The sequence below is a fragment of the Hyperoodon ampullatus genome (assembly GCF_949752795.1).
Source record: "Hyperoodon ampullatus genome assembly, chromosome: 5".
NCBI classification, from domain to species: domain Eukaryota; kingdom Metazoa; phylum Chordata; class Mammalia; order Artiodactyla; family Ziphiidae; genus Hyperoodon; species Hyperoodon ampullatus.
Genome location: NC_136918.1, coordinates 23,378,577 through 23,522,755, shown reverse-complemented (window position 1 = coordinate 23,522,755; position 144,179 = coordinate 23,378,577). Strand labels below are relative to the sequence as shown.

At 43.0% G+C, this 144,179-nt stretch overlaps 2 protein-coding genes and 1 pseudogene across 5 annotated transcripts; 1 reads left to right on the top strand and 2 right to left on the bottom strand.

The window, feature by feature from the left end:
* Positions 1 to 10,078: 10,078 nt before the first annotated feature.
* LOC307053389 (S-phase kinase-associated protein 1-like) lies at positions 10,079 to 10,569 on the bottom strand (annotated as a pseudogene). Its single transcript has one exon. The product of its transcript is annotated as an S-phase kinase-associated protein 1-like (transcript).
* Positions 10,570 to 66,316: 55,747 nt separating this feature from the next.
* THRB (thyroid hormone receptor beta) lies at positions 66,317 to 138,367 on the bottom strand (the record flags this gene model as incomplete). 3 transcript variants are annotated; one of them, XM_079704769.1, is made up of 7 exons in its annotated part: positions 66,317 to 66,604; positions 70,765 to 71,023; positions 76,360 to 76,506; positions 85,442 to 85,647; positions 88,894 to 89,041; positions 93,883 to 93,983; positions 138,163 to 138,367. In XM_079704769.1, 7 exons carry the CDS (start codon positions 138,350 to 138,352, stop codon positions 66,363 to 66,365), a joined length of 1,293 nt encoding a protein of 430 aa, XP_079560895.1. In that variant the 3' UTR covers positions 66,317 to 66,362. The 3 variants fall into 3 exon arrangements, with proteins under 3 accessions (XP_079560895.1, XP_079560896.1, XP_079560894.1); XM_079704770.1 differs by having other exon boundaries at positions 70,936 to 71,023; XM_079704768.1 differs by lacking the exon at positions 138,163 to 138,367 and adding an exon at positions 110,605 to 110,932.
* Positions 79,079 to 79,388, top strand: LOC307053893 (ubiquitin-like protein 5). The gene has a single exon (XM_079705355.1). It carries the CDS (start codon positions 79,109 to 79,111, stop codon positions 79,325 to 79,327), a length of 219 nt encoding a protein of 72 aa, XP_079561481.1. The 5' UTR covers positions 79,079 to 79,108; the 3' UTR covers positions 79,328 to 79,388.
* Positions 138,368 to 144,179: the final 5,812 nt, after the last annotated feature.

The window sequence follows — 144,179 nt, the reverse complement described above, 5'->3', positions numbered from 1 at the left end:
CATGTTGGCAGAGGCTGGCTGCTAGTCATGAGGAACAGATGTCTCTGTTAATGATTTTAATGATTTTCTAGATATGAGAAGATGAAAGAATTTGGGCTCATCAAATCTTCTCCTGAAAATATCTAACTATCTGAAGACCTGTCCTGCCAGTTTTCCCAGAGCACAGAGGGCCTCCTTCCTGATCTCCACTCTGAACTCCTTTCAGCTGGTGTTGAAGGTCAGTGACTGTGGTGGCTCATGATTTAATCCTTGTAGGGGTAGATGGCAAGTGCCAATTTTTCGTTGGCAATCTGTTCAATAAATACTTACTAAACACTATGGATGTCCCAACTCCCATGCTCTGTGTTGGGATTATGGAAGTAAAAGATAACATCTTTGCCCTCCAGAACGTACAGTCTAAGGGGCAACTAGACAGACAAATATGATACAGTAAGTGGTGAGAGGGATTCTGGAAGCCTGTAGAACAAGGAGACTACCTTTGTTTCCATCTTCAATTACAAATGAACCTTCCTAATGCAGTGGAAGTTCTGTGTTTTGGTGCCATCTTAATTTTTTCTGGAGGTGTTCTTTGACCCCTTCAAGTACATTTTCAGTGGTGTTTACAGAACCTGACTTAGGCAAAGTTGAGCTTAGAGGAAATTGAGCTTTATTTGTAAAGCTTTTGGGTTGGTTAAAAAAAAAAAGGCAGGAAATCTCATGTAACTCTCACAATCACCCTGTTATCTGGGCATTGTGACCCCCATAATATAGTTGGATAGACTGAGGCTCCAGAGAGATGAATTTGCTTAGTGGCACACAGCCAGGGCTAAGTGGCAAGGCCTGGTTAGAACCTGTCCTGTTTCTACAGGCTTTGAAGACATGTTCTATGATAATACCACAGTGTCTCTTAGATGGTGCAAAGCTTTGCTTTTTTTTGAGACAGGAGCTTTGAAACAGGCAAATAAGTGACAAGTGACTTTGGTTTTCTGGTCTTACTTTTTGGGCTCACCTTGTCCCACCTTTTCTTATTTCTGGCATGGTTACCTGTGCTTGGCTTCTCATCTGTCTACACGGAGGTGGCAGAAAAGGGGTTATCCCATTCTTCAGGTTTAACTCAGTTGAGCTGAGATGCTTCTTTGTCAGCCTGTAGTGCCTGGCCTCGTGGCCTGCTAAATACCTTTCTGCTTAGGATCCTCTCTGTGGCAGAATTAAAAAAGCTCCGAGCTTGCCTTGAAATATATGCCTATAGAAATGTAGAAATCCTTGGAGATACTTGCTATGAGTGTGAAAAGGAATCAGGCATAAATTAGCCTTCACTGGTTTATGAGAACAGGAAAACACCTGGGAACAGAATAAACTGTTGTTAATCTAGTGAAACACACAGCGTGTCACGCTTTCTCTTTGGTGTCAGGTAGCTACCAAATGCTTCCCTTTTCATAAAAGGTGCTCAGGAAAGACAAGAACTCTCCTCTTGCCCACTGATGTCAAGTCTGCAGGATGGAGTTTTGCCTAATAAGCTTTGCTCTGTAAGCTTTCACACAATCAGTGATGTTGGCTTCTCCTGAGGCCTCATTTTAATCTTCATAGATTTCTGAAAACGGAAGCTTTGCCCAGGCTGAGACAAGCGATTCTCCCCTTTCAAACGTTAATTTATTTCTTATTTTGGGTGACTGTTTCCAAACATAGACCGCTTTCTGTACTGCTTGTCCTCATACAAGGGTTTATAATTCTCTCATAGAGGGTTTTACATGAAAATGTCCATATGCTGTAGTTTTAGAAAAAAATATTTTGAGCAGTGAGATGAGAATGGGTTATAGCCAAGTCCTTGTGCAGTCTGAGGATCCCACTTTTAAAATATAACTGTTACAGGCAGTAATCAGAGTGGCTAAAAGTGTGGGCCCTGTTGTCAAGCAGACTTGGGTCTGAATCTTATTTTTGTTGATTATTTTTTTATTAATCTTTACGAGTTACTTTTCCTCCCAGATACATAGTTTAACTGTCTGAAAAAAGAATACAAGTGGTATCTCCTGTGGATCTCCTTGATCCATGTTTTACCATGAGGTAGAAATTATTTTACAAATTAAATGGCTTTGAGCACCTTCCCCCCACCCCTGTGAAAAGTATCCTATTTGCCTTTCTAGAAAAACTCTAAATTCTTCTTCTCCCTGCTCGGCCCTCAAGGCTGATCATTATGAACTTTAAGGACTCCGGGCTTTGGTTGGGATCAGCTGATGGGAAGTGTCAGGGAGATTTGCAGGGTGGAGGGAAGTGAGCTCAGGATATTTTTTTTCTGTCCTCTCTGGATTCCGATAGCTGCTTTTCCCTCGCCTCTCTAGGGGTGGTAAAGGTAAATATCCCTAGCTAATCTCGGTTACTTCATCTGTCTTGGTTTCCCTTAAGCCCACCTCCATCTTTGAAAACAGTGCCTGTATTAAACTCTGCTCAGGTATCCCATTTGAAGGGCTGTCAGTTTCCTGCTGGGAGCCTGAACTGAAGAAGGCTCTCTCCCTGCAGTTCCTTAAGGACGACAGGGCATGCTTTCTCAATTCAGGGTGGGAGTCCTGCCTGGTATTGCTCAGTGGGCCAGTTTGGGTTGTTGCTGCCATCAGGTGTTGCTGCTGAAATGGGCCTCGTGCCTTCCTTCTGTGTTCCTCCCTGACGATCTGGAGTGAACCCCATCAATCCATTTCTGGTGCCTGATCGTCGAGCCTGGTGTGATCCCAGCCCATGCCTGTGGAGCAGCCACGGGAGGTAGAACACCAATGCTGCCTTGGGACAGGACCAGCAGTAGCCATTCTACCTGCCTTGGTCTTTGGCCCTTGGGCATCCAGTGTACATCAGCGCCGCAGGCCTGACCCGCCCAGCTACTCAGCTTGTGGAGTTCTGTCTCTCACACATCCAGCCGTCTCCCACAGCGCAAGCCTGCAGGACAGGGTGGCTCTGTAGTACGTGGCCTTTCTAGTTCTCACACATGCTTTGTGTGGAACAAGTCCAGTCTCTCCCAGAAATTCTCTACGCGTTCTGTGGAGTCCGTGGTTAGAACTGTGATGCAGTACAGTGGTTTCCTTTGTTTTATACGTTTAAAAACATAATTCTAAGATGGTGTTGGTAGACTTCACAAGACTGCCAAAAGGGGCCATGGCACCAAAAAATGTCACCTGCTATCTAGCAGGCAGCATCCCCGCCTGGTGAGAAACACCTGTTTCTGGGGATATGACACAGGCATGTTAATACTCACTTTGCAGGGTGGTTCAATGAGATGATAAATGGAAAGCACTCGGTTTCCACTTGCTCACCGTGGCAGGTACTGTGCTGTTATCTAGTATCATAAAAATCATAAATACCTTAGGTTCTCCATCTTATTCAAAGCAATAATCTACTTCAGATGTCAGAAAATGGGGAAGAAGATCCTTCTCTTTCTCCATTTTTCCCAACCTCCTTCGCCACCCCCACTGATACACACTAGCTAGGGAGTTCCTCTGTCTCCAGGAGTGGGGTGGTACTTTCCTCTCCTTTCCCTATCCCCAGCCTCCACTCCTGCCCCGCCTTCCCAGACTCAGGTGCACATCTGCCACAAACCAAAGTAGTAAGACGCCTGCTCATAGTAATGGGTTTGCAAGTTAATTTTGCTGTCATTGGTTGGTGCCTGCTTTGTCTAGGCCCTGTGCTTAATATGAGATGAAACACCTGATCTGGGTTTAATTATTGCACCGTTCCATCCAACTGGGTTAAGCTGCCATGGAATGCATTGTATTTCTGGCTTCTTACTTCAAGCCAGAATGATATTCTAAAAGGTTGATGAAATATACTTGGAAGAGAATTAATTGCTGGTTTAGGGGAGATTATGACAAATGAATAAAAGGAGACAAAGGAGAGGAGAGGAAACTGATTTCAATTTGACTTAGACAAGGGATAGAAAAAACATATTTTGAACCTTGAGTAAGTTTGCTTAGAATATTTAATGTTGTTTCTATAGTAATTATTTTCTTGAGTTTTATTTCCTAGAAGTTGAAGCGTGGATTGAATGATGTATTCTGAATCAAGAAATTGTAAACTGGGTATTGTTTGGACAGTTGATACTTAAGAAGCTGGTTTTTGTTGTTTTAAACTTTGTCTGAAGCACCATTTTACAACTGAATAAGATACCTGTGGGGATTGGTGGAAAAATATTTGCAAAGTGTTTTGTCCTTAGAGCAAAGCCTTTTATTGGTGGAGGGATTAGCATTACTGTTCCTTTGTGTAACATTTTAGTTTGGACCTGTTATCTTAATATTGACCTCAGAATTCACCATGCTAGAATCTCCAGCAGCTTTTACATTAGGTATATTGAGCTCAATGAACTTCGAACAAGCCAGGCAGCATTCAGAGAGGAAGCTGTACGTCTTGGCTCTTTGGAACCCGGGCAGCCCTGAGCACACCCATTCAAAGAATTTCCAGCCTGCAATGACATTTTTTGTGCCATACTTTGAGCTCCAAAGTATAGTGGCACATGTGTGGACTTCGGAATTAACACATTTGGGTTCAGATGCTAGTTCTGCCACTTACTAGCTGTGTGATCTTAGAGGGTTACTTAACCTCTTTGAGCCTTGGTTTACTCATTTGCAATAAAGGGATAATAACGGCAACCTTGAAGCCTTGTTTTAAAGATTAGAATTAGTGAAAATCAAGCTTTTCTTATGATGCCAGGCACAGAATCAGTGCTAAATATATGGTAGAAGTTGTTAGGATTATCTCTATCTCCTATTTCTCTACAATTTTTTTTTTAATGTTTAAATATAGTGTCTCTAAAAGGCACAGACACTGTAAGGACCAGAATCTAGGTGCACAACTGGCACGGAATGAATAATTGTTGAATTAATTGGATGAGCTCCTTCCATTTTCAGGTGATCGCTAACATCCCATCTAATACCAATTTCTTTTAAAAAATTTTTTATTGAGGTATAGTTGATATACAATGTTGTGTTAGTTTCAGGTGTACAGCAAAGTGAATCAGTTATGTATATACATATATCCACTCTTTTTCAGATTCGTTTCCCGTATAGGTCATTACAGGGTACTGAGTAGAGTTCCCCGTGTTACACAGTAGGTCCTTATTAGTTACCTATTTTATGTATAGTAGTGTGTATGTGTCAATTTCAATCTCCCAATTTATCCCACCCCCGCTTAGCCTCTGGTAACCATAAGTTAGTTTTCTATGTCTGTGACTTGATTTCTGTTTTGTAGATAGGTTCATTTTAGTGTCAGTGTCTACGAGTCTATGAACGACCCTTATGGACAAGTGGTGTCACCGCTGGGAGCAGGAGTGTTGTGTGTGCAGCCACGTTTATGAGTAAAGATCTGCCTGCAAGTGTCTAGGGGAGAGGAGGTGGGCAGCGTGGACAGGGTGAGGTGGTCTTTCAGGAGAGTGGCTCACCCTGGGCACCCCCCTCTGTGGCTCTGACACTGTCCCTCTGAGCAGGGCCTGAGGAGGCTGCTGGGAGAGGCCGTGGAAGGCATCTTGAAGGCACTTCTGCCTCTGAACAGAAAATGTGTTTCACAGAGTGGGTAGATTTTTTTTTTTTAATTGAAGTATAGTTGACTTACAGTATTATATTAGTTTCAGCAGAGTGATTTGATATTTTTATGTATTATGCCCCATACAAAGTTATTACAACATTATTGAGTATTTTCTCCGTGCTGTACATTATATCCTCGTGACTTATTTATTTTATAACTGGCAGTTTGTACCTCTTAATCCCCTCAACTATTTCACCCATCCCCCAACCCCTTCCCCCAGCAACTACTATCTATGTATCTATGAATACATAGATACCTAGAACTACAACTATGTATCTATGAATATGTCTCTGTTTTGTTACATTTGTTTTGTTTTTTAGGTTCTACATATAAGTGAAAACATACAGTATTTGTCTTTCTCTTTCTGACTTATTTCACTTAGCATATTACCCTCTAGGTTCATCCATGTTGTCACAAATGGCAAGATTTCATATATATGTATATAACGTATCTATTGATAGACGCTTAGGTTACTTCCATATCTTGACTACTGTAAATAATGCTGCAATGAACATTAAGGTGCATGTATCTTTTCAAATTAGTGTTTTGATTTTCTTTATAAATACCCAAAAGTGGAAATGCTGGATTGTATGGTGGTTCTATTTTTAAATTTTTGAGGAATCTCCATACTGTTTTCCGTAGTGGCTGCATTCAATTTACATTCCCACCAACAGTGTACGAGGGCTCCCTTTTCTCCAAATCCTCACCAGCACTTGTTATTTGCAGTCTTTTTGTGTGTGTGTATGTGTTTTATTTTTTTATTTTTTTAACATCTTTATTAGAACATAATTGCTTTACAATGGTGTGTTAATTTCTGCTTTATAACAAAGTGAATCAGCTATGCGTATACATATATCCCTATATCTCCTCCCTCTTGCGTCTCCTTCCCATTCTCCCTATCCCACCCCTCTAGGTGGTCACAAAGCACTGAGCTAATCTCCCTGTGCTATATTTGCAGTCTTTTTGCTGATGGCCATTCTAACAGGTGTGAGGTGATATCTCATTATGGTTTTGATTTACATCTCTCTGACGATTAGTGATGTTGAGCATCTTTCATGTGCCTGTTGGCTATTCATATGTCTTCTTTGGAAAAATGGCTATTCAGATCCTCTGTCCATTTTTTAATCGAGTTTTTTTTTATTAATTAATTTAATTTATTTTTGGCTACATTGGGTCTTGTTGCTGTGTGCGGGCTTTCTCTAGTAGTGGGGAGTGGGGGCTACTCTTCATTGTGGAGAGCGGGCTCTAGGCACGTGGGCTTCAGTAGTTGTGGCACATGAGCTCAGTAGTTGTGGCTCGTGGGCTGTAGAGCTCAGGCTCAATAGTTGTGGTGCACGGGCTTAGTTGCTCCATGGCATGTGGGATCTTCCTGCACCAGGGCTCGAACCCGTGTGCCCTGCATTGACAGGCGGATTCTTAACCACTGCACCACCAGGGAAGCACCCCCCCTTTAAAAAATAAATTTATTTATTTATTTTTGGCTGCATTGGGTCTTTGTTGCTGTGCGTGGGATTTCTCTAGTTGCAGAGAGCAGGGGCTACTCTTTGTCGTGGTGCGTGGGCTTCTCACTGCGGTGGCTTTTCTTGTTGCGGAGCACAGGCTCTTGGCATGTGGGCACAGTAGTTGTGGCTCATGGGCTCTAGAGCGCAGGCTCAGTAGTTGTGGCGCACGGGCTTAGTTGCTCTGTGGCATGTGGGATCGTCCCGGACCAGGGCTCTAACCCATGTCCCCTGCATTGACAGGTGGGTTCTTAACCACTGCGCCACCAGGGAAGCCCTGAGTTGTTGTTTTTGTTGTTGAGTTGTCTGGGTTCTTGTATATTTTGGATATTAACCCCTTATTGAATATGTATTTTGCAAATATTTTCACCCATTCAGTAGGTTGCCTTTTCATTTTGTTGATAGTTTCCTTTGCTATACAAAAGCTTTTTAGTTTGATGTAGTCCCATTTGTTTATTTTTGTTTTTGTTTCCCTTGCCTGAGGAGAGAGATCCAAAAACTATTGCTTAAGCTGAATCACAGAGCACGCTGCCTATGTTTTCATCTAAAAGTTTTATTGTTTCAGGTCTTACATTTAAGTCTTTAATTGCTTTTGAGTTTATTTTTGTATGTGGTGTCGGCAGGTAGTCTAGTTTCATTCTTTTATGTGTAGCTGTCCAGTTTTCCCAACACCATTTATTGAAGAGGCTGTCTTTCCCCCATTGTATATTCTTGCCTCCTTTGTCATAGATTCATTGATCAAATAAACGTGGGTTTATTTCTGGGCTCTCTGTTCCATTCCATTGATCTATGTGTCTGTGTTTGTGCCAGTACCATACTGTTTTGATTACTGTAGCTTTGTAGTATAGTCTGAAGTCAGGGGGCATGATACCTCCAGCTCTCTCCTTTCTCAAGACTGCCTTGGCTATTCAGAGTGTATTTTTCATTTCAGTTGTATTTTTCAGCTCTGATTGGTTCTTTTTAATATTTTCTAACACTTTGTTGAAGTTTTCACTGTGTTGCTGTATTCTTCTGCTGGGTTTGGTGAGCATTTTTTTTTTTTTTTTGCGGTACGCGGGCCTTTCACTGTTGTGGCCTCTCCCATTGCGAAGCACAGGCTCCGGACGCACAGGCTCAGCGGCCATGGCTCATGGGCCCAACCACTCCACGGCATGTGGGATCTTCCCAGACTGGGGCATGAACCCATGTCCCCTGCATCAGCAGGCAGACTCTCAACCACTGCGCCACCAGGGAAGCCGTGGTGAGCATTTTTATTACTGTTGCTTTGAACTCTTTATCAGGTAAATTATTTACAACCATTTCATTAGGATTTTCTCCTGGGGTTTTATTTTGTTCTTTCATTTGGAACAAATTACTTTTTAAAAAAATTTTTTATTGGAGTATAGTTGATTTACAACGTTGTGTTAGTTTCAGGTGTACAGCAAAGTGAATCAGTTATACATATGTCCACTTTTTTTAGATTCTTTTCCCCTATAGGGCATTACAGAGTGTTGAGTAGAGTTCTCTGTGCTATACAGTAGGTCCTTATTAGTTATCTATTTTATATATAGTAGTGTGTATATGTCAGTCCCAGTCTTGCAGTTTATCTCTCCCACCCCCCCATCCCTTGGTAACCATGTTTATTTTCTACATCTGTGACTCTACTTCTGGAACAAATTACTTTGTCATCTCATTTTGCCTGGTTTTCTGTGTCTGTTTCTATAAGGTAGGTGAAACAGTTACCTCTCCTCGTCTTGAAGGTGTGGCCTTGAATAGGCACGTCTTTATGCAGACTGTGTGCGCCTGCAGCTTTGGTGGGAGGGCTGGATCTGGAGCTGGGTGTGTGCTGGGGTTTTTCCCAAGGCAGGCGGGGGGCTGCTGCCTTGTCAGGAGGGCTGGAGCTTGATCTGGGCATGGGTTGGGGGCTTCTGAGGCAGTCTTGGCAGGATGGCTAAAGGTCCAGGCTCTTTTTAATCTGCTGCTTTGTGCCAATGAGCTTGTGTGTGACCCTTTTAACCCCTTTAAGAGTGGAGTCTCGGTTTCCTACAGCCCTCAGGCTCTCCTGGATGTAAACCCTGCTGGTTTTCAAAGCCAGTTATGGGGGTTCGTCTTCCCTGTGCTGCACCCTGGGCCTGGAGTACCCATTGTGGAGCCCAAACCCCTCATCCTTAGGGGGGACCTCTGAGTTTGTGCTATCCCCTCCTGTTTGTGGGTTGATCCTCTGGGGGTGTGGGTCCTGCCTAGATTATGTCTCTGCCCCTCCTTCCTGTCTCAATATGGTTTATTCTTAATATCCCTATAAGGGCTGTCCTGCTAGTCTTCAGGTCGTTCTCGGGGAGACTTGTTCTACATGTAGCTGTGGTTTTGGTGTGTCCATGGGAGGAGATGTGCTCAGGATCTTCATATGTATTATAAATAATTTTATGCCAATAAATTTGAAATTTGAAATGATTACATTACTAAAATAAAACTTACTAAAACGAATCCAACAAGAACTAAAACCCCTATAAACCGTTTTTTTTTAATAAAGAACTTCTTATGAAGAAATATAAGGCCCCAAAACTTTTTTGATAAATTCTTTTACATTTCAAGGAATAGATCCTTGAAATTTTACACAAAATCTTCCAGAAAGAAGAAAAAGAGGGAATTCTCCACAACTCATTTTTAGAGACTGGCATAACCTTTGTTTTTAATTTTTTTTGCAAGTTGTCTTATTTACAATGCCAACTTTCAAAAGTCACTAAAGTTAACTGGACAATAAACTAGGCAGAAATTGCTTTACAAAAAGAGGGAAATCCCAAAATGCCACTTTCTATAAAGAATCAACAGTTCAGTTTTATTCAGAGCAAAGAAAAAAGAAACTTTTGATCATACTCGAAGAAACTCAGCCATGGGTTTGGAATCTGTACTGAAACTACACATGCAATGAGGACAATATTCCACTAATAAAATTGATTTGCTGCTGCATTTGTCGACTGTTTTTCTAATATTAACAATTATAAACAGAGCATTGCAACTAGTATTTGGAACAATTCTTACAGTGTTACAGCGTCAGGCACAAAATTTCACTTCTCCTCGCACCACTGGTTCTCTTTGGGTACCTGGGCTTCCTCTTCTTCCATAAAATCATTTTTTATTTTGAATGTCTTTTGAATCTCCTCAGGAGTTTTCCTCTTGATCATAATGGCAACCGCTTGCAGATAACATCAAACAAACCTTTGATGTCTAAGTAGTTTGCAGCCAGGATCAGCTCAAAAAGTGTTCCTTGGTCAACTTTCAGGAATTCTTGATCCGAAGCAGGGATGTCATCTGTTTGCTTTTCTTTGTCCTCACCACCCTCAGGAGGAGGAGGATCATCCTTGTGGTGGGTGCACCACTGAATGACCTTTTTAATATTGCTGCATTAACATTTGGCAAAGGGACTGGGTCATGATGTCCTTCATCATCCATTCCCAAATTTTCCAACATGGTCTTCATAGTCACAGACTGTTTGGCAATTTGAACATCAACTTGCAAATATATCTCCGTTAGAACTCTGCAACTGAATTGAAGGCATGGTGTTAGGTCTCAAGGAGACTGTGGGCTGGAGGCTGATGAGAGCAGGGTGGCGTCTGCAAACAGAAAAACAGAAAGGCAGAGAACAAGGCCAACAGCTGTTCTGTTTCATTCTTGACATGATTTATCTGTGGTGCTTTTTTATCTGTGCCTGCTTTTTTCTTGGCTAGGGTTGACAGACATTTGTCTATTTTAGTATCTTTCCAAAGGACTGATTTTTAGCTTTGTTGATTCTCTTTATATATCCTTATTTTATTTTATTATTATTTTTTGGAGCATAGTTGATTTACAATGTTGCGTTAGTTTCAGGTGTACAGCAAAGTGAATCACTTATACATAAACATATACATATATCCCCTCTTTTTTTAGATTCTTTTCCCATATAGGTCATTACAGAGTATTGAACAGAGTTCCCTGTGCTATACGGTAGGTCCTTATTAGTTATCTATTTTATATATAGTAGTGTGTATATGTCAATCGCAATCTCCCAATTTATATAGATAGATCTATATGGATATAGAACAAAGTGGAAAAATCATATATCATTACCTTTATATTATGTATACATATGTATAAGATATACGTTCCCTTTTATCTCATTCCATTTTTCCCCTCTGTTTAGAAGTTTTATATTTTATGTATATTATTTTGGTCATAACCGTTTATACTTTAACATGCCTATTTAACAAAGTCTAAAGTTTGTATATATTTTTGCCTTCTTCCTGACAATACATTGATCATAGAATATTATAATTCTCATCATCCTCTCTCACTTTATGTTATTCTTTTTCAGCATTCTATTTCTGTCCTGCCTTCTCTCTCACTATCCATTATTATTATTGTTTTAAACAGTTCATATTTGTTTAGATTTCCTCACATGTTTACTAACATCTTTGACCACTATCTTTCTTGAGTCTCAGATCTTTGATCAGGGATATGTTTCCTTAGGCCTGAAGTACATCCTTTAGAATTTTCTTTACCAAAGGACTATTGGTGGTAAACTCCTTCAGTTTTTTACCTAAATTCTTTCAAGAAACTGACTTTAATTCTTCCTTGTCCCTGAAAGAAGTTTCTTTGGGTATAAAAATCTAGGCTGGCATTTATTTTCTTTATGCACATTAAATATATTGTTTCACTGTCTTTCAGCTTTCATTTTTGCTTCTCTGAGTTCAACTATAATTGCTATTCCTAAGTTGATGATATTTTTTCCTCCCTTTTTATGATCTTCTCTTTTTCTTTGGTGTTCGGAAGCTTCACTGCTTTGTCTCAGTGAAAAGTTCTAAAAAACCCCTTGATGTGACAATTGCTGTCTTTCACCAATTCTGTAAATTCCCTTCATGGTTTTCTTGAATAGTGCTTCCACCCAATGCCTCTATTATTTCCACCTGAAACTCCAAGTGGACATAAGTTGGACCCTTTTGTATTCTCTATGCCTTCAGACCTCTATTTTATATTTCTCTCTCTTTGTCTCTGTGAGATGCATCCTGGTGCATATTTTCAAAGTTGTCATTTTCCTTAAACATGTAAAACATTGTTATTTTTCATTTTGTATTGTAGGGTTCCAGTATCTGAAGTCTTTGTGGGATTGACTATATGGTTTGTTGTTTTTCCTGGCTCTCACTTGTGGTATGTTGTTTCTCCGTGTTTAGTACTTTTACACTGTGAGCTGTTTGTTTTCCTTGGAACTTTATCTATGAGAATTTTTTGAGGCCTGGGATGATGGTGTTACTCCAGTGAGGGTTTGTGTTTGCTTCTGCCATTTACCTTGGCGTATAGCTACCCCAGGGATGACTTTATTTTTTATTTATTTACTTTTTAATTAATTAATTTTTATTTATTTATTTTGGCTGCATTGGGTCTTCGTTGCTGTGCATGGGCTTTCTCTAGTTGTGGCGAACGGGGGCTACTCTTTGTTGTGGTGCGCAGGCTTCTCATTGCAGTGGATTCTCTTGTTGTGGAGCACGGGCTCTAGGTGCGCAGGCTTCAGTAGTTGTGGCACGTGGGCTCAGTAGTTGTGGCTCGTGGGCTCTTGAGCACAGGCTCAGTAGTTGTGGTGCACAGGCTTAGTTGCTCCCCGGCACGTGGGATCTTCCTGGACCAGGGCTCAAACCTGTGTCCCCTGCACTGGCAAGCGGATTCTTAACCACTGCACCACCAGAGAAGTCCCGCCAGGGCTAACTTTACGTTAAATTCTGTACTTGAGGTGTGTGTGTGAGTGTGTGTGTGGTTATCACATAATTAGTGTGTATTTGGACCACAAACCTATGTGAGAGCTGGTTTGTGGTAGTGAATTTTTTTAAGAAATCTAAAAAATTTTAGGCAGCGCTAAGGATGAAAGAGGCAAGTTTATGTTATTCTCTTTGTGTGTTTCCACTGAAGGGTATGGTTAGACTCTTTACTTGGGTGGCCCTAGAGTTTTCCTCTCTTGTCGGCATCCCTATAGCTTTGAGCACCAAGGCTTTCTTTCCATTTAGGCCGTTGTTTCCATTGAAACGTTTATTACCTTTTTCTGGCACTACTGTAATAGCTGCTTTGTTTCTTGGTCCAAGGATTTCCCCCTCTCTCTCATTTTTAAGCTGCTGTCAGAATGATCTTTCTAAAAAATCAAAAGGGTAATCTGATTGTCATACAGACAGAGAAAAAACATCCGACGTGAAAAGAATTTCACAACTGTCCGTAGGCTGCAGTTGGACTCTCCCCTCAGCCACAGCAGACTCTCCAGCCACTCCCCTACCCTGTGCGTTCTGTACTCAAGCCGCTCTAGATTCTTCATCATTTTCTGAATAATCTTCAGCATCTTCTTGCCTTTGCACATGCTGGGATCCCACCTGGGACACCTCTGAACCTCACGACTGGGACCACGGCAAGGCAAGTGAGTGTCTGGGCTGCAGAATTTAAGGAGACACTCGCTGTCAGGCTCGTACAGGTGCTGTCTTGCTTCTGCCGAATGAACTGCCTAATGCCGTTGTCAAAGTCAAATTCATGTGTTACCTGTCTACCTTCCTACAGAAGGAAAGTAGCCTGTGCTAAATACCATATCGCGGGAGGACAGGAACCATGTCTGTTAGGTATTGTTTCACCAGTGTCTGGAACAGTACCCAGCACAGAGCAGGTGCTCAGTAAATGCTTGGTGAATGAATGAATGAATAAGTAGATTCTGAGTTTCTTTTTTTTTTTTTAAATTAATTAATTACTTAATTTATGGCTGTGTTGGGTCTTCGTTTCTGGGCGAGGGCTTTCTCTAGTTGTGGCAAGCGGGGGCCACTCTTCATCGCGGTGCGCGGGCCTCTCACTATCGCGGCCTCTCTTGTTGCGGAGCACAGGCTCCAGACGTGCAGGCTCAGTAGTTGTGGCTCATGGGCCCAGTTGCTCCGCGGCATGTGGGATCCTCCCAGACCAGGGCTCGAACCCGTGTCGCCTGCATCGACAGGCAGATTCTCAACCACCAGGGAAGCCCTTCTGAGTTTCTTGATGGCAGAGAATAAGTTATGTTCCTCTGTTCCTCTGTTCCCTGCTGTCTTATAATTCATTCATTCTGGATCCTTGAAAGATGCTTGTTTGTTAGTTGCACACGTGGAAGGAGGAGGCTCTGTTTAGTCCTATCCAGGCCTGGCAGCTTTCTGGGTGAACCTCAGTCCTGTGACTCACATGTTGTCTGCTTGCTTACAGTTCCTTCCTCTTGATGTTTTATGGAGGGCGTGGATGCAGGTGGGTGAGGCTTTCGAAGCTGGCTGGCCATCAAATCACTGGGAAGATTTTAGGGTACACGTGAATTCTTGAACCCCTTTCCCAGAGTCTCTTTTTCCATTTTTCTGAGGCAAAATCCAGGAGTCTGCACTTTTACAAAATCACTATGTGGTTCTGGTAATCAGTCAAGTGTGGGCACCAGGACACCACAGCACCAACTGTCTAATTTTAATTTTCCAAATATTCGCGTGCATTTTAAAAGAATAGTGATTGCCACAACGATTTCAGAATCCTGCATGTTTTAAAAATACTTACGCATCTGCAAAACGTTTCTTAAACATGCCACGAGATACCCTGAGGGCATGGAGTAGGAGAAGGCATGGCCATGGACATGATGTTCCAGTTCAAATTTGACCTCTGTTTATTATCCATCTTCAGGAAGATCCTCATGCCATCCCAGGTGACACCATGCTAAGTGGATGGACTGGAAAGTTTTGTGGCAGTGGAGAAAGCAGGAAGGAGGAAAAAGGTGGAATGTAAAATAATTCCAGTTTCTACAGAAAATAACTTCCTCATCAGAGAACGAATTCCATAAATAATTGAGAAAGCTGATGGAACACTTAAAATAGCTGAAGGAAAAACACGCACATTCAATGTGAGCCTCGAGCCTGCAGTGATGGTTAGATCTGAGAAGTACGTTGCAGGCGTTTGGGAGTAATGGGTGTCATGGAGGCGTCATATTCAAAGCCGTTAAAAATAACCGGCTCCCTGAGAAATAAACACCTAGCCTAAGCCCTTAGGCATTCTCAGTGAGGGACAGAAATAGCTCCTGTAGTTCCCATTGCTCTTTAATTTCTACTCCTACTATTTCATTATTCATCATTTCTGTGCAGTTTGCTTCGTCTATTTATTTAAAATGCGATTCCAGACGACAGGCAGCCGTCCCAGTGTTCTGTGTCTTGCATAGCCCTTTCCACCCCGGGAAACAGAAATTATATAACTTGTTTTCACTTGTGCAGATGGGGGAGGATTCACATGTTTGGTTTGGTGAGCTTCCAGGAAATAATTTTAAGTGTTTATCTAAAGTTTATTCAGACTGTCTTGATCTAGAAGTTAGACAGGAAACCTAGCAGCGAACTGAAAGAAACCAGGCTCTGAAGAGGGGGAACTCTCAGTGTAGCCAGAAGGGTTGAACTGTGACACCCTGGGGTATTCACACCATGGAAAGCAGGAGGCTCGATTCTAGGGCTTATGTGATTTAGAAGCTGCGTCAGTATTAATTTTTTTTTTTTTTTTTCGGTACGCGGGCCTCTCACTGTTGTGACCTCTGCTGTTGCGGAGCACAGGCTTCGGACGCACAGGCTCAGCGGCCATGGCTCACGGGCCCAGCCGCTCCACGGCACGTGGGATCTTTCCAGACCGGGGCACGAACCCGCGTCCCCTGCATCGGCAGGCGGACTCTCAACCACTGCGCCACCAGGGAAGCCCAGTATTAATATTTGCTACCACTTCCTGTTGCTCGTTGTTCTGGTTGCTGTTGCTATATAATAACCTGCCCTAACACTTCATAAACTGGTATAAACTTTCACTTCGCTCATGATTTTGTGGGTGAGGAATCTGGAAAGGGCTCAGCTGGGTGGCTCTTGCGGAGGTTGCAGTCAGATGCTTGTCGTCTGCAGGAGTTACCGGGCTAGGTGTCCACGCAGGCTCCATTACGTGGCTGACGGCGGGCTGTCCACTGGGAGCACCGAGAACTTCGCCGGGTTGCCCTGGAGCATCTACGTGTGGACTCTCCATCATGATGAGCTGTGTTAGTCACACTCCCTGCGTGGGATCCCACCTCTCCCAGAGCAGGCATCCCACGAGGGGAGGCAGAACCTGGATGGCCTTCCCTGACCTAGCCACGGAGGGCACTTCCATGGCACTCTGTTGGCCGAAGTGGCCACAAGTCCGCCCAGACTCAATGGGAGAAGACATGTCCTTCACCTCTTCACAGGAGGAGTGGGAAGGAATTTGTGGCCATTAAAAAAATTCACACTCACATAAAAACCAGACATGACATAAAATATTGGGTTGGCCAAAAAGTTCGTTTGGGTTTTTCTGTAAAATCTTGGGAAAAACACGAACGAACTTCTTAGCCAGCCCAATATATAGCTTACTTAATCCTCACAAAACCCTATGAGGTAGGTACTATTATTGTTCATGTTTTACAGATAGAAAATCGAGGTTCAGAGAGGTTAAGTCATTTGCCCCAGGTTGCACAGCTAGTAAGAGGTTGAGTGGTACATGAACGTACAACTGTCTGTCTCCAAACGTTTACTGTCTGTGTTGAGTTGCACAGTGTTTTAAAGGCTCAAACGTTGTCTCAGATCTCAATCATTGCAGCTATTCTAGGCAACTGGATAATTCCACTGAGTCTAGAACGCCAACACATGAAGTACCAGTTTGGGTATCTCGTCAGTCCGTTTGAAGCAAGGAGCATTCATTTGAGGATGTGGCCCTTTGCCCTGAGGTAGAGAGCTGCTCAGTCCCTTATCCAGAGATGGAATCTGGCCTGTATCACTCAAGTAGCCCAAGACAAAAGTAGGATCTTGTGTGATACTGGGGGAGGGGAGGGGAGGTTACAGTGGCTTCCCTGAGGTGGGTAGGTACATGTGAAGCAGGTGTGGTAATTATAGGGGAGGACCCTGCAGCAGGGGTGTCAGCTGGTCATTGGCCTGTCCGATGTGAACTATGCCAAGTGCCCGTGTGGACACATGGACAGATAGAACCACAGAGCGTGTTCGGGGGCCTGCCCGGCTGAGAGCAGAGGCTGTCGTGAAGGGCCCGGAGACAAGCAGGCCCAGGCTGAGAGGGGACGAGAACAGAGCTTGACAGTCAGTGAGAAGACCCCAGGGGAGGGCCCTACAGAGCACCTGCTGCAGGAGGCCCACAGTTATGGTTATCCTCCCGTTTGCAGGTCGCCTGCCCCCAGGGTGTGGGTCTTTGCTGGAGGGCCAAGACCTTGGGTGGTAATTCTCCTTTTCTTCCTCAATCTTTTCCTCACTTCTAATATTTAATAAATATTTGTGGATAGCATCCTGGGCCCCTGGAAACAGAGTGACGAGTGAGTTAGACATCTTTGCCCTCATGGAGCTTACAACCCAGGTGGGGGAGCGGAGCCATTAGATTAATAATTACACACGTAAGTACCTGAGGACCAAGTGACAAGTTCTGGCAGAGACTTCTGACCGCCCGCTCCCCATCCACTCTGTTCCTTTTAGCAGTGGAGTCGCCTGGAATAGTAGCAGGGTATGTGGCTATAAACTACCAATACATTTCCCAGCCTCCCACGCAGCTAGGAGTGGTCCTGTGAGTCGGCTCAGGCTAATAAAAGGGATGGGTGTCGCTTCCATGTCCTGTCCTTAAAATGAAGACTAGTTGCCCTATAGCTTTCCCCCACTCCTTCCCACTAGCAGGTAAATGGTAGCAATTTGAGCAGATACCTCGGACCTAGAGATGGAAGTTTTCCATGGAGGATGGTCTTGCCAGTTTTTGTCCCCTATTGTTATAATGACAGATTAGTTTTTACCCTAAACGAATACCACGGTAGTTGTATGAAAAAGTATAGTGTGAAACAACAGTGAGATGCCCCTACACGCCTATTAGCATGGCCAAAATCCAGAACACTGACAACACCAAATGCTGGCGAGGATGTGAAGCAACGGGAACCCTCATCACTGCCGGTGGGAATGCATCATGGTGCAGCCACTTTGGGAGACAGTTTGGTGGTTTCTAACAAAATCAAGCATACTCTTACCGTATGATCCAGCAATCACACTCCTTGGCGTTTATACAAAGGAACTGAAAATTTATGACACTCCTTGGCGTTTATACAAAGGAGTTGAAAACTTATGACACTCCTTGGCGTTTATACAAAGGAGTTGAAAACTTATGTCCACGCATAAACCTGCACATGAATGTTCATAGCAGCTTTATTTATAGTTGCCAAAACTTGGAAGCAACCAAGATACCCTTCCAGGGGTGAATGGATACATGAACTGTGGTTCATCCAGACAATGGAGTATTATTCATTGCTGAAAAGAAACAAGTTATCAGGCCAGGAAAAGACACGGAAGAAACTTACATGCATGTTACTAAGGGAGAGAAGCCAATAGGAAAAGGCTACGTGCTACATGATTCCCACTGTATGACACTCTGGAAAAGGCAGAACTCTGGAGACAGTAAAAAGCTCAGTGGTTGCCAGGGGTTGGAGGGGTGGGGAGAGATAACAGGTGGAGCACAGGGGATTTTTTGGGCGGCAGAACTGCTCTGTATGACGCTATAATGGTGGATATGTGTCATCATACATCTGTCCAAATCCATAGAATGTACAACACCAAGAGTGATCTGTAATGTAAACTTGGACCTTGGGTGATAATGGTGTGTTTGTGTACGTTCATCGCTTGTAACCAGTGTGTCACTTCGGTGAGGGCTGTTGATAGGGAGGTGATCTGCTGGGAAGGGGCAGGAGGTGTTATATGGGAAATCTGTACCTCCTCAGTTTTGCTGTGGACCTAACACTGCTCTAAAAAACTGTGCAGTGTGCTCTATGGCCAAATGGCTCGTGAGGCTACCTGATGAAGGGTGAGTTAGGATGAGCAGTTTCTGTCTTCTGACTGGAACAAATCAAGAGTTGACAAAATAAGCAGAATAACAAAATAACAGTTTGTGGTTGTTTCTTTTACTGCTTGCTTTGAAGATGGTCTCTGGGCTAACGCCCTTTTCTTGCAGACCAAAGAAAAACCTGGATTAGGGTTGCTTTCCAAAAAAACCAAAAAACCCCACAGGGGGCCCAGTTAAATTTGAATTTCAGACAGACAGTGAATACTTTTAAGTATAAATGTTCCATGCAATACTTGGGACATACTTATACTAAATTTTTTCCTTTTGTTTACCTGAGTTCAAATTTAACTGGGCCTCGTGTTATTTTTATTTGCCAAGTCTGACAACTTCAGGCTGGACTCAAGTCCCTGTCGGACTCAAGGAGCTCAATCCTTTCTTCTTAAAGTTTATTTGTCTTTGTATCCACGATGCCTGGCACATAGTAGGAACCCAATAAATGATCAATTTAGCCTCTGAGATGAAAAGTGATAAATCACTAAGAATTGTCTGAAATGTGAAACCCATAGGGGATCAAAACTGTGCATTCTTTCAATGGTCTTAATTTGCCGTGACCAAAAATGCTTAGAGTTTTGGTTTGTCCACACATTGTCGGAGATTATCTGTCCATTTAGATGATCTTTAAAAAATGGATTAAGAGGAGTGGCCAACACAGCACAGCAGCTCACTTCCTCCTGTGGGCGCACAGCTATTGACAGAGCAACTATTGATGAGAAAGACTGGAAGTGCAGCCGAAAAGATCCTGTCCCACTAAAGACACAAAGAAGGAACCGCAACGAGACAGGTAGGAGGGCTGGAGACATGGCATAGTCAAGACCCACACCCTTGGGCAGGTGACCCACAAGCAGGAGGATAATTATAATTGTGGAGGTTCTCCCCAAGGAGTGAGGGGTCTGAGCCCCACATAGGGCTCCACAGCCTGAGGGTCCTGCACCAGGAAGTTGAGCCCCCAGAACGTTTGGCTTTAAGGCCAGTGGGGTTTACTTCTGGGAGAGCCAGAGGGCTGTGGGAAACAGAGACCCCACTCTTAAAGGGCACACACAAAATCTCACACACTCCGGGACCCAGGACAGAAGCAATAATTTGAAAGGAGCCTGGATCACACCCACATGCTGATCTTGGAGAGCCTCTTGGAGGGTCAGGAGGCATCTGGGACTCCCCCTGGGGACACAGACACTGGAGGCAGCCATTTGGGGGAGCTCGTTCTATCACGTGGGCACTGGTGCTGGCAGGTGCCATTGTGGAATCCTCCCTCCAGCTCATTAGCACTGGGGCCCGGCCCTGATCACCAAACTGCCAACACTGGTACTGGGACCCCTCATGGGTGGGTAAGGACACAGACCCACCCACCAGCAGGCCTGCTGCCTTAAGATCCACTGAGCCCACAGCTGCCCCAGGACCTGGCCCTGTCCACCAGTGCACCAGCACTAGCCCTGGGACCACCTGAGCCTTGGCCCTGGCCACCAGTGGGCTGACACCAGCTCTGGGACTGCTGGGCCCTGCAGCCAGAGACCCCAGGACCAGGCTCTGCCCACCAATGGGCCAGCGCTAGCCCCAAGACCTGGCTTCACCCACCAGTGGGCGAGCATCAGTCCCAGGACCTCCCAGGACCACCACAGCCCTGTAGCCTGCTGTGTCAGCACCCAGCCCACCCACCATCCAGCGGGCACCAGCCCCAGAACCCTATGGGTCCTGGCCCTGCCCACCAGCAGGCCAGCACCAGCTTTGGGACACCCCAGATGCTACAGCCACCCACCTGAGAACCCAGCTCTGCCCCCCAGTGGGTCAGCATTAGCCTCGGGACTGCCCGGGGTTCTGCAGCCAGCCGCCTCATGACCCGGCCCTGCCCACCAGCACCTGACAGCCTCTGCACAAGGCTGGGCCTGGCAAAACAACCCGATTGGGCACCAGCCATGCCTACTGGACTGCCCACAGAAGTCAGCCTGCCACAACAGAAGGACCCACATGGTCCACATAGGGGCAGCCCTGGAGTTTATAGCTCTTGTGACCAGAGGGGCATGGTGCTGCGGTGTCTCCTACAGAACACCACTTCTCCAAGGTTGGGCAATGTAACCCACCTACTAAATACATGGAAATAAAACCAGCAAATCAGGCAAAGCAAAGCAACAGAAAAATATGTTTCAAATGAAGGGAGAAGATAAAACCCCACAAGAACTAAGTGATGTGGAGACAGGCAGTCTACCCAATAAAGAGTGCGAGGCAATGATCATAAAGATGTTCAAAGAACTCTGATGACAACTGGATGGGCAGAGTAAAAAGTTAGAAGCCTTTAACAAAGAGTTAGGAAATGGAAGAACCAACAAAGATGAAGAATACAATAACTGAAAGAAAAAATATACTAGAAGAAATCAACAGATTAGATGATACAGAGGAATAGATCAGTGAACTGGAAGACAGAGTAGCGGAGATCACTGAAGCAGGACAGAGAGAAGGAAAAGAAACAAGAGAAGTTTTAGAGACCTATCAAGTGCACTAACATTCTCCTTATGTTAACATTCCCAATATAACATTCCCAGAAGGAGAGGAGTGAGAGAGAGGGACAGAGAACATAATTGGGGACATAATAGCTGTAAACCTGGGAAAGGAAACAGACATCCAGGTCCAAGAAGCACAGAGAGTTCCAAACAGGATCTCACCAAGACTCGTTGTAGTTAAAATGGCAAAAAATAAAGAGAATATTAAAGGGGAGCAAGGGAAAAGCAGCAAGTTATGTGCAAAGGAACTCCCATAAGGCAATCAGCTGACTTTTCAGCAGAAACTCTGCAAGGCAGAAGGGAGTGGCATGAGATGTTTAATGTGATAAAAGGGAAAAACCTGCAACCAAGAGTACTGCACCCAGAAAGGCTTCCATTCAGATATGATGGAGAGATCAAAAGTTTTATAGACAAGCAAAAGTTAAGAGTTCAGCACCACCAAACCAGCTTTACAAGAAATGTTCAAGGGACTTCTCTAAGTGAAAAAGAAAAGGCCACAACTAGAAACATGAAAATTATGAAAGGAAAAATCTCATTGGTAAAGGCAAATATACAGGAAAGGTAGTAAATCAGCTATGTTTAAAACGAGTAAGAAGGTTAAAAGATAAAAGTAAAATCATCTATAGCCGCAATAAGTAGTTAAGGGATACACAAAACAAAAAGATGTGAAATATGATGTCAAAACGGTAAACATGGGGCAGGGGAGTAAAAATGCGGGGTTAATATGCATTCATATATATAGAGGTTGCTATATACACTTTTAAGTTTCTGGTGGGGGAGTGCAGAGATCTCATCTTGTGGTGCCCAAGACAAGCCCCTTTGTAAGTTCCCTTGCTTATTACACCTGCCACCTGCCCATCTGGAGTGTCTGCCTCTTTCTTCGGTCTCCCCCTGTCCTCCGTGTACAAGAGGCCAGTTTACAAACCCAAAATGATCTTTCTCCTCGCCCCACCTCCTGACATAACATTGGCGATTTTGGCATTCGTTTTGGTGGCTCTTTTTCACCCACGAAGCTTCAGTTTTATATTCTGTGTCCCTATACTCTCCAGGCCAATCTCATCTCCACTTGAAATGGATTTACCCCCAGGACTTAAAACTTAAGTTGCCTATTTTTCACTTCTCTCACACCCTCACTTCTGCTGGCTTTCCTTTGCATCCTCACTGTGACTCCTTCACCTTTAATTCTTTGATTCTTTCCTGCTTTACTAGCCCATGACCTTTCCTACCACTGTACCACGTCGGCTGTTTCACTGATGTCACAGTGCTTAGGCCTGGCTGCCTCCGTTACTGCTTTGCTGGAAAGAGACATGAGACCACATGGGTTGGTGGTCCCACAAATGACTACTCCCGTGCTCAGGGGAAACTGCTGGTTCAGCAGTCTTCCATCAACCTCTTCTTTTTTTTTCCTTAAAGTGACATTACATCTGAACAAATGAAATATTTTAAGGTCTTCTCCCACATCCCATCCTGATCGGCTCCCCAAGTTCTGACCATTTAGAGATGGTCTTTTCAGGCTTTTTTTTGGGTATCCTTCTCAAGATGCCTAATGCAGTCACAGAGGCTTGGGAGAATAGAGCAGCATCTCAGACCCCAGGATGCTCAGCAGTCACCTGGGCCTCCAGTTAAAATGCAGAGTCCAGGGCTTCCCTGGTGGCGCAGTGGTTGAGAGTCTGCCTGCCGATGCAGGGGACATGGGTTTGTGCCCTGGTCCGGGAAGATCCCACATGCCACGGAGTGGCTGGGCCCGTGAGCCATGACCGCTGAGCCTGTGCGTCCGGAGTGCTGTGCTCCGCAACGGGAGAGGCCACAACAGTGAGAGGCCCGCGTACGGCAAAAAAATAAAAATAAAAAATAAAAATGCAGAGTCCAGGGCTGGAGGTCTGGGGTAGGGGGTGAAAGTCTGCATTTCCCACAGACTCCCAATGAGGCTGATGCTACTGTCTGTGGAGCCCACTCAGAGCAGCAAGGGTGTACAGCACTTATTTTAGAGAAAGCTACACACACTTGCATAGATGGAGAAGCAGGGGTAAAGCAGAGAGTCCTCTGACTTGTCCAAAGTTGCCAACCACAGCCAGAGTGAGGGAAGTGTGGGCTGGTGCTCTCGGCTCCTGAGCTGGCGGTGTCCATGTCTCTTCTGTTTTCCTCATTCCAGGTAGAAGCAGCAGCTGGACTGTACCTTCCTCGTGGGACAGTTAAAGGGTTTTACCCAACGGTGCACATCCTCAGCTCATGCTGCATCCTGCCTGCCATCCATGACCCTCCTTTAACACAATCGAATGCCAAGTAGGGAAGTGACTCCCCCCATACTAGGTCAGAAACATAGGCCAGTCCGTGTAACCCCAGGCTGGCACTGAGGACCCCTCTCTGCAGCTCAGCCCTGAATCACTGAACCAGAGTTGTTCAATGTCCTGACTTCCCGCTGCCTGAACCATCAACATCTTCTTTTTTTTTTTTTTTTTGGGGGGGGTAGGAGTTTATTAATTAATTTGTTTATTTTTGCTGTGTTGCATCTTCGTTTCTGTGTGAGGGCTTTCTCTAGTTGTGGCAAGCGAGGGCCACTCTTCATCGCGGTGCATGGGCCTCTCACTATGGCGGCCTCTCTTGTTGTGGAGCACAGGCTCCAGATGTGCAGGCTCAGTAGTTGTGGCTCACGGGCCCAGCCGCTCCGCGGCATGTGGGATCCTCCCAGACCAGGGCTCGAACCCGTGTCCCCTGCATTAGCAGGCAGATTCTCAACCACTGTGCCACCAGGGAAGCCCTCAACATCTTCTTGATGTCATGGTGCATCATGCCCAGTGGCTTTCCCTGGCCTTTTCTGTTTTCTGTAATTATCAATCAAAATTTTGTCCTGACCCTCTTCTCCCTCTCTTAAGACCTATGACTCCTCAGCACCAACTTCTACTTCTGAGCAGATGACCCTGCTCATTGGTCTCAGTCTCTCTTCTAAGATGCAAACTCACTTCCATAATCTTTTTTTTTTTCACTCCTGAAGTCAGCCACTTATCTTCCCAATTTTTGTTAACTGATATGTTGAATGGGCCACACATGTAACATATAAACCCAAGACATTTTTTTATCACTTACTGTTTCTTTTAACCCCTTCTGAAGGGGTATCCATCCCCTGCCACGGGGTAAGGGAGGTCCATAACTCTTCTACTCATTCTTAGGTAATAGAAAGTCCTAAGTTACAAAGCACAGTTTTGATACAGAAATGAGAACATCTCGTTAGTAGCACGGGAGGACTGGCTCTAGGCGGGCTGTATGCCATTCAGTCGGGGTTATGATCAGCTTCTCCTTTCCTCACTTCCCTCCTCCTGGATTTGCCAGCTGCTGTTCCTGACTTCACCAGAATGGAGGGGGGTGGAACGGAGAAGTAAAGGAACATGCGCTGGCGTGAGATGGCTTCACGCTTCCTGGGTGGACAGATGTTTACATTTGGCTCTTTTTCTTGTGGGCGCTCTGTGGGCTCTTGCAAAACCCATCCGGGCCCCTCTGTTAGCCTGTGATGTGAATGGTGCTTCTCCATCGGGAGCTGCTGATTCCATCTTGACTTCTGCCTCTGTGCTGCATCCTCCAGCCTCGAATTTCTGGGCCCCTGTGGCCTGGAAAGCCACCCTATAGGGCAAGATCCCTTTAAAAAAAAACAAAAAATTTTTATTTATTTATTTATTTATTTATTTATTTTTGGCTGCGTTGGGTCTTTGTTGCTGCATTTTATAAATTTATTGGGGCGCTTAAGGGAGAATTAATGATAGGTATATAGAGAATGTAAAAATGAAATATGAGTCAATTATTAACTGCTGGAAAATTATAAGTTATACATGAAAGGAACTACTGAACAATAAATGGCTCAGTAGAAATCAGTATTCGTATAGCCCTAATAAAATAAACCCTGAATGTTGATTTCACCATATATTCATTGTAACTATTCTGTGAGAGGAGGGGAAGGACTGAGGTATATAAGGGAGATTTGCAAGCCAGGAAAGTGGAAAGAGAGCTAAAATCTTATCAACCGCAATAGGAAGTCGATAGATAATAACTGAAACATATGAATTCACAGATAGCAACATGAGGTTGTCATTTGCGAAAGTGGAAGTAAATGTTAGAGGAGTTGAAAGTGTGTGAAGTATTTTTTTGGAATGCAGGATTCAAGCATGGATGGAGTGAAACAGATGTCTCTGATGTAATACTCAGATGTATTTTTATTTTTATTTGAGAGTCCGTGTCTGATAACTCTGATATCTTGATCATCTGTTGGTCTGTTTGTATCGTCTATATTTTTCTCGTCGGCCTGTGTGTTGGCATACCTGAAAATATTCAATTAATTGCCAGACATTATATACGAAAAGTAATAGCTGCTTGAGTGGTGTTATCTTTGTCAAAAGGTGTTCTGTTTTGTTTTTTTTTTTCCAGTTTTTGTCAGGCAGTTAATATAGTGGTATACATTGTTTTCAGTCATTAGTTGATTTGAGGTTGGGTTTCGGTGTTTGTAAAGGCCTTGTCTATTTAAGCTCCATTTTACTTTCAGGGTGTAATCCTTTAGTGGTACTAATTAAATCTGGGGACGTGTACTCAACAGCTGTGAACTCCAGGTTTTATCCCCCAGTTTTGTGAGATTGTAGGCAGCTTGTTTTCCCCACTCTCTTACAGGTTTCTCCTGGGAGAATTTTCTGAATAAATAACTTGCACCTAAATTCTTGGCTTGGATTCTGCCTCTGGGATAATGCAAGCTAGGACAACATCTATTAATAAAGCACAATTAGATGGGCAGACAAAAGTAAGACTTAGGGATAAGTAAACCCATCTCTCCATTACACTCAGGCCAAAACCAGCCCACGTATTTCTGTGTTCCATCCTGAGGACCATGAAAAATGAACCTTTATTTTATTTTCCTTTTATGATTTATTTTAGAGCTGCTCATTTATTTCTGAATAAGGCAGAAATTGGGAAAGAAATAAAGGGAGACATGTAGACTTAGATCCACTGTCAGATACTTGGGTTTCTGTTTGGCTCAGCTTAACTCTGTTACGAGAAGCCACAGTTCAGGCCTTCCATCTAAGTGTTTTTCTAAAGATACTGACTCCAAGATATTTGAACTTCTTTTTTTTTTTAACATCTTTTTTGGAGTATAATTGCCTTACAATGGTGTGCTAGTTTCTGCTGTATAACAAAGTGAATCAGTTATATATATACATATGTTCCCATATCTCTTCCCTCTTGCGTCTCCCTCCCTCTCACCCTCCCTATCCCACCCCTCTAGGTGGTTACAAAGCACCAAGCTGATCTCCCTGTGCTATGCGGCTGCTTCCCACTAGCTATCTATTTTAAGTTTGGTAGTGTATATATGTCCATGCCACTCTCTCACTTCAGCCCAGCTTACCCTTCCCCCTCCCCGTGTCCTCAAGTCCATTCTCTACATCTGCATCTTTATTCCTGTCCTGCCCCTAGGTTCTGAAGAATCTTTTTTTTTTTTTCAGATTCCATATATATGTGTTAGCATGCGGTATTTGTTTTTCTCTTTCTGACTTCACTCTGTATGACAGACTCTAGATCCATCCACCTCACTACAAATAACTCAATTTTGTTTCTTTTTATGGCTGAGTAATATTCCATTATATATATGTGCCACATTTTCTTTATCCATTCATCTGTCGATGGACACTTAGGTTGCTTCCATGTCCTGGCTATTGTAAATAGAGCTGCAATTAACATTGTGGTACATGACTCTTTTTGGATTATGGTTTTTTCAGGGTATATGCCCAGTAGTGGGATTGCTGGGTTGTATGGTAGTTGTATTTTTAGTTTTTTAAGGAACCTCCATACTGTTCTCCATAGTGGCTGTATCAATTAACATTCCCACCAACAGTGCAAGAGGGTTCCCTTTTCTCCACACCCTCTCCAGCATTTATTGTTTGTAGGTTTTTTGATGATGGCCACTCTGACTGGTGTGAGGTGATACCTCATTGTAGTTTTGATTTGCATTTCTCTAATGATTAGTGATGTTGAACATCCTTTCATGTGTTTGTTGGCAATCTGTATATCTTCTTTGGAGAAATGTCTATTTAGGTCTTCTGCCCATTTTTGGATTGGGTTGTTTGTTCTTTTGATATTGAGCTGCATTAACTGCTTGTAAATTTTGGAGATTAATCCTTTGTCAGTTGCTTCGTTTGAAAATATTTTCTCCCATTCTGAGGGTTGGCTTTTGGTCTTGTTTATGTTTTCCTTTGCTGTGCAAAAGCTTTTAAGTTTCATTAGTTCCCATTTCTTTATTTTTGTTTTTATTTCCATTTCTCTAGAAGGTGGGTCAAAAAGGACCTTGCTGTGATTTATGTCATAGAGTGTTCTGCCTGTGTTTTCCTCTAAGAGTTTTATAGTGTCTGGCCTTACATTAGGTCTTTAATCCATTTTGAGTTTATTTTTGTGTATGGTGTTAGGGAGTGTTATAATTTCATTCTTTTACATGTAACTGTCCAGTTTTCCCAGCACCATTTATTGAAGAGGCTTTCTTTTCTCCATTGTTATTCTTGCCTCCTTTATCAAAAATAAGGTGACCATATGTGGTGGGTTTATCTCTAGGCTTTCTATCCGGTTCCGTTGATCTATATTTCTGTTTTTGTGCCAGTACCATACTGTCTTGATTACTGTAGCTTTGTAGTATAGTCTGAAGTCCAGGAGTCTGATTCCTCCAGCTCTGTTTTTCTTTCTCAAGATTGCTTTGGCTACTTGGGGTCTTTTGTGTTTCCATACAGATTGTGAAATTTTTTGTTTTAGTTCTGTGAAAAATGCCAGTGGTAGTTTGATAGGGATTGCATTGAATCTGTAGATGGCTTTGGGTAGTATAGTCATTTTCACATTGTTGATTCTTCCAATCCAAGAACATGGTATATCTCTCCATCTGTTTGTATCCTCTTTAATTTCTTTCATCAGTGTCTTACAATTTTCTGCATACAGGTCTTTTGTCTCCTTAGGTAGGTTTATTCCTAGGTATTTTATTCTTTTTGTTGCAATGGTAAATGGGAGTGCTTCCTTAATTTCTCTTTCAGATTTTTCATCATTAATGTATAGGAATGCAAGAGATTTCTGTGCATTAATTTTGTATCCTGCTACTTTACCAAATTCATTGATTAGCTCTAGTAGTTTTCTGGTAGCATCTTTAGGATTCTCTATGCATAGTATCATGTCATGTGTAAACAGTGACAGCTTTACTTCTTCTTTTCCGATTTGGATTCCTTTTATTTCCTTTTCTTCTCTGATTGCTGTGGCTAAAACTTCCAAAACTAAGTTGAATAATAGTGGTGAGAGTGGACAACCTTGTCTTGTTCCTGATCTTAGTGGAAATGGTTTCAGGTTTTCACCATTGAGGACTATGTTGGCTGTGGGTTTGTCATATATGGCCTTTATTATGTTGAGAAAAGTTCCCTCTGTGCCTGCTTTCTGGAGGGTTTTTAACATAAATGTGTGTTGAATTTTGTCGAAAGCTTTTTCTGCATCTATTGAGATGATCATATGGTTTTTATTCTTCAATTTGTTAATATGGTGTATCACATTGATTGATTTGCATATACTGAAGAATCCTTGCATTCCTGACATTAACCCCACTTGATCATGGTGTATGATCCTTTTAATGTGTTGCTGGATTTTGTTTGCTAGTATTTTGTTGAGGATTTTTGCCTCTACGTTCATCAGTGATATTGGCCTGTAGTTTTCTTTCTCTGTGACATCTTTGTCTGGTTTTGGTATCAGCGTGATGGTGGCCTCGTAGAATGAGTTTGGGAATGTTCCTCTCTCTGCTATATTTTGGAAGAGTTTGAGAAGGATAGGTGTTAGCTTTTCTCTAAATGTTTGATAGAATTTGCCTGTGAAGCCATCTGGTCCTGGGCTTTTGTTTGTTGGAAGATTTTTAATCACAGTTTCAATTTCAGTGCTTGTGATTGGTCTGTTTATATTTTCTGTTTCTTCCTGGTTCAGTCTCAGTTGGTTGTGCTTTTCTAAGAATTTTGTCCATTTCTTCCAGGTTGTCCATTTTATTGGCATATAGCTGCTTGTAGTAATCTCTCCTGATCCTTTGTATTTCTGCAGTGTCAGTTGTTACTTCTTGTTTTTCATTTCTAATTCTATTGATTTGAGTCTTCTCCCTTTTTTTCTTGATGAGTCTGGCTAATGTTTTACCAATTTTGTTTATCTTCTCAAAGAACCAGCTTTTAGGTTTATTGATCTTTGCTATTGTTTCCTTCATTTCTTTTTCATTTATTTTTGATCTGATCTTTATGATTTCTTTCCTTCTGCTAACTTTGGGGTGTTTTTGTTCTTCTTTCTCTAATTGCTTTAGGTGTAAGGTTAGGTTGTTTATTTGAGATGTTTCTTGTTTCTTAAGGTAGGATTGTATTGTTATAAACTTCCCTCTTAGAACTGCTTTTGCTGCATCCCATAGGTTTTGGGTCTTCATGCTATCATTGTCATTTGTTTCTAGGTATTTTTTGATTTCCTCTTTGATTTATTCAGTGATCTCTTGGTTATTAAGTAGTGTATTGTTTTGCCTCCATGTGGTTGTATTTTTTACAGGTTTTTTTCCTGTCGTTGATATCTAGTCTTATAGTATTGTGGTCAAAAAGATACTTGATATGATTTCAATTTTCTTAAATTCACCAAGGCTTGATTTGTGACCCAAGATATGATCTATCCTGGAGAATGTTCCATGAACACTCGAGAAGAAAGTGTATTGTGTTGTTTTTGGATGGAATATCCTATAAATATCAATTAAGTCCATCTTGTTTAATATATCATTTAAAGCTTGTGTTTCCTTATTTATTTTCATTTTGGATGATGTGTCCATTGGTGAAAGTGGGGTGTTAAAGTCCCCTACTATGAGTGTGTTTCTGTTGATTTCTCCTTTTATGGCTGTTAGCATTTGCCTTATGTATTGAGGTGCTCCTATGTTGGGTGCAAAAATACTTACAATTGTTATATCTTCTTCTTGGATTGATCCCTTGATCATTATGTAGTGTCATTCTTTGTCTCTTGTAATAGTCTTTATTTTAAAGTCTATTTTGTCTGATATAAGAATTGCTACTCCAGCTTTCTTTTGATTTCCATTTGCATGGAATATCTTTTTCCATCCCCTCACTTTCAGTCTGTATGTGTCCCTACATGAGGGATCCCTTTTCTCCACATCCTCGCCAACACTTATTATTTGTTGTCTTTTTGATGACAGCCATTCTTTTTGACAACAAATGTGAGGTGATATCCCTTTGTGGTTTTGGTTTGTATTTCCCTGATGATTAGTGATGTTGAGCATCTTTTCATGTGCTTGTTGGCCATTTGTATGTCTTCTTTGGAAAAATGTCCATTCAGATCATCTACCCATTTTTTAATTGGGTTGTTTGTTTTTTTGATATTGAATGGTATGAGTTGTTATATATTTTGGATATGAACCCCTTATTGGATATATTGTTTGCAAATATCTTCTCCCATTCATTAGGCGGCCTTTTTGTTTGTTGATAGTTTCTTTCACTGTGCAAGAGCTTTTAAGCTTGAAGTAGTCCCCTTTGTTTATTTTTGCTTTTTTTTTCCTTTGGCTGAGGACACAGATCTAAAAAAATACTACTGAGACTGATGTCAAAGAGCTTTACTGCCTGTTTTCTTCTAGGAGTTTTATAGTTTCAGGCCTTACATTTAAGTCTTTAATCCATTTGAATTTATTCTTGTGTATGGTGTGAGAGAGTCGTCCAGTTTTGTTCTTTTGCATGTAGCTGTCCAGTTTTCCCAACACCATTTATTGAAGAGGCTGTCTTTTCCCATTGTATATTCCTCCTCCTTTGTCATAGATTAATTGCCCATAAGTACATGAGTTTATTTCTGGGCTCTCTATTCATTGATCTATGTTTCTCTTTTTGTGTCAGTACAGTACTGTTTTGATTACTTTAGCTTTGTAATATAGCCTGAAATCAGGGAGCATGATACCTCCAGCTTTGTTCTTTCTCAAAATTGTTTTGACTATTTAGGGTCTTTTAGTTTTCCACACAATTAGAATTATTTGTTCTAATTCTGTGAAGAATGCCATTGGTATTTTGATAGGGGTTGCATTGAATCTGCAGATGGCCTTGGATAGTATGGTAATTTTAACAATATTAATTCCTCCAGTCCACGAAGATGGTATATCTTGCCATCTGTTTATGTCATCTTCAATTTCTTTTTTTTTAATTGGAGTATAGCTGCTTTACAATGTTGTGTTATTTTCTGCTGTACAAAGTGGATCATTTATACAAAGTGAATCAGTTATACATACATATATCCACTCTTTTTTAGATATTCTTCCCATTTAGGTCACCAGAGAGCACTGAGCCGAGTTTTCTGTGCTATACAGTATGTTCTCATTTGTTACCTATTTTATACATAGTAGTGTATATATGTCAGTCTCAATCTCCCAATCCATCCTACTTCCCTCTTCCCCCCTTGTTATCCATATGTTTGTTCTCCATGTCTGTGTCTCTATTTGTCCTTTGTGAATAAGTTCATCTGTACCATTTTTTTAGATTCCACATATATGCATTTATATACAATATTTTTCTCCTTCTGACTTACTTCACTCTGTATGACAGTCTCTAGGTCCATCCACGTCTCTGCAAATGGCACAGTTTTGTTCCTTTTTATGGCTAATATTCCACTGTGTATATGTACCACATATTCTTTATCCATTCCTCTGTTGATGGACATTTAGGTAGCTTCCATGTCCTGGCAGTTGTAAATAGTGCTGCAATAAACATTGGGGTGCATGTCATCTTCAATTTCTTTCGTCAGTGTCTTGTAGTTTTCCAGGAACAAATCGTTTAACTCCTTGGTTAGATTTATTCCTAGATATTTCATTCTTTTTGATATGATTGTGAATAGGATTATTTTCTTTATCTCTCTTTCTGATAGTTCATTGTTAGTGTATAAAGACACAACAGATTCCTGTATATTAATTTTGTATCTTGCAGCCTTACCGAATTTATTGATGAGTTCTAATAGTTTTTTTTTGGTGACATATTTTGGATTTTCTCTATATACTATCATGTCATCTGCAAACAGTAACAGTTCTTTTCCAATTTGGATTCCTTTTACTTCCTTTTCTCATCTGATTGCTGTGGCTCAGACTTCAATACTATGTTGAATAAAAGTGGTGAGAGTGGGCTGCTGAATAAAGTGGCGAGAGTGGGCATCCTTGCCTTTTCCTGATCTTGCTTTAAGCTTTTCACTGTAGATGATGTAAGCTGTGGGCTTTTCATATATGGCCTTTATTATGTTGAGGTATGTTCCTCTATGCCCACTTTCCAGAGAGTTTTTTTTTTCTATCATAAATGGATGTTGGATTTTGTAAAAAGCTTTTTCTGTGTCTATTAATATGATCATATGATAGTTATTTTTCAATTTCTTAATATGGGTGTTACCACCTTGATTGATTTGCAGATATTGAGCCATCCTTGAATCCCTGGGATAAATCCTACTTGATCATGGTGTATGAACCTTTTCATGTATTGTTGGATTCAGTTTGCTAGTGTTTGGTTGAGAATTTTTGCATCTGGGTTTATCAGTGATATTGGACTGTAATTTTCTTTTTCATGTGGTATCTTTGTCTGGTTTTGGTATCTGGGTGATGCTGGCCTCATAGAATGAGTTAGGAAGCATTCCTTCCTCTGCATTTTTTGGGAATAGTTTGAGAAGGATAGGGGTTAACTCTTCTCCCAGTGTTTGATAGAATTCACCTGGTAAGTCAGCATCAGTGTCCACGTGGTAGAACCAGCTCCCCAGAATGGCTGCCACCAGTGTCTGTGTCCCCAGGGGGAGCTCCAGTTACCTCCTGCCTCTCCAGGAGACTCTCCAGGATCAGCATGTGTGTCTGACCCAGGCTCCTTTCAAATGACTGCTTCTGCCCTGGGTCTTGGAGCATGTGAGATTTTGTGTGTGCCCTTTAAAAGTGGAGTCTCTGTTTCCCACAGCCCTCTGGCTCTCCCAGAAGTAAGCCCCAGTGGCCTTCAAAGGAAAGTGTTTTGGGAACTTGTCTTCCTGGAGCAGGACCCCCAGCTGGGGAGCCCAGTGTAGGGCCTGGACCCCTCACTCCTTGGGAGGAAACTCCACAATTATTCTCCTGTTTGTGAATCACCCACCCGGGATATGGGTCTTGACTATACCACGACTCTGTCCCTCCTCCCATCTTGTTATGGTTCCTTCTTTATATCCTTAGTTAGAAGATCTTTTCTGCTAGTATTCTATGCTTTCTCATCAATAGCTGCACTGTCAGTAGTTATAATTGTGGTGTGCCCATGGGAAGAGGTGAGCTCAGGGTCTTTCTACTCTGCCATCTTGGCCACACCCCTGAAATATTCATATTTTTAAAGATACGTGTATTGCATAGAATATGTAACAGTGAACTGATAACGATGTATGCAATTTACTTTAAAATACTTAAGCCAAAAAAAAAAAAAAAGCTGATTAAGCAAATGTGGCAAAATCGTGAAAATTACTGAATCTGAGTGATGGATTTATGGGGGTTTTCTGTATCACTCTCCCTGCTTTTACAATGTTTGAACATTTTCATAATAAAATAGCATCCATCCAAAATTTGGCCACTTTCTCACTCCTTGCACTGCTGTCATCCTGGTCCAAGCCACCATCCTCTTCCTCTTGCAATAGTCCCCTGACATGTTTCCCTGCTTCTGCCCTTGCCTCCCTATAGTCTAACCTTAGTGCAGCAGCCAGAGCGAGCCTTTGAAATAGAAGTCAAACCATGACATTCCTCTGCACAAAACCTTCCAGTGGCTCTCATCCTTTAGAAGTCCTGCCCACTCTTCACTGTCTGGCCACCAGCGCTCTCCTGCGCATTACTTCTCTGCCTTCATCCCATCATCCCCTCTCCTGGCTCACTCTGCATCCACCTCACTGGCCTCCTTGTTATTCTTTGGACCAGTCAGCATGCTCTCAATTCAGGGCCTTTCCACTTCCTATTTCCTTTTTCTGGATTGCTCTCCCCAGATGTCCTTCCGCCTTCTTCTCTCACCTCCCCAGGTCTTCACTCAAGGGTCACTTTTCTCGGTGAGGCCAACCCAAGTCATCGTCTCTAAAACTGTACTCTGTCCTCTAATCCTGGACACACCCCTTCTCCCTTTCCCAAGCTGACGTTCTTCGTAGTGCTCCCCTTCAATTGACATACTATGTATTTCACCCTCAAGAATGAGAACAGAGATTTTTGTCTGTTTTGCTCCTGTTTTTAGCCTCAATGTTTAGAACAGTGCCTGGCATCTATGAGGTGCTCAGTATTTTAACAATACTGTTGATTGAATCTCATTTATTTTTCATCATTAAGGCAAGGTAGTATGCATTACCTTGGGGCATTACCATGGGGCAAGAGAAGGGTCTTGATGCAGAGTGGGTTGGTCTGAATTTCAGATCTGCCATTTCTGAGCTAGAAAGGTGACCTTGGAACAAGCATTTGTCCCCTCTGAACCTCAATTTTCTCATCTTTGAAGTGGGGAGGACACTACTCACTTCTACTCTCTATTAGGATCAAAATGAAAATTACCATTCAAGTGTTAGGAATCATCCTAACAATTATATAGTAATACTTATCATTTATTGAACACAAAATGTGCTCCAGGCACTGTGATGTTAGCTTAATATATAGAGTATAAATATAAAATTTCACTTAATTACCACAATAACCATATGAACTGAGTGTTTTATTTTTAAAGTTTACAGGTGGGGAAACTGAGACAGGGGAGTTAAAAGGGGTTTGTCCAAGGTCACATGCAATTAAGTGGTAGATCAGATATTTTATATAGAAAGACACTGTGTTGCCTGAATCTTTCACAACTGTGTATCCACGTACTACATACATAATAAAAGCAAACAGAATAAAACCCAAAGCTCTCCCAGGGGACCCACTGAGCTGGGATGAAATTTCTCTAGGTTCCTGACAGTCTCATTTAAAACCTTGTGCATCTCTTATGGATTGTATCTAATCTCATTCAGTTTAGGGCAGAGGTCCCTGAGCAGAAGGTCTTATAAAATACCCATGCCCCCATCCCTTCTAAATATCTACTTCATTCATAGATATATGTCACAGATGCCATATGAAAAATGTTTGTCAAGGGTCTTTGTTTTCAAAGAGTGTATAATTGGGAAGGCAAAATGTATAATGCAAAGTAAATATTAATATACTCGGGTGAGGTCTTAGCACAGGAACTTTACCAGCCTTTCTTTTTCACTGTGTAAAATGTAGAAGTTGGACTAGACAATCTCTAAGGGGCCTTTAGTCCAGGTATTTTGGAATCTGTGATTTTGTTGTAGGCTGTTCAAGATTTTAAATAAGTCATGAAGGCCCATGGCTGGTATTAGACTCCAAGCCATAGGAATCCAGGAGAGAATTCAATATACCTTTGGGTCACTTGGGAAATATTTTGGTAAACACAAAAGACACATGTGTTCTCCTTGAATATAAGATTAAGGAAGGTGACAGGATAATTACATTTTTATATAATTCTCAGCTTAAAAGCAGGAAGTACCAAAGGAAAAAGAAAAGGAACAAAAACCAAGCAGTGAATTCTGGAAAGCTTACACACAATCAAGGCAAGTGGACTCTGCTCACAATGGACTCTCTATCCTTGACTGAATAGTCAGACAAACACTTAACGAGAACCTTATAGCCAGTTGCAAGTTAAGTGGTGGAGAAGGCTTTTTGCCTACTCAGTTGGGCTAAAGCTTTTGGACAAGTGCTCAGGGCTTACAGATGAGAGAAAAGCAACAGAGGGAGCTGTGTTGGGGAATAGTTAAAAGCAGAGGCATGGAGTAAACAGGTTTTCAACAAGACACTCTTCTTTTTGAAAAGTCACTCTAAGCAAACCCTGCTTTTTACTTCCAAATCACCGTAGCAGGAAGCTTTAGAAAATGAGCAGGGCCGGCAAAAGTAAACACTGAACCACAGTGCCCTTCACATGTCTCACCTCCCTGTTCCTTTCTTGCCATGATGTTAAAAATGGCTATGTTAAAAAAATGAAAATAACATACTCCTTCCCCATTATAAAGGAGCACAAACTTGAACAAGTATCTTTGGAAGAGGCAGGACAGCAAAGGAGTTCAGTTCTGATATCAGGCAGACTTAGTGTGTACTCTTGGGCATGTAACTTAACCTCTCTGAGCTTCAGTTTTCTCATCTGTAAAGTGGAGATAATAATGGTAACTACCTTTTAGGACTGTCGTAAGGATTAAAGGTAATACATTTCAAGTGTTTAGTACGAGACCTGGAACACTGTAGTAAACTCTGAGTCAACAGTAGATATAATTACCATTGTTATTTATTATTTTTATTTTGAAAATTGCATTGGTGTACAAATACAAGACAACTCTGCTTCAGTTGTAGAGTAATTTTCGGTTACCTTCCTCTGTGACTTTGGGAATGTTTAGATGTAGTCAGTAGATTACCCTAGGAAGGAGCAACTTGTGGATGGCTCTTCCCTGCCCGCGTGCAGCCAGCCTCCAGGCCTCCGTTTAAGCACCATTTCCTCCAGAACCCCTCGATCCTTGACAGGTCACCCCCATTTCCTTCAGAGCCCTTACCACAATTGTAATTGGGTGGTGATTTGTGTCATTATTTGTTTAATGTATAAGCAGTATAATTTTTCAAAAGTTGAAAACATGACTTTCATCTAAATGTAGAGTGAGTATATGTCAACGATTTACCTAACCCAGGAGTCTAGAAGCATGACGGGGCTGGTTCTCAGAGCATTTGTCAGTTGGGCAGGACGTGCTGAAGCTAGTTGGTTACCTTCCAGGCAAAACAGTTAGTGCTGTACAGGGCAATAAAACTATAAGCTTTTGGGTTATCTTTAGTACTAGACAAAAATCATTTGCTTCTTCACTGGACAAAAGTCTAAGCATACAAGTTAACATATAGCTTCACAGGGGCTTGGCTTGTATCCGTGGTAAATAGTAAATAAAAGTACATTCTGCTAGAGAATGAAATAACGGTGGGGGGGGCAGCGGCTGTTAAATAAAGCTTCTGGATGACTTTGAAAAGACATGCAGTCATCTTTATGCCTTATTGCCAATATTTGGCTTAGCAGATGTCTATCTCCTCATTTTTATTGTTTAAAGCAATATACTTATTACTTTTAATGGTAAAGCATTTATCATTAAAACCAAGTACAAGACCGGGACTTCCCTGGCCGTCCAGTGGTTAGGACTCTGCGCTTCCACTGCAGGGGGCATGGGTTTGATCCCTGGTTAGGGAACTAAGATCTCACATGCCATCCAGTGTGGCCCCAAAAACAGCAACAAGAGCAACAAAACCCCTGAGAACAAGAAAGCCCATTTACATATCATTATTTAGGAGTTCTGACCAATGCAATAAAGTTAAAAATAAATGCAACTGGCAGGAAGGCAAAGAGTTTACATAGTGGTACTAAATAAAAATTAAATAAAATTTAAAATATGCCATGTTACTGGTGAAAAGACAATATAGGAAAAATGTGTTTTCAAAAAACCGTTTTATTACCATAATTGCTATTTTACTTATAATTTTATCTGAAAGAACAAGCAGGCAACATAGACAAGAAAATTCACAAAGGGTAATAACAAAATAGTATTCTTGACAGATATTCAATATATTTGTAGATAAAACAGAGTGACGTTGCCTTAAAAGCATAGAGCTATCAATAGAAAGACAGAGAAAGCTCCTGAAAGGACTCGAGTCCAGCAGCAGGTGAGTCCCTTGTGCTTCCCTGGGGGCGCAGTGGTTAAGAATCCGCCTGCCAATGCAAGGGACACGGGTTCGAGCCCTGGTCTGGGAAGATCCCACATGCCGCGGAGCAACTAAGCCAGTGTGCCACAACTACTGAGCCCGTGTGCCACAACTACTGAAGCCTGCGTGCCTAGAGCCCATGCTCCGCAACAAGAGAAGCCACCGCAGTGAGACTGTGTGTGACTATGTGGTCCTGTATCCTCAGCCTGGCACAGTGCCTGGTGTCTACACCAAGCCTCTGGGTTTGGGGGAGGCCTGTGGTGTCTTTGCCGTAATGTCTTGTTGGCTGTGCCCTCTGGGGTGTGCCCTAGCCCCCTGACTGGAGCCAATCCCCGTGGTAGAGTTGGTTCCCTAAACTCACACCTGGTGTCCTAGATTTTATTTTGCATTCTTGTGTTTAAGTTCAGAAGATTGAGCTATCATTTAATTTTCTTCATGGTGCCTTTAGGTTTTATGATCAAAACCACATTTACTTTATAAAAACAAAATTAGTTATATGCTGTTCTCTATATTTTGGAATAGTTTTGGTAGCAAGAAAGGAGTAAATTGTTTTCTGAAATTTAAGACAATAATCTAGTGACTCCAGTAGTGCCATTTGTTTTTTGGGGGCATGAACCTTTTATAACTGTTTCTATTTCTGTAATTAGTCTGTTGACCTATTTATGTTCTTTCTTTTGTGATATCTTATTTATTATTTCATACTTAGCAGCTACCTACAGAGTATTAGTAATCATACTTATGAATGCATAGCTTAGAATATCATCCCTACTTTAAAAGTTATTTCTATTCATTGCCAATATGTTTTTTTCACCCCACATTTAAAAATTTTTAATAAATTTGCTAATTAGGGATTAGCGATTTTGGGGAAGAATTGGGGTTTGCTTTTATTTATTTTTTCTTCCTTATTAATCTTATTAAGAGAAAAATAAGTGCTCTTCTAAGCACTGCTTTGGGAGAACTCCACACTTTTAATATGGAAATAATCTTTCAAAATATTCTGTTATATAAGGAATTTTCTTCTTGATGTAGGAAGTACTGAAGCACTTAAAATTTTTATATGGTGCCGAGCTTTTAAATTCTGCATGCATTTAAAAACTCTGGTTCATTGAGATGTGATTTATGTATAATAAAATGTATCCCTTTTAACCAGAGAATTTACTGAGCTTTGACAAATGTATACAACTGTGGGACAACCAGCACAATCATGATATAGAACATTTCTGTCACTCTAAAAAGTTTTCAATGCTCCTTTGTAACCAAATTCCATATCCTACCCCCGGTTCCTGGCAACCACTGATCTGTTCCCTCTTCCGGTAGTTTTGCCTCTTAGAAAATGTCATGTAGATGCCATCATACAGTGTTCGTAATTTGTGTCTGGCTTCTTTTGCTCTGAATAATATTTTTTAGATTCATCCATGTGTTGCATGCATCAACAGAATGCTCCTTTCCATTGCTGAGCAGTATCTGTTATGTCGATGTACCACAGTTAGCTTGTCCACTAACCAATTAGTGAACATTTGGGCTGTTTTCAGTTTTTGGCTATTATGAATGAAGCTGATAGGAATTTTGCCTGCACTTTTAGTTTCTACTTTTATTGTTTTTAATATTTTGGAATATTAGATGTTCTGGCTTCGTTTTATCTCCTTTCACAGAAAATGTGAATTTTTATGAGATCCTTATATTCTTAAAAACAAAGTGTATTCTTTTCTTCTATCTTTCACGTCTCTCCCTTGTCTGTCCAATTGATGCCGTTGATCAGCTCTGCAATTTCTTTTTTGTGTGTGTGTGGTACGCGGGCCTCTCACTGCTGTGGCCTCTCCCGTTGTGGAGCACAGGCTCCGGACGCGCAGGCTCAGCGGCCATGGCTCACGGGCCCAGCCGCTCTGCAGCATGTGGGATCTTCCTGGACCAGGGCACGAACCCGCGTCCCCTGCATTGGCAGGCGGACTCCCAACTACTGTGCCACCAGGGAAGCCCCTGCAATTTCTTTTATTAGTTTGTTATTTATCGATTACTCGCATTCTGGTTATTTCATATCGAGAGGCAACATAATGTAGTGGTTAAGAGCATGGGCCCTGGAGCTCGACAGACTCAAGTCTGAATCACGGGTTCACCTCTGATTAGCTGAATATTCATGGCAAAGACACTTAACCTCTTTGCATCCCAGTCTCCTCATTGGTAAAACAAGAAGAACAGTTACAGCACCTGCCTTATAGGGTTGTGAGAATTGAGATAATGTATGTAAGGTGCCCAGCACAGTTTCAGGCACTTAGAAAAATCTCAATAAATGGTAGCTTTGGCTGCTTTTATAGTGGAACAATTAGGTTTCTAATGTCAATTTATCTCTTATTTTTTCTTGAATTTCAGTTATTTTTATTGTATGTGTTATGTTCAGCTGTTGTTTGGGACATAAAAATTCAGTTTTGTTGGACTTTGATTCTTTAACCTGTAGTTTCCAACTTTCATTGAGTGACTGGCTCATCTCAATGCTTTTACCATGATACTGGTGTTAACAAGTGCTTTTTATGGCTGTGATGATTGTTTTTATGGTTGTTACCATTATGCTTTTGTAACTCTGCTCTTACAGTGTTCTCACGGGGTTGAGTGGCCTCCAAGTCAAATGCCTATGAAGGCCACACAGACAGCATAATCGTGAGAAGCAGACCAAGACTACCGCAATCAGGGCTCAGCTACTACCTGACTGTTTTCATCACCTTTGAAAACAACATGCATTTGTCACACACAACCTGCCCATCTCAGCACCTGCCTGGAATCTCGCCTAAGTTTTGTCTGTCAGTTAAAAGAATTCTTTTAGTTGTATCTGTTTCAGGCAGCCAGTTATAGGATTTATGTTTTCCTGAAGCCCACATTCTGTGTGGGAATATTCTTGCTTATACTCACCGTGATATTGAACCCATCAGTAGTAGTCATAGTATCTGCCACTAAGTTTAGCTGAACTGTTGTTAGAGTCTAGTTTTATTTCTACTCTATGTGTTTTCTTCAGTCATGTCAAATGTCAAAAAAAACCTCTTTGAAATTTTTTAAATGGCACGGATAATACGCGAATATACTATCATTGTAAAAGGTTTTGTACAGACACTATAGAGGCGTAGAGCATGAAACGTAAGAATCCCTTTCAATTTTTCCCTCCCCCAGTCTCACTCCCTTCCCAAGGGAAAATCCCAGTAGCAGTCTAGAGTACCTTTCTGCTCCTCTTTTCTATACACTTAAAAAAAATTTCTGGGCTTCCCTGGTGGCGCAGTGGTTGAGAGTCCACCTGCCGATGCACGGGACACAGGTCCGTGCCCCAGTCCGGGAAGATCCCACATGCCGCAGAGTGGCTGGGCCCGTGAGCCATGGCCGCTGAGCCTGTGCGTCCGGAGCCTGTGCTCTGCAGCGGGAGAGGCCACAACAGTGAGAGGCCCTCGTACCACCAAAAAAAAAAAGTTCAAGTGTAATTTATTGTAGGAAAGGGCACAGATCGTAAGTACACAACTTGGTAAATTTTCAACAACTGAACATACCCCTATAACCATCACCCAGATTAAGAAACAAAATATTACCAGCATCTGACTTGTGTACTCTACCAGTCTGCATTCCCTTCGAGCGTTGCTCCTTTTGTACTTTGTATAAATGACAGCATACAAGATGTGCCCTATCATGTCTGGCTTCTTTTGCTCAATGTGGTGTTGACAGATTCTTCCATATCACTGAGTGTGGGCACAGATCTTTCCTGCTCTTCATGGTCTGGTACTCCCCGGTATATCACCATTTGCTCATCCATTCTATTACTGATGGACGTTTGTGTTGTGTCCAGTTTTTGTCTGACTAGTGCTGCTGTAAACAATCATGTACAGGTTGTAGAGCAAACTAAGTTTTCATTTCTTATGGGGAAATATCTAGGTGTGAACTTGCTGGGTCATGTGTTAAGTGTATGTCTAACAGTGTAAGGAATCATCAATCTGTTTTCCAAAGTGGCTTTACCATTTGCATTTCCATCAGCAGTGCATGAGAGTTCCAACTGCATTGCATCTGCTCAGCATTTGTTGTTGTATTTTTTATTTTATCCACTCTAATGCATGTGACATGTTGTCTTGTTGTGTTTAATGTGCATTTTCCTAATACCCAGTGATGTAGAGTATCTGTACATGTGTCTGTTTGCCTTCTGCATATCCTCTTTGGTCAAGTGACTATTCTGTAATTTTCTCACCAAAAACCTGGGTTTTTTGGTTTCTTACTGTTGATTTCTGAGAGTTCTTGATATATTCTGGACGCAAATCCTTTGTTAGACATATGATTTGCAAATATTTTCTCCAGTATGAAGCTTCTTTGGCCCACGCGAGTTTTACGGGTTTTTTTTTGCGGTACGCGAGCGTCTCACTGTTGTGGCCTCTCCCGTTGCGGAGCACAGGCTCCGGACGCGCAGGCTCAGCGGCCATGGCTCACGGGCCCAGCCGCTCCGCAGCATGTGGGATCTTCCCGGACCGGGGCACGAACCCACGTCCCCTGCATCGGCAGGCGGACTCTCAACCACTGCGCCACCAGGGAAGCCTGAGTTTTACCTTTTTATGTAGACAAATTTGCCAGTCTGTTTTTTTTAGCTTCTTTTGTTAGTGTATTGCTTTAGAGGGATTATTATTATTAAAGTTATATACACCTTCCTTTCTACTGTTTAAAAAATAACATTAAAGGGCTTCCCTGGTGGCGCAGTGGTTGAGAGTCTGCCTGCCGATGCAGGGGACATGGGTTCGTGCCCCGGTCCAGGAAGATCCCACATGCCACAGAGCAGCTGGGTCCATGAGCGATGGCCGCTGAGCCTGCACGTCCGGAGCCTGTGCTCCGCAATGGGAGAGGCCACAGCAGTGAGAGGTCCATGTACAGCAAAAAAAAATAAATAAATAAAAATAAAAAATAAAAACCATCAATAGACATATTAAAACTTACATTTTTTCCTGTCCAGTATCTTCTTCCTTCTCTTAAAAACAGGAGAAACTTTTCATGCCTTTTCTTCTTTTCCTTCTTTCCTTTCCTCGTAGTCTCATATTGTGATATAATTCCAAACTGCTATTACCCTGTATCATCATTTAGCTTAATTTTTTGTTCTTGCTTTTGTTTTCCTCTAGCATGTTGTCTAGGCATTTCTTTCAGAGAGAGTTTCACAGGTTACAAACTTTAAATTCTTGAATATTAGAGAACATTAATTTTCTCCTCATTCTTAAAGGACTAGGTAATAATTACAAGTTGAAAATAGTTTCAAGATACTGTTTCTTCGTCTTCCTGCCCCCAGTATGACAGTGAGAAATGCAATACCATCCGATTGCCATGTATTTTTTTTGTCTACTTATTTATTTTCTTTGGAAGTTTTAGGATTTTCTTTTTACCTTTGGTTTTCTGAAGTATCACCACAACGTTCTAGGTGTTAGTCTTCTTAAAATATTTTTAAAATTTATCCTTCTTGACACTTTGTGTGCCCTTTCAATTTGAAAACCCATATATTCTTTCAAAAAATTTTGTGATAGCAAAACATATGTGATTCTTTCTTTATACATTATACTGTGTAACTTATATATTATATACATTATATATAACAAGATCTAGCAGCAAGTCTAATAACTACCATAATTTCAAGGTTATGATGAGCTTACACGATATCCTAAGATATGAAAATAGCTGTGATTTCTATTGGTGAAAAAGTCACACTGTTAATGCATTGAAAACCCATACATTCTTTTTTTTTAACTTTTTACTTTATTTTGGAGCATAGTTGATTAACAATGTTGTGTTCGTTTCAGGTGTACAACGAAGCGATTCAGTTATACATATACATGTATCTATTCTTTTTCAGATTCTTTTCCCAATTAGGTTGTTACAGAATACTGAGCAGAGTTCCCTGTGCCATACAGTAGGTCCTTGTTGGTTACCTATTTTAAATATAACCGTGTGTACATGGTTAGAATGAGATGAGAGGAGGGGAGAAAGGAGAATGAGAGGAGGGGGAGAAAGGAGGGGAGAATGAGAGAGGGGAGAATGAGAGGAGGGGAGAAAGGAGGAGAAAGAGAGAGAGGAAGAGTGAGAGGGAGGGAGTGGAGGGATGCGGGGAGAGCGAGCCTTCATCCGGGCACACCCATCACCTGCAGACCGGGTGCTGCAGCAGCGGTGGCAGGCTCATGGCTGGCAGTGATTGGCCACGTTCTTCTGCCCCAGGAATATTCTGGTTTTCTGTCTTGGTGTCTTCACCTGTGTCTGTTAAGTTGAGGAGCTGAGGTGCGGGGCATGGGCTATTGGATTGGCCCCAGTCTGTCAGGCTTGGATCTGTCCTCTCTGCGCAGGGGCTCTTATCTCTGTGCTCACCCCTTCCACCCGCCTTACTCCCCATTTTGTGCTGTTGAATGTACATTTTAACTGGAGACATGCAGGCATGTTAAAGTTTGAGAAGCACTGCTCTACAGAACTCCTGTTCACCCCCAATGCTCTCAGAATAATTTGTTTCTCACCTTCAATGGTAGAGTGCAAATTCCTTAAGGATAGGCTTCTTGACTAATTCATCCTCGAGGCTGGAGCACCTAGCACAGTGCTTTTTGTTTTTGTTTGCGTACAGAGCTGCTCATAAATATATTTGAGTAAATGACTTTTCTTGGCTTTCACCTTTAGAAAAATTGTAACCTTTCTGGGAAATGGTCAAGTTGAACAATTTTGAGAATTAGCAAATCTTGGGAGGCTTCTAGAAGTAGAGTGTGGTCAGAAGAATAATGTCCTTCCCCTAAGTCTTAATTAGTCTAGATCCTAATCCCCACTGCCCAGACACGTGAGTATGTTCCTTTATGTGGCAGATGTGATTGAGGACCTTGAGGTGGGGAGATGGCCCTGGGTTATCCCAGTGGAGCCAAGGGATCACACGAGTCCTTAAAAGCAGAGAACATTTCTGGCTGCAGAGAGCCAGAGAGATGGCAGTGTGAGAACTTGACCTGCCAAGAATGGGGAAGAATTGTTTCTTCTTTAGTTGTGGAGAATTGTCTCTCCCAACACAAAATACATGCTAGTACTCCCATCTCACAAACAAGACATTTGGGGCAAAAGAAAGTCAAACAACTTGTCCAAGGGCACAAGAGGTAGTAAAGCCTCAAATCTATATATATATTCAGAAACCCATGATCTTCCCACCATATGCTGCTGTCCACTGGGAAGGCTGTTGGCAAAATAATTACACACATTGGTTTTTACTATGAATCAATAAGATAACAAATGCAAACTTGATATTAAAAAATTTACCAGGAGGTAGTGGGATTTCTGATGGACATGTAGAGATATTTATTCATCCGTTCATTTATAACTTTTAGAACAAACCTTCTCTGTATCTACTCTGTGGTAGGAATAGGTGCAGAGCGTGAAGACAAAGGGGGAGAAAAAGTTTAGAAAGGAGCATGCTGGTACGGGGATGCCTCCATGCCACTTAGCACAATGGTGTTCTGAGTCAACAAAGTCAAGATTTGAGAGTCTGGACAACTTTGACATCCAGAAGGGTTGCTTTTCCTGAACCTCTAATCGCTTTAAATTGAAAGTCACTTCAATCCCTTCCTTGTGACCTCTCTGGATCTTTGGTTTCATTGAAGTATAATCTGGGCAGCTTCTGTGGAAATTTATCATTGCATTAAGCAAGAAGATACATTTTGATTCAGGGAAAACCTTCATCTCTTATTTAAAGTCCAAAAGTTAAAAGACATTTGGAGTAAATTTTCTTTTTTTTTTTTGAAAGTGCCTTTCCTTTATTTTTATTTTTTTCACAAATTAAGTCCGAGACTAAAAATGCAAGACCCAGAGACCAGGTGTGTCACACCAAGACCACCATTGCAGCGGATACTTCTCAGATACTTCATCTTCCAACTCAGTCCTCCAGCGGATCCAATTTTGTTTGACAAGTGTAATCTTTTCAACAACAGGGCCATTCAGGTTCACTTCATTTATTCCCAAGCTCTTCAGAGAGCATCTCTGCTTGACTGCCTAAAGGATCTCTCTGCTGGTGACGGCTCTTCTGTGGATGTAGAGGGACAGTCTAACCACCTCTAGGCTAACCCATTCCAGCCACCAAATCCTCCAGAGGTCCCAGTGCATCCAAGATCCAGAAGCACCCACTGAAGTCCGGGTGGGTTTGCTTTAGCATTTTCCCCATGCAACTAAAATGTGCCTCCTTCTTCTTCTTCCTCCTTTTCTTCCCAGAGGCAGAGCTGGCCCGCTCCTCCTTCTCTTTGGCTGGGGTATAAATTGTGGGCTTCTTCTTAGGGAATCATAGGCCATGTAAGCAAATGAAGTGCATGTGGAAGACTTGTCTTTACTCTTCTAGCTCAGAGCACTGGCTGTCTGGAGTAAATTTTAATGTGATTCGTCGGAAAGATTCTTTCAGTTTGAACTCTCTCCTAGTGTAAAAGGATGAACTCATTAAGTTCTCAAAGGTCTCCAGGAAGATGGTGACAATTGAGTGCTACATTGTGGCACTTCGTGTTTCTCATAAACGTTGAGAATGAAAACATGTTTGACCCTTTTGACATCACTTACCTAAACACAACACTTAACCAAAACAATTATGTTTGTTGACCTTGGAGCAGAGAAACTCTCAGCGTCCGGAAAGCTTAGGGAAACTATTGTTCAAGTGTAAGCCTCTCCACCTGCCCTCTGCCTGTCTCTTCTGTTGAGCTGATCTTTGGATTTTACAGTCTTTTGGGATTAACCCCTAGAGATCTTTGTCTGGAGTCAAGTCTACCCTGAAAGTTGAAACGTGATTAATATGCTTGTGTATCTCTGCACATATGAATGTCTGGAAGGACGTTTATGCACCAGATGTGGACCGTGCTTGTCCCTGGGCCACAGGATCACGGGCCATTCTTGTATCTTCACCCGAGGGGGTTACCTGGCATGGAGAAGGAGGGCTTATCTCCTTGCCCCTGGCTTTCCCTGTGCCTCGCCCTTGCCTTGTTGCCTCCTTTGCTCCTGCAAATAGCAACTATGTACCTCTTCTTAGTGCTGGTGGGTAGGGCGTGGGGGTGAGAGGAGGGGAAGTTGGGCGTGCAGAGGGAACTGGGTGGGGGGGTATCCTGGGATGGACAGTTTCCCTCCTGCCTCTTTGGGCATTTGTGGCAGAAGGGTTCTTGGTCCCGTTGCTCTGCTGGGCCTTTCTGTTCATTCATTCGACAGTCATTGACTGAGTGATGTTACTTGCCAGGCGCTTCCTAGGCCCCGGAAATCTAGCAGTCAACAAAGCAGATTTCCTTCTTCTGCGGTGTTTACATTCTAGTAGACAATTCAAAGAAGAAGAAAAAAAAGAACTAAAATATATATGTCGGGTCATGATAAGTGAAGAAAAAGACATTGGAATAGGGACTTTCCTGGAGGTCCAGTGGTTAAGACTTTCTGCTTCCATTGCAGGGGGGTGTGCTTCAATCCCTCGTCGGGGAGCTGAGATCCCACGTGCTGCACACAGTGCAGCCAAAAAAAAAGGACTAAAGTAGAAAGAGAGTGAAGGGAAATGAAGGGGAAGGGAGCTCCTTTTTATCGGTTAAGAAGAAGGTGTCCCCGAGAAGGTGATAATATTTGAGTAGAGACCTGGAGGAGGAGTGGGCGGGGCAGACAGACTTGCACGCAGGTCCTGCGGTGTGGACGGCCTCCAGCTTTGCCAGGAACAGGAGATGGGTCAGTGTATCTGGGCAGTGTGAGTGAGCTGGGGTGCAGAGAGGATGGGGGGGCAGGGGGGCCCTGAGCCACGGAGAGCCTTGCAGGCCACCGTGGGGTGGCCTGAACTTGAGTGACATGGGAGCCACTGGGGAATTTTGACCAGGGAGGTGACTTGAACCAATGTATTTTAAAAGAATCATTGCTGAGTGGGAAGATGTGGAGTTCGCATCTCCCCACACCTAGGGTGCCTGCTGGATGCTGGTGGGGGACCCTGGTGCCCAAGGAGATGGGAAGAACCCCCCGAGCAAACCGGTAGGATGTGGGGGGACTGAGGGAGAAGCAGAAATGGAGGCCGGACAGGACTGGTGCCCCTGAGGGGGTGACTGAGAGGAGGGAGGGGTTCCTACGCCTGGAGGGACCCTGGGGACTTGGATCAGGGGGGAGTGTGCCCAGCATTTCCCCTGCCCAATTGGCTGGGGAAGGCTGCCTGGCTTTCATGCTGGGTCCTACACCCTCAGAGGCCTACAAACTCCAGAGTCAGAAGCCTGAGGCCAAACAACCAGTAAGACAAGAACACAATCCCACTCATAAAAAAAAGGAAAAAAAAATGAGACAGCAAAAAAATATGTCACAGTTGAAGGAGCAAGGTAAAAACCTATAAGACCAAATAAATGAAGAGGAAATAGGTAATCTACCTGAAAAAGAATTCAAAGTAATGATAATAAAGATGATCCAGAATCTTGGAAATAGAATGGAGGCACGGATTGAGAAAATACAAGAAATGTTTAACTAAGATCTATAAGAACTAAAGAACAAACAAACAGAGTTGAACAACACAGTAACTGAAATTAAAAATACACTAGAAGGAATCAGAAACAATAACAGGCAGAAGAACGAATAAGTGAGCTGGAAGACAAAATGGTGGAAATAACTGCTGAGGAACAGAATAAAGAAAAAAGAATGAAAAGAATTGAAGACAATCTCAGAGACCTCTGGGACAACACTAAATGCACCAACATTTGAATTATAAGGGTCCCAGAAGAAGAAGAGAAAAAGAAAGGGACTGAGAAAATATTTGAAGAGATTATAGTGGAAAACTTCCCTAACATGGGAAAGGAAATAGTCACCCAAGTCCAGGAAGCACAGAGAGTACCATACAGGATAAACCTTAGGAGAAACACATCAAGACACATATTAATCAAACTAACAAAAATTAAATTCAAAGAAAAAATATTAATTGCAGCAAGGGAAAAACAAAAAATAACATACAAAGGAATCCCAGAAAGTTATCAGCTGATTTTTTGGTGGAAACTATGTAGGCCAGAAGGGAGTGGCAGGATATACTTAAAGTGATGAAAGAGAAAAGCCTGCAACCAAGATTACCCAGCAAGGATCTCATTCAGATTCGACAGAGAAAGCAAAAGCTTTTCAGACAAGCAAAAGCTAAGAGAATTCAGCACCACCAAACCAGCTTTACAACAAATACTAAAGAAACTTCTCTAGGCGGGAGACACAAGAGAAGAAAAAGACCCACAAAAACAAATCCAAAACAATTAAGAAAATGGTAATAGGAACATACATATCGATAATAACCTTGAATGTAAATGGACTAAATGCCCCAACCAAAAGACACAGACTGGCTGAATAGATACAAAAACAAGACGCATATATATGCTGTCTACAAGAGATCCACTTCAGACCTAGGGACACATAGAGACTGAAAGTGAGGGGATGGAAAAAGATACTCCATGCAAATGGAAATCAAAAGACAGCTGGAGTAGCAATACTCGTATCAGATAAAATAAAGACTGTACAAGAGATAAGGAAGGACACTACATAATGAACAAGGGATCAATCCAAGAAGAAGATATAACTATTATAAATGTGTATGCACCCAACATAGGAGCACCTCAATACATAAGGCAAGTGCTAACAACCATGGGAGGGGAAATCAACAGCAACACAATAATAGTAGGGGACTTTAACACCCCACTTACACCAATGGACAGATCATCCAGACAGAAAATAGATAAGGAAACACAAGCTTTAAATGACACAATAGACCAGATAGATTTTTTTAAACATCTTTATTGGAGTATAATTGCTTTACAATGGTGAGTTAGTTTCTGCTATATAACAAAGTGAATCAGCTATACATATACATAGATTCCAATCTCTCCTCCTTCTTGCATCTCCCTCCCACCCTCCGTATCCCACCCTTCTAGGTGGACACAAAGCACTGAGCTGATCTCCCTGTGCCATGTGGCTGCTTCCCACTAGCTATCTGTTTTACATTTGGTAGTGTATATATGTCCATGCACTCTCTCACTTCGTCCCAGCTTACCGTTCCCCCTCCCCGTGTCCTCAAGTCCATTCTTTACATCTGCATCTTTATTCCTGTCCTGCTGCTAGGTTCTGAAGAACCTTTTTTTTTTTTTAGATTCCATATATATGTGTTAGCATATGTTATTTGTTTTTCTCTTTCTGACTTCACTCTGTAGGAGAGCCTTTAGGTCCATCCACCTCACTGCAAATAACTTAATTTCATTTATTTTTATGGCTGAGTAATATTCCATTATATATATGTGTCACATCTTCTTTATCCATACATGTCGATGGACACTTAATGTTGCTTCCATGTCCTGGCTATTGTAAATAGTGCTGTAATGAACATTGTTAGACCAGATAGATTTAACTGATATTTATAGAACATTCCACCCAAAAGTGGCAGAATACACTTTCTTCTCAAGTGCACACAGAACATTCTCCAGGATAGATCACATCTTGGGTCACAAATCAAGCCTTGGAAAATTTAAGAAAATTGAAATTGTATCAAGCATCTTTTCTGACCACAACGCTATGAGATTGGAAATCAGGTACAGGAAAAAAACTCTAAAACCCACAAATACACAGAGGCTAAACAGTGTGCTACTAAATAACCAAGAGATCACTGAAGAAATCAAAGAAGAAATAAAAAAATACATAGAAACAAATGACAATGAAAACACAATGACCCAAAACCTATAAGATGCAGCAAAATCAGTTCTAAGAGGGAAATTTATAGCAATTCAATCTCACCTCAAGAAACAAGAAAAACCTCAAATAAACAATCTAACCCTACACCCAAAGCAACTAGAGAAAGAACAAAGAAAACCCAAAGTCAGTAGAAGGAAAGAAATCATAAAGATCAGAGCAGAAATAAATGAAATAGAAACAAAGAAAACAGTAGCAAAGATCAGCAAAACTAAAAGCTGGCTCTTTGAGAAGATGAAAAATATAGATAAACCCTTAGCCAGACTCAGCAAGAACAAAAAGGGAGAGGACAGAAATCAATAAAATTAGAAATGAAAAAGGAGAAATCACAACTGACACTGCAGAAATACAAAGGATTATAAGAGACTACTACAAACAACCATATGCAAGTAAAATGGACAACCATGAAGAAATAGACAAATTCTTGGAAAAATCCAATTTTCCAAGACTGAACCAGGAAGAATTAGAAAATATAAACAGACCTATCATAAGTAATGAAGTTGAAACTGTAATTAAAAATCTTCCAACAAACAAAAGTCCAGGACCAGATGGCTTCACAGGTGAATTCTATCAAACGTTTGGAGAAGAGCTAACAACGATCCTTCTCAAACTCTTCCAAAAAATTGCAGAGGGAGGAGCACTCTCAAATTCATTCTACAAAGCCACCACCACCCTGATACCAAAACCAGAAAAAGGTACCACAAAAAAGAAAATTATAGACCAATATCACTGATGAACATAGATGCAAAAATCCTGAACAAAATACTAGCAAACAGAATCCAACAACGTATTGAAAGGATCATACACCATGATCAAGTGGGATTTATCCCAGGGATGCAAGGATTCTTCAATATACACAAATCAATCAATGTGATACACCATATTAACAAATTAAGGAATAAAAACCATGTGATCATCTCAATAGATTCAGGAAAAGCTTTTGACAAAATTCAACACCGATTTCTGATAAAAACTCTCCAGAAAATGGGCATAGAGGGAGCCTACCTCAACATAAAAAAGGCCATATATGACAGACCCACAGCAAACATCATACTCATTGGTGAAAAACTGAAAGCATTTCCACTAAGATCAGGAACAAGACAAGGATGTCCACTCTCACCACTCTTATTCAACATAGTTTTGGAAGTCCTAGCCATGGCAATCAGAGAAGAAAAAGAAATAAAAGGAATACAAATCGGAAAAGAAAAAGTAAAACTGTCACTGTTTGCAGATGACATGATACTATACATAGAAAATCCTAAAGATGCCACCAGAAAATTATTGGAACTAATCAATGAATTTGGTAAGGTTGCAGGATACAAAATTAATGCAAAGAAATCTCTGGCATTCCTATACACTAACAATGAAAAATCAGAAAGAGAAATTAAGGAAACAATCCCATTTACCATTGCAACAAAAAGAATAAAATACCTAGGAATAAACCTACCTAAAGAGGCAAAAGACTTGTACTCAGAAAACTATAAAACACTGATGAAAGAAATCAAAGATGACATGAACAGATGGAGAAATATACCATGTTTTTGGATTGGAAGAATCAATATTGTGAAAATGACTATACTACCCAAAGTAATCTACAGATTCAGTGCAATCCCTATCAAACTACCAATGGCATTCTTCACAGAATTAGAACAAAAAATTTTACAATTCGTATGGAAACACAAAAGACCCTGAATAGCCAAAGAAATCTTGAGCTGGAGGAATCAGGCTCCTGGACTTCAGACTATACTACAAAGCTACAGTTATCAAGACAGTATGGTACTGCCACAAAAAACAGAAATATAGATCAGTGGTACAGGATAGAAAGCCCAGAGATAAGTCCACCCACATATGGCCACCTAATTTATGACAAAGGAGGCTAGAACATACAATGGAGAAAAGACAGCCTCTTCAATAAGTGGTGCTGGGAAAACTAGACAGCTACCTGTAAAAGAATGAAATTAGAACACTCCCTAACACCATACAGAAAAATAAACTCCAAATGGATTAAAGACCTAAATGTAAGATGAGACAGTATAAAACTCTTAGAAGAAAACACTCTTTTTTTTTTTGCGGTACACGGGCCTCTCACTGCTGTGGCCTATCCCGTTGTGGAGCACAGGCTCCGGACACACAGGCTCAGCGGCCATGGCTCACGGGCCCAGCTGCTCTGCGGCATGTGGGATCTTCCCGGACCAGGGCACGAACCCGTGTACCCTGCATCGGCAGGCGGACTCTCAGCCACTGTGCCATCAGGGAAGCCTGGAAAAACACTCTTTGACATAAACCACAGCAAGTCTTTTTTGACTCCCAGAGTAATGGAAATAAAAACAAAAATAAGCAAACCAGACCTAATGAAACTTAAAAGCTTTTGCACAGCAAAGGAAACCATAAACAAGACAAAAAGATAACCCTCCAAATGGGAGAAAATATTTGCAAAGGAAACAACGGACAAAGGATTAATCTCCAAAATATACACACAGCTCATGGAACTCAATATCAAAAAAACCAAACAGTCCAGTTAAAAAATGGGTGGAAGACCTAAATAGACATTTCACCAAAGAAGACATATAGATTGGCCAAAAGGTATATGAAAAGGCTCTCAACATCACTAATTATTAGAGAATGCAAATCAAAACTACAATGAGCTATCACCTCACACCGGTCAGAATGGCCATCATCAAAAATCTAGAACCAATAAATGCTGGAAAGGGTGTGGTGAAAAGGGAACCCTCCTGCACTGTTGGGGGAATGTAAACTGATACAACCACTATGGAGAACAGTATGGAGGTTCCTTAAAAAACTAAAAATAGAACTACCATATGACCCAGCAATCCCACTACTGGGCATATACCCTCAGAAAACTATAATTCAAAAGGAGACATGTACCACAATGTTCACTGCAGCACTATTTACAATAGCCAGGTCATGGAAGCAACCTAAATGTCCATTGACAGATGAATGGATAAAGAAGATGTGGCACATATCACATAAATATAAGAGAATATTACTCAGCCATAAAAAGGAATGAAATTGAGTTATTTGTAGTGAGGTGGATGGACCTAGAGTCTGTCACTCAGAGTGAAGTAAGTCAGAAAGAGAAAAACAAATACCGTATGCTAACACATATATATGGAATCCTAAAAAAAAATGGTACTGATGAACCTAGTGGCAGGGCAGGAATAAAGACATAGACATAGAGAATGGACTTGAGGACCCGGGGGGTGGAGGGGGAAGCTGGGGTGAAGTGAGAGTAGCATCGACATATATACACTACCAAATGTAAAATAGCTAGTGGGAGGCAGCAGCATAGCACAGGGAGATAAGCTCGATGTTTTATGATGACCTAGAGGGGTGGGATAGGGAGGGTGGGAAGAAGCTCAAGAGGGAGGGGATATGGGGACATGTGTATGCATATGGCTGATTCAGTTTCTTGTACAACAGAAACTAACACAGTATTGTGAAGAAATTATACTCCAATAAAGATCTATTAAAAAATCATTGCTATCCTGTCTATAATTTATTTAGAATACTTTAGACAGTGGGTTCAGAGATACTTGGGTTCAAGTTAAGAATAGACTTTCTTTTCTTCTTTTTTTTTGGCTGCACCCTGCGGTATGCGGGATCTTCCCCGACCAGGGATCGAACTGTGCCCCCTGCAGTGGAAGCGCCGAGTCATGACCCCGCTGGACCGCCAGGGAAGCCCAGAATAGACATTCTTTGAATGTCTGGGGTCACCAGTTTTATATTTATATGCTACAGACACCATACTTTTGGAATTGTGGTGCTGCTTGTTCTCTCCTCCTGCTCCAGTTTCCCCGTCTGTGTGAGATATATCTGTGCATGTTTTCAGGGAGAGTGTGGTCTCATTTCTGGAGCCAAAGAAGCCAGCCCTTGGATGTGAAATGAAGGGATTCCTGGGAAAGATGAGGCTGATTGCAATTGAAATGTTTTTGTGACAAACTAGATGTCACCCATCCTTGTAAACATGCGACTCGTAATTGCTTTTTTGAAGGAAAAAGTTGCACCAGCACATTTTTAGTCTTGCTTGTAATCCACTGTGATTTGGAGTGGTCGGAATCTAATCATGACCGCTTTTGACAGACGTTCAAAATAAGCCATCTTCTTAGCTCCGAATCTCACAAGGCAGCACGCAGAAGAAACAGTGCCAACAGCAGACCTTCAGTGTAGTCCAGACCTCCTGCCCTGACTGTCTGTCATGCACTCTTCACTCCCCGGAAACCTTTCCGCAGGGGGCAACCATGGCTTTTGCTAACACTGCTCGGACTGAGTCATGCATGGTGTTCTGAGATGCAGGAGAGGTGTCAACTCCTTGCAAAGTAATTTTTCAAAGTTCTGCTCTTCTCTAATCTATAAATTGCTGGAGAAACCTCTCAAGCTGTCTACTGGCTATGGTTTTTGGCCACATTATTACTCAAGCCAAGCTGATTAAGACTAATTTTGGTCAAGATAAATTCGTGCCTGGGCAAACAACCAGTGTGCAGAGTCTCAACCAGATGCAGTTAAATCAAGATCTATGTTTTGACGGAGATGCTTAATAATCACTGTTGTATTCAACATAATTATGATGAACCCCTGGCAACATAATGTTCCCAGTGTGTCAGGCGATCCTAGAATTTATTTGCTGTATTTTTTTCTCTCTTTAGAGTTGCTCTTTGATTCTGGCACATTATTCTCTCTGGTGATCGTTTCAAATCAGCCTGACTGATTCGTGGCTGCACAGAGAAGGTTTTCTCCGGAGCTAGTAGGATGATTGTTGAAAAAAAACATGGAGAGACAGATGGTAGACTTTATTTTACTGGCTCATCTGCTTTTGCAGGGGATGATTATACATTCAAAGTAAGTGGCACCAGAAGTCACATCTAACTGAGGTTCATCCCACGTGTTTCCTTGCGGAGAACCTAAAATATAGTTTTAAGGACAGCTTAGAAACTGAGCAGGTGTGAAGAGCAGGTCCTCTAGGACGCGGTCATGATGTGGCCTGGGGCTGGAGCAGAGGTCTGAGAGGTCACTGGCTTTGACCCTTCTAGTCTTCGTGCTGCCTCATTATCAGATGAGAGTTTAGTTTGGCCTGAACCCCTTGAGTGATGGGGTCCTCTCCATTTCTACTTTAGACAGTCCAACTGTGACATCATTCTTTCTTCTTCTGGGCCAGTATTAACTGCTGAGTAATTTCCATTCATTCATTCTGGCTGCACTCTTTGGAAGCAACGCGACACAAGTTGATTTCCTGTTCTACCTGGCAGGTGTCTTGCATGCGAGCTAGAATGCTGTCTCAAGTCTTCTGCAGGCTAACTGTTCTCCGTTTGGATCATTTCCCCGTTTGAAATGGTTTGGTTCCCGGTTCATAAGCCCTCCGAATTAGAGGAACTCAAAAGAAACAGGAATATTTTAGTTTAAATTTGCTTAACCTGCTTACGTGGCACAAACAAATAGAATATTAGTTCCAGACTCATAAAAATTAAAGAGCTGTGTTAATTTTGGTTTAAAAGGATAGAGCAGAAGCAGTGGCCACAAGAGACCATCTCTCAAGTTTCCCATTCCTGTCCCAGGAGGCTTATCCTTTGGTCCAGGCCTGTCTCTCTGTAGACTGTTGCTTCATGTTAAGGAGAATTAGTGGCTCTACCCTGGCCCTTTAAATAAAGTTGACCCTGCCATTCATCACTCCAGACTTGGCTTATGAATGCAAGCGTTTCTAGATCAGAGGTTTCCGGAAATTTGATGCAGATTTAGGGAATCCTTAGAGACAGATTTGCTTTGGGGATTTGGGATGGCTGAATGGACAGAGCTGTTTAACCAGAGCCTTGTCTCTTTCTCACGTTTTGGAGTTTCACATTAGAGTTCGCTGGAAAATAGGCTTGGCAGCTGGAAGCCATTTATGAAGCAGGACCTTTACCCCTTTCTCTCTTTTCTTCCCCTAGTCACCTCCAGGCTAGCGCTGTTTTCATCTCCTGGGTTCTGAAGCCGTGGGTTGTGTGCCTCACCAGGATTCATCATTTAATGCCCATCAGCATCTAGGCAGTACTGTAAGAGGGGTGACTCATGGAACAGATAGGGAAGAGATAAGTAAAGCCTGGCAGTTTCAGGGAGGGGGACCTCAGGTGCAGGACTTGAGATTAGCATCCCCCTCATTTCATGATGGTTAGAATCACCAGCCTGTTGCGACCCTTCTCCTGCTTTATTTCTTTTTCTCTCCTCATGTCTTCCACATAGGCACCCAGCCTAATGTGCTTGATATATGTCCTTGGTTACATATGATTCCCCTTAAAAATATGGAGTTCCTTTGCATGTGTTTGTAGTTTACGTCAATGGTATGGTGCTGTCTTGTTTCATACGGGTTTCTGTATGCAGGTCTGGTTCAATGTTGCTGATGCTATGGTGATTTCCATGATAGGAAGCCCTCCACCCAGTATTCTTCTCTGCTTCCCTAGCCTGAACTCCCTGGTACTACAAAGTCTGGGATGCTCGGATGACAATACCTGTAGATCCGTGTGAGAGTCTGGGGTGTGTTGCCAGGAGTGGAATTACGTGTAGAGTCACTGGCCACAGGAAAAATGGACACTTTCTGCAAGAGATGAGGTCCTCATCTCCTCATATTCTTATTAACACTTGGCGTTTTCTGTGGGTAAAGTGGTGTCGATTTTCCTATTTCCAATTACTAGTGAGGTAGGGGATCTCTTTGTATACTTGTTAGCCAGTTGGGCTTCTACTTCTGTGACTATTCTATTTTTCCATTGCATTTCATGTCTTTTTCTTATTGATTTGGAAAACCTACCTGTATATTCCTGATACTAATCCCATAACATTTCAGACGTTGCCAATATATATATATATTTGTTAAATTAATTAATTAATTGATTTTTGGCTGCATGGTCTTCGTCGCTGCATGCGGGTTTTCTCAAGTTGTGGCGAGCGGGGGCTACTCTTCACTGCAGTGCGCGGGCTGCTCATTGTGGTGGCTCGTCTTTGTTGTGGAACACTGGCTCTAGACGCGCAGGCTCAGTAGCTGTGGCACACGGGCTTAGTTGCTCCGTGGCATGTGGGATCTTCCTAGACCAGGGCTCGAACCCGTGTCCCCTGCATTGGCAGGCAGATTCTTAACCACTGCGCCACCAGGGAAGCCCCAGATGTTACCAGTATTGTAAAAATTTTCTCCCTAACGTATCTGGGTTAGGTTGCTAATATTTGGTTTAAGACTTTTGCTGTCTTCCTTTAATTGCAAATATGAGTGAAAGTTGGATAAAAGAGGCTTTTATTGCTTTCCTGTGGAAAGTTCCACAAGGACCTTCAATTTAGTTACTTATCCTCATGTCTATGTGCAGCCTTAAATAAATCTATCTTCCAGATGTCAGCTAGAGCCCTGTCTTCGGAGCTAGGTGAAATTGCATTGAAAAACTGTTCTTTCAATTTTTTTGAAACTAGATAAAGTGAGAGAGTGGCATGGACATATATACACTACCAAACGTAAAATAGATAGCTAGTGGGAAGCAGCCGCATAGCACAGGGAGATCAGCTCAGTGGTTTGTGACCACCTAGAGGGGTGGGATAGGGAGGGTGGGAGGGAGGGAGACGCAAGAGGGAAGAGATATGGGAACATATGTATGTATCATATGTATATGATTCACTTTGTTGTAAAGCAGAAGATAACACACCTTTGTAAAGCAATTATACTCCAATAAAGATGTTAATAAATAAATAAATAAATAGTGCTCCTTGGGCCTGGGGGAAAAAAAGGAACCCCCATGAATTCTGGGATAATGTATTATCAAGATCCCCTTTGATCTGGGGTTCTGTTGTTTCATATCAAGATGGTAACTGAATGTCCCTTTTCATTTGTTTCTAAAAGAAATTCACCCGCACCATGCATTTGACATTTTTAAGTTGATTATCTAAAGCTGAGGGAGTTGTCTCATGATGTCCTATCTTGAATCTCAAGTGTTTCTCCGTGTCCTCTCTGTAGCCCCTCAACCTCCATTGCTGTAAATTCTCCTTTCCTTATGCAGAGCACTTTGGCTCTCCCCAAACTTAACTGGTCACTCGGACCCCCAAATGCTTAGCCAAACAAAATGTCCTCCTGTTAGACTGACACCTCTAGAAGTCAGATGGGTTATAAACAGGTCCTGCCAAGAGAAATTACTCTTCAGTGTTGCAACGCCAATGAGTGATTTTGCAATAGACAACACCTAATGAGAGACCAGGTGGCTGTTCTTCAGGATGCACGTGTTTTTTGCATTAGGGTAGGGGAGCTTCTTTGGAAGGAGAATGGTAAGCATTTCTAGAGCAGAGTTGCCTTTGCTCTTTCTTCAAGAGCTAAGTCTATGCTGGTCTTAATAGTGCAGGTTGTAAAAAGAATACGGATCTTGGGACCCTATGTGCTCTGACGCTTGTCCACTGTGTGATGTTGGGTGAGTTGCTCATTCACACTGAGCCTCCATTTCCTCATTGTCAAATAAGGATACTAACACCTACTTTGTGCCTTTACTTGGAGGATTAAAGGTATAATACAGAGGGTCTAGTATGATTCCTGACTTTGAGTAGGTGTTCATTACCTGGTGGGCTGTTATTATACACGCCATTGTGGCAGTGGAGAATTCCGGAAGGCAGCACCAACACCCAGCCCATCCTCTGGGAAGGCTGCTGGGATTCTGGAGTGGAGAGTAAATGATGAGTGCTATTTGTACCAAAGTACTGGAGAAAAAGAAGGTGAACTTCCTGAAACGTGCAATTGGATTCTCACAAAGCAGCTCACGTACCGATGAATGATCCTTGGTTTTGGGTTCTTCATCTTTTGAAATAATTTATTGTTACAAAGCCCCTATTTGGCTTTGATTCCAGGTAATGGAAAGAAATCCTCAAAGCTCTCTTCGAGGCTAAAGATGCCCATACAGAAAATTATAAAATCCTTAGAATTCAAATAAACCTGCATATCTACAACACAAAAAACTGCAGCATCTTTGTGGGATTCAGGGTAAAACTGAGGGGTGTTCTTCATGTCTCTATATCTGTTGGGATTTGTGGGCACGAGAATTTTCAGACTTGCTAACTTGAAGATGGTTTACTCTACATGCATCTGCCCTCCCTCATTGCAATTAGTGCAAACAAGTCAAAAGAAAGTAAAGATGATGGTTTCAGTCTATCCTAAAAAAGAAGAGTTTTCATGCCACATCATCTGACTTCACTTTTCATATGTATTGATTCCAAACATGTGTGCACCAAAGTGAGGTTTTTTACAGAAAAAATAAAAAAATTCTCTTGGCTTCTACAAAATATTCAGCTAGATATTTATATGGAAAAAAATTTTGGCCTTGTAAGAACAACTAATATCATATAATTAAATCAATGGTCTATTGAGTTTTTTCAGCTACTCTTAGGAAATGTAGCCAAGTGGACAATTTACATGATCAGTTTATATTAAATTAAAAGCCTGTATGCATCCAAATTCATGGTACAGTGACATATAGGTTTGGCTGTTTGTGGAGCTTCACGATTCTCTTTGGAATTGGTGCCGCTTCTCCATAGAACTTGTTGGCTGGAGGAGCCCCGTATCAGATCATTGCAGATCCTCTAACCCCGGTTGTCTGCCCAGGGCCTGGGCCATTTGTTTCACCCCCCTTACCACCTGATCTGTCACTCAGTCTAGATGGACTGTGCCCAGCTGTGGGAGTGGAGAGAACTTTCTCCACTTGGGGGATTGCTTTTGCTCCCGAAGCGAGAGACACCCCCAGAGCTGCTCTGTGGCCAGGCGTGTACAACCTGGCAGAGGGGCGTCCATCCCATTTTGATAGTGGGAGGAGACAGCTGGTAGATGAATTATTTCCCCAGTCCCACGGGAACCATCCGGAGATGCAGTGGTTCATCTGGCCCCTTAGAAGATGGTCTTGCACGACCTGGCCAAATCGTGCTGAGCTTCCTCTCTGTTCAGGAGACTTGTTGCTGAATCAAAAATGGATGTACTTTCAGACTGAACCACTGCTGTGGGCATTTGTTCTTTTGCTTGCTTGCTGTTCCTCCCACTTCTTATAGTAGTAAGACTTAGAATATTCTTTGAGGAACCATTCCTGACTCAACCCTTGGTCCAGTTTAGATGGGGCTCGTTATCCCTCTTTCCTCCACCCAGTTCCAGGATTTCAGAGGATTAAGCTAATTAGCATATCTGTCCTCCCTGGCACCGTGACTGGCTCAGGAATGGGCACATGACTCAATTTGGGCCAATGAGGAGTAGGCTCAGGATTTTCACCGTAACTGCTGGTGAAGAGAAACTCTTTTTTCCACTGGTTTGGAGCTAGAAGGCTAATCTTGGAGCTACCAGGGGCCACCATAGGAGGAAAGGCTATGTGAGCATGAAGTCCACCTGAAGGAAATTTGTACAAAGGGAAATCACAGAGGGATGAAAAGAGGCACATCCTGACGTACTAAGTGCCCAGATCCAGCCACGCCTGAAGCCATCTCACTCCTGGACTTTCCAGATATTATGGACAATATATTCCCATCAGGCGCTTCTTTTTGCCACTCAATCACAGCAAGAGTCCTAACTCACATGTGTTCAGAGAATTGGGGATTGAGACATATATTGATAGCTGATGATAGTATAATTCCATTAATAATATTCTAGAACATTTTGAGATAAAATGATGAATGTAGTCCTTTAGCTGCAAAACCTTCACTCTTCCCTCCTCACCCCATTTCTATGGCCCCTTCCAAAGAGGATATCTCCCATTAGCCTTTTACTTCCCTCCATCCCCCAATGCCCTCCTCCCAAGAAAATTTGCTAATTCTAGTGGATGTTTATGAAACAAATGCCCTTACATCCCTGTTTTCCTTCCTTTGGAAGCAGCGAGATGAGAAGAGTAGGCAACCCCGTGCTTATGTAGAAAATAATAATATTTAAAGAAAGAGACAGGAAATTATATCCGTTATAAGCTTTTTCTTTTTTTTCTTTTTTAGAATTGTAGCTTATGAGTTTATCTACGCCCGCTATAGTCATAATTACAATTTAATATCTGCATACAAAAGCTATGTAAAAATCCACTTTTCCCAAATATACAAATTTTCGTTTTGGATAGTTTAAAACATTTTGATCACAGATTTCAATAGACTTTTAGGCTGAAAAAAATATTACCGATCTAGCAATATCACTTAACACCGTTTGCAAAACAAATCTTCCAATGACTGTAAATCTTTTCCTATTCTGTTGAATTTTTCTGATTCTCAGGACATGAAAACATGATGGGGGAAAAAAGGTGTTTTCTCTGAAGAAAGGCTTCATAACTAATTTGGCTCTATAATCAAATGAAAAATGCCAATTAGGAAGAACCAAAAGAAAGGAGCGGCATAATGTCAACTCATGCATGCCCTGATATCTTCTCTGTCAGCAATACACATGTAATCAAAGTGTCTTCCTTTGTCTTGCATTGTGCTCCATAACGTACATGGGTATTATCTGCATCCTGAGGAGGACAGACTTAAATCTGATTGTCTTGTGCATAAGGTGGGTCAGCTTTAACTGTGCAACAGAAAGCCACAAACAGCATTTTATCTGCACGATATTGCTCTTGAAGGCGGCATTAATGAATGTAGAAACACACTAGAAATGCACACTTTTTGCATTTGCAAACATTTGTACAGCACAGTAAAACGTCTGTGATAAGGCCAAACCTTTTTTTTTTTACCTTAGTCTGTTTGTGTGTGTGTGTGTGTGTGTTTAAAGTTTTTATTTTTCTTTTAAAGATTAAAGTAAAATGTTTCAATTGTAAAAAATACACACCGGGCAAATCCTTACCTGGATAATAAATATCTACATCACAGTACAATAAAATTTCTTCTCTATAAAATTTAAATATGGATTATAGTCTGTCCCTATCAAAAGAAACACTATGCTAATATTTCCATATTATTAAAATAACAGGAAAAATTACGAGCTTATTTTAGAACCTTGATGCCGTAGCCATTGGAAAGGACAACGAGATTCAAATGTCTGTAAGCGTTCTCCTTTTGAAGAGGAACTGTGGCCTGGTTATTCACTTCAATTCAGTTTACGAAAAAGGTTTAGCCTTACAAATGATGGCTACATTTCAAAAACCATAAGACCAGTTTCATATTTTATGACTCATGCAGCAAAAGGTCAACATGACACGAATGGGTTAGAGGTCCATAGAATAAAAATGTATCACGGACAGTGACATGCTTTGAGGGCATCCGCAGTTCGTGGAGGCTGGGGCTGAGGAGGAACCAAGCCTGCACCCCTGTTCACTCAGAGGCGACGTGGGGGTGGAGCTGGGCTGGGCGGTCCGATGACCGCGGTGCAGGTGGAAGAGGCGTCTCTCGGGGCACAGGTGAGAGGCATCACAGGGCTGAGGCAGCAACACGGCAAGTGTGCCATTGAGGACCGAGGCTCACGTGACTAGAAGAAGCTCGGAGGCGGCACGTGGTGTTTTGAGCAGAATCGTAAAGAAGAAAAGATCTTAACTTTTGTCACTATTTCTAGAAACGCTTCACGTCTAATTGAAGAGCAAAGTACACTTGAGGGTCACACACACACACACACACACACACACACATCGGACACCCCAAATTTAAGTGATTTATAAATAGGAATCCCAGTTGTACGGTGTGTTCTCCTCTACTGGGATGTCTCCCCACTGGGAAGGGTTTCAGTCAGTCCACATTTGATTTGAAAGTCTGGACAACATAAGAAAAAATGTTTAAAATAATCCAGAGCAGATCTCTCCTAATTGAGTTTTATAGGATGGAGTCTTGAGGTGCACTAAGTACCTCAGTCAGTTACAGAAGGAATGAGTCACCTTGACCACTGGGGTTGTGCTTTCAGTCCTTATGGCCTTTCCTTTCAACCTGAAGTACCTGAAGGCTTGTCCTACTCAGCATAAGGTAGTCGGCCTTCGACAAGAGTTTTAGATCAGGGGTTTGCCTGTCTAAGGCAGTCATGTAGGGAGCCAAGGGTCAAACATACTTACTTGGGGCTGGTTGGGTCGCTGTCGATCTACCAAACTGCTGGGCCAATGGCTAATCATGTTAATCCCTAAAGTATTCCAGTGCAGCTTTAGATCAGGCTCTGTAGCTACACTGAATCTGGGGGTGTCTGATGCACTGGGGAATCTCTGTCAAACAAACCGAGGGGACTTTCCTGGGGAGCTTTGCTGACCGAGGAGAACCTCCAAGATCCCCCTGCTTGCTTTTCTCTCCTTCCCTTCGGAGGGAAAACTGGCCTCACCCCAAAAAGCTTCTCAGACTTGCCCCGGAGCAGAGAAGGTGATGAAGCGCTTATGTTTCAAAGAGTAGTTCTCCAAGGAGGGTCAACAGAGGGAGCTGAGATGTTAACATGAGGGCTTGAGGAGACTGGCTAGAGGCTGCCTAAGAAAACAGAACCCAAACACTGTAGATAAGTCAAAGCCAGTAGTCTGCCCGTGAGCTTCACATTCATAATTTCAACCTCTCCACCTATTTCCTTTCTCTGGTTAGCAAGTTCCATAGTGCTGTTCTTGTTTTCTTTCCTCCCCAGAAGCCAGTATAATTGCTTTAGCACTTTAAACAAATCATTTTCCTCCCAGATTATTTCTGGTCACACTTGGGATTTTTAATGCTGTTCTTCTTCCTTTCCCAAAGCCCTCATGCCTTTCTCTAAATAACTGATGAGAAGTATGTCAAATTCCTATTTTGCATCAACACCAAATATACTTTCCTTAACTGTTAAGAGGGCCACAATTTCTGTCTAATAAAGTTAGAAATTTGAATGTGAAAGAAACCATCAAAACAACCTGATCCCCCTTCTCCCGTCCCCGGATGGGAGGATTTTAGAGTTCATGACCTATTCATCAGGTGAGAAAACCAAGACTCAAGGTCATAAATCTACCACTTGACAGCACACACTAGAACTCAGGCACCCTGACTTCTGGGCCAGTTAAAAAAGAATTAATCCACATGGTTTTTAGGCAAGTTTCACTGATATGGCTTATTTTCCCAAACACTTCCAGGATAAGGCAGTACAAGGCAGGCAGAGGAATAGTTTATGTCTACCATGCCAGTGAAGAATGAGATACATTCAATTGCATGGGTATATCCTTTGCCCATCTTCTGACATTGAAGCGACCAGGGGCACCATTTGCCATCTGGGCACACCCTACTCCAGCGTTTGTCACTGGGGAGGCTGGTTGGGCAGGGAGGGTGAGTGAGGGTTCGTGTGCATAGTGTACAGGTGTTTCCTGCTGAGTGTCTTTCAGGGCAAGGCTGTCAGAGGGACAGAGGGTCAGTGGCCACACCAGGCTTTGTTTGGTGAGAGCCAAGCCTCAGAGTCAGAGGGAAAAGGGGCCTAGGACACACTTGTGAGTAAAGCAAAGAGCTTGAGGATCTAAAACCAGAAGGAAGCAACCTCAGAGCATCGGGATGAGAGGAGGCTCTAAGAGCGCTGCATTTCCTCCAACTTAGAACGTAACTGCACTAATCTCTCCCTGGCATCCCTCCAGAACAAGACTTAGATTTCAGCTTGTTATCGCTCCTTGGTTAGAAGGGTTGATCCATAGGGAGATGTGTTGTCAGCTCAGAAGAGATGCAATCAGGCTGAATAACTTCAGGAGTTTGGGAGGTGAGGGGTCAGATGTCCATGAACAGTGACAACACTGTAAAATAGGTTTGATTTTTGTGGGAATTTTCTCTGAGCCTAAACTGTAAGAAGCCTTCTTACTATGAGGTAACACTAGGTGAATTTTTGGAAACTGTTGAGTCACTGACATTCGTGAAGACTTCAAATTTCTTTGGGCTTACTGAAAGAAATTATTTTCCTAGTTGGTCTCAATCAGTCAAACACCTGCACATCTTTGAGTCATGCCCTTGTATAACTTGAATTAAATCATAGGATTGTAACAATTATAGTGAAAGGACAGCTAATTGTTGGGAAACAAATATTCCTATACATTCCAGGTTAGGCTGCTAAGAGAGAATAAAGAGTGCTGAAAACAGCATGCTCTTGAATAGATAAAAATTTGTTCAGACCTTTCCCTAGTAAGCTGAAAGCCACATCTAACCAAAGGTGGTCTGCAATGTGCTAATCTGAGTGCTGCAAAAATCAGGATCGGTTCAAGATGACAATATTGTCTTGGTTTTAAGTCTTCTTTAGTCTTCTGCCGCACCATTCTGCTTGCTCCAGTCTCTGACTGGGACAGATGGGAGCTGGTGATGGCTTGGTGCTGGTGAATTAATGATTGTCCCCTGCCACCTCCACAACTGTAAAACCTCCAAAGCATTCACATCAAAGGACTGGAGAACAAAATGCAGTAGTTACAAGTACCCGCATTCAAGGGGCAATTTCATCCATGTCTAGGCCAAGGACTACCTCCCCTTTCCCCCAAACAATCCCTCCCAACACAAGGAAATAAAGGAACAAACAAAAAAGAGCTAGGCAATGGAATGAAATGACACCCAGCAGTGCTGTTGGAATTATGAGAATGAGTCAGTCTAATCCTCAAACACTTCCAAGAACAATGGGGGAAAGAGTTCCGTGGGGCATTCCACCTTCATGTGCAGGAAGCGGCTGGCATGGCAGGCTCCAATCATCCGCAGATCTGTCACCTTCATCAGGAGTTTTGGCCAAAAGTGAGTCACGTGGTGTTTTCGGTAATTGATATAGTGTTCAAAGGCCAGCAGGAAACTATCTTGGTATTTTTCTATTCTCTCAACACAGGCAAGCCCTGGGCGGTCTGAGGGGAAGAAAGAAGATGGAGGTTAATTTGGAGGCAGAAATGAGAAGGCTTGCCTGGTCCAGTTCAAGCCCTTTAGTGTGAAGTGGGCTGATCTGGGGACTTTCAACTCCTAGGAATGGGCATGGAGGCTGTAGGAACTCTGGGGCATCAGGGACCAAGATACCAGGGAGTGGCGTAACTTACATGAAGCTAGTCAATGCTTTGCTCAGATAAGTGTCTCTAGTTTAGACAAATCACCTCCTTGGGTGTGAAGGGCGATGCCTCCCTCCTAGGCTACAGAAAGAGAAGCCTTGCCTAGAGAGCTGAAATACTCTGCATAATGAGGGAAGGGTTTTGACAAGCATGGACATGCAGAGAAGAGAGGTATGAAAAGAGATGTGAAGATCTCAGGAGGCCTGGATGCCAGAGGAGGAATGTCCGATGGGAAGAAACACTGGTGAAGACAAAACAGCACAATATCAAATTTTAGTTGTTTACCTTCCCGTCCCTTATACCTTTGGTTGCTACCATAGCAGCCCCGGGTTGGTGGTGTCTTGGGAAATTAAAATGAAAAAAAAAGGGGACGTGAGTGATGCTAGGGTTACCCTGTGCAGAGAAGAGTCACAGTGGGAAGCTGGAGCTAGAGGAGACCATGACCATGTACAGCCCAGGAAACTTTCCCAAGTCTTGGGAGGACCACTGGTGTAGGAGAGGAATCAAGGCAGTTTCAAAAAAATGATAAAAGCATGTCAAAAGAAGACTGGATGACGGGGGAATATCTAGGCTGCAAACAACTGGGTTGCAAAAGTGGGTACAGAGGGACTGTACCTCAACATAATAAAGGCCATATATGACAAGCCCACAGCTAACATCATACTAAATGATGAAAAGCTGAAAACTTCTAAGATAGAGGACAAGACAAGGATGCCCACTCTTGCCACTTTTATTCAGCATAGCATTACAAGTCCTATCCACAGCAATTAAGCAAGAAAAAGAAATAAAAGGCAACCAAATTGGAAAGAAAAAAGTAAAACTGTCACTATTTGCAGATAACATTCCCAGCTGCATCAAAAAGAATAAAATACCTAGGAATAAATTCAACCAAGGAGGTGAAAGGCCTATACACTGAAAACTATAAGACAATGATGAAAGAAATTGAAGAAGACACAAAAAGTGGAATATTATCCCATGCTCATGGATTGGAAGAATTAATATTGTTAAAATGTCTATGCTACTCAAAGCAATCTGCAGATTCAATGCAATCCCTATCAAAATTCAATGGCATTTTTCACAGAAATAGATTAAACAGTGCTAAAATTTGTACGGAGCCATAAAAGACCCCGAATAGCCAAAGCAATCTTGAGAAAGGAAAATGGAGCTGGAGGCATCACACTCTCTGATTTACAATAATATTACAAAGTTATAGTAATCAAAACAGTATGGTATTAGCATAAAAACGGACACATAGATCAAAGGAACAGAATAGAAGGCCTAGAAGTAAACCCATGCATATGTGGTCAATTAGTTCACAACAGAGGAGCCAAGAATATACAACAGGGAAAGGACAGTCTCTTCAATAAATGTTGTTGGGAAAACTGGATAGCCACATGCAAAAGTATGAGACTGGAGCCCTGTCTCATATCATATACAAAAATTAGCTCAAAATGGATTAAAGACTTGAATATAAGACCTGAAACCATAAAACTCCTAGAAAAACATAGGTGGTAAGCTACCTGGCCTAGGTCTTGGTAACAATTTTTTGGATTTGACTCCAAAAGCAAAAATAAGCAAAGGGAACTATGTAAAACTAAAAATCTTCTGCACAGCAGAGGAAACCATCAACAAAATGAAAAGGCAACTTACTGAATGGGAGAAGATACTTGCAAATCATATATCTGATAAGGGGTTAATATCCAAAATATATAAAGAACTCATACAACTCAATAGCAAAAAGCCAACCAATCCACTTGAAACATGGGCAGAGGATCTGAATAGACATTTTTCCAAAGAAGACATACCAGTGGCCTACAGGGACATGAAAAGATGCCCAGCATCACAAATCATCAAGGAAATGCAAATCAAAACCACAATTAGATATCACCTCATACCTGTCAGAATGGCTATTATCAAAAAGAAAAGAAATAACAAGGGAACGCTTATGCAGTATTTTGGGGAATGTAAGTTGGTACAACCACTGTGGAAAACAGTATGGAGGTTCCTCAAAAAATTAAAACAGAGCTACCATATGACCCAACAATCCCACTTCTGGGTATTTATCTGAAGAAAACAAAATCACTAAGTCAAAGACATATCTGCACCCCCCATGTTCTCTGAAGCATTATTACAATAGCTAAAGTGTGGAAACAACCTAAGTGTCCATTGATGGATGAATGGATAAAGAAGACGTGATTCACACACACACACACACACACACACACACACACACACCCTGGAATACTATTTAGTCATAAAGAATGGAATCCTGCTATTTGCAACAATATGGATGGATCTTGAGGGTAATATGCTAAGTGAAATAAGTCAGAGAAAGACAAATACCATATGATCACAGTTATTTGTGGAATCTAAAAAACAAACAAAACCCCAGCAAGCTCATAGACACAGCAGATTGGTGGTTGCCAGAGGATGGGGGTGGGTGGGTGAGATGGGTGGAGGGGGTTAAAAGGTACAAACTTCCAGTTATAAAATAGTAAGTCATAGGGATGTAATGTACAGGTGACTATAGCTAATAATACTGTAATTGCATATTTGAAAGTTGCTAAGAGTGTAAAAGTCCTCATCACAAGAAAAAAAATGTGCAACTATATATGGGGATGGATGTTAGCTAGACTTATTGTGGCGATCTTTTTGAAATATATACAAATATCCAATCATTATCTTGTATACCTGAAACTAAGGCAATGTTTTATGTCAATTATACCTCAAGAAAAATTAAAAAAAAAAAAGAAATGTATAAACCTGAATGAATTCCTCATATAGCTCCAGGGAGCCTTACCATCCCCCTGCCCAGTTCTCCTCAGGTTGTGACTCTGATCAAATACATTCATGCTTCACGTGTCTAGTTATTGAAATATCTGTATTAGTAAAACTCTAAGTAGGGTTCTGCTTAATCTGAAAGGAAGAATCAGGGCTATTGTCTCAATGCACCCTTCTGAGTTTAAACAAAATATGCTGGCTTTTGGAATCTGCTATCCAGCTCAAATTGCAATTTGTGCATTTTAATTTCGTGTTTTCCTTCATATTTAATGCTGCTGCTCTGAGGCTCTGCTGAATCTCCCTTCTGTTCCCCCTCTCCTCTCTCTCTTTACATGTGCCAGATAAATTATCCACACGATCCTGTAACTTTTGATCCAAACAGAAAATCGACATGATGTTGCTCTGCACTTGCTTTGTTCAATTTCTTTATTTTAAAGGACACTGAAGGCCAGAGACCCTAGCAGCTTCACTCGAGGTCACAGGGAGGCCTTACATGAGTTACACATTTTATTTCTTTAAGGATAATTCTGCTGATGGGCCGAGGGCCCTGGCTTCTCACTGGCTGTCGACTGGAGACTGCCCTCGGCTTCCAGGGGCCACAAGCAGCTCCCTGTCACCTGAGCAAGGAGAGTTGTCAGAGCACATCTGCTCCCAAGAGGGACTCGCGTATAATATAATGTAACGCAGTCACATGGGTGACACTGAATTCCCCAGATTCTAAGTGGAGCAAGTCATGGGTTCTCACACACTCAACAGGAGGGGGTGAACAACAGAAGAGGAGGAAAAGGGAAAGCCATGCTAGAGCCTGCCCACCACACGGGATAAGGGTACGAGTGACACCAGCACCCTGTGCGAAGTCCAGTACACACAAAACCAGAAGGGGGCAGGGTTGGCCAACTGCCCCAGGCAGGCCGGGCAGTGTCTATTGAAGGTGGACCATTTCATCGAGCCTTTAGCATGGCTCCTCTTTTCCCTCCCCACTACGTGGGGAGACTGCAGAAAGCATCAGGAGCCCCACACCCCCCTTCAGGTCCCAGGCCGTCGGCAAACCCCCGCTCGCTCGCTCGCTGGAGGGGAGCGAGACGTGATTCTGAAGCTACCGGGGGACCGGAAACTCATCAAGTGATCTGAATGCACACCAGACAAGCGCGAGCTCTCTGGATGCCCAGTCTGGGCACACTCACCTGAAGACATCAGCAGGACGGCCTGAAGGAGCGCGACTTCAGTGTCATCCAGGTTGAAAGAAGACAGCGACATGCCCAGGTCGAAGATGGCGTCTGACACCACCCCGAGACCCCCGTTTTTCAGCTGGCCCCGAGTCACCGCCATCTCCCCGTTCAAGGTTAAAGTCTCACTTTCTGGATCATAGCGCACAGCAGCGCGAAGGGACATGATCTCCATGCAGCAGCCTTTGAGGAGGATTATCTGGTCTTCGCATGGCAGCTGAAAAGAACCAGGGCACGTCAGCAAGGAACAGTTGCCAGTTAGGAAGCATGCGTGGGACCCTCAGGGCCACGGGGACAGTCCCCCGCAAGCAGCACCCGTCCTGCCCTCTGTGAGCCCGTAGCCTTCCCTTCCTGCTCGGCTGCAGACGTCCACAACCATTTTTCATACTCCAGACTGCTCGTAATCTTCACCAACTTTAATCTTGGTCGTTTGCATTATATTCCAGTCACATGTGAAACTGTGCTGGTCACAGGGGTGTCTATTACACCACCAACTGAGACCTGCCTGAATGCACCCCCATTTTGGTCTGGTAACTCTAACAGTCAACAGCTGACTCCACCGTTTAGCTGGCAACTGCCCTGCTCTGTTTTTTGAAGCAAGTTTGCTCCCTGAATCTCTTAAAAGGCCAAGAGATGTCCCAGCTTTGCTCAGTCACCTAGTGAGCCAGAGGTGAGACCAGAATCCAGACCTCCTGGCTCCTAGGTTGTTACTTTCTCCTCAGCACCTCGGGCACCAGAATCACTCCACATGGATCTTTCCGCCAGGGTGGTAATCTCATTTTAAGCTCATTTGGTTGCCCTGGTAATTAGGATTTGTGATAACGTGATAACAACATCAATAATAAACTTAAAAAAAAAACTTTGTGAAGAGAAATAATAAAAAATGAGAGTTTGATTTTCTGGAGGGGGAGAATGTTTAAGTGCCATTATCAAAGTAGTTTGAAAGACTATTAGTTAATGGGTGTTTTTGATGAATTGGGCATCGTGCTAAGATTTATACGCATCACCTTGTTTAATGTTCGCAGCAATGCAGCGAGGTAAATATTCTAATTCCAATTTTACTGAAAGGCCTGGAAATTCAGGCGCTGAGAGATCGAGCGACATGCTAGGGAGTCCCATGAGTGTTTGTGGGTGAGGCGAGGGCTGGAAGCCAGCTCTGCCAGAATCCAAGGCCAAGAGAGGAGGAGAGCTCGCTCTCTGAAGGGCTTTGGGTGTGCGTTTCCGTAAACAACGAACATGTAATGACACGTAATTTCTATCTCTTCATTAGAGCAGGTACCAGTTCTCTTTTGGGAAATACACTTGGCAACACTTGACTAGTTCAATTTAAGATATTATGTCAGACTGAAAGTAATACTACTGAATCACCTTTAAAATACGGGATATTTCATATTTTTTACTAACTCAACCTACCCACCTTACTGTTTAATTTCGAATTGCTTTGCTTTCTCTACAGAATAAAAGGCATTTTGTATTTGGTTCTGGAATCCATTCATGTGAATTCTCTCCTTCTACTCATTAAAAAACAAATGACTGTGATTTGCTTTTAATTAGGCTCTAATTTGTACTCCTCAGTTACATCCTTGGATTCCTGGCCCTGGGGCCTGGTAGGAAGCAGGAGACCAGAGCTTAGCTAGATCCTCCACAGGCAAGTGGAAAGTTGGCTGAAGTGGGTGGACACTGGCTTTACTGCCAAGGGCAGCGGTCCTGTCTGCAGCCCCATCACTGTCACCAAGGCCTTGTTAAACACACACTGCTGGCCCTGCCATCTCGGTGTCTGCATTCTCCAGTTCCTAGGTGACGCCCACGCACCTGGTTCAGGGACCCGACTCTTGAGAACCACGGGACATAGAGTAGCAAAGAGAAATGACTCATTAGATAAAACCATTGTTTTCTTTTTTTTAAGCTGTCACAAAGTATGCAGACTTGGGCAGGCCCCATCATCATAGCCAAGTCTGATTATAGATGAAGTAGAAGTTTCCGTTTGAAAACTTACGTCTAAGAGTTAAAATTTCAATAAAAGCAGAATAAGGATTTGTCAAGGATCACCAACGGTTTAAAAACTAGGCCAGATGCCTTTTCCTTTAAGAGGGGTTTGCAGGATCCTGCTGAGGCCTGTTTCCACATGTGGGCAAACAATCTCTTAGTCACCTGCCAAAGTACTTCCATTGTGAGAACGCTCCAGAAAGGGCCCGCCAGGCAGAGAGGCAGGGGCCTCCCATAGACTCTGTCTGGCTCCTGGGAGAGCGTCACTCGGGTTGATTGGCGGGGATGCCAGTGCCCTGCACTCTAACAAGTGATTCTTATGTGCGCTTTTGGCAGCTCTGCCCGCAGTGACGTCAGATCTTTCGAAGCCCTCGGTTGGCAGGCTGGCATGGATCTTAGCAGAAAACTATTGCGAGTGCGATTTGAACAGCAGATGCGTCAGATTGCCTCTGGCATGAAACTCCTGGTCCCCGAGGCCACCTGGGGTCTCCAGCCCACTCCACAGGTAGCTCAGGGCCTCCACAGTTCATTTCTTTGGAACGTTCTTTGGAATGCCAAAGAGGGTGTCAAAGGGTAAAGGCCCTCAGGAGGCCACAAACACCAGAAATGTACACATCTCTGCTGTCAAAGTAGCCGCCCGCCCACATTTTTTTTCAGTTTGCAGACTACAAAATATCAGGGTTGATAGAGATGAAATCATGACTTTAAAGCAGACGTAAATTCCTAAGGGAAACTTGAAGGGAGAAGCTCGCCACAACTCAGGCTTGAAAAGTTGCGTGCTGAGCCCTCAGCCTTGCCAAGGACATAAGTGCACGGTGTGTTTGTGGCTGGTGGTGGCGAAGGCTTCTTTTCCTTCTTTAACTGACATATCTCTCAGAGGCTGGTTTCCATGAGCTTTATATTTTCTGAAAAACATTTTCTGGTGGGTATTCAAAGGGGAACACAGGACTGATAGGCTAGCTCAAGTTGTAGAGCTAGCAAACTCAACGGAGTTTTTTCCAGACACCAGGGACTGAGAAAAGAGGGCACAGCCTGGAGAGAGAGGACCAAGAGAGGTCCAGGGAAACAAACTCAACCCAGTGCACAGAAACGGAAGATGGTACCTGGAGTCAGAGGAAGCCGGTGTCCTCAGCACAGCCGCGAGAGGGTACGCACTTTCTAGAGGGCAACTTGGCAACACGTATCGAGAGCCCTAAAAGGTGTAGCCAAGGTCCTTAAATTCCACTTCTAGGATTTGCCCTTAGGAAATAGGCAGCTTTGTGAACTGGGCATAGGTACCAGGATGCTCACTGCAGAATATTTATATTAGTGAAAAACTGGATGTGAGCTAAAGATCCTGTAATAGCAGATAACCTAAATTATGGGAGAGCTATTCCTTAGCATACTATGTGGTCCTTAAATATTATTTTGTCTAGTGGTTACCAGTGGTGGGGGAGGGGAGGGGGAGATACAACCTATTGAGTATAAGATGGCTCGAGGGTGACTCGTACAACACGGGGAATAGAGCCATATCCTGTAATAACTGTAAATGGAACGTAGCCTGTAAAAACTGTATACAAATCAAGTAATTAACTGTAGAGTTAAGCAATATTATTTCATGAAAGAACACTTACATGTTATGTTCTACAGCTGAGGGTAGAAAGTTAAGGCATTAGACACCAGGGTACTGGCAGTGATCTGTTTCTTTATCTTGGTGCTGGTTACGCGGGTGTGTTAGGTCTGTGACAATTCATTGACCCGCACCCTTATGATATGTGCCCCTTACTCTTTAGTAAAAAGTTTGAAAAGGTAGTTCCCTAAGTAGAACGTTCATTATGGTACAAACTATATTAATATATTCCATATATGTATGTCTGTGTATATATGTACGTGTGTATACACACACAGATTTGAGAAAAGGAACTACGCTCCAAAATGTCAGCAGTTTATCTCCTGGTGGTGTTACCATGAATTGTTGCCTTTATTGTGCTGTGTCGGTCTCCAATGAATACGTATGATTTCTGTAACAGCCTCCAAAACTTTAATAGATGTTAATTTAAAAAAATGGTCAGAGGCATGGAAAAGCACACCAAATACAGACACAAGTCGCAGTTCCTCGTCCAGGGCTCACCGACTCCTCTGGGGTGGGTACGAGTGGTCCCCACCATGGGGCTGCTGGCCGGCCCGCGTGGCACCTGGCCCCCAGCACCCTGCAGCCGGGGGTGAGCAGGAGGCATGTACTCTGTCTCAGCGAGGCCTACGACCAGATAGATCCCTGCGTCCCGAAGCCCACTGCTCTGTCCTTCCGGATATGGCTTCTGTGCAGGCTCAGAAATGGCCACGAGAAGGGTCCCTATCAGGGTCTGAGGTCTCTCAGGATCCTAGCGGGCTCCCATGACTGCAAACCCAGACGCACGTGAACTGGAGGCCACGGTGGGATGGGATCATTCCAGGTGAGGACACTAAACCTCCTTCTGGGGGAGACTAGGTTCCCTGGCACTCAGGCAGCTTCCATAAGCGGCCCGGGGCAGGACGTGGCCCTCTCTGTTTGATATCTTTCTGGGACCTCTTGGAGGTCTGAAGAGCAACAGATTGGCCCTCGGTGGGGTTTTTCGAAGGGGAAGATTCTCCGGAAAACATCATCAATCCCATTTGATTAAAAAAAAAGAAGGTTAGAGACAGAATGGTAATGTAATAGATGAAAGGACAGCAGAATTAACAGCTGAAATTTATGGAACATTTATGACCCAGGCACTACCCATAAATTACCCCATTGAAGCCTCCTAATAGTTCTAAGAGGTAGATCTTACTATGACTCCTGTTTTAAAGATGAGATAACCAAGGTTTGAAGACATCTGATAACTAATCCAGGACGCCTGCCCCTGCAGAGCCCGTGTCCTCAGCTCCCACATGGTAGGACGGCTACAGTTGGGATGAAGTGTCCCGAGGAAAGTCTATGAGCTCTGGTGGGTGAGCTCTTCAGTGTGCCCTGAAGGTGGGGCAAGAAAGGGTGAGCTTCTAAGAGGGAAGACTTAAGGAGATTTTAAGATCCTTGCTCTGTAAGGGTCATTTCACCTGTCCTTGAGGATGAAGAAACCACCACACAGCCATCTTGCTGGATACGTAGTGGAAATAATACAGATGGAGACTCAAAGGAACCAGGGCCTCACTTTGAGTGGGTGAAATTCATCTCTTTGATCTTAATTTTCCCCATCTGTGAAATGGGGTTAATTAGAGCTATCCTGCTGATCTGTTAGCAGACTGGATTTAATGTGGCAAACCTGGGCGTGGCAACCAGGACATCACAGGTGCTGACTGATGGAGTGATGGCTGTCATGTTTTCCTGCGCCTGGAGCCAGGCGGGTCGAGAGGCTCTTTGTCGACCTCATGTGGACAAGCTAATGGATGACGACCCAACAGAGAAGGTTGGAGGCGCACGAAACAGTGCATTGCCATTCTGTACTGCCGTGGCTTTCAGATGACTAAGCCCCGACTAATTAGTATTAAATTACACGTCGTAGTCAGTATTCCTGGAGATCGAGGAAACTATAATGAAAAAGAATGAAGAAGGAAAAGCAATCTGCTCACCTCACAAAACATAGGCAACTTTTTGGCAAAATCCACCACTCTGGTAATTGCTGGTGTGATGATTTTTGTAAAATGGCTGAAGGCTTCCAAGTCGACCTTTCCACCTTCTGGGGCGTTTACTATTGGTGCTTGTCCAATGTCTTCTGGCTGAGGAGATGAGACAAGGAAAATTTAAATGAAGACATTGAAGGGATCACGGATCACGGTTCTCACGTGGCAGAAAATCTCTTCTGAACTGACATACTGTACAGTTTCCGCATCTTTTATTAGCAGACCCTGCAGTTTTCACATCCTTTAGTTCTCTGAGCAAAGAAGCCTATCTTGGCCATTGCTTTCAAAGGCCCCCAGTGATCACGGTCACAGGATTGTTGCTGCAGAGAGAAAGAGAAAGTGAGAGAGAGAGAAAGAGGGAGAGAGGGAGAGAGGGAGGAGCAGCAGGAATTTGGGTTCTGCTTCTGAGTGCACAGAGGTGACCTATGTTCTGGGGGCTCTGGGTGCCGTTTTCAGAGCACGGCACACTCTGGAGGGTGCCTTTCTGTGGAAGGTGGGCACGGCGTGGGCAGGGATGGGGAGGCCTGGCCAACAGCACCCGGGGGCTTCGTTCTTGCTTCTGATGCCTTTTGCCTGGCTCAAGCCCTCCACACGCCAGCTGGAGGAGGCCTCCGCAGGCTGGGGGAAGCCCTCTGCTTTGGGTCGCCTCCAGGGACTGGGCTGTGTACGCTGGGCAAACTGGAGGGCAGAGTGGCGAATTTACTAGTACGACTTCTTTGCCTTGTTCGCAACCATCCACCACCTCGCTGCTCACAGGGTGGGTGTCAGCAGCTTGGGTGTCATCTGGAGACTTGTTGGAAATGCAGAATCCCAGCCCCCTCCCCAGACCTACTGGTGCAGAAGCATCACGCGCGCAAGCCCTTAGGCGCTGTGCACACGCCAGGCCCCCATGTCCACTGGGGCCTTCTAGCTCCTTGGCCTACTGTCCAGTGACTGCCATGCTGTGGCCTCTCCACTATCTGCTGTTGTCAGTAGTGCTCCCTGCCAGGGACAGTCCTCCTGGTCACCCTTCCTGGTCCTTGTGATGACAATGACCGCCTCAGGGGTTCTCACCCAATTCCCGACAGGCAGGTGGGCAAAGGAGCACCCAGGGAGGTTAAAGACGGTCCCCTGAGGCCAGGACTGATTGCTGGTCTCCCAGGAAGTTGTGATGGGATCAGAGGATCCTACCCTGCCCGACGGTGACCCTCTTTGCCTAGAGTCACAGTGCACATGCAGGAACCAGGCAGCAGGGTGGGAGGCGCGGGAAGCAGGGCAGAGAGGGCAGCGGGTACTGGCTCTGTGAGCCTGCTGAGCCGTCACCGCTGAATGGCTGGTGAGCGCACCGCTGGTGACAAGACCGTGGTCTGCCTCCAAGGTCCCCAGACTTTCCTGTGCATCAGAATGACCCCCAGACTTTCCAATTTAGTAGGTCTCTGTTAGAGAATCTGGGTTCCTAACAACTTCCCAGGGCACCGATGCTTCTGGTCTGAGCCCACACTTTGAGAACCACCGGGCTAGCACTGAGAAATCCACTTCCCATTTTTCTTCCCCCATCTCCCCTGTTACTGCTCACGTCTAAGTTTTAGCACGAAGAAAAGCAAGGATGATTCTTTCACTCTCTTGTTGCCAGGGCACCAGGGTCAACAGGAACAGCCCAGGCCCTCCAAAGTGTGGTCAAAGTTGTGGGTACAGCCTGGGGAAGGATTTTTAAATCTATTACATAACAAACGCTGGCAGCATTGACCTTTTTGGAATTATCCAGGAGGTTCTTCTGTTTATTTTATTTTACTTTTTTTATTGTTTGTTTTGGGGGCAGTGAGTGGATGGGAAAGAAAGCTGGTTTCTGTCTTGTTTCAGAGTCAATGACGATATTTTGGGGCAACTGCTGGCATGGCAAAGCCTAGGAAGGCTACTGGTTCTCCGCTTGCAGACGGAATTGATGGAATAATCACATGTACAGCTTCTCTCTCTCTCTCTCTCTCTCTCTCTGTCTCTGTCTGTCTCTCTGTCTTTCTCACATAGACTGAGCTAAGGGAAAAGGTACACAGAAAGTCTGGACGTGATTCTGATACACAGTGAAGTTTGATCACTGCTACTTCCGGCATCCTTCAGACCTCCTTGCTGGTCTTTCTAATCCCTGCCACCCCGAAATGCAGCCTGTCTCACCTGTGTGTCTACTTTACAGCTCTCTTATGAAAATCAACTGATAAAAGGAACATGGTCACACATTAAAAAGGTAGGGAGGTGTACACACACACACATAGGGTGAACTTTTTAAGAAATAAAAATATTTTAATAACATAGCTTTGGCCTGGAATGGTCTTCAGTGGCTTACTATGGATGTTAATAATTTCCATTTAATCTGTGAGTCTGTGGGGCATTTGAATCACCATCTGTGATACCTCTAAAGGTTTGAAAAATAGGAGGGAAATTATACAAGGAAATATGACAATTTTAACTAAAATTAAATGCCCAAATGTAACAACCTCACAAGCTTTCCTGTTGATAAATAGCAGAGTAGGAAAAAAATTTACTTTTAAGCCTTTGGGTATTTAATGGAAAATACAATTGCTAGAAGTAAAACCACATACAAAGTAAAAGGCTTCTATTACATTATTAAGCTTTATATCTGTAATAGGTCTTGGATACTAGAAAAAAACATATAGGAGCTTGGTGTGGCGTCTGCTGGTTCCAGGAGATTCGAGCTCCAGCCAGGATGATCGAGGTTGTTTGCAACGACCGTCTGGGGAAGAAGGTCTGCGTTAAATGCAGTACTGATGACACCATCGGGGACCTTAAGAAGCTGATTGCAGCCCAAACTGGCACCCGTTGGAACAAGATCGTACTGAAGAAGTGGTACACGATTTTTAAGGACCACGTATCTCTGGGGGACTATGAAATCCACGATGGGATGAACCTGGAGCTTTATTACTAATAGAGCAGAATTCCTTCTCCCTGTCCTTCCCTCTTCCCCCGCCCTCACCCCCCACACTGATATGGATGCTTGTTTTTGAAAACTCATTTAATAAAAACTTAAAGGCTGAAAAAAAAACCCATATATATGAATTGACCCAAGTTAACACATCAGGAATACAATTAAAGTTGAGCTTGTTTGTGACTTCCCTGAAGATTTTTTACCCATAAGGACAACACATTATTTGCTAAACTATTTGGAAGATGTTAAAAATAGAGTACAAATATTTGGCACAATTGAATCTACTGGATAGCTTCTTACAGCTAGTAGCCTATAGTTCACTCCCTGAACACGTGTGCTCACACACACATGTGTGTTTATGCAAATGAGATCAAACTCGGAGACTGAGGACAGGTGAGGCTTGCAGGCTCACCACTGGGGACTGTGGGGAAGCCTGCTTTTTGCCTCTGTGGATCAAAGTGCTTGAGCTGCTCAAAGGGGTCGGCAGGGGGCCCTAATGGACCTCCGGAGCCTGCCCTGCCTACCTCTTCCCATCTCTGCCACAACTTGCTTCCTGCTTTTCCATCTTGGGGCGGCCTTCCTTCTGGACTTGTGCTTCCTTCAAAGTCCTCACTTCTGTCTCATCTCTGCCAATTCCAAATCCCACCCACTTCCAATTCTATCTTCTCCTCGAAGCCCTCTCAGATGGCCTCAGTGGGAAATGATTCTACCTCATTTGAATACACCTGGTGGCCCATGTAACCACTCATCTGGCATCTAGGCACTTATTACTATTACTTTTATTGTAGTTATGCGGGTACACATCTAAGATATGAACTTCTCAAGGTGGGGGGATATGCCTTAAGTATCTTTGTCTACTGTGTAGACGGCACTGGGCCAAATGGTGGAGGATTGAGGGAGTGAACAAACCTGTGTTTATACATGCACTCAACCAATGTTTGTTGAGCAACTACTATGGGGTCAGGCCTTGTTCGAGATGCTGAGGTGACAGCAATGAACAATGTATCCTCAAGGAACCTTCATACAGTGAAGGAAGACAGACAATAAATGAAAAGAATACTCTCATGGAAGAATTTTGGTTTGTGATAAGACTGGAGATGACCTAATAATACATGGGGCTCAGGAGGTAGGGTGGTCAGCCAGGCCCCTTTGAGAAGTGATGTGTGAGCTTTAACTTGCAGAATGTCAAGAAGGCAGCCTTCCACAGATGCAGAGGACGTTTTAGGCAGAGGGCAAACCCAGTGCAAAGTCCCAAGGTCAGAAAGGAGGCCCGTGTGGTTAGGCCCAGAGGTGGCATGAGATAAAGGATGGAAGGCCAGCAAGGGTCCCATCACGATGGGCCTTCAGGGCCACGGAGGGGAGATGGGCAAATTTTAAATGCCATGGGGCACCGCTGAAGGGCTTTAAACAGGGGAGCAGCATGACGAAATTTATGGTTCTATGTGGAGAAGGGATGTGGTTGCCAAGGAAGAGGCGGGAGAACAGCAGCGTGGTTTGGGCAGGAGACGAAGTGGGCTGGACCACGGGGGCAGCAGGAGAGATGGAGAAAAGTGGGACTTGGAGGCATATCTAGGGAGCCCAGGGCAGGGGTTTCTGATGGACTGGAGATGGGGTGAAGGTCAATAAGGAATCCAGCACATATCCTCTGGGGCAGTGGAGGGGGGACCTACAGAAGGAGAGGTTCAGGGGTGTGTGCAGGTGTGGGCTTCAACCCTAGCTCAGCACTAGAGGTGGCTGGTATGACACAAATCGAGACGAACTGGGGCTTCGTGCTCTGACTGTTGCATCAGAGTTGTTCAAGGTGAGTAGGAAGTGCTACCCGTTGACCCCTTTGCAAGTGGCTGTCTCAGAGCTGAGGGCTTCTTGGCTGGGGTCTCTGGCACATGCAGAGGGGATGGGGCCAGACGGGACTCTTCTCTCCCTCTGAGTGATCACAGTGTGTCTCCCCGCACCTTTGTGATGGGGAGCAAATGGTAATGAGAGGTCCCTGGGCCTTGGGCCTTCTCCTGGGATGAGCAGGGACAGGATGGTACGGGTGGCGGTGCAGGGATGATGCACATTGTAAGTCCGTAGGAGGCTGTTAACGACATGCCAAGCACTTATATCTATTACTTTTACACCACTGATAAGGGCATAAAGGCAACCGAGACTTAGAGATGGGAAGTAACTTACCCAAAGTCACATAATTAAAAAGCAACAGAGGCAAGCAACAAACTCAGGCTGTCTGGTTCCAATTTCTATGCACATAACTACTAGACTACGCTGCCTTCTCCTGATGTAATTATAATCATTTTGGGTGACAGAAGCCTTCTTGGCTTGATTGCACTTGTTTTATGACCACACGTGGTCAAATCACCCATCCTGCATCACCCTTCTGCTTATGCCCCTTTTCTGAGGCTGCTACTGAGAATTTGTGTCATCAGACAGTAGCTCTGCCAGGGGAAAAGTAGGGCAGGCCCACCCTGGTTCTGATGGTCACATTTTATACCTGGTAGAAAATCCACCCGAAGCCATACCTTTGCATGTGAACTAAGGGAGCAGAGTACTAATGAGACAGGCTGGGACCTGGGACCTGGGACCCTTTGCTGCAGTGCTTGCACCGGGACAAAGGTCTCCTCCCGCAAGAAAACACAAAGAAACTATAAGGGACTAAAAATAACTGCGTACATGTGCAGTTGGGGCAAATTATGGACAAGACGACACAAAAAGACCAAAAAAAAACCCCCACCTGCCACTTCTGAAGAGCCGGGAGCAAAAGCACAGTACTGGGCATGCTCCCTGCACTCAGCACCACCAAGGGGTGGGCAGACCACCTAGGACATCCCTCTGGCCCCACCCCTCGCCTCACCCCATATAAGGAACCAGATCACCCCCCCACTCCCCCCAGGGAGCTAGCAAGGGCAACTACTACTTGTTCTTGCTCCCCCCTTCTGCAGCAGGGACCCCAATAAAGCCTTGCCTGGATTCCTCATCTGGCCTCTGATCAATTTCTATTGATTAGGGAGTCCAAGAACTCTGGCGGGTAAAAACAACACAGTGTTCAACAGACAATACTGTCGCTGTACGGAGTTTACTCCAATCCAATGTCTTCCACATCTGGGAGTGCAGATGTGAGCTGCCTTGGTGGAGAGACTCTGCTTTCCCTTGTTCGCCACCACCGGCCTCTTGCCCCCCTCTCAGTCCACATCTACTTTTCATCATCACTGCCACCACACAGGAATCGGCACTTCTGCACCATCAGAGATTTGAGTGGATTGGAGAATGACTTAAATGTTCTTGGAAGTAGTTTTAAAGAGTGGCTTTAGAATTACTGTGAAAATCTGCATGGCTTTTGCAAAAGTTCCTTACTTGCCAAGGACTCATTTTCACAGGCATATCAATTTGAAACCCCGGTCCAACCACCCATCTCTGTTTATGACTTGAGTCCTGGTCTTAGGGTAAAAAACGATGAAGAAGCTCCTTTTGGGAAGTAAGTTACTTACCCATTCCAGATAAATGAATACTTCTAGCTTTTATGACAATGTATAATTTTTAATCCCTTATGACATTGCCACACTATTATTAACATAATAGGCCTCCTCCAATTCTTTTCCAGAACAAGATGGGCAATCATCACATAAAAATAAATGAAATAATATACGTAGCAGTGTTGTAAGCAAAAAAAGTGGTATTGGCCACACAAGAAATGCAAATCTGAACGTGCAGAAGCCAGTTCAGGACATGGATACTATGTAGCAAAGCTGTCTTTAATGAAGGATTCTTTTTTGTTTTGTTTTGTTTTAGAGATTTTTTTTGATGTGGACCATTTTTAAAGACTTTGTTGAATTGGTTACAATATTGTTTCTGTTTTATGTTTTGGTGTTTTGGCCGGGGGGCGGGCATGTGGGATCTTAGCTCCCCAACGGGAGGCATGTGGGATCTTAGCTCCCTGACCAGGGATTGAACCCACACCCCCTGCTTTGGAAGGTGAAGTCTTAACAACTGGACTACCAGGAAAGTCCCTAATGAAGGATTCTTAATGTCCTTGCAGGAATAATTCACCCCTCAAAAGCATGAACTTTTTATCCTGAGCATAAATAGTGAGAGTCACCCTGCTGCAGGGGATGTGCATAAATGTGTCAAGTGGCTAAGACACAGGGCTTAGTTGTGCTGTTTCTGAGGATGGGCCCATGGAACTGGATGGTTTGTTACACAGATATTTACTGGGCTGTATTCTGGTTATCTACTGCTGTGTAACACACTTCCCCAAAACTTAGTGGCTGAAAACAACAAATTTTCACTATCTCTCAGAGTTCTGTGGATTGATGGGCTCAGCTGGGTGGTTCTCACTTGGGGTCCCTCATGAAATGGCAGCAGAGTCTGGTGTCACCTGCAGGCTTTCTTACTCACATTTCTGGTGCCTGGGCTGGTTGGGAATCTCTCCAAATGGCTGTCTTGAGCTTCCTCACAGCATGGTGGTCTCAAGGTAGTTGGACTTTTTTTTACATGGCAGTTGGCTTCCCTCAGAGAGACCAGATGGCGTCCCTCTCCAACATAACCAGTGCGGAACCGCAAGCCTTCTTATAACTCAGCCTTAGAAGTCACTCTGCCCAAATCCATTGCCTCAAGGAATCACAGCCCAGCCCAGCCTCAAGGGAAGAGAGGAATACACTCCACCTCTCCATGGGAGAGAATGGGCCATAAAGACAGGGAGGAAAGAATTTATTGGCAGTCACCTTGGTGAAGAGATATCACACGTTTCAACCATGTTGCATAGTGTGGTGGTTAAGAGCATGGATCCTGGAGCTGGGCTGTGTCCATCACCACTGCTTACTAGCTGGGGGATTGAGGGTAAATCTCCTTAACTTCTTTGTCTCCGTTTGTAAAATGGAGATATTAACTACATCTACCTACATAGGTTGGTTGACATAGGGAGTTAATATCTGGAAAGCACTTACACTGGTACCTGTCACTTGGCCAGGGCCATCCAAGTGTCTCCTAACTTAACTGTTAGTGGCTGCCATCAACAAAGTGTGTTAGAAGCTGCTTGTTAACAACAGTGAAGGTAATTATTGGAGGGCAGGTGGATTATGGGTAAGCTTTTTCTTTCCAAAAATTTCCTTTAAGGTTGTTGTTATACCGTCTTCATGAAACAAACCAAACCAAACCAAACAAAAAACTAGCCCATTATAGTGGTGATGTTGAGGCGTGAAGACAATGATAGCACTGTATCTCCTTGTTCAGATGAGGAGTGCCCTCACCTACCCGGGAGATACAAACAGACCCACAGAATATCCGATGCTGGGACTGAGTGAGGTCCTCATAAAGCTTCATGTCATAAACTAAGAGCTGGGTCAGTCTCCGAGACGGCCAAACACCAGCTGGTGGTGGGACGGGTAGTCCATCTGGGAACTTGGGACAACAGACGTGAGTTGGCCTTTGGGCCTGGCCCAGCCACTTTCTGGCATTGTGATCTTCGGGCGAGACACTGAAGGCTTGGTTTGTGTACCTATAAAATGGGGATAGTGATTCCAGCCTACCTGCCCCAAAGCGTTGTGAAGTCCAAAGAAGAAATAGAAGGAAGGACTTTCACGATGGTTAGTTTTTATAAAAACAGCAAACATTGATATTCCAAGGGTCTGGAAAGGCCTGTTTTTCTTTACACTCCCCTCCTCCATCCCTTCTCCTCATTCCCATTGTCCTCCTGGACACGAGATAATTTATTTTAAACTCAACATTTTGACTTCTGTTGGCATAAAAATACGTTTGAGATATGAGTCACTTCATTCTAGGGGTGATTCTAAAGGGGATATTTTGTAGTGAGTTTAGGGGACTAGGTATGTAGATAAATGGGCATCTGAAGGAAGAAATAGGTATAAAAAGGGAAAGCTAGCAGGTAAAGAATTTTGCTAATTCGTTGATCCAGGGCTGCCCTTACAGCAAAAGCAAAGAGATAAGTGCATTCGAATTCAGTGACTCACAGGCAGGAGAAGGTCAGACAGACCTGGATTTATATCCCCGCTCTGCACTCTACTCCAGTCAATCAGATGCAGCGAGGACACCAGCATCCCGGATTCTGAGGACCAAACGGATCGCGCAGAGGTGGACGTGGAAGCGGAAGGGGCGGGGCCTTACCAGGAACTTCCGCTTCTGTTTCCAGTGGCTGCCTTGGGCGTTGGTGGCCACGTGGGCCTCGGTGACGGTCTTGATGAGCTCCCACTCCTGGTCGGTGGGCTCGGGCTTGTGACCGATGGATCTCTGCAGCTCCTCTCGCCGCCTTTTCTCCCGGTTCTCCTCGATCAGCTTCCTCTTGGCCAGACGCTTGCTGTCGTCCAGGACCACTGGGGGCGGGGAGGGACACAGAACAGACACTCTCCAGACACCTGGCAGACCCGTGGGGGCTCGGGCCGGTGCATAGCCCGCTCAGGGGGCCTGCGGGGGTCACCCTGGGCCATTTCTCCCTTGGCAGCAAACTGCTATGGACGAGCCATCTTCCACCACTAGCCCCAGCACCAAACTCCTGACGCCTAGCCAGCTTTCTAGAACAAAGATGGGGGCAGGTGGGGGGGATGGGGGCTGGACACTGGGCATCTCAGCCCCGCAGAGGGGGGGCCCCTAGATAAGAATGAACCAGAGACAGGTAAAGCCCATCCTACCTATAGATTCACAGGTGTGTCTGTCTAGCCAATCATCTGAATTCACTCTTAGGGTTTCTGTTCCTTCCCTCTGCCCCCCAAATGGCTCTTACTAAGAAGAACTGCAGGTTCAAAAAGTTCTTGAGCAGTAAGCAGAGGCTGGCGATCCCCTCCTCAAAGGAAAAAGGAGTCTAACTCTTCAATCGTTTCCTGAAGGCTGATTGGAGTATGGCGGCGCCTAGCTCAGGCCTCACAGCCACTCACTTTGCATTTCTCTCTACCTGGTCAACCCTCAAAGGTGATTAAAGAGCCCAGGCTTTGGAATCTAGAAAGACTCGGGTTTGAATCCCTATACTACCACATTCTAGCTGTGTGACCTTTGGCAGGTTACTGAGGCTCTCTGAGCTTTCATTTCTTCTCATATAAAATCCGATCAAGGGACTTCCCTGGCGGTCTAGTGGTTAAGACTTCTCTTTCCAATGCAGGGGCTGCGGGTTCCATCCCTGTTTGGGGAGCTAAGATCCCACATGCCTCGCGGCCAAAAATCCAAAACATAAAACAGAAGCAATATTGTAACAAATTCAATAAAGACTGTAAAAATGATCTACATCAAAAAAAGCCTTTAAAAAAATCGGATCAGTAATACCTACTTTGCAGGGTGTCAGTGTGACAATGCACTACACATGCTCAGGAAGTAGAGCCATGACTTTTATCATTTATGCAAAAGGGAAATAAGAAGGGCAGGTAACAAGAAACCTATATTTCTGTGGTTAATTTCCAAAATGAAACCATTTCATCAGACTCTCAGTAGCTCTCAGTGGCATGGAAAGACTCAGGTTTCGTACTACAGAGTCAAAGGGTTTTACCACTGGAGGGTCCTCAGCTCTTATCTAGTGCAACTCCCTCCTTCACAGAGGAGAAAGGAGATCATGACTTCCTTAAAGTCACACAGCAAGTTCATGGCAGAGCCAAGGCAAGACCCAGGACCCCTGACTGTGGTCCTACAATATCACTGTCCTAGGGCCATTTCTTGAGGAAACCGTGACCTGGTAGGGAAAGAAAAAAAAGCAAACGTAGCAGAGGAAAAGAACCAGAGGTGCCTGGAAAATCCACAAACAGAAGAATGAAACCCCAATCATGGAGATGTGATTAGATCATCAGAGTCAGGGGAGCACTTAGACATGCGGGCAGGATGGGTGAGCCCTGTGAAGTCATCATGATTCACTCCTTAAGGGAGACGAGGAATGGGCTACACTCATAACCTCACTCGCCAAATGCTTCCCTGGTGCCAGGGATCGTGGCATTGGATGTGCGTTATCTAATTTATTCCTGAAAACCACCTGTGGGCCTGGCGATAACTTCACACAAGGAAACCGGAAGTTAAGTCCGATGGGCACACAGCTAGTAAGTGGCAGGCCTGGGACTCCAACAGCTTTTCTGATTATAAAACCTGAGCTCTTGTAATGCTTCACAAGCAAGCAAGGTGCACTCAAATTTCCACCCAGTGTAGATCAACACTGAGTTTTTAAACTTCATCAACATTCATATCTTTAACTTCTTAATAAAACAGTGCAATGGACATTCAACAGGTCACTCATTTCCATAGAACCTTAGCAGGCATTTTGTTGGCAACCGCTAAAAGCCTTTCAAAGATCAAGACAAAGAACTCAGCCAGAGGTGAAGGATTAAACCAGGGTTTCCAGCCTCATGCCCAGACACAACCCTCCTCTCTTTTTTTTTTTTTTTTTTTTTTTTTAAAGATTCCTCTTTCTGTCTTCTTCTTCTTCTTTTTTATTTTTGCGGTACGCCGGCCTCTCACTGTCGTGGCCTCTCCCGTTGCGGAGCACAGGCTCCGGACGCACAGGCTCAGCGGCCATGGCTCATGGGCCCAGCCGCTCCACGGCATGTGGGATCTTCCTGGACCGGGGCACGAACCCGTGTCCCCTGCATCGGCAGGCGGACTCTCAACCAGTGTGCCACCAGGGACGCCCCTTTCTGTCTTCTTTAATGGGCAAACCAGGACGTTCCAGAGATTTTTTGTTGTCGTTCTAGCTGAGAGAACCCTGTTTATCGCATAAATGTAGCTGTGACTATTTCCTCTTCACAAGGAAAAATCCTCATTGCATTCTTTTTTCTTTCCTTTTTTCTTTTCTTTTTTTACTTTAAACTGAAAGTTGGACTCCTTCATTGATGTGCAAAAAAATTTATGCCAGTGGAAACCAGACACCCTGATGCCTGGCAAAAGGGAGGCCACATGTTGTGAGTGACACGATTCTTATTTCATAATTAGATTAATTAAAGTGGCTGGTGTAAATCCCTTGCACAGTGTGGGGAGAAGAGACCCCAACGGCTAATCTCACCACCATATGCTGTGGCACTTTGAAAACTGGGTAGGATGACTTCAGCTTGGAATGTTTTTGTGGCTAAAAATATAACAAAAAAACCAACTGCAGAATGAGTCATGCAATAGCACTCAAGTTCACATTCTTCAGAAATTTCTGAACACGATGTTTTCTACCAGTGCCCTGACTCCAAAAATGTCCACAAAATAAATTCCTATCTCTGCTTTTGAAAAAATATGAGTCCTTGTGCTTCTCACCACATGAATGTTGTGTGGAAAATTACACTTTATCGAGGTGGAAGGACAAGACCTCTCATCTGTAACCTCTGTGCAGACAGAGTACTGCTGACTGTCCTGCAAGCATGATGGGGACGATTTAACCTCTGTCCCTCACCCATCACCTGGATGCCTTCGGAGTCAGGAGTTGATGGGGAGGGTAGGATGGAAACCGCCCAGCTATGGCTGGGAGTGAGGGTCCCTGAGAATGCTGCATGCTCTCCCTCTGTGCACATGCGTTCCTGCTTTCTTTCCTGCCTGGGTGATTTCCTTGAGCCAACCTTTTCCCCACTCAACACTCCTTGAATATGAAGCAAAGGAAGAAGGTTACTTACAATCTGTTGCCATGCCAACGTAGATGCATTTTTTAAAGCGACATTCCTGGCACTGATTTCTTGTAACTTTATCTATGACACATTTTCCTTCATATTTACAGGAATAGGATGGATGGAGATTTTTCTGAATGGTTCTTCTAAAGAAACCCTACATGAAAAAGAAAGACCCAAGACAACCATTTCATATTTTCTAGAAATAAGTGACTCCAGCATTTTGTATCTTCCTGACTGTGATGAATGGTTTTAGACCTTACCTCTGTACGGGCCTATAGGTCTACTTATTCAAATATAGGGCAGTTGGCCCAAAGTGAATCTAAATAATTCTAAATCTGAGGGAGATGTCAGAGGCTATGGAGTCTCTTCTTATCTTTTTGGCATTTACTCAAGGCTAATGGGAAAATCTCATGTTCGCGTTTATGTTTTCTAAATGATGAGTCATATAAATAAATTATATTATTTCATGCCATAATTGTGTTGCTAAATGAAGCTCTGAAGAGGTTTGGTACACTTTATAATGGAGAAATAAGAGCTGGATACTTGTGATGCTTTATTAATTAATTCATTTAATCATTTAGTATTTAAAGGGATGCATTAATTGCCTTTAGAGATTTGGTTTAATTCTGGTTTTCGACCCTTGAGATGGCCATGACCAGTTCAGATAGCCCTTGAAACAACAGTCCTTGGGGAGGAGAAAATTCCAAGTTCTTTACTAAATTTTTCCCATAGCTTGTGGCACTGGAGTTTTCCTTTCCTAGCACCCTTTCTCTCCAATATCTGTAGACATGCGCCCTAAAGTTCAATGTTTCTTCTTCCCTCAAGGCATGGGGGAGGGCCACCTGAGAATACAATGCAGTTCCAGGCTTTGGTGACTTACATAACATCCTCACGGCTGTGTCATATGAGAACCTTTCTGGACGTGATACTCAAGTCTGGTAGGAATTTATAATGGCAGAAAGCATGTATTGTGAGGGGCACATTGCAAAGTGCTGCAGACAAGTGCCATGGCCTCTGTCTCTCCCACAACCTTCTGAGGTCAGTATTCTTAATGTCTCCTCTGTGGGGATTAAAAAACTAAGCCTTAGACAGGTTAAATCACTCGCCCCAAATCACATGGAAAGTACATGCTGGAACTCGGCCTGGAACCCAGGAGTTGGCTTACATGATATAGACTGAGTCCAATTTTACTGTATTATTTACATGTTTTAGAAGAACGTATTATAAACAGTCCCCTCTCACCCACCCCTCAAAATAACCACATCGTTTTATGGTTTAGTAGAAGAGCAAGGCACAACAAATTTTGAAGGATGTTGTCCACTAAACCTTAAAGGGACCTCCAACTTTGTTGCATAAATTGGATGGAAATGCCAGTTCATCTAGGCTAGCCCAAATTGTAATTATCCTGTCTAACTTGCCCTGGCTTTATGTACTTATACCACTTGCATATTCCTCACTCAGACACAGGAGCTCTTCCTTGTAATGAAAAGGTCCAAGGTAGGATTTTCTACTGGGCATAGCAGAATAAAATGGAAAAATGACAGCAGTAACTGAAACTCATGAGCTTGGTTTCGGGGCATGTTTGCAAACCCCTGATATTACTATTGCTCAATTCCTAACAGAAGAACTGTCATATTGTATTCGGCTTTGCATCCTTAAACACTGAGTCCATTAGTTTGAATGACATCGATGAACTGTCCTAAGATTCCCTAAAGCATACACGGGGCAGCTGCTGACATGTGTTTCCCGGGTGTTCAAGGTGGGCGGTCCTGCCAAAGCTTGGATGTCAGGGCCTGCACAGAACGAAAAACAAGCTGCCCCCTCTCCTCTACCCCATCTCCCTCCCTCCAATCCACCCTTCAAGGGTTACACTTGCTTGAAAGACAGAAGAAATCAGAGATTCTAGCAGGGAGACATATGTCACAGACAGGGAGGAGGGAGGACTGTCTAGCATCCTCTTTCTGGAGGGTGCAAAGTGACTTAAGTCCAGGGCCTCCAGTGAGCATGCTGACTGCTGCTCTGAAGATGGGAAATCGTTACTGTGATGTTGGGAGACCTTTTCTCCCCCATCTGCTCACGCTGGCTTGTGTTCTGGGTGGTGGGAGCCTACTGGGGAGTAAGACAACAGGAAGGTGGGAACAGGTGATATACCACATGCAGAGGTAACGTTCATTTCTCCAAAAAGGCTACTCTGAGCTTTTACAAGGAATGAATGAAATAACTTATACTTGGCTTGTTTGGAAAAAATGTTGAGGTAGCAGGCTTTGCTATTCATAGTGCCATCTTTTCTGTGGCTTATCTTGCTGACTCTTCTCGGACACTTCATGGACCAAATCCCTTTTAAGATGTTGGCCTTCCCTAAGCTATGCTAAAAGCATATTTTCCCACATGAAGGGACCACTTTATCTGAGTAAATATTAAAGATGGTAGGTCCCTTAATTTTAAAAAGGGACAAAAATTAATTTTTGGATGTGAACTTGGATAGAAAATACTTAACAGAACCTACTTATAAAAAGCTCTTTTTAGCAGTGAGCTGACAAAAGAGATGTCCCAGGGACTGAATAAGAACATATTTTTCATTGATGATTTGTGGGTGAGCGGAGGTTTTGCTTTATAAATCGACATCAGACTCGTTTCTCTGCATTTTGAGAAGAACTGGATCCATTCCTTAGTGGTCCTAATCAGTGCTACAAGGAACTGTCACCCTCCTAGTTCAATATTTGGGCCACTGTTAAAAAAGCTTAGAGTCTCTCTTTAAAAAGTGATTTACTCGGAGCAGTATCAACATTCTTTCTACAAAAGATGCATGATAGCTGGCCCATCACAACAGACGAAACATCTCCAAAAGATTTCCACTGTCTTCAGGGCAGAAACAGGCAAAAAAGATTCTCCCTCTACACACTATGAGTATGGGGTAGAAATACTTGCAAATTACAGGCTTGAGTAAACAAGATGTGAAGAGCAATTTTTTTTCATCTTTGGCCATTTTTCAAAACTGTGTTTCATTTGACCACCTCTTTTGTCTTTTTCCAAGACACTGTCCTTACATTAAATGATCTGTGTAACCTCCCTAGGAAGGCTTTCTGATTTTATGATTGGGGCTATCCTGGAAACAGGATTCTGACCCGAGACAAAGGCACCAGGGCTGAGAAATCTAGCTTTCTGCTACATGATTGATTCTTTTAAGTAAACCTCAGTTGAATCAGCCCCCAAACATCCTCTGATCTTGGGAGAAGAGGATAGTGGATTTCTTGATCATCATGAAGACATACGTGAGTCAGAGACACGTATTAATAGGTTAATAGGCTTGGTTCTCCTTTGTTTAAGTCAATCGCTAACAATCATTAAGTCCTCTGTAAGGCACATTTGGTCTTTAGAGTCACTTTGGGAGTTGAGTAATAAATGGAATTATCATTAGAGTCTCCCCCAGAATTCAAAATTTGTCATTAAAAACTGATTTGAGAGAATCTCAAACGCTGCCTAATCAGGTAGGTAAAAGCCTTATGAATTGGGGCTAATTTAGAAAAAAGACCCATTTGAATTAGTGAGCTTTTGGAATGAGAGAAAGTATCTAAACTCATGCAGTTTTATTACTTTCAAAGCAAGCCATAGAATTGGGCTTTCAAGAGACAGTCTGCAAGTGTCCCAGTTAATAAACAACTGCAACTTATTTGTAATTAATTCCATTAAACTCCTTAAGACATTATTTCCACAGATGTAATAGCAACCTTTAGCTCAGTCTTTGTTAAAAGGTGACAAATTCTATATCAAAGGGGCCTGGATGAATGAGAACATATTACATCAATCACATTCCAAAGTAAGTCTTGCCTTGAGATCTTAAAAATGACCTCTTTTCAATGGATAGATCATCTCAACACATCAGTAGGCTACATGTTTCCTAATTTCGTGCACAAAAAGTAGGGAGTTTGCAGGGGAAATCTTCCACCAGGGAAATGAGACAGGTTAGTATGAAACCGACCTAACGTGTTGATTTTGGTGGTTTAGGGTCAAAGGTTAGGAGAAAAGAGGGTAGCAGGAGGGAGGAAAGGAGAGGAGGGAGTGAGGTGGGTGAGGAGGGGGAAAGACGGACTTGTTTTATAAACATTAATACGATTTTTGCTCTAGGGTTCATATCTTCTGATAATTTAGTTTAAAATATAGAAGGTAAATAAAACATTCAACAAAAAATTAAAGCCTTTCTCTGACTTACTACCTCCTTTATAAAGCATTAGCTGAACACACTGGGTTCAGCTTTGTTTACCTTTACAGTGGACTTTATTTTCTAGGCTAGGCTGTTGGACCAAAACGTGTTTGCCAGAAACTCATCTTCACTTTGATAATGAAAATGTAAGGAGGCAAATTCAGGTTCAATTTCGGGAGGTAAACTGACTGTTGATCCCTGGTGTCTTCTTGTCAAGTGTCTCCTGAAGATGGGTCTGGAGAGCGTGTAATTAGCTGATGGACGACCAGAATTTACTTACTGCAGGCTGTGCCATAAGCCAGTTTGGATAATTTCAGAATATAATTGAATCTAAGTAGCCTCAAAGATATTCCCTAATGGAACCCTTAAAAGTGAGCAAATTCTCTCAGATTCACACTGGCAAATAGCTTGTGGTTGGAGTGAACTCTGTCTCCTTAAACAGTGGAGATAAAACAGGAGGAGAAATGGTTATTTCATGGGACGATAGCATGTTATAAAATATCTATGCATTTTTAAACTCAAAGGGAGGCTTTTATTAATTTCTTTACATTTTATCAATTTTCTCCCTGTCTAAAACAGCAGACCTCACACTGTCACAAAATTTCATCTAGTTATTTTTGATTTGGGAAAAAAATAAATTCAGTTCTTGAATACACCCCCCCCCAAAATGAAGAGGATGAACACAGGCCATGAATGTCGGGATTTGGCTCTAACAGGAACTTAAACTTCATGTTGCATTCTGGAGGACTCCTGGGAGGGGCTGGATCGGGGCTCACTGGCCCCAGGGCAGTTACCTTGCAGCCTTCACATGTGATGCAGCGGTAGTGGTAGCCGGTGGCTTTGTCACCACACACAACACATAGCTCGTCCTTGTCTAAGTAACTGGGGATGTAGCCTGTGAAGAAGGAAAGAAGAAACGTGTGAGAAAACAATATCATGTTAAAGACACATCATAGCCTGGAGGAGGAAGGTGGATGAGGAGGCAGGGCTGACTTGTTTTGTACATTTTGATACAATTTTTGCTTTACAGTTTACATCTTGTGATCATTTAGTTTTAAATATACAGGGTAAGGAAAACATTGAAGAAGAAAATATTTTAAAAAGTGACCTAATACTTTTTCTCAGTATCTTATATTTCCCTAGGACCTCAGTTCACATTTACAGAGTTAACATTAGGCCCGGGATTTCGGAATGCCTTAGAAACAGGCATTCTTGTTCACTCTTGCTGTGCAAGTGGGAACAGGCCCGGAGGCTCTTGCAGCCAATGGATGTGGCAGAGAGGCTGGGATTTAAAAAAAAATTTATTTATAAGTGGATTTATCATTTTTGTTATACATAACATTATGGGTAATTATTAAAAAGAAAATAAAAGATCTTTCAAGAGCAACCTGTTCTTTGCTCCTGAAAGGATTTGTACCCGTTTTCACACCCCAATCACTAACTTAGATTACTGAACTGGGGAAACAGTTTCTTTTCTTCTTCCTAACACTGTAATACAATAGATTCCTGATTAGACCTGAGAATCACCCTGTTTAAAATTATTGAATCTTAGAATCAACTGTTTAAAAATACTGAATCTGAGAGACCAATCCCTGGAGAATCTTATTTCAGTGGCTTTAGGGTGTGGAAACATAGGCATTGAATTTCCTAAAAGCTCTCTGGGTGACTCTAATGTACATCTAGAATTGAGAATCCCTGGGCCTGGGCTTATATGGAGAGACCCAGAGAGGCTGGGATTGGAGACACCTGGGGTGCTCTGCATAACACAGCCTCTTTCAAAAGGCTTATTTCTGAACTTGTTCTTAGGGGACTTGATCCACTTTGGAACCAAGGCAGCATGCAATAAATTCAGAAAAGTTTATAGCTGGAAAGGTCCTGGGAGAGCAGGTAGTTTTGAGGTGAACAGGCCTTCAGAGGTTTGGCCTTCCTCAGGCTCACATTAGAAATTAACATCAGAGACTAAAATCCAGATCTCCTGATTTCCAGCCCTCCAGTATAAGTTATGTTGGTCTTTTTCTAAAAATAGACAGTTAACTTCAGGTAGAATGAATAAGTCCATCTAAAAAAAAAAGGATTCTGCAAACTTGTGATGTTATGATAGCACAACCAAACAACACTGGCAGTTCCTCAAAAGGTTAAACACAAAGTGACATATAACCCAGCAATTCCACTCTGAGGTATATGCCCAAGAGAACTGAAAACATGTATGCATACAAAAACTCATACATGAAGGTTCAAAGCAGCATAATTCATAAAATTCAAGATGTAGAAACAACTGAAATGTCCATCAAATCATGAATGGATAAACAAAATGTGGTATATCTGTACAATGGAGTATTATTCAGCCAGGAAAAGGAAAGAAGTACTGTTACGTGGTACAACAAGGATGAACCTTGAAAACATGCAGTGAAAGAAGCTAGATACTTCCACTTGTGGGAAATATCTAGAATAGGCACATTCCTAGAGACAGAAATTAGATTAGTGGTTGCCAAGGCCTGGAGGGAGGGGAGAATGGGGGATGACCACTAAAGGGTACAAAGTTTCTTTTCAAGGTAATGAAAATGTTCTGGAATTTCATAGTGCTGAAGGTTGTACAACGCTGTGAATATATTGAAAACCACTGAGTGAAAAACCATTGCTTTGAATGAACATATTTTGTACATTTTAAATGTGTGGATTTTATAGTATGTGAAATATGTCTCCATAAAGCTCTTATTAAAAATCAAAGAGGGCTTCCCTGGTGGTGCAGTGGTTGAGAGTCCGCCTGCCGATGCAGGGGACACGGGTTCGTGCCCCGGTCCGGGAAGATCCCACATGCCGCAGAGCGGCTGGGCCCGTGAGCCATGGCCGCTGAGCCTGCGCGTCCGGAGCCTGTGCTCCACAACGGGAGAGGCCACAACAGTGAGAGGCCTGCGTACCAGAAAAAAAAAAAAAATCAAAGAAACGAGGGGATAAAAGAGGATGGTTCCGTTCGATAAACATATATATGGGGGTGCTATGTGCCAGGCAACAACATGCCAAGGATCTAAAGATGACTAAGTCTTAATTCTTGGGGCAGCTCTCAGTGTTTTGGGGGAAATAGACAATAACAGATCATCTACATATAGTGAGGTCAGTACTGGGACAGGGCAGTGTCCAAATCACAAGGGGGAAAGTCTCTGAGATGCCTTCCTGCCCATCCCCAGCCCGAGTCCAGGTTGGGTGCTCCCATTTCTCCTTGTGCTGCCCCAGTGGCAGCCCTTTTCTACTGCTGTAGCCTCTCACGTTGCGGAGCACAGGCTCCGGATGCGCAGGCCCAGTGGCCACGGCTCACGGGCCCAGCTGCTCCGCGGCATGTGGGATCTTCCCGGACCGGGGCACGAACCCATGTCCCCTGCATCGGCAGACAGACTCTCAACCACTGCGCCACCAGGGAAGCCCGGCAGCCCTTTTCTTATCTGCATCTTAACAACCTGTGAACTTTTTCCTCCCTTTAGACCATGATCTCTGGTTCACTGTAGGCTTTACAGTTCCAGCTAGATGGCAGGGATCGTATCGTTCACGCTGAAACCCCAGTGTTTGGCACCTGCTTCCTCTGATGGATGGCATCACAGTTTCTCGAGATCGCTGCTGTCAGCCAGTGGTGAAGAGCGCAAGGGAAGAGGCTTACATCTGGACCGTGCAGACGGGCAGGTTGAGGTCTGGAGGTGTGCCTGAGAAGGCTGAGGAGCTTGGCAAGGGTTTCTGAGAGAGGTGGCTATGCAGACACAGGAGCCCAAACTTCCAGCCTCATGAAAACTGCCTTAGAAAGTTTGAACTTTGGTAAAAAAAAAAAAAAAAAACAACCCAAAATTCCACTCAGATTAACACTAAGACATCCAGATTCAAGCTCATCTAAGACTTAGTGATCTGGGGACATGCATGCTCACCAATCAACTAGATTTGGTCCTGCTTTCTCTGATGGCTCTCATCACTGGTTTTACTAGAGTGACACGGGGCTAAGGACAGCTTAAGGGAGATGCCATGCTCCCACAGCAGAGAAACGAAAATCACTACGTCCAGGCCAGTTTGGTGGAGGTGCCATCACCAAAAGGGGAGATTTGAAGTCTGAATTTTATACACCTTGCTCAGCTGTCTCCTTTGGTCTATAAAAACCACTATTCATTACACTCAAAAAGAGTCTTTGCTTGCTGGTTAGGTCTCCTCTTTATGTGATCATAAACCCCAGATCCCAAGCTGGTATGCCACTGTCTGCTAGGTAACTGATGGTGCTCAAATTTAAGGAGAAATACTAATAAAATCTACAGGAAAACTCACGAGGCATTGATTTATTCCAAATACAGTTTTGGCAATAAAGAAATCCATAAAAAGAAACAACATAAAAATTCCAACAGGGCTATGTGTCTAGAGAACCAACTAGTTATCAAGTGTGTAGAATTGGGGGGAGAGTCATAGTGAAAATGGTCAGAAATACTCTGGACTTAACTAACATTTTCCAGTGGTCAGTCTTTAGGAATCAAAAACAATGTGTATATTAGTTCCTTATAAAGTCCAGAGTTTTTAAATAAAAAATTACACGAGTAATACAATTCATTGTAGAAAAACTGAAAGACATAAATTAGCAAAAAACAGACTAACCTATCAACTTTCTACCACAGAGATAACCACTGTAGCATTTTGGTTTCTACATCGTAGATTAGTATGTTTGACTGTGTGTGCACATATGCTCGTGTGTGCATTGAAACACATTACTCATAAAACACAAAGTAACTTTTATTTTTAATTTATTTTTTAATTAAAAACTTTTTTAATTTTTTGGCTGCGCCACGTGGCCTGTGGTATCTTAGTTCCCCCACCAGGGATCGAACCCGTGCCCCCTGATTTGGAAGTGCGGAGCCTTAACCACTGGACCACCAGGGAAGTCCCACAGAGTAACTTAAATAACAAAGTAAACCAATGATTAAAGCATGCACCTGCTGTTAAAGGCAGATGGAATATACATATCCATGTTGTCAGGAAACTACATTTTTTGAAATTAAATTTTCTTACTGAAGTATAGTTGCTGTACAATATTATATAAATTACAGGTGTACAATCTAGTGATTCACAATTTTTAAATGTTATACTCCATGTATAGTTATAAAATATTGGCTATATTCCCCATGCTGTACAGTATATCCTTGTAACTTATTTTATACCTAATAGTTTGTTCCTCTTACTCCCCGACCTCCATCGTGCCCCTCCCCCTTCCCCCTCCCCACTGGTAACCACTAGTTTGTTCTCTATATCTGTGAGTCTGCTTCTTTTTTGTTATAGTCACTACTTTGTTGTATTTTTTAGATTCCACATGTAAGTGATCTCATACAATTTTTGTCTTTCTCTGTCTGACTTATTTCACTTAGCATAATGCCCTCCAAGTCCATCCACGTTGTTACAAATGGCAAATTTTCATTCTTTTTTATGGCTGAGTAGTAATCCATTGTATATACATACCACATCTTCTTCACCCATTCATCTGTTGATGGACACTTAGGTTGCTTCCATGTCTTGGCTATTGCAAATAATGCTGCAATGAACATTGTGGTGCATGTATCTTTTCGAATTAGTGTTTTTGTTTTATTCTGGTATATACCCAGGAGTGGAATTGATGGGTCATATGGTAGCTCTACTTTTAGTTTTTTAAAGGGATCTCCATACTGTTCTCCATAATGGTTGTACCAATTTACATTCCCACCAGCGTGTAGAAATGTTCTCTTTTCTCTACATCCTCACCAACATTTGTTATTTGTGTTCTTTTTCATGATGGGCATTCTGATAGGTGTGAGGTGATATCTTCTTGTGGTTTTGATTTGCATTTCCCCGATGATTAGTGATGTTGAGCATCTTTTCACGTGCCTGTTCACCATCTGCGTAGGAAAGCTACATCTTGATCTCTTACACCTAGAGGTTATATACAGTTGAGCAGAGTAAAGACTTTTGAGTCCTTGGTATCAGGTGCAGATGGCAGAGAGAAGGGAGAGAGAACTGCAGGTCTTTTCCTTCTAATCTCATGTTTGGGAACAAACTGTACTGCAGTTGGACACTGTGTTGCTTGAGGGACATGCCTTGGGAGGGCTGGAGAATATCCACTAGAGTTAGGAAGAAGCAGGGCCCTTGCCATCTCTCCCCCTACCTCACCACTACCAGCCTGCTTTACTCTTTGGTGTTGGCAGTAGGACACTGAAGTTTTCTCTTCTCTGTAGCTCAACAATTTATGTAGATGGTTGAACTGTTTGGCCTTTAAAGTTCCTGTGAACCCTGGAATCCAGTGATAATTCAATGTACGAGTGGAATGCGCTCCTTCTGTTTTCTTTTTTTTAATATAAATTTATTTATTTATTATTTGTTTTTGTCTGCGTTGGGTCTTCATTGCTGCACGTGGGCTTTCTCTGGTTGTGGCAGGCAGGGCTACTCTGTTGCGGTGCGCGGGCTTCTCATTGCGGTGGCTTTTCTTGTTGCAGAGCACAGGCTCTAGGTGCACAGGCTTCAGTAGTTGTGGCACAGGGGCTCAGTAGTTGTGGCTCGTGGGCTCTAGAGCACAGGCTCAGTAGCTGTGGCACAGAGGCTTAGTTGCTCTGCGGCATGTGGGATCTTCCCGGACCAGGGTTCGAACCCGTGTCTCCTGTGTTGGCAGGCGGATTCTTAACCACTGAGCCACCAGGGAAGTCCCTCCTTCTGTTTTCTGACTGCTAGTCTGAAGGGTGGTTTGCTTTGTTCTCTTATTTCTCCTACGTTATTTTCTTGGTGGGTGGATGAATAGGTGATTAACTGTGTCTTTAGTTAAGTCATCAAAACGTGTACAGAAACATCTACTTAAGTTGGTAGCAGTTGCTTACGTGATCTCACTAGTGCACCCCACCCATCTCCTTCTTTTCTCTAAAATATTAACTCAGAAGCATCTTATTTACCCAAAACAGTCACCACAAGCAATGATACCTCAATCATTATACCCAAGTCCATTATCCATCATTCAATAACTGTCACCAGCGAGTAAAGTCCCACACATAGTGAATAGGTCGGTGGGGATTACAGGTAGGTTACAGAATGTACTTGACCACATCACATGGTAACCAGTTCTCCTAGAGAACTTAACCACTGCTTGCTCTTCTGTCTCAGGGTCTCCATCCTTTTGCTTTTTCATGCTCCCCAAATGAGTCACATGCTGGCCAATACGCCCAGCCAAGGAAAATGCATTCTGCCAGGAGTGCACACTCATTGAATGTCAGTATTGTGTTCTGCCTGGAAACAAATATGAGAAGCACATCCTGGAGGCCTGGCTGCTCACCTGAGAATTGCACCTGCGAGCTGTCCCAGGTGACTGTTAAAGAAGCGTGGTTAATCATGCCTGAAAACAGGTAAGGCCCATGACTATATGTGATAGTGCAAGGATGATGTATTTTGCCCAGCTTTTATATTCTCAGATGCGTTACTTCTTAGACTAATGAACCATGCTGACACTTTATCAAGCCTATTATTATGAAAGCAAACTCCATCTGTTTGTTCAACAAAGGACTTGGAGATGTTTTTAGTGGACACTTGGAAATGTCTGATTAATTGTTAAGTATTACCCTGCATGTAAAATAGGTTGACGTGATAAAAAATTCCTGACATTATTTTTTTACCTTTTTTGCCAGGAGCTTGATCAAGGCCTAATTCACATACCATACAATTCAATGGCTTTTAATATATTCACAGAGTTGTGAAATCATCACCACAATCAGTTTTAGAACATTTTCATCGTCCCCCTAAGAAACCTTGTACCTTTAGAAGTCGCTCCCTAGCCCTCCCATCTCCTCCAGCTGCTCTGCCCTAAGCAACCACTAATCTATTTTCTGTTTCTACAGATTTGCCTATTCTCGACATTTCATACAAATGGAATGGTACAATATGTATTCTTTTGTGACTGGCTTTTCACTAGGCACAATGTTTCCAAGGTTTATCCGTGTCATCGGTAACAGTAATTTTAAACAATTTGATCCTCAGAGAGACTTGGTATGTGGAAGGAAAGTTGTGTGCATTTGCGCTAGAAATCATGCAACAGGGAGCAAGCTTGGCTTCTTGGTTGGCACTGAATGCAATTCACTTGGTTTCCCATGAATGGGTAAAATCAGAAGGCTGGCTAGTTTAACTCTTTTGAATGAATTATAACAGCATCTCAGGTCCTAGGAAACACTGGGCCTCCCTTGTCATGCTGGCAGACACACAGGCCTTAGGAATAGAACATAAGGCAGATCTTGGTGGCAGGTGTAAAGGAGACGGAGCTGCCTAGGCAGGTCAGTCCAGCAGAAGTGGAGAGGAGCTGGGCTCAGAGACCATTTCCAACCTGGCTAATCTTTCCTTCTGTGTCAGACCACTTGCCTAGCACAACCAGTCCTGGCATCTAAAAGGAGCAGTGGTTTTTATCGGTGGTAGGGAATCCTTTGGGCAGTTCAGAAAGGTACTGATTCATGGTGAAGTTAGTACTAAGGACCCTGAGTGGTTTGGGTCAGGCTATCGGATGAGAATATATTTTCACACCCTGAAGGAAGCTAAACCATTAGCAAGTTTAGTTTTTTTTTCCAATTTTTAAAACATCTTTATTGGAGTATAATTGCTTTACAGTGGTGTGTTAGTTTCTGCTTTAGAACAAACTGAATCGGTTATACATATACATATGTTCCCATATCTCTTCCCTCTTGCGTCTCCCCTTTTTTCCAATTTTAATGGAACTTCTTCAAATCATCCCACAGCTCAGGCCCTTCTGATTTAAGCTTTTTTTCCCACTGGCACCTTCTTCCTGATGTCATTTCTTTATATAGTTAAAAAATCTTGAACAGTTCATTGCTTAGCTTCTTCCTAAGATACTAATCCTGACTCTTTTTACATTTAATTCTTGGTACTAGATAACGTTTTGCATCACATTAATATTTAACCCTCTGATAAACACTATATCCATCCATCCATCCATCCATCTCCATCCATCCATTTGTCTGTCCATAGATGTGTCCATCTGTCCATCCATCCATCCATCCATCCACCCATCCATCTATCCATCCATTTACTTAACAACCATGTATGGCCCAGTGTGTAAGAAATGGGGTTCAAACTTGAAGCAGCATTAAATTTAAAGGTGTTCTTTCATTGCTGCCTTCAAATTCCCAGCAGAGCTACCCAGAGGCTCCCATTCATGAAATCTTTCTTCAGAACAGCACTGTCTCTCCGCTCTCCCTGCATGGCATCACTGAGCATCTTTGGTCTATACCTTGCCCTCTGACTGGCTGAGGGGTGAAGATACCCGAGTTCCAAGTCTTCATACTCTAGAGCTCTGCGAGGTGTGGGCAGGGGAGGGGAAGGGAAGCAGAAGGAGGACCAGGTCAGAGTTGTTAATCCAGAAAAGGGGAGAGGACATGATGACAAAGGACTCTGGATTTCCTTCGTCTTGGAAGTCTTAGGGCAGAAAAGGGGGGCAAAGCAAGTTTTACATTATTTCTTCTGACTCAAGAATTCCTGAAACTAAAATACTTCATTTTTAGGGCTCACCTTGGGTATAATACAGTTTCACACACAAGAAGTCCCTAACGAACCTTCCTTCTCCCTGTCCCCATAGACTCCAACCCTCAGGACCTGACAAAACCTTTCAATCCACAATTAGAGCTAAAACCACTTGAAGATGCAAATCACTAAGATGGGGAAAAGATTGGTATAACTAGCCAGTCAAAATTTTAATCAAAAGGATACACACACTGGCCGTCTGCAGTGTTTGGCTTTCAGAGTGTTTAAAAATCTCAGCCAATTTTTAAAACCAGGATTGCACATAAAATCCAGATTCCTTGCTTCGTGTGAAAAATGAGAAGATCTGGGAATATTGAGCCCAAATTCTCCCAGGGCAACAATCAACTGAACAGAGAAGGTCAGCCCACCTTCTAAGAATGAGAGAGACTTCCTAGTTCTCTGCAGTCAGCACCCCTCCCTAAGGTGTCCCAACTCTGAGGCCAAATGTCAGTTGCCATTTATGTTTATTCTTGCATCGTCTTTTGATAAGTAAAGACATATTTCACAGAATTTTTTATCTTTGTCAAAAGTGGGAAGACAAAAGTAATTCAAGAAAAGTGAAATGATGTATGTCTTTACGGAAGTGAAAAATCTTATCCTATGACATATAAACAATGTGTGTGATGGTTGAAAAATTTAAGTAGTCCTTATGGAACAACTGTGCCTCTGTTATTAATGTCAGCTCTCTGGTGCTTATAGTCATTGGAGTTTTGGAACTCTGGTACTGATGAGATCATTTCCTGTTTTATTTATTTATTATTTATTATTTTTATTTTTGACCATGCCACTCGGCTTGTGGGATTTTTTTTTAAACTTATTTTATTTAATGTATTTTATTTTATTTTTTGGCTGTGTTGGGTCTTTGTTGCTGTGCGTGGGCTTTTCTCCAGTTGTGGCAAGCGGGGGCCACTCGTCCTTGTGGTGCACGGGCTTCTCATTGCGGTGGCCTCTCCCGCTGTGGAGAACGGGCTGTAGGTGCACAGGCCTCAGTAGTTGTGGCTCACGGGCTCAGTAGTTGTGCCTCATGGGCTCTAGAGCGCAGGCTCAGTAGTTGTGGTGCACGGGCTTAGTTGCTCTGCGGCATGTAGGATCTTCCCAGACCAGGGCTTCAACCCGTGTCCCCTGCATTGGCAGGTGAATTCCCAACCACTGAGCTACCAGGGAAGCCCCAGCTTGTGGGATCTTAGTTCCCTGACCAAGGATTGAACCTGGGCCATGGCAGTGGAAGCACCGAGTCCTAACCACTGGACAGCCAGGGAATTCCCAATCAGTTCCTGTTTTCTAACCTGTTTAGGGTTAGAAAGCAGGAAGGTAATGTATATTAAAGAATGGAGAGGGACTTCCCTGGTGGCACAGTGGTTAAGAATCCACCTGCCAACGCAGGGGACACGGGTTCGAGCCCTGGTCTGGGAAGATCCCACATGCCGCAGAGCAACTAAGCCCGTGCGCCACAACTACTGAGCCTGCGCTCTAGAGCCCGTGAGCCAAAACTACTGAGCCCGTATGCCAAAACTACTGAAGCCCTCATGCCTAGAGCCCGTGCTCTGCAACAAGAGAAGCAACCGCAATGAGAAGCCCACACACCACAACTAGAGAAAGCCTGAGTGCAGCAACAAAGACCCAACGCAGACAAAAAAAAAAAAAAAAAGAATGGGGATGGGGGAGAGCAGACAGGATCATCAGAAACGGGCACCGTGGCTGCCTCTGATTTTGCTTTGAGAGTCAATTTATGGCATCAGGCTTACACAGAAGCATCCACAGTTATTTCATGGCCTGCATGTTTGAGAAAAACTGGGTGCCTTTTTAAAATCTGAATATCCATTCAGAATGAGACTCAAGGCTCTAGATCTAAAAATGTGGGCTACCAGCTCTTCAGCATGATGTCAGGAAGGGAAGGAGCAAATGGGTTTGTCATCAGGATGACGTCACTGTTGTTCTAAGCTGCACTGCGCTCCTGAAGACATCCCTGAAGTCGCGTAAATGTGCACTTCACAGAGTGGGAAGCACAGGAGGTTACCGCCTTTGTGTGCTTACGATCTAGACAGAGTTGATGTAAACGAGCCTATAAGATGAAAAGCACCCGATCCAGACCATGGGAACCATCTCCAACACATATATGTAAGTAGCAATGTTGCAGGTATATATGTATATGTATGTTCAAGTGTACTCCATTTTGAAACGATTCAATGTACAAAGATCTAAATTCTTGAATTTAAAGCCAAGGAGGGATTTTTCACATGACAAAAAGAACCTTTACAAAAGATCCTTTATGGGGCTTCCCTGGTGGTGCAGTGGTTGAGAGTCCGCCTGCCGATGCAGGGGACACGGGTTCGTGCCCCGGTCCGGGAAGATCCCACATGCCGCGGAGCGGCTGGGCCCGTGAGCCATGGCCGCTGAGCCTGCGCGTCCGGAGCCTGTGCTCCGCAACGGGAGAGGCCACAACAGGGAGAGGCCTGCGTACCGCAAAAAAAAAAAAAAAAAAAAAAAAAAAATCCTTTACTTCAGATGTTCTCTAAATATTAAGTGCTTTTAATGCAGTGGTTCTCAACTGAGGGTGATTTCGCCCCCCAAAGGGACACTTGACAAAATCTTGAGACACTGTTGGTTGTCACAACTGGGTGAGGGGCCTGGGATGCTGCTGAACTTTCTACAAGGCGCAGATCAGCCCCACGACAGAGAATATCTGGCCTCAAAAGTCATTCGTGCCAAGATGGAGAAACTCTGGTTGAATACACATTGTATATATTTTATTTTCCTCAAAAAGAGGTGATTTACACAAATGATTCAGCACTATTATATTATGCAAGGGATACTTGTCTTTGAAGTCAGGGCTGGTCAGGAGCAGGGCTTTTGGAGAGAATAGGGTGCTGGTTAAATAGGAAAGCCTGATGAGCTGTGAGCTGAATCAGTGACCTGAAGTGATGCAGGCTGAGAAGGGCAGGGCGCACACTGGGGTGTGGCTGGGAAAAAAGTATCATTGGTTCAGGGACGGGGCGCAGTATGGCTGAGAGAGGAGACTGGCTGAGATTTCTGGAACGGAGTGTATAGGAGGAAGCACGAAACCAGAATCCAGACGGAACTCTCTGGGGCAGGGAAGGGGTGGTGGAGTTCGTGTTTGATCCAACAGGTCATGGAAAGGGTCTGAACGTTTGAGGGTGGGTTGAGAGGGCAGGGAGGAACTGCCACCGAGGGACCGGAAGCAGAGGCTCTGGGGGAGAAGAGGGGGGACCCACAGAGAAGAGGACAGGATGGCATGGCGGGCAGTTTCTGCAGACAAGGAATGGGGGTGGGTGGAGTGACCGGTCACTCTGGGAGTCTCCTGGAGAATGGAGGAAATTCTCTAAAGCAGCTGGTAGAGAGGGCGCTGAGATGAGCCTGGTACCAAGGACAGCGCACGGAAGCACCGTGGTCATGAGGGTGTGGAAAAGGGAGAATGTAGAGCCTAAGCGAGCACTGGGTGGTATCAGGACAAGGGAGGGTGTCCTAAAAGCTGGCCCAGAGCAGATGGTAGAGCGGCTGGACCTCAGGCTGAATGCACCTGAATGCTGGGAGCTGAGAAAAAAGCTTTGAGTTTGTGGAAATGATTTTGTGGAGGGATGTGAGGTGGTGGACGAGAACCCCATATACAGGAAATAAACAGCTCCAACATTCCTTCCCAAGCCTGCTGGCACCTGACTTCAGTTTCTCATACGACCTTGGATTCTTGCTGTTAGCTTTCATCTCGAGGAGTGGCAGTGGATGCCCGAGGATGGGCATACAATGAAATCTCTGAAGGACATGGCTTGACAAGACAGGTACCTGATTCTCAGGAAAGAGAAGAAAGGAGAGTCAGCTCATGCTTTGTCTGCACTTGGACTTGGTTTGGAAACGACTATTGTGCATTTCTGGGTCCTGAGAGGCACTTTCATGCAACAAATGTGTTTTGTATTTTTAAAAAATGGTTCTATTATTTTCTGGAGTGGTGTTGACTCTTCACAGTATATGGGTGGCAATGCCCAATTTGAAATGCTACATTTACATCAGCATCCTTACACTTACATAAGCATTGCAGAAAAGTCTGCAGTTGCATTAACCTCTTAAGTATTACATTGTAAAGACATGATGCCTACAACACTTGGTTCATTGGGCAGACAGATCATATATGTGTTTAAATTAAACAAATTCAACTAGGGAGGAAGAGTAGGGGTGGTAGAGACTGGGGAAGAAAGAGGAAGACTGAGAGAGAGAGAGGTAGAGGGGAAATAGTAGGGGAAAGAGACAAAGGGAGGGAGAAGGCGAGAAGGAAGGGGTGAGAAAGAGAAGTTGAGATAGTGTGCCATCATTTCATATTCAAGTTCATGGCAAGGGGACTCATGAATCTTCCCTTTTTTGGTCTCCTTTTCTGCCTGCCTCTCACTGGACTGAGTGTGATTCTAGGGTTTAAGGGTACTTGTTTCTCCTGTAACATTTTTTTCAGGGCAGCCCATTGAACTGCCCTATCCCCAGATCTACTGTATAGCAATCCTTCTTTAACTTTAAAAGAGGCTAAGGAAATTCTAATTAGAGATCGTATTTCTTTGGGGCTTAACTCTTGTTTTTAATCCATCTCTCACGTCTACACAAGTATTCACACACAGTCAACAGAGCTGCAGACCATGAAAAAAGACTTCGATTCCTTACCGGAGGCAGAGGGGCAATGAAAACAGATACAGAAAGGACAGCTCTATGTGGAGTTTCTGCTTCAGGTATGAATATTTCTTTCTGCACTAGTAAGAATGCAGCTGTAAAACAAGGACACGTGCAGTCAAAACCCCAAACGGAACAGGACAAACATGCGCCATCTCCTTGATCCTGGCTCAAAACCAGGAAATTCTTACCCTCTTGGACATGATAACCAACTTGGATACAAGCACACTAGGTACATTTTTGGACATGCCATTCCTGTAAAAATGGTAGGTAGAATGCTGAGCAAAGAATCCTGTGGAGGAGGGCTGCACAGGACAGACACTCCAAGGAAGGACACTGTTGAAACAGACCCAGAGGCGAATTGGCCAAGCTGCCCGCAGAGCGGCCAGACTCAAGCTCTTCGGGGACTTTGGAATGTAACTGGAATTTCTGGTGGAAACAGCCAGCACCCCCCGCCAAAAAAAAAAAAAAAAGATATCGACTTATAGCTCTGCTGAAACCTCTGCCACGACAGCGAAGTCGCAGCACCCTGGCTGCCAATTCCCTTTCCCTCTGTCTGATTTCTAAACTTACTCTCCCCTTCCTCCCTAGCTGGGGCCAGGAAGAAAGTGTGGAGCAGAACTGGCTGTGTTGGCTGGTTTTAACATAACAAACCATGGCTAGGTTACTTGAAAGATTAAAAAATAAGGAGCTCGTATCTTCTTAGGGATTGGTCGAGTTCTTTTTATTTGTCCCTAACTTTTAAAAATTAAAAATGTCTTTTCTCGTATACTCTAGGAAAATTTGACAGACATCACAGTTTGCATTTCAGCCCCTCTCAATGTGAAAATTATACTGCCCCCCTTCTTAAAGTTTTATTCTAAGTTTGATTCAATGAACTGCATTCTGACTCTTCCTTAATTCAGGTTCTCAGAGCTTCAGGAGCCTGATAACTTTTTCTCGTCTTGGCTATAAATGTAAAAACATAGAAAAACAACACAAAGAGAACTAAATCATTCTGAAGACTGTTATTGAGATAACCAGTCTTGTCACTGGGTTCTGTAGCCTTCCTTTACTTTATCTATGTGTCCTTATACACACTTCTTTTTTTAACAAGGTGATGATCATTCTCTACATACTAGAAAACTCCAACTAAAGGCTAGAGAATAAGCCATCCTTAAAAAAATAATGAAAAAGTTAAGACAGTTGCATTATTGAAGAGTGTCTAGAGTTGTGACAGTGACAAGCACAGACGAAGCAATTATGAATTTCATGAAAATAGATAAAAATCCAATTGGAATAATGAGGCCTGCCACACTGAACACCTGTTTATTGTCTTAATTTTGCCTTAAGGAGATACTACTGGTGTTCACCAACAACAGCAAAAATCAATAATGGATCAATATGGATAAACGCGTTGGGTCCGACCTTTTGTCCTAAGAGACAGTTGACAGCTGGGTTTAGTTTTACTGGGATTTACTTAAAGACTTGTAACAGTAAATAATGGTGCATTTAAGAATATTTGCCTGCTCTGATTGAGTGAGTTTGGCAGGTGGCAGTGGCCTTTCAATGGCATATGGCTTTGAGAAATTACATCAATATATGCATACAATGTGTCTTAGCCTCTGGTTCATGAGTCAAGTTGATTAGTAAAGAATCGCTGGTTTAGCATTTTATAAGCAACTATTCTCCAGCACAGGTGGAAGAAAATACAGTGAAAAGACAAAAAAAGAAAGAGTAAAAGCCTGCAAAGTTTTGCAAGAACTTTTAAGAATAGTGGAATGCCCCAATACAGAAACAGACCAATATTTTCTTGAGATCCTACATTAGGAAAGGCATATCCAGGCATGTCTAATGAGGCAGTGTTAACTGCTTTTCAAAGACAAATTACTTTTAAGTACAATATTAAATGAAACAGAAAGCACACAATCTACCTCAAACATTCACATTAGGGTGTCCCTTATAATAAATGAGAACTTCTGATGCCTTTCAAGAGAAGGTGAAGCTAAATGAAAATCAGATGAACGACTCTGAATATGTTTTATGCTGTAATTCCCTTCATATTTCATATCTGGAAGTTACGGAATAGCACAGAAAATACAAATACAGCATATAGTAAAAACTAAAAGGGGTTTTAGTTTTAGTTTGTTTTTTAAAATTTTGCTTAATAGTTTTCAAAACAGGCTACTTTTAATTGTGGAGTCGCATTAAGAAAAGCAAATGATAATTTTTATAGGAGTCACAATCAAATAAACAACATTATGTTTTAAGATAATTTCATAGAGAAATTCATCTTTGAAGATCAGAGGGCATTTTATTCCTGCAACTTACGGAAACCTGTACATGTGGTTTCCTCTGCGATATCTAGTGGATTGTTCACAGAAAAAATGAGTTTCTGGGATATTTGCACTAGAATTTAAGCTATTTTCAAAAGCATTTCTATCTGGCAGTTGCTATTAAGTTCCTTGAGTACTGCCAGTTTGCCTCTTTTATTTTAGTTTTGGTAATACAAGACAGATTCTACCGATAGAAAATTAAACAGCATTGGAAAGCCACAGTGTCTATTAAAAGAAGTGGATGTTGCACTTGTTTGAATATTGGATATTTTGAAGGCTATATCACTTTGTTTCGTACAGAGTTCATTTGACATGACTGCAGACATGTCCAACTTTAGGGACACAATGGCAAGATAAAGTGTATCAGTTTCTTTATGAGTTTTATATTCTTACAGCTTGTTATGATTACAAGTAGATTCCTTACAGTTTACATGGATAAGTAAATATATTAAAGAGAACATTTACAAATCCCAACATATCAACATTATAGTACTGTCAAAAACATCACGGAAATATTTTACTAGTTACCTAAAATAAACTTTTACTATGAAGTGCCAAGAAAAAGTCAAATGAGTTTTTAAATCTGCACCTCAGCCGAGGAGAATGATCCCACTTCAAATGCCACAGTGCCTGTCCACCAAGGGGAAGCCTTTACGTATTTTCTTTAGCAAAGAAGCTGACAGTATTCCCTACAGGCAGTATATATCCACACGCGCGTGCGCACCCACGCTTTAGAGGTAACATACACACAGCCTCAAAAACCAACTCCATCCAGCTTTCATACAGGAAGAAAAAAGTGCTTGGAAATCTCTGTTGTTCAAGGACCCCTTTCGATCACTTAGCAACCTCTCTTTCCTGCTATTTTTAATTTCAAACATTCAGTGTTCGAAGTCGAAGATGTGAGGAAGCGGATGCGAAGTGTCCCTTTCACACACCCCAGAGACAAACACGGAAACTTGGATCAAATGGAAGTAAGATGGTCCCTACCTTTTTTCTGAGAGTACGATGGCGACTGCAGTTGAGAAAAAGTAGGCTTTTCTTCGGTGAAATATTCAGGTTGGCTGTATTGATTCAGGGCCATGTCCAAGTCAGAGTCCTTGCTTTTCAGCATGTTTCCAGGGTAACTACAGGTATAAGGCTGATTCACTGCCCAGGCCTGTTCCATATATATGTTGTTACTGGGCACAGCCTGAGCGTTGCAACCACTGTAACCTGGACTGTCTTTGAAATACGCGTAATAATCAGTGGCCTGCATGTAGCAGTTGCTGCCGGCAGCTGGGTGTACTTCATAGAGTTCTTGCACACAGAAGTTCATTTTGTTGCCCGGGTTCCGTTTCTACTTTACATATACACACACTCTATGCATGAGATCCCCAGCCCATACACCCCGAGAGCTGGGCATATACGGCGAGCATCGTCCATCCATACACATGAAAGGAGAAGAGAAGATGAATAAACACCACCCACCACACGGCAACCCAGCCTGCTGTACTTTGCAACAGCACCTGATGTGCTAAAATCCTATTTAGGTGGAGGTGTCTTTGGAGCTGTCCTGCCATTCAAACATATTGGAAAGCAGATTTCTGACTATCAAAGGTCTTAAGCCGTGAATTCAGCTAATTCCTGGGGAAGATGGCAGGCAGGTAGGGATGACCTCCACCCAGCCAGAGAAGTGACAGCAATGATGTTTCTGTGGCTCCGAGGCTGGGAAGATCCATTTTATATGCTGTTTTTGAACCTCTTTCAACGTGATTAGAAAATGATTACTCATTGTTATGTCATTTTGGTTGACAACTGAAGCATGAAACATTATAAAGACATCTTAGAGACTATCCTTGGATACAAAGAAAATCCGAAAATCAATAATCTAGTTTATTAGCACGGACCAGAGAAAATCCAGTAGTAACGAGCCTGACGACTGACTCCAGAACATTAATCTAGTTTACACAAACGTTAGAGGTTACATCTGTTGTCGAATGTTACCGACGGGCTTTTCAAGTAGGATCCAACCATCTTCCTAATGACACACAGGGCCCACGAGTTTTGAGAACATGCCACGGAGGCCACGTCTGAAAATACTGCTGGTGCTTGTACGTTCTCTTCTGCTCCTGGTTCCTGGCGATTTTCTACATCATTAGCCTAATCGACATGAAAGCTCCAGTTAACTTCACTTTGGTCATTCTGTCTTGGTTGTGTTTGCAAGTGCATGGGGGGGCAGTGTGTACCGACACCCGAAATGCAGAGCACCCCTCTGTGAGAGCAGCGTTCCTGTTCTGATTGTGGGTGACAGCATTCTGAACAGTCGTCTGTGGAAACTGTGTGCAACTATCTTTTTTTTATTCAATAGTATGCTACCTCTTTCTCTTTTTTTTAAATTAAAATTATTATTATTATTTTTTTTTTGCGGTTCACGGGCCTCTCACTGTTGTGGCCTCTCCCATTGTGGAGCACAGGCTCTGGACGCACAGGCTCAGCAGCCATGGCTCACAGGCCCAGCCGCTCCGCGGCATGTGGGATCTTCCCGGACAGGGGCACGAACCCATGTCCCCTGCATCGGCAGGTGGACTCTCAACCACTGCGCCACCAGGGAAGCCCTTTTAATTTAATTTTTATTTTATATTGGAGTATAGCTGATTTACAATGTTGTGTTAAGAATGTAACAGCATTCTTAACAGTCGTTTGTGGAAACTGTGTGCAACTATCATTTTTTTTTAATAGTATGCTACCTCTTTCTCTATTTTTTAAATTTAATTTTTATTTTATATTGGAGTATAGTTGATTTACAATGTTGTGTTAGTTTCAGGCATACAGCTAAGTGATTCAGTTGTACATATACATATATCCATCCTTTTTCAGATCGTACACCTATCATTTTATTCCCATTCAATTCTGCTTTTGAGATGATCTTCGATCTTAATTGTAATTTAAGTGGTATTCATGCACTTGACATTTAAAGATAGTGATCCAAAGGGGAAAAGCATTTTCTAGGAGAATCACCATATAAGATGTGAACAAATACCAAGTTAGAGCTTAAAAGCTTGCTAAGATGACCAGTGGTGTTTTCTCCATGTAGATGGTGGTAAGCATGTATGTTCTAGATCATGATTCAGGAAGGGTGGGCACTGCTTTCTTTTCTTTCTTTCTTTTTTTTAAATTAAGGAATTAAATTTATTTATTTATTTATTTATTTATTTATTTATTTATTTGACTGTGCCGGGTCTTAGTTGTAGCACGTGGGATCTAGTTCCCTGTGCACAGATCGAACCTGGGCCCCCTGAACTGGGAGCGTGGAGTCTTAACTGCTGGACTACCAGGGAAGTCCCGGAAGCTGCTTTCTTTGAGGCTGGAGGTTCTTTCTCTTCCTTCTGGAGACTTAGTTGGCAGGGTTGGCCTAGGGAGGTAACATGTACATTTGGGTTCCTGTGAAATACCTCTTGGTATTTCCTTCCTAAGGGACCACAGACAATGTGATGTTGTAATATTCAAGAGTGATACCTCTGCTTTGGACACAAAGCTCCAGTCAATTGCAACATACAATTTTGGGCAGGCACATAGGACTGGAGAAAGGAGGGTATTACAGCCATTCAACAAACATCTATAGGGCATCTGCTCAGTACAAAGCAGGGAGGTGGTGGGAGCAGAGGTGGCAATTCGGAAAGTCAGTCACGGTCCCTGCCACCAAGCAGCTTAATAGCAGGTGTTTTCAACACACAGAGTCAAGTGGACCATTGTCATGAGTCTGTAAGTGCTGATGATTTTATAAAGGAGCCGTGGATTCAAGGGAAGAAGGTTAAGAATTAGAGAACAGGCAACAGATGAGACAAGATGAGAGACTAAACCCAGGCAGCCCCCTGGGTGGATGTTTAGTCATAAGACTCCTCGAAAAACTGCAACTGAACTATAAAACAAGGAAAGGAATGGTCTCCAAATTGGTACATTTGGACCCTAAAAATGAATTGCAACATCCTAGAAGGCATAAAATTTACCATAAGGAATGAAGAACACAGCTAACATTTTAACAGTGTTTTTACTCTCTGGTTACTCTTAAAACAAATAAAAGATTTATTTGCAAGTGTTTTTAAGAACACATACACATAACATTACAATTAACATTTTCTCCCTACTGAATATGTCAAAACATTTCACTGGAAGCAATGACTATTTTCTGAAAACCCCAGGAAAAAGGATCCAGGCCTTATGTTTTTTGTCTGATCTCATTTATTTATCTCAAATTTCCCAAAACTAATCTGAAAATTAACCTTTCAATAAAGCAGTTTTCTTTCCTGGCAAACACATATGTTCCAAGGCCTCTTTTTCTGGTTAGATGCTGCATGTCAAATCCATCCAATTTTGCAGTTTTGCCCAGTGAATTTCCTGGCTCCCTTTCTATTTCACTGAAGGCACAAATCCAAGCCATTTTTTGCTTTCCACCAGTAACAGGACCAAGTCAAGCCAGAATCTCAAATTTCATTACAAAGGAACACTTCAAAACAATTTTCCGAAATTGCTTGAAAAATCAGAGCTTTCTTCTGACCCAGAACTGGATCTACATACTGCAGCGAAGAAAGACAGAACGACTCCTGCAGAACTCTTTTTTTCCCTCTCAATTTTCACTAAACATTTGGAAGACCCCTGAGAGTCAAGAGCATTTTGATTGAATGAAAACAATCCTGAATTCTCCCAGAAATCTTTGAATAGGAAAAATGTTTCAAAACACGTTTAAGAGAACCCACTTCCTCACTCACTTTTATCTTTTGGAAAAAACAGAACCAAACTTTCTGAAATGCACTCTTCTTGTATCAAGTGGGGTTACTGTTAAGAGTAAACGTGTGAGACTCTGATGATTGTTAGCTGGAAATGAAGTTCAAGTTGAAATACGGCCCCTCACACCCTGACGGAGGCAATCCCAGTGCGGCCACTCACGAACGATCTGGGCTGCTTCTTTGTGAGACCAATAAAGCAATTAATACACATCATATGTCACAAACGAGGTGAGTTTCAGTAAGACTGTTTTCTTATATCTCTGGCTGATGACCCTAATTTAGTGACTGAGAGAGAAGCTAAGGAGTTATTTGACCCACGGAGCATCAAACTGACTGAAATAAACTCAGGAGGGCTTTCACTATTCTCATTAGAAGTGCTTCAGTTGGACTTCCCTGGTGGCACAGTGGTTAAGAATCTGCCTGCCAATGCAGGGAACACCGGTTCGAGCCCTGGTCCGGGAAGATCCCACATGCCACAGAGTAACTAAGCCTGTGTGCAACAACTACTGAGCCTGAGCTCTAGAGCCCATGAGCCACAACTACTGAGCCCATGTGCCACAACTACTGAAGCCCACGTGCCTAGAGCCCATGCTCTGCAACAAGAGAGCCACCACAATAAGAAGCCTGCACACCATAACGAAGAGTAGCCCTTGGCTCGCCGCAACTAGAGAAAGCCCGCATGCAGCACCGAAGACCCAATGCAGCCAAAAATAGAAATAAATAAAATAAAATAAATTACAAAAAAAGAAAAGTGCTTCAATCAATAATAATTTATTATCTAAATACACCTTTGTCCTTGGCAGGAAGGAAATAACCTAAAAAGATAAGACTAACGATCTTGCTGGGGAAACTGGTAGATAAACAACAAACCCTCGAGGTCTCTGAAGGAGGAGAATTGTTTCTCTCTTTTCTTCTATTTTCAACTGTGTTGATTCTCAAATAAGGCTGCACATTGGAATAACCCACAAACTTTAAAAACACCAGTGCCTAGGGGTCGCCCTCAGAAATTCTGATTTAATCGATGTGAGGGTGGAACCTGAGTGTGAGGACTTTTTCAAGTTCCCCAGGTTATTTCACAGGCAGTAAACTTGGAGAACTACTGTTCTACTGGGCGTCCAAGCCCAGCCCCTCACCAGCTACCAGGGCGTCCTGAGACACTCCTTTTTCTTCTGTTGCAGCTTCACTGCCTATTCCCTTTTGTTTTTCAAAGTTTACCTTCCATATGTCAATCTGGCCTCACTGCCCTTGAGTCATCTGGTCAATTAGAGGAAATGGGTCAAGGAGACCCACCAGGACGAACTAAATCCAAGGAAGCGTGATGACCATGACATGGGAACACAGGAAGATTCTGCCTTGGGAGCTGGGGATGGCTTTGCAGAAGGGTGACCTGTGAGCTGGCATTTGGAGAGTACGTAGGATTTCAGCAGTGGAGGTAGAGATACGAGAGACTTCTAGCGTCTACTCTAGTGATTGCTCTTCCTCTGCTTTAGTAATAGAACCTCTAAATGTTATTCAGGCACATGGCCCTTGTTTCTCGGTCTCCCTTGCACCTGGGGGTGTCTGTGTGACTAACTTCTGGCCAATGAGATATAATAGAAGAAATATTGTAAGGCAGATTTCAGGGAACTTAAAAAGACAATTTAAATTGACAACTGGTGCATGCCTTTTGCTTCTTTTCCTTTGTTACTTCTTCCTGCTGCCTGCAATGTATATGGGATGGCTGGAGCCCCAGCCATCAGTTTGGTCCACGAGGATGAGAGTCATACTCTAGTGCTGGCAGAAGAATGAGCTGGAAGGAGGTTAGGTTGCTGAGGTCCACAGGATTGTCACACTAGCCTAAACTGCTAACCTCTGGGTTTTTGTTTTTGCTTTGTTTTCCTCAAGAAGGAGAAATCAACTTTTTTTTTTTTTTTTTTTTTTCGGTACGCGGGCCTCTCACTGTTGTGGCCTCTCCCGTTGCGGAGCACAGGCTCTGGAAGCGCAGGCTCAGCGGCCATGGCTCACGGGGCCAGCCGCTCCGCGGCATGTGGGATCTTCCTGGACCGGGGCACGAACCCGTGTCCCCTGCATCGGCAGGCGGACTCCCAACCACTGCGCCACCAGGGAAGCCCGGTAATTCTTTCTTGATACAGCAACCAGTTGTGTTTGAAAAACAGCACACCCGATCATGTCGCTTCCTTGCTTAAAATCTTCAGTGGCTTTTCACTGCATTTAGAATAAAATTCAAACTCTTCACTGGAAGGTGTCCCTTCTCCACCTGCCATCAACCCCTTCCCCGCCCCGGCTTCCTCTCATATACTTGACTTCAGCCCAAACGCTGTGCCTGCCGCTCCTCCAACAGCCCTGCTCTTGCGTGACTCAGGGGCACTCGCTGCACGTGCTCTTCTCTGTCTGAAATGCCTCCCCGTTCGGCTCTCTCCAGGGCAGGGCCCTTCTCGTCCTTCAGGATTTAGCTTCCATGTCACTTTCTCTGCGTTTCAGGGACCTCTTGACTCCATCACAGGCAGAAGGCCCCTGCCACGCATCACCTATGTGACAGCAGTTGTTCAACCTCTCAGAAAAAACGTGGAGGACTCTCAGCGCACCCAAAGCTCTGTGCACTTTAAAAAAACAAGATACAAGTTGACACGTTGCAATTAATGGACTCTCTTAGGCTTGGAAATTTCCAGTGAGACATCTGTCTGTCTCACGTTGAGCCAGTTTGCTCTGTTATATTTTGCCGCTAGAGACAGACCTGTTTATGAAACCTACCTTCGTGGAGGTTTGGAATTAGGAATGGGTGTCATCACTGCCAAACATCTCTGCTCCAAGAGAGGCTGTAAAACGGGTAGAAACATCGCCTGCCCTCTGAAGGAGCCACTCAGATTGAGGAAAGATCCCTTTGTAGATATAAGGGGGTGAGCGTCTAGGTCTCACCGTTTGAGTGCTGAAAGCATAGCTAAATGTTAGGGGACATATTGGTGGGGGGAAACGAAAGGGGTGCAGAATAACTTGTTGAGCGTGCGCTGTTTGTCTTTTGGTGTGTGGAAGCTTCTGACTTGTTCCTCTTTTTTTTTAAACAAATAAGATATTGTTTTTACCATTAATTTAAAAAAATTTTATACGTTTTTATTTATTTATTTTTCCTTTTATTTTGTTTTGGCCTCACCCCTCAGCTTGTGGGATCTTAGTTCCCCGACCAGGGATCGAACCCAGGCCCCAGCAGTGAAAGCACCAAGTCCTAACCACTGGACAACCAGGGAATTCCCTGGCTTGTTCCTCTTTAAAAAAGATTCCAAATTAGTTCAACCCCGGAGATGAGAGCAGGGCAAGCTCTGGGCACTTTGGGACCACTCTATCTTCAAGTGCCCGCCGCCCCCCCCCAAGACAGCTGGGAAATGATGGAGGCTTATACAGGGGATTATACAGGATCCTAGGAAACTGCAACTAGCACTTCTGAGCTTTGTATTCCATGTGTATTTTATTTGACTTTTGAGGAAATGAAGTCCCAGAAGGAGAAAGTGACTTTTGTCACACAGTAGGCAGTAGTTATTGGGACCAGAACCCACTCTTGCTTTGCGTGTATCAGGCCTCCTATGCCAGCTGGGGCCTTTTGTTTCCCAACTGACTCTAGTGCTTTAGGCTTAAAAGAACTGCCTTGAAGGGAGGGAAGGAATTAGGGGGATTTGACCCAGGCCTGGGCCTTGACTCTCCCTCCTCAGAACTTCTACTCAATTATATAAAACCTTGAGTCAATAGGATCATGTCAAACTAACCATTTTGGAACTTTTTACTTCCTCAGTTCTAGATGTGTTCATTGGCGTGAATCACTCTCCGCTTGGTTACTGTACTTTTCTGATCCTTATTAAATGAGCACCGTGGCTGCTGGATTAACATTCAGATGGTGTTCCCAAAGTGGTCCAAAATATCAGTTCTAAGAGATGCTTTGAAGAAAAAGCAGTTCAAAGAGGTTTTGTGGTCAAGTGAGTTTGGGAAATTGTATATCCTTCTCTTGGAGATTCACCAGAGAAAATGGTTGAACTTTGTTATGACTCTATATAACTCAGCACTTCCTGAGCAAACCCAATACTAGAACCCTGTGTATTGTGTAATGCTAGTTACAAGTGTTCCTTGAAATATACTTTGAGAAACACTGAAGTCTGTCCTGTTGAAGATAAGTTGTTAGTAAGGACATGTCACCTGGAAGAATGGTGTTTTTTCTCAGATTACAGACCAAAGACAGAGAGGAGGAGCCTGGGAAACTGCCAAGGGCGAGTGTCTTTTTCTTTCATTTCTACCAAAGAAGAAAACTACTGGCCAGACAAAGCTGGACGGACCCATGAAGTGCAAATCCTCAGGGGCCACAACAAGCCTTTGGGCTTTGGGATGGAGTTTGCTTTGGCATTTTGAGTAAGAGAACTCAAAGCCCTTCTCTTTTAAAACTTCTTGTGCTCTGAATTCCTTTCTAATTTTTCTCCTTTAATAATTAATCAGAACTTTTCCATAGTTCTAACCTGGGGGGGTGGCTCTACTGAAGGATACTAAGGAGGGGGGTGGCTCTTGGGCACACTCCATCACCAAGCAGAATTTGCTTTTACAAAATTGTGCTTGAAAAAGTGGCAACGTGGTTTCGTAGCACAAAGGGAATGGATTCTGACCTGGTGCAGTGGAAAAGAGACCTCTCCGATGAGAACATTGAAGGGGGAACCAGACACCCTTGGGGTGCAAGCTGACGGAAACAGCCCCAGTAACTGAACTGAGAGATTCCCAAGGAGACAGAGGCTCTCATTAAGGCAGTCCTGGTGGCTTTCTTGACTTGGACACTCTTTCCAGGTCTAAGGTTTGGTGGTTGTATGTTTTGTTTCATGCAGATGGAATGGTTGCCCGACACATTTGTGCCAAAGACACCACCTGCCCAGTTACAGCAGCTTTTTACTAGATGAAATAGGCCAATCTATAAGGATGAATGAGTTAAAGAAAACAGTCCTTTGAAGTTCCACAAAGAAGAAAAAATAGACTCCAAAATCCTTAGGTCAGTGGTTCTTAAAATACGGGTCCTGAAGCAGCAGCATTTACCATCTCCTGGAACTTCTTAGAAATGCAAATTCTCCAGCTCCACCCCAGACCCACTGAACACAAACACTGGGGGTGAGGCCAGCAGTGCGTGTGTAGACAAGCCCTCCTGGGGATTCTGATCCACGCTAAACTCTGAAAACCACTGCCCTCCAGGAAGGCTCCAGTGGTCCATAAGCTTGTTCTCTGCCAACTTCCCCAGGCTCACTGGCTGTCACCTGGAGCCCTGGATTCTCAGAGCTCCTTTCTTCTGCTTCTGTTTCCTGATGCCCTGGCAGGTATATTGGCTTTGTCCTTGATCTGAAACCTTTTAGGCCTAATTAACCCAGGAGAAATCGGGTGCTCTGTATGGCCAACCTAACTCTAATTTCCCGGCCTCTACTTTGGGCTTTGGTGACCAATCACTATGGGCATAATAGCACGTAGCACACTTTATCGTTGCCACTCGAGACTTTTACAAGGAGCATGACTTCCAAGATCTCCGGGTCTCTGTGTAACCAAAAGTGAGGGTCCAGCTGCTCACCGCTCAAAAGCCAATAAAGAGGCAAGGTTCGTGGAAAGGAAAGTTTGCTTTATTTTGGAGGCCGGCAACCTGGGCAGGTGCGTGGATTCCTGTCCAAAGGCCAACTGCCCTACCCCCGCAACTGACAGTCAGCGGGCAAGAGCCTTTATAGACGGAAGGAGGGGGCTACATGCAGAAACAGCACAGGCAGCTCTGACGGTCACCTTGAAATTGGTCATGGGGTGGTCTGATCAGTGTCATCTTGATTGTTTTAAGTACAGTTAGTCTTTAGTTCCAGGGTCGGTTGGTTCCCATTTCCTTGAGGCCAGCTCTCGGAATTGTGGCAGCTTATGTCATGCCTACAGCCTGGTCATCATGTCGTTAAGGTCTTCCACCTGATGGGGGTTTTAGTATCTGCAAGATAGCTCACAGGATAGGGCTCAGAATGTTATCTATAGCCCTTGAGGAAGAACTAAAGGTCCTTAACTTTGCTTAATGACTAAACTATTATTATTTGGTTTCCTCTGACTGTCTCCCTTTGTTTCTGTATTTTCTCACTTGTCTGAGTAAACTTATTCCTTGGCTAAATTGTTTCCACAGACAAAAAGTGGGCTGAGGACATGGGGAGGAGGACCATAATGTCCTGCTCCGTTTCATCTGGACTCAGTAGTATCGTACCTGCTTTCACTTATCCCCATGGCCACACCTGCTGATGGTGTTCCAGAAACTTCTACATCATACGCCTCCTCCATCTCTGGTCAATTCTTTCCAGTCTTCTTCAAGACATTGCTCCTCTGTCTGCCTTTAAAATCGGCTTTCCCTTTGGTTTATCCCGAAACTTCTAACCACGCGGTTCTCACCAGGTGACCTCATCAAGGTCCACATCTCTGACTACTGCCCCGTGCACTGGTGGTGCTTCATTGTGGCCCCCAGGCCTGCGTGGCCAGCCACCTACCCTCTCCCCAGATGCCTCCACGGTACCCCACGCACTGGGACTGAACTTCTCTAAGAGTCTTATTTAATCCTTATGATGGTTCTTCAGGGCAGCCATGGCTATCCACGTTTTTTTTTTTTAATAGATTAAAAAAACCCATCTATTTGTCCAAAGTGGCACAGCTGGTTATTTGAAGAGGCGGGATTCAAACCCAGATCTGTTCTAGTAGAAACTGCCCACTTATATATTTCCTTGCAGCTTATTCATCTCTCTCTGGCTTCTCCCCAACATCTGATCACAAAGGTCGGACGAGTCCAGGCTGCCACTGTCTTCAGGAAACACCCCACCACTTCTCTTTAAGAGAAAAGTCGGCGAACCCAACAGGTTTCTATGCCTTTAATGTTACTCTGACCGTCCAATTCAATCCCAGGGGGATTGGCTGTCCAGGAGAATCGAAAGCATGTCACCTCTTCCCTCTCCTACCCTCATCCTGGCTGGAAATCACACTCACTTTTCAGGAAAAAGTTTAAAGCCTTAGAGGTCCTTCATAACATGGCCCTGGACTGTTTTTTATTCCTCTCTCTTGCCGTTCACTCAGACAACTTGAACTCTGGCATTTCTAGTTTTGCTGAATAGCACCTCTCCCGATGCCTTGGTCACACCCTGTGCCCTTCCCCTACCTTATCTCTATTCCATACAGTGATCCAAGCCCTGTGAAATGCCTTGCATAGAGGTGCTATCATTTAAGCCTCACGACACTTTTGTAGGTACATATCATCGTTCCTATTTTAGAGATGAGGAAACCGAGACTGGAGAGGTTAGGTACTTGCCCAAGGTCATAGGGCTGATCAGGGGTGATTTCAATACAGGTTTCTTGGGCTGCAAACCCCATGTTCATTTCCAAAATACTGTGCCTGTACTAAGAATATTTCCTTTCCATGCACTAAAGCTGAAATAATTATTTACATTTATGTTTCTACCTTTGTTCTTTTAAAGTCAATGCATAAATTACAGATAAAAGGCTAGTGCTTATCTCCTGGATATGTAAGTTAATTTAGGGGTTCACAGTAAGCATATAATAATTGCTTAACACATGAACAAATGGATGGGAGTGGACCATGGCTGAATGACCTAAAAATTATAATCCTGCAGATGGTGAGTTATGATGCATTTTCTCCATGTAAACAGGATGACGTGTTGGAATATGGTATGTGGATATAAAATATGCCTCCTGTTTCCTACCTCTATGCCATCAGTAGTTTACATTGGGGTGCATACTGTAGGACTATGATAACCCGACAGGCAGTGATTCTTCACAGCTTGTTAACTGTCCTCCTTTAGGGGCCTAGAAACTTAACCATGCCAGACAAGGGCATTTATATGTTCAAAATATTTCTTGATGGATGCTTAGTTCATGAAATTCTCTCTCGCATATTGGAAAATCATGTATCATCTGATTTTAGCCTGAAGTCAAGATTTGTTCCATTTAAGTTTTCGAGTCATGCGTTGTAGTGCTCAAAATTCCCAGACATTTGTGCAATGGCAAAGCCTCTCTTCCACAGCATTTCCAATGGATGGAAGAGTGATGATGAATGATGGACATTCCAGCACAACGTCTGGCATCTAAGAGTTCCCAGCATGAAGATCAAGGGTTTTATTCTGACTGCTGTTTCCTAAGACCAAAGACAAATCATAAAGTCTCCTTGTGCTTTGAAGGAATGAGATAATATTCAAAAGGAGATCAGCATCCAGACCAAAGCACAAATGCATGTACACAAAAGTGAAAACAGAATGGCACCCTTAAGGCTGGAGATTGAAAAAAAAAAGTAAGGCTTTTAAAATATATTTTAGGCCATGGTTATCAGAATTGAATTCTTCTCTTTTCTAAGCCAACAGTGGAATCTCTGCTCTTTTTCATGAATGAGCATCGGATTCGAAAGCAAATCTTTCCTGACTGTAGTCTGATGAAGCTTGGGCATCATCATCTAGAAAACATACCATAAAATTTCCGTTTTGGTATAACTTCAATTAGAGCCCTGGCTAAATAATGGTGATAACAGCTACTGCATGTTGTCTTTATAACCAAACGACCAGACTGGTGGGGGAGGTATTTCCATTCATTTGACAGAGTGGAAAACTGAGGAGATGGTTTTCTCACTATGATGTAGTTACTAAGGGAAGATGTTAGTATTGAAATTTCAGCTCTTGAATTGCTATTCTAGAACTTGCTTGTCTCACTTCCACACACTGCTTTTCTAAGTAGAGACTTATTTTATGTTTTGAAACTTCTAGGCAACTAAGTATGTGTTTCAACACAAATTCTAAGATCACTGTGATGATTTCGCTGTTTTTCCAAAGATGTGCCTAATTCAATGCTACTTCATATATTTATATTAATATGTTTGTTTCCCTCTATCCTGAGAAGAAAAACATATCCTTTAACGTTTTATGAATATCATTTATGCTTTGCATGAATATCACATAGCCGCTTATTTTATGTATGCTTTAATTTAATCACCCACAGTGCGTAGATTCATTTCCCCTTAATTTAATGTGTTAAGATGATTATTTCATTGTAATTCACACTGATGGACTTGGTTTGAAAAGTTGAATGCTTGTTTGAGTGGAATGGTTTTGACATTTAACAGCTATAGTATACTTTCTTTATTCTAGAGTAACATATCAGAGATTAATTTTATAACAAATTTCCCTAATAATAGGAATAATGAATGAGTGATTGAGTCATTTGCATTTACTTTGTTTTTTCACCTTGAAGAACAACTCATGCAAAATCTAGATGCTGCCACAATTGATGTCAATTTCAAAAGGTGTATTCTTTGTTCATTAAAGGCTCCAGTTCTTCACTTATACTTGAAAGTATTATGAAGAATGATTAAAGGTAAAAAGTTCAGATAAAGTACTGATACATGCAACAACATGGATGAACTTCAAAACCAGTATGTTAAGTGAAAGGTGTCAGTCTTATTGTATGATTCCACTTTTGTGCAGTGTCCAGTAAAGGCAAATCAGTACGGACAGGTGAGTGGTTGCCAGGGGCTGGGTTCAGTAATGAAGAGTAGCTATAAATCAGCTCAAAGTTTCTCTGAGGGTGATGGGAATGTTCTAAAATAAGATTGTGGTCATGGTTGCACAACTCTGTAAATAGACTAACAATTATGGAACTGTACACTTAAAACAGAGGAATTTTATGATACACAAAATATATCTCAACAAAGCTTTGACAAAATAGACGTGAGATTATAAATAAATAGCTTGAGGTAATTAAAATTTTTGCCAACAGATAGAAAATTAATAAGTTCACATCATTTATATATCAGTATTATTTATATAACATACTGTGTACGTTATTCTCCTAGACTTAATGGAGGATACACCATAGGAGGAAGACATGATTTTCCTCTGAAGTTTGCAACCCAACTAAAAGAACGTATCAATAAGCAGAAGGCAGTATCTGACACTCTAGTACCACCAGTGTTAGGTGAACAGGGAAGAAAATGGAATTATTATTTCCAAAACAATGTAGGTTAGATTCTTTTTTATTTTTCTCTAAGATAAATGCCAGCCAATAGAATTTTCATCATTGCTTGGTCATAAACAGGGTTGCTGCTCATTTCAGGTCTAAACTCAAAGCTCTTCCAACATTTCTATTTGGAAATCCCATGCAGGAAGCAGGGTGTCTCATCAAACTTCTTATTCTCAGCACACAGTACAGAACTAGGCACAGAGAACACACTAAAAACATTTCTGATGTAAATCAAGATAAAAGCACAGTCACTGGAGGGTCAAACAGGCATGTTTAAAGCCACAATATGATACGGCAGAGCACAGGAAGTACTTTAATTAAATTTCATGACAGCATGAGAAAGAAATGATTCACTGTGAGTGGAGAATCCCAGAGGAAGTGATATTTGAACTGGGCCTTGAAGGATGAGGGGCATAAAAGAGGATTTGTGAACGTTTTCAAAAATAGGATCTACTTCATGCTGGCACCCTGAGACCCAGATCTAGAACTGGTGAATCGAAATTCTTCATTCTATTTCAAATGTCAAAATAGTCTAGAAAGATACACTACAGGTATCAAGATTAACCTAAAATATACCCCAATCTTAGTTGTTTTGTAATTTACTATGGTTTGAATTGTGGAAAGGAAAGAAAGTCCAGTTAAACATGAGAAGAGACCGAAGAGGCAGCCATCTATTTGCTATCCTCAGAAAAGCCTTCAGACGGCAGAGAATCTGCTTTCTGTCCCAGTACAAAGAGAGGTGACCCCCAGGTAAGCATCATCCTGTCATTCCAACCTTAAAAAGGTCACTGGTTACAAAGAAACAAATAACTTTTATTCTTGAGACATTCACCCTTAGAACACTGAATGGATGCTTCACAAGAGGACTCAGGCATAGGGAACAGACTGGTGGTTGCCAAGGGGGAGGGGGTTGGGGGAGGGATGGAGTGGGAGGTTGGGATTAGCAGATGCAAACTATTATATATAGGATGGATACACACCAAGGTCCTATCGTATAGCACAAGGAACGATATTCAATATCCTGTAATAAACCATAATGGAAAAGAAAAAGGGAAAAATAAACACAATAGGACTCACACAAAGATGTAGGTGGTTTGGAAGACTGGAAACTATTTCTGAATCACATACTTAAATTTAAATTTTTATAGGAACAAACATCGGGTGATACAACAATTTTTATTTTTATTTTTTGTATTTTTGCCCAACATGCATAATCTGATTCTAATCATGAGGAAACACCAGTCAAACTGAGGGACATTCTAGAAAATAATCAGCCTGCATTCTTCACAAATGTCAAGTGCCATGACAAAGAAAGGTTTTGAACAGATTAAAGCAGACTAGGCAGACAAAAACTAAATGAAAGGCACAGTCCTGGCCTGGTCCTGGCCCAGAAAACAAGCTGGTTTAAGGAACAGCGGTGGCAAGCCCTGTCGGGAATGAAGTCAGGATCTAGAGACACGTCCCCTCTCAGTCCTGCTCTCAGCCTTGACCTCTCCTCTGTGGGGAGAGAGGGGTGAGGAGTGACAGTTTGTGAAATTTAAATAAAGTCCGTAGGTTAGATAATAGTACTCATCAATGTTAAATTTCCCGATTTTGATCATTGTACCACGGTTTTCTAAGAGAATTTCTTTGCTTTCAGGAGACACACTGAAGTATTTAAAGGGGCATGATGTCTGCAACTTAGTCTCAAATGGTTCTGAAAAATAATAATATGTATATATGCAAACAAACACATAGTATTCACACACACAGAATGATAAAGCAGATGTGGCAACATGTTAACGGTGAATCTGGGTGAAGGGTGTATGGGAGTTCTCTGCACCACTTCCACTTTTTGGTAAAGCTGAGATTAAAATCAAATAAAAAGGAATTTATAGGTTTGCCTTAGCATATCTTCCAGGAAAGCACACAACTCACTCAAACTTGAAGACAAGATGGTCTCCTGCCACCAATTTTCTTTTTCCAATTCAACGCTTAAAAACAGAAACCAGGCCTTGGAGCAACTAAGCCCGTGCGCCACAACTACTGAGTCTGCGCTCTAGAGCCTGCGAGCCACAACTACTGAGCCCATGTGCCACAACTACTGAAGCCCGTGTGCCTAGAGCCCATGCTCCACAACAAGAGGAGCCACCACAATGAGAGGCCCACGCACCACAACGAAGAGTAACCCCCGCTCGCCGTAACTAGAGAGAGCCTGCGCAGAGCAACAAAGACCCAATGCAACTAAAAATGAATAATAGATTAATTAATTAATTAAAAAAAAAAAGAAAAACAAGACTTCCCTGGTGGCGCAGTGATTAAGAATCCGCCTGCCAATGCAGGAGATATGGGTTCCATCCCTGGTCTGGGAAGATCCCACATGCCACAGAGCAACTAAGCCCGTGAGCCACAACTACTGAGACCGCGTGCCTAGATCTCGGGTTCTGCAACAAGAGAAGACCCCACTTGCGGCAACTGAAGCCCACATGCAGCAACGAAGACCTAACGCAGCCAAAAATAAATAAAATAAAATAATAAAAAAAAACAGAAACCAACCCCAAAACTAAGCAGATCTGGTGGTGATCATTTTGACATGTATAGAAATATTGAATCACTAAGCTGTACACCAGGAACTGACATAGTGTTGTAGGTCAATTATACTTCAGAAACAAACCAAAAAACTCATAGAAGAACAGATCAGATTTTCTGTTACCAGATGCCGCGTGGTGGGGGAAGGGGGAGGGGGAATTGGATGAAGGTGGTCAAAAGGTATAGACTTTCACTTATAAGATAAATAAGCACTAGGGACGTCATGTACAACATGGTAAATATAATTAACACTGTTGTACATTATGGAGAGAAAATCCTAAGAGTTCTCATCACACAGAAAAATATTTTTTCTATTTCTTTAATTTTGTCTCTGTAAAGGGATGATGGATGTTCATTAAACTTATTGTGGTCATCCTTTCACAATGTATGTAAGTCAAAATGTTATGCCTGGGCTTCCCTGGTGGCGCAGTGGTTGAGAGTCTGCCTGCCGATGCAGGGGACATGGGTTCGTGCCCTGGTCCGGGAAGATCCCGCATGCTGTGGAGCGGCTGGGCCCGTGAGCCATGGCCACTGAGCCTGCGTGTCCGGAGCCTGTGCTCCGCAATGGGAGAGGCCACAACAGTGAGAGGCCCGTGTACCACAAAAAAACCAAGCCAAAACAAAAAAAACAAAAAATGTTATGCCTTAAACTTATACAGTGCTGTATGTCAATTATATCTCAATAAAACTGGAAGAACAAAAATTGAAAAGTAAGCCAATTTGCAATAAAACAAGAAGCCAAGCTCAATAGCCTTTGATTCATCTGAGAAAAGTGTGTCAGATTGATTAGAGTTATTTTCTTACTTTTTAGTGGTGATCACCACTGTTCTTAATATTCTTCATTCTTAAAGGCTTATATTCTTAATATTGCAAAATACTTTAAAACATCATAAGAATAAGCATTTATTTCCTTTATTTGTGGAAGAAATGAGACTCAAACATAGAATGATCACTTCAAAAGAAAGTTAAGAATGAGCATATCATGTGTAACCAGAAAGGGATAACAAGAAAGGACTATCCCTATGTCCGGCCATAAATATTAAATGAGATGAACCCATTTCAGATAACTGTTTCCTTGGAAACGCAGTCAATTGAAACTCCTGCAAAAATTAACATGTATTTTTTTCTTCCCTTAAAGGGCAGGAGCTTCTTTTACTTACATAGTTTTGACCTTTAGTTTTATATCTTAGGCTTATTATAAGACATTTTTTCCAGAGCTGGGCAAACAGAGCCAAATAAGTATCTTTTCATTAGTTCTGAGGCTTGGCTTATGATCGTATGGCCTTTGTAGTTGCATATTATGCGGCAACTGTGAGTAGGGTAGTTGGGGTAAAACCTGCCAGTCACTGAATATTGCCATCTGGACTAATAAACCGTCAGCCCACATGCAATACTGTAACTCATGCTGAGTGAGTTCACAGTATAGCTAATTGAGTTAATTAGCCATTTTGGCAATACAGTTCTGTATTTTATTTTATTTATTTTTTTGATGTGCATCCTTTTTTTTTTTTTTTTTTTGCGGTATGCGGGCTTCTCACTGTTGTGACCTCTCCCATTGTGGAGCGCAGGCTCCGGACACGCAGGCTCAGCGGCCATGGCTCACGGGCCCAGCCGCTCCGCGGCATGTGGGATCCTCCTGGTCCGGGGCACGAACCTGTGTCCCCTGCATCGGCAGGCAGACTCTCAACCACTGCGCCACCAGGGAAGCCCCAATGTGGATCATTTTTAAAGTCTTTATTGAATTGGTTACAATATTGCTTCTGTTTTATGTTTTGGTTTTTTGGTCTCGAGGCATGTGGGATCTTAGCTCACGCACCAGGGATCGAACCCCCATCCCCTGCATTGGGAGGCAAAGTCTTAACCACTGGACCACCAGGGAAGTCCCCAGTTCTATATTTTAAGAGGCAGTAAAGTTGAACGAAGTCAAGTCTCTTGTATAAGCCAATACTGACAAATGCCCTGAGGATAGTGGTTCAACAGCGGCAATGGTTCTGTCTCAGCCGATGCCATGGAGGATGGCTCTGGACCATGGAGGATTCCCGACTTTCTTTCCCAGAGCCCTGCTGGTTCTGGATTTCTGGTATCTTTGCAGTGTGGATAGAGAAACAATTCAAGTCAAAGAGGCTGGATTGGTCCAGAACCAAGACTAATCTCTAAAGACAGCTCATCATGAGCATCACACAGGTGATAAGTGCAGGTGAAATGGTCCCCAGGAGACCTGCCTTGTCTGCGATGGTGCTACCAGAGTCTGCTCTTGGCATGGACTTTCTGCTTCTCTGAGGTTTTCAAAACCCAAAGCCTCTGCCCTGCAGAGGAAAGGATAGAGGGTAGAACTGGTCACCAACGCCTTCGGGAAGAGACGTTTATGATGGAGCATGGGTACGTTTTCAGAAACTGAAGGGGGAAGAAGCCTAGACTTACTAAAGAACTGAGAATAACCTGAAGCCTCCTCTGTTCCTGGGGAAAGCTGGCCCAGGGTTCAGTAAGAACACTGAAAGAGGCAGTAGAAGACGACTGATTTTGCAATTTATCCTGGAGCTGGTGCTATGTTTTCATGATGATCATAGCTTAGGCTTTGGGGGCCAGGACTGATTTAATGTATTTTGCTCTATTTTTCCCACAGGGGGAAATATGGTTATTGTATTGGAGAAATACTTTATTTTATTTTTGCCATTATTTTGTATTTATTTCTATTTATTTTTTTATTTTTTATTTTTTTTTTGCTGTGCCGCTTGGCTTGTGGGATCTTAGTTCCCCAACCAGGGATTGAATCCAGGCCACAGCAGTGAAAGCGCAGAATCCTAACCACTAGGCAAACAGGGAACTCCCTACTTTTTTTCATTTTAATTTTAAAAATTTTTAAAAATTTTATTGGATTATAGTTGATTTACAATGTTGAGTTAGTTTCAGGTGTACAGCAAAGTGATTCAGTTATACATATACATATATTAATTCTTTTTCAGATTCTTTTCCCATATACATTATTACAGAATATTGAGCAGAGTTTCCTGTGCTATACAGTAGGGCCTTGTTTGTTATCTATTTTATATATAGTAGTGTGTGTGTGTGTTAATACCAAACTCCCAATTTAACCCTGCCCCCCACGTTTCCCCTTTGGTAACAAGTTTGTTTTTGAAATCTGTGTGTCTGTTTCTGTTTTGTAAATATGTTCATTTATATCATTAAAAAAATAGATTCTACATATGAGTGATATCATATATTTGTCTTTGTCTGTCTGACTTACTTCACTTAGTATGATAATCTCTAGGTCCATCCATGTTGCTGCAATTGGCATTATTTCATTCTTTTGTATGACTGAGTAATATTCCATTGTATATATGTACCACATCTTCTTTATCTATTCCTCTGTGGATGGACATTTAGGATGGAATGTAGGTTGATGTCCTTGGTTTCTTTGTGGCTAACTAATCTCTGATTACAGTATTTGTTGGAGAGAATTAGGGATTTGTCCATAGTTAAATAACTGGAAAATGTCAGAGCCAAGAACCAAACCATGGTCTTCTGTTGTAAACAGTCCCTATGTGCCTACTACGTGCTGAGCGACATCCTTAAGACTCAGTGCAGTAGGCAAGCTGTGTAACAGGAGGATTCTCAGAATGGTTTTTTTTTTTCAGCTTTACTGAGGTATAATTGACAAATAAAATTGCAAGATATTTAAAACATACATGGTGATGATTTGCTATATTTATCGAATCATACGTATATTTGTGTGTATGTGTGAACATCAGTCTTGGAATATCTTGATAGCCAATGATCAATATGCCATTCACACATTTGTCTAAATGTGACTGTAACTTCTTTGTATTTTCATCCTGTGTTCCGGGCCAGCTCCTGGCCAGCAGTGAGGCGGTGACGTTTGTTTTCAGGGCGCCATGTCTGTGGTGAATACCACTCCTACTGTACAGTGCACAACCTGACGACCTGTACAGTGCTGCATGGGAGTCCTGCTCTTTATTTTCTCTCTCTCACCCGTTTCCCTGTGATCCTCACCCCTCTCATGGCCTCCTCCCTTTCCCACTCCTTCTATTGCCTTTATTGGATCCTGTTGAGGAGGAAAGGAATCTGACTCAATTCTCCACTTGGAGATTACTAGTGACTTGATAAGATATCCAGCCAGGAGGTTTGCATTTTGAAAGACCACAGAGAAAGGGCCATGATGGAATTACAGGCACTCAGGGCAGTCCGCGGGAGAAGGGAAGGACTTTGAATTCCAGTGGTCACCTCTCATAATTTTTTATGGCTGACTCTCCCAATAGTTTCTTTTCAACTTCAAGGCAAGGTCAGTAAGTTAACCTCCCATGTTGTCCCAGATTTCGTCTGAAAACTACCTGTTGGGATTATCACAGGATTCGGCTGTTGCGTGTGTTCCCCCTGCTTCCGTTATATCCCTGGCTTTAAAAACTTCAATCCTGTTAGCATCTACTTAGTGGTTATTCTCACGTGGGCGTTCTATACCCCTAATATCCTATCTGCTTCTCATAATGTTTCTAAGCTTCATGATGAGAAAATAACTCTTATTTATTGAGCACTCACGGTGTTCTGTGAAATCACCTAAGCTTCTTTCTTTCCACAATTCGATGAGAGAGGCAAGACCCCATTTCACAGATGAGGAAACAGCCTCAGGCAGGCTAAGTGACTTTGCTCAAGGTTAAACGGCTGGTAAGTGGCTGTGCGAGCATTTGACCTTAGACTGTAAAACCAGGTATGGGCTGAGCCCCACTGCTCCATCCTGGCAGGTCTAACTGCCCCACATGTTCACCTCATGTAGACCAGCATCTTCTCCAAGGTTTTAGATTTCTTCCTTAGGGTTCCTGGAATTCTCTCGCCCTTTTGTGCTATAAAAGTATGATGGTAAAGAGCTCTGATGTCTGAGCCAGGCTGCCTGGTGCAAATTTCATTTCAGCTCCCTCATACTTCTCTTGGTTTCTTGTTTAATTTTTTAAACTTTTTAAAGAGTCTGAAAAATACCTTGGTTGTTGCTATGGATTCTTTTCTCGGTTGTTTATGCCTCTACTCTAGCTGTGTATGTGATGGTTTGTTCTGCTTTTCTTCATTTACGTTTATCTAGTTCGTCAATGCATTTCAAGGTCCAAAAGGGTAACAAAAACTGGAGATGGAGGGCTCCAGGCTTTCCTGTAACAGACGCTGCAAAACTGGCCTCGAAAAGCCCGTGGTCTCCCACCGCTCCACGCTGCATCTCAATGAAAACTGCAGTTGGGTGGAACAGAGCTTTGCATTTTTGAGGTTTGTCTTCTTTTGACGTGGCTGTTCCCAGTTTCCCTCCCCTCCAGTCGAGCTGATGACTTTTCTTTCTTTCCTTTTCTTTGTTTTTCACATTATAATGTGTTTTTATTATCTCAAAGGGTGAGTGATATAGGTCCCATTGCAAAAAGTCTAGGCAATCAATAAGAAATCCTTATACAATCATGTGAGTTTTACTCTGCATTATATACCTTATTACACTTCAGAAAACACCAAGAGGTCCCAGGAGTTGTTTTGTCATCCTCACAAAGTTAGTGAGTGGATTCTCCACAGACTAAGTGGTCTGGGCTTTCTTTTCTAGCCCTTCTCTTTCTGTCTGCCCTGGGCTACTGATGGGTGCGCTTCCCTGCCTTTGAAGTATCACATCTCAGAGCTCTCTGGCATGTGCCAGAAGCTGGTGGAGAGCACCTATTCTCATGTTGATGACTGAGGCTTCCCGATGCCCTTGAGGTGTGTGAATCACACTGGAGCTCTCAGCTGGAACCATGCTTCCTGAAGGATGGGGAGAAGGGGCAGAGAGGAGAGTGGAAATGGATAGAGCAGATGGTCTACTGGTGGGAGGGCTAAAGCTTTTTAATCCCCGACCTTCTAAAACACTCATTTACCTGAAGATGTCCTTGTATTTTACTTAAGGACAAAGAGAGCCATCACGTGTTTGAAAATGTGACTAACTTGAAGGATTATAATGCACACCATAACTTGACTTCACGTCTCTCATTTTTAGAACACTTTGTTATTTCGGTAAATGAGGATTATACATCATTTAAAATGGTCATCATTGATTTGGTTCACTTTTTTCCTCCTTCTGAAGAGCTTGTGTTGATAGTCTGCCCTCAGACATAAGAAATTGCTTTAAAAAGTGCTTTAATTTGTCTACATCTTGGGGACTGGTTTAACAAATTATATCTATAAGCAAGGATAATCTACAGCCAATAAAAGTCAGGATTCAGGAGAATATTTAAGGACAAGGGAACATGTTCATGATATACTGTTAAGCTTTAACAGCTGGTTAAAAATGGTATGCCTCCTATGATTCCAAGTTTGTAAAACATAGATATGCATGGAAAAAAAGACTGAACTATAATAAAGATTTTAATATCCTTGGAGGATGGAATTACAAACGATCTCTAAAAGTCATTTTTGTTGAACTTTTGGGAAATTTTTACTTTTCGTACATGGGAGGCTTTTACAGTGAGAGAAAGTAACTTCCTAGTAAAATTATTTTGACTATGTTTTCTTGCCTTTCTGGGTATCTGAGATTCAATTCTCTTGATATACTAAACACAGAACGGACCTACAGAGAAAATTCAGTGAGATCACCAGATTGCTATCTTTTATTCTGATGCAACCCCGGAAATGGGTCATTCCCTGCCTTGTTTCTCCCACCAGGTTCCAGTGTTTCAGGAAAGTCCCTGATTGACATCAAGGGCAAACATCCAGGTTGGAGGTCTGACTGTCTGGGTTCAGCAGGGCTGACAAGATCCAGCTACAGGGGTGCGTGCATCTGTCCAGGACCCATCCTTGTGGGGCTGGTGGGACCTGTGGTTCCCAGACAGAAGCTCGGGAGGGTGTGAGAGGGCTGAGCAGAGAAGCCTTGTAAGAACTTGGAGGAAGAGCTGGGCTCCAGTCAGAAGGGTTCAAGTCCCAGAGGGATGTTCCTGGGCAGAGTGATTGAGCAGAACACCCGGTTGGCAATTAAGAGAAGCCAGGTCTAAAGGGAGGACCCATCAAGAATGGAGAGACTCAGGTGGCTCCCCAGGTGCGGGCAAGGAAAGGAATTAAAATGCACATTCCCCAAGTGTCCACTAGGTGGCAGACATTTTCCTTTACTGGTACTAAGAGCTTGTCCGTATTCTCAGGCACTTCCTGATGCTCAAGTCTTAAGAATTGCTCAGAGGGCTGGTTAAAATACAGATTCCTGGGCCCCTTTTCAGAGCTTCCAGTTCGGTAGTCTGGGGCCCGAGATTCTGCATTTCTAAGAGGTCCAGGTGCTGCTAGTGCCACTGGTTGGAGATCTGGGAGCATCATCTCAGACTCTGGGAAGGGAGGAGGTGGGCGGGGAGTAGGGTGTGGTCCTCACCGTTGAGCAATTAGCTCACATTGTGACAAAAACTCTAAGGCGAGCAGCGTGGCTGGGGGAGGGGAACAGGGTCACTTGCTTCTGGCTGGAAATAGCCTCTGGCACTAGAGCAGAAGTGAATTGTGGGATATGCAGCAGAATGTCAGACCTCCAGGGCTCTCATTTCATTTAAATGTGTTACCAATTAATTTCCTTACAATGGTTGTAGCACATAGGAGAACACGTACATGCAGATTAAAATAAAAGCAGTATTCAGATCAAAATGAAAAAGAAGGCATTCAGTACCTACCAAAAATAAGCCTAGAGAAAAACATTAAGAATACTACAAAGGGACTTCCTTGGGGGCGCAGTGGTTAAGAATCCGGCTGCCAGTGCAGGGGACACGGGTTCGAGCCCTGGTCCGGGAAGATCCCACATGCCGTGGAGCAACTAAGTCCGTTCACCACAGCTACTGAGCCTGCGCTCTAGAGCCCACGAGCTGCAACTACTGAGCCCACGAGCCACAACTACTGAGCCCACGTGCCACAACTACTGAAGCCCACATACCTAGAGCCCGTGCTCCACAACAAGGTCCTGCTCGCCACAGCTAGAGAAAGCCTGCACGCAGCAACGAAGACCCAACACAGCCAAAAATAAATTTTAAAAAAGAAAAGAAGAAGAATACTGCAAAGCATAAATCAGTAAATCTCAAATAATTTACAAAATATCCAGTCCACGATGGCCCAACCCTTGGTTCTGCTGCACAAGATTTTTATACAGAGCTCTGGCCCTGCGTGACTGACCAAGCGAGTCTGACAATATCCAACCAGACTCTACCCTGTTCAGTGAGATGGATCCACTGATCATGCCTTTGAACGCCAGTGGCGATGCTATTTGGCTATGACTGTTTCTAAAGCTTTTTCTCGGTTTCTGTACTTGCATCAGTAGAACCGGGTAGGAAGTAATAGCTTGCAGAAGGGTATCCAACCACAAACCATTTTGCTGTACAGTGGAAGCTAACACAATATTGTAAAGAAACTATACTCCAGTAAAAATCAATTAAAAAACACACACACTCAGAGGCGCATTGGTCTAGACTGGCTAGCTCACTGATTTGGGAGATGGGCTTTTGCAGAACTTCAAGCAGCCCATTTGTTCTTATGGCTCCTTCACTGCAGACTCCTTCTGTATCTTTAAGGGTCATTTGGTTCTCATCAATTCCATTTGGAGTCCTTGAAATGGGGGTACTTGGATGGATTTTTGGCCCTGCTGCTATTTCTTCAAGGATATGAAGGACAATCTCCTGCACATAGTAGGCACTTAATAGACACAGATGGGACGCAGGCATGGAATGGTAGCCCAGGCAAGAGATATGCTTGCAGGCTAGACAGAGAGAGCCAGGAAATCAATGCCCAGCCTGGATGGATGTCAAAATAGAGCTCTTCTCACAGATCCTGTGAGGAGGTGGCTGGCAAGCTGAGTAGATGGAGAGGACCCAACTCAGAAAAGAAAAGCAACCACTCCAGTTGTTTCCCTGGCCTCACCACCACCTCATCAAATACCGGTGTCCATTGGGAACGAGTGAAATTCAGTTTACAGTTTTGGCCGTGACAGTAGGCTTCCTCAGTATCTTCACGCTGAACCAAGGCATTGCTTCACGTCCATGCCAGTGTGAACCCTGGCTGTTGCTCTAGAAACTACGGGAGCGTTTACCTTAGTTGTGTTCCTTTTAAAACTAGAATCTGGAGGAAGGACTTTCATTTACTAATTTAATTATATTTTCCTAGTAAACAATTCTCCACCTTGCAGCAAAAGAGAGCTGAATGGATGCGAAATGGATGATCAAGTCTAACTCCCCTGCGACGTCATGCTGCACCCCACACCCACCTGTCCTGGTCTCCTTCTTCATCCCTCACCAGGCACTCAGCGCAGCCCAAGGAATTTATGTGATTTAATGATGCAGAGCTGATCATAATGATCACAGCAAGAATGAAGCTGCTGCTTAGAGAGCACTATGGGAGATATTGTGCTAAAGTGCTTAAATCCATTATCTTCTTCAATTCTATCAACAATCACATAGGTTTGCTCAAGGACAGAAGGTGGAAAGGCTGAGATTCTAGCCCAAGTATGGCAGACTCAAAAATCTGTGATCTTAATCACTGTATTTACAACACTTAGGGTCTTGGATCCAAATAGAAACTCTTTCCTTTTGCTTTCAAGGTTTACCAGCAAACTGGAAACTGGACAGTGTCACAAACTCTACATATCCAAGGCCAAGATTTCTCACAAATGATGGAGATGGACCCATGAATGAATGAATGAATGAATACGGGTACCAATTAGGAATAAGTCACATTTAGTTTGTGAGGTCCTTAGATCATGAGGACACTGCAGTTTCCTGTAAACCAGGGCATTTCACTGTGAACCAAGGACTGATGTGGTCTTGACGCCAGCTCCTAAAATCTGAAGATACAACCTGGTTACAAGTTCTAAGACTAACTCTCAATTGCATTTCAAACAAGTGTGCACATACACACAGGGACACCTGTTTTATATCCTGACTTTTTTAGATAAACTTATTTTGCTCTTTTTCTAAATATCCCTTTCAATTTCTCAAATCTCCTAAATAATAAAGATGAGAGACAGTTCAAACACAAATCTTCCCCAAGAGAACATGTATGGTTTTGACTGCACTGAAATCAGAGCTCATACCACTATTTTATTATTTGTTTAGATAATCTTATTTTCATCTGAAACAATCTGCACACCCAGCTTCACAGGTCTACTGGTGGTTCCAAGGAGCGCCTGAAGTGTTTTCAGAAAAGTTAAAGGACCAGCAGTTTTTTGAGAGGGATGAATGTAATCATGTTTTATGTTCAAGTTAGAACACTTTGCAAAAGTCCTTCATGGCTCATATATAGGAGTCTTTACAAACTTTCATTAATATATCTTGGTATGTGATTGGCAGATTTTCAAATACACCATTTAAAACTTTATCATGCTAACACAACATTGTAAATCAACTACACTTCCATAAAAAAATAACTTGATCATGAGTCAAAGTCCTTAAAGAAAGTGGAAAAAGACCTTATTTTTAAAAATGCTACATTGGAAAAGAGTGGGCGGTCACATGAACTTGGACATTTAAAGACACAAATTGATTTAAGAAGCAAAGATTTTGGGAAGTCCTAAGACCATAAAGCGATCAACACAAAGACATCTGTCAGGGTGGAGGCGACTTGAGGTAAAGACCAGTTAAATCTAATGCAATCAGAAACTTAGGCCAGTTTAACACTTTTTTATGAGGTGACAACCCCCTAACACCATAATCTCGCCTTTCAGGATGATGACACAGGACTTAACAAGTAAAAGAAAACAACTTCAAACCTCTCTTTTGAACATGAATTGTCTATTTAGGTTAAAGGTAGACTTTGAGATCCCATTAGCTACTGGCACAATTGGGAAAAGTCATGTACACACACACACACACACACATACACACACATGCTTCAAAGCAAGTAGTTATGTAATGATATCAATGTCTGTTTCTACTTAGCTTCGAAAACAGAAGTGAAGCCAAAACTAACAACCCTCCTGCTAATTAGAGAAAGAAAAATGTCTTCTCCCCAAGTGCCCCAACATGAAACTGAAATTAACTGCTTTCCTTTGGAACCCACTTATTTTATGCTTCCCAGAAGATACGGGGATAAAGAAACTCTGGAAGAGAGCAGCTGGGGAAAACACATGGACACCATACGTGGACTCAGTGGAAACAGAGCACACACTTAACAGAAAATTCTTTTCCTTGTGGCAACTCGGGTCTAATAAAAATCTGGTTACCTTTACATTTCTTCTCTTCTGTTTGGAAGGTCTGGGCGTTAGGGACGCTCTGATCGTTCACATCATCATGGTCCAGATGGAATATGGAGCTGGTCCAGGTGGCCTGGATGAGATGCCGGGGCGACTGTTCATTTTTCAATGCACTGCGCCTCTCTGGGGGGCTCTTCCTGTGCAGGCAGGCTTCAGACATTCCCACAAGCTTCCACTCCTGCTCGCCGTGTGGACAAGGCTTTGGCTTGTCCCAGGCTGGAAGGCCATTTTCTGGAGGGTTGAAAAACACGAGATGACGAGCTTTGGCATTGTCAGGATGGGGCTGAGATGGAGAGGTTTGGAAGGCAAGTGCTTTCTCGGTTCTTTGGGGCTGACAGCGTTTGCACACCCCTCCCCTTGACAGTGGTCATAAGATGCAGAGGGTGTCAGCCTCGGGCATGGAGCCACCGGCGCTGGATTGCCTGTCGGAGTAATCAACACATTCCCCCGATTTTACTGCCTACAAAGATGTCAGCTCCTCCGTGGGAAGGCTGCCCTTTCGCCAGCCCTGCTCCCAACAGCAATGGCCCAGGAGCAAGTGGACACCAATTTATGTTACTGCTTAGACGACCATTTGAGGTCTCAAGGGTCAGGGCTGGCCGTGGACACTTTTCAGAGCCTCAGGACATAAAACGTCCAGGATTCGGCCTTATTTGACTTGGGTGTTATCACAGGCTGACCTGAGGGGCACCCTGTTGCTTAAGAGGGACGTGCCACGTGGCTACGTGAGAGTGACAACTCTGTTCTCTCTGTCACCTTCCACTCCCGACAGCCTGACACAAAGGGCTGGCTCTTCCAAGAGAAACTGTGTCGATGGTTTCAATGTTGTCCCAAACAGGCGAGGAGATCAGATGAGCCGAGCAGATCGTGCTTTATTTGTGGGGTAAATTAAGAGCCCTAATGATAGAATGAAAAGCCACATGTCTCTTGCGTTGAGATACAGGCAGTTATGGTTTATGTATACGATGTTGTTTTCTCTATTCAATTTCTAGGGACTTGAAGGTCTGCCCTCTAGAGAATGGGAAACAATAGAACAATATAATGAAAATGTTCTCACACTAACCTTCCCTGGTGGCAAATTTTACCTCCTTGAATATTTTACTGAATACGGCTATAAAGTAGAGAGTAAAAAGGAGTATGCTAATATATATAATTTGTAGATGCAGTCACATTAAAAACCATAATCCATCTGGTCACCCATATTTCCAGAAATTCATAGGCTACTGTCTGACAAAATGAGAAAAAAATATAGAGTTCTACTTTTAAAGTGATTATAGACAGTGATGGAGAGACTAATTGATAAGTGAATTTCTTTTATGCTGAAAGGGCCAAAGGACCGTGAATATCCATATCAGAGACACAAGTCCATCCTGGTCTGTGCATAGTACTGGGAATTTAAAGCTGCTGTTCAGACACTTAAAATGAATTTTAAATTACTTAATGCAAGGGTTAAACACGCTTTTGCTTTTCACAAGCCCCCTCTGTAAAGCTACTAGATGCCTTCAGAGATGTTGGTTAGGGGTGGTTTCTCTAAAGGTGTCATCTGTTCTCAGCCCCTTTTGGAAGTTGCATTTACCTTTCCTGGTCTTGGGGTTACTGTGGGGAAATCCCAATACCCATCCACTTTATTTCTAGTACAGGAGAAGACAGTGAACAACTACAGCAAGATAGCAATAATCGACACGTGATTTCTCTGTCACAGTCAATGGAAATACTGCAGCATGAAATACCCTAACTTGGCCAGTAACCAATGACCCCCTTTAAACAAAATCGTACAACACTTTTGGATGTAATATTTGCTCTTATTCAGAGAAGAGCCCTGAAAATTCACGCTATGCAAAGGGCTGTGCTAAGCATCGTGGGAGGGGAGTGAACTAGACTTGGGCTCTTTCTCCTCGGTTTCTAGGGCGTTATTCAATGCATGGTAAATCCAAAAGGTCTGGACTCCAGCGTGCCAGCTCCTGTTGCAATTACAGGCACTTAGTCTCACTTTCCATGAAAAGAAAAAAATAGCTTAGGATCTTGGGAGATTGTATGGCATTTCAGATGAAACGTATCTGTGTGGAATCCTTTCAAGGACCTAGTATCCACGAGGGTTTGAGGTTTTCATGAGCTAGGACTTCCCTGGCGGTCCAGTGGTTAAGACTACGCGCTTCCACTGCAGGGGGCAAGGGTTCGATCCCAGGTGCGGGAACTAAGATTCCACATGCCACGTGGTGTAGCCAAAAAAAAAAAAAAAAGTTTTCACGAGCTAAATATAAAGCCACTGAATGCAAGGGTTAACTTTGCAAAAAGAGTTTCATTTCGTTTCTACAGAAGTGAAAAGCCTTCTCACCCATGCATGTTTCTATGATGTCTACTCAATTGTCACGGACTCTAATTCCTCGGGAAATTGCACCGTGTAAGGCTCCATTTTATTTTTATTTTTTAAAATTTATTTTTGGCTGTGTTGGGTCTTTGTTGCTGCGTGCAGGCTTTCTCTAGTTGTGATGGCGAGCGGGGGCTACTCTTCGTTGCGGTGTGCGGGCTTCTCATTGCGGTGACTTCCCTTGTTGCGGAGCACGGGCTCTAGGTGCACGGACTTCAGTAGTTGTGGCACGTGGGCTCTAGAGAACAGGCTCAGTAGTTGTGGCTCACGAGCTCTAGAGCGCAGGCTCAGTAGTTGTGGCGCACGGGCTTAGTTGCTCTGCGGCATGGGGGATCTTCCTGGACCAGGGCTTCCTGAATTGGCAGGTGGATTCTTAACCACTGAGCCACCAGGGAAGTCTCTAATGCTCCACTTCAAGTAATGTTAAAGTTATCACAGTTTTTTTGTAGCGCCTCCAACATTTGATTTTTCTGCAGAAATTCTTAAAATGTGGTATTAATTCCCCTACCTGCACAGAAATTAAGAAATACAGCCAAACTGGGTAGTCACTGCTCCCTAGTGAAGGGAGCTAGTCAACGTGCATAGATGAGAGATGCTGGAAGGGACCCCACCCAAGGGGACATTCCTCCCTAAAGCACAGCCCATTAAAGTTTGCTCGGCACGTCCCCTGGGCCAGCAAGAGCGGGAATTTCTTCTAAGCAAGTGAGGTTATTTTTGCAGGGAGGCAGGGGATAGGATTGCCTTCCATTTTCCTAAGAAAAGAGTCCGAGGTGGTTTGGGAAAAGGGCTCCATTTGTGGGAGGCATTTACGAGCTCGTAATTACTGTCTGTAATTACATTCATGATAATGATGTTCTGTTGTTTAATTGGCAGGTTTATGGTTGGGGCACTGCCGGCACATCTGGGACTAAGAAGTCCTGGTTGGGTCACGGGAAAACGAGGGATTTACTTAAGGAGGATTCTTGATTATCTTCCCAAGAAGAGAGGGGCATATATAATTCCTATTCCATTCCCAAGGAGGAATGAAACACGATTCCAGGCTCCTTCAATTCTGCCTGCCAAGGATGCTGTGAACTGTGTTATTTATTTATTTATTAATGGATTGGTTGAGATTTCAATGCTCCAATTTTATAAACAAAAATTTAGTTTATTTAATATTAAAGCAGAGACAAAAAATTTTAACATTGTTTTAATCAAGTAACATAGCTGTTTGAAACAGGAAGTTTTAAGACAGTTGAATAGAGCAAAGTGAAAGATTATTAGGATAGCCACTCTGAATAAATTCCTTACTATATGCATTTGAATTCCACTGTAAGTTTGGCACTAGACTGAACACTGGCCTAAGCCAAAATTTTCTCTTTAGTGTTTAGAAGCCCTGAACGTTTTCCTTCAGATTTAAAAGAAGAAAAAGAAAAAAAAAAAAAAGGAAGAAAGAAAAAGGGAAAAAACCCTCTATAACAGAACCTCCTTAGCTTGATAATGAACATGCTGAATGCAACTTCATACCCCCTAAAGAATTTCAGAAAATGGCAAAAAATTTAAAACCTAGGTGAGATGTGAATTTGCAAAAACCTCTTCTCTTTGGTGTGACAAAGCTCATTCCCTCCTAGTAGGTATATGGCTCTCCTTCAATCTCATCAAAATCTATCAGAAAAGGCAGCTGGAGATCAATTTGTACCTCGCCAGTAAGACTGCTAGGGTTTAATTTCGTATAATATCAAGCTAACAAGGTTTTATTTTACCAAGTGTTTGTATAGTTTCAATGTGAAAAAAACGTACATACATTTAGAACTGTGTTATTTCCATGTTTGCTTGGCAATGATGGTTTTCAGGGATTTCCTGCTATTTCTGTATCCTTTGGTTCCCCCAAACCTCAAACCAATGAGATATTTCTTTTTAGAAGGATTAAAATCTCAAAAGACTACATCAGTGAATCTCAAATTTTGGTAAATATCAGTCATGTGAGGCGCTATTAAAGCCGGCAGGAGGGCTTCCCTGGTGGCGCAGTGGTTGAGAGTCCACCTGCCGATGCAGGGGACACGGGTTTGTGCCCCGGTCCGGGAGGATCCCACATGCCGCAGAGCGGCTGGGCCCGTGAGCCATGGCCGCTGAGCCTGCGCGTCCGGAGCCTGTGCTCCTCGACGGCAGAGGCCACAACAGTGAGAGGCCTGCATACCGAAAAAAAAAAAAAATGGCAGGAGACCAGGCTTATTGAAATAGGATGGGGCCTGGGCATTTGTATATTTACCAAGTTCTACAGATGGTTCTGATACCCAGTAGGGTTTGAGATCCACAGGGTTAAGAAAATCTAAGGTAAGAAAACAAATTATTGGCAGATATCAGATAAGGGTGCAGTTCCCTTCTCAGATTGGAAGGTTTTACACGCCCTGGACTAAATTCGCATTATAATTAAAACATTCATCAATTGCTTTGGGATCTACTGCTTGAAGCATTAAAAGTCAGATGTTAACTGGAGTTACCTTGTAGATTGCAGGTATGGATCTGAGTAAATACTCAGTCAAAAAGCCTGTTGTTCTGAGGATTATCTGGGACACAAATGTGCGCAGTAGTAGAAATACATTTTTTTTTAAAAGGGAGATTCTGGAAATGACCATATCTTATTATTCACATGAAGAATGAATTCTTTAATGGATCCCAGCTAACAGATGGCTTTTAATATTTCATAGTCTAGACATCAAGACAATTAATTTGTCAGTTATGATGCAAATTAATAAATAAGTAGAATCAAAGAAAAGAACTAGATAGGGGCATGTGAACTGCTACTAAAATAACTAGACACACATTGACCTGTGTGTCTCGAGGGCATCTAGATTTGAATGATTGCATCTGTGTTAGATGACCATAATTCTAGTGGCTCGAATGACCCAGCATTGACCTAAAGGGTTCTTTTGCAAAAAGAAGCAAACATAAATCCTATGAACAGAACTGCCTACGTCCTATCTCTGGAAATTTCGTTAAAGATAATAGAAAATAAACCTGTCCATCAAAAAAGGAGAATTGTATGAAAATATGCAAGTATTTCAGGACATGAAAGCAAGCTTACACCTTAGAAAAGTGCTAAGGCAAAGGAAATGGAATTATGACAAAGTGCTCAGAAAGGGTCTGCTGAGTAGGCTGGGGTTTCATGGCATCAATTATGAGTGTGGAGTTTGCATTAAAAGGCCATCAGTATGAGGCACTGAGACCCCCGAACCATATTCTGTGTTACGCGGATGTATATACAATACGCTTTGCCAACTCAGTGAGCGTGTAGAATTATCACCGTAGAGCATCAGGCAACTAAGTATGAGGTCTCTGATTTCCGTTTAAATTTTTGACTCCAACCCATAAGTTCAGCCTTGTGGAATGCTCAGACATATCAACTGACTTTTGTTTGTGGAGTCACGTAGAACAGGAGACCCATATTTGGCTGAGCATTTACTATGGGCCAGGTATAGAGCTAGACACTTCGATTCATCTCCGTGAACATCCCGGAAGTACACAGTGTTCTACTGCTTGATTGACAGGGAAACTAAAATTTAAAGAAGCATTTCATCTGCTCTTTCTTATCTTTTGTACTGTTAACTGATATGTTTGCCTTAGTTTGCTAAGTCGCCAT

Bases quoted from the DNA above. Each gene is read 5' to 3' on its own strand.
- LOC307053893 (XM_079705355.1), top strand. From the start codon at position 79,109: ATGATCGAGGTTGTTTGCAACGACCGTCTGGGGAAGAAGGTCTGCGTT.